This window comes from Aotus nancymaae, unplaced genomic scaffold, assembly GCF_030222135.1.
Source record: "Aotus nancymaae isolate 86718 unplaced genomic scaffold, 86718_ANA_hifiasm-v0.15.2.pri h1tg000004l, whole genome shotgun sequence".
Lineage (NCBI taxonomy): Eukaryota > Metazoa > Chordata > Mammalia > Primates > Aotidae > Aotus > Aotus nancymaae.
The window spans coordinates 60,004,955-60,149,133 of NW_026988415.1; the positions used below are offsets into that span (position 1 = coordinate 60,004,955).

General features: G+C 36.9%; 2 protein-coding genes across 4 annotated transcripts; one reads left to right on the forward strand and one right to left on the reverse strand.

Annotated features, from left to right (window-relative positions):
- The first annotated feature begins 14,830 nt into the window (after positions 1 to 14,830).
- APOOL (apolipoprotein O like) lies at positions 14,831 to 89,634 on the forward strand. Of its 3 annotated transcripts, none has more exons than XM_064362756.1 (10): positions 14,848 to 14,920; positions 47,586 to 47,836; positions 60,921 to 61,025; positions 65,961 to 66,080; positions 68,960 to 69,014; positions 70,452 to 70,550; positions 75,582 to 75,673; positions 82,077 to 82,190; positions 82,386 to 82,503; positions 89,122 to 89,634. In XM_064362756.1, the coding sequence occupies exons 2-10, from the start codon at positions 47,732 to 47,734 to the stop codon at positions 89,208 to 89,210; spliced, it is 897 nt and encodes a 298-aa protein (XP_064218826.1). In that variant the 5' UTR covers positions 14,848 to 14,920; positions 47,586 to 47,731; the 3' UTR covers positions 89,211 to 89,634. The 3 variants fall into 3 exon arrangements, with proteins under 3 accessions (XP_064218828.1, XP_064218826.1, XP_064218829.1); XM_064362759.1 differs by lacking the exons at positions 14,848 to 14,920; positions 47,586 to 47,836 and adding exons at positions 20,286 to 20,369; positions 20,889 to 20,970; XM_064362758.1 differs by lacking the exon at positions 47,586 to 47,836 and having other exon boundaries at positions 14,831 to 14,920.
- Positions 89,635 to 90,351: 717 nt separating this feature from the next.
- On the reverse strand, positions 90,352 to 109,718 carry LOC110567930 (spermidine/spermine N(1)-acetyltransferase-like protein 1). The gene is made up of 6 exons (XM_064384083.1): positions 108,411 to 109,718; positions 104,942 to 104,993; positions 97,423 to 97,503; positions 96,634 to 96,735; positions 95,722 to 95,762; positions 90,352 to 94,139 (listed from the first exon to the last, which is right to left on the reverse strand). Exons 1-6 carry the CDS (start codon positions 109,716 to 109,718, stop codon positions 93,969 to 93,971), a joined length of 1,755 nt encoding a protein of 584 aa, XP_064240153.1. The 3' UTR covers positions 90,352 to 93,968.
- Between the last annotated feature and the right edge of the window lie 34,461 nt (positions 109,719 to 144,179).

Below are 144,179 nucleotides of genomic sequence, written 5' to 3' on the forward strand. Positions count from 1 at the left end.
TTTGCATTTCTCTAACGGCCAGTAATGATGAGCTTTTGTTAAAAAAAAAAAAGCAACCCCATCAAAAAGTGGGTGAAGGATATGAACAGACACTTCTCAAAAGAAGACACTTATGCAGCCTAAATTCAAATTTATCTTTTGCTTAAAAACTTCATTTACAAATTTAGATTTCACTAAATGGTGTCATCTGCACTCAAGTATTATATCTTCTCTTTTTGTTTCTTTCAGATATGATTTGCTTAGTGTTAACAGTCATCTCTTGGTATTTGTGGGGAATTGGTTCCAGGACCCCTTCAGATAACAAAATCCACAGATGCTTAAGATTTTTATATAAAATAGTGTTGTATTTGTATATAACCTACACACATCCTCTCATATACTTTAAATCATCTCTAGATTACCTATAATATCTAATACAATGTATATGCTATGTAAATAGTTGTTACACTGTATTGTTTAGGGAATACTGACAAAAAATCTGTGCATGTTCAGTACAGACACAGTAACCCATTTTTTTCCAAATATTTTTGATCCACGGATAATTGCATCCATGGATGTGGAATCTGTGGATACAGGAAGCCAACTGTACAAACATCCCTAAGTCAGATATGTTGAATGTCAATCAAAATATAATAGACCTAATTATTTGAATGCTTGAAAGCTCAAGCCATACCCCACAAAATAGTCCAGTCATTTAAAAAGCATTTGATGGGCTACTTTAAATCTTGAGTGACTTATGGTTGAACCTAGTTGTGTGCAAACAAAACCTACTAAGCAATGTTAGAGTTTGTGAGAAACACAAACTTCTATCACAGCCCAGGATTCTGACACACATGGGTCTCCAGCTAGAACTTTGCTAAAGGCTTCACTTACCAATTCACCTATCTCTCAGTAATCTTACTGATGTGCCCTAGGTGTAGATGGAATGACTTTTCATTTTGGGGAACTTCAAGCATTTCAGAGGTCCTAACGTGGGTAACATAAATCCAGAAGAGCACTATTTACTCCTTTCCATTAGATAGATGTTGAGAAAATATTGATATGTTTAATGAGTTTATATGTTCATTAATACATATGTATATGCTAATATGTATTGCATATATTAGAGTTTATTCTAACTACATTACATTGATGAGACAAAGATAATGAATATGGCCAAACCAAAACAGTTATTGTTCTTTATTTCCTGGTCCCCATTTTAATTTCTCGTTACTTTTATAACTTAAAAAGCTGGGGCCAGGCATGGTGGCTCACACCTGTAATCCCAGCATTTTGGGAGGCTGAAGTGGGCGGATCACCTGAAGCCAGGAGTTTGAGACCAGCCTGGCCAACATGGCGATACCCTGTCTCTAGTAAAAATACAAAAATTAGCGGGCGTTGTGGCCTGTAATCCCAGCTACTTAGGAGGCTGAGGCAGGAGAATCACTTGATCCTGGCAGGCAGAGGTTGCAGTGAGCCAAGATTGTGCCACTGCACTCCAGCCTGTGTGACAGAGCAAGACTCTATCTCAAAAAAAAAAAAAAAGAAAAGAAAAGAAGTTGAACATTTTATATGGGATACAATATTCTAACCAATGGAATGAATGAACTTTAGTATGCTAATAACAGTGTTTCATTGAGAAGAGAATTACTGCAGAAAACTTGAGAAGAGAGAGCTATGGTATCCATTACTTTTATTCAATGTACAGTCAAGCACCAATCCTGTAACTTGTACTGAGCTAGGCACTAGGGAATATAATGGTGGAAAAAAAATCCTCATTCATACATACACGTTGGAAACATACAAGCTCACTGGGGATACACAGTAAATAATTAGGGTGGTCATAAAAGGCCACTTTGGCAACAACTGGTAATTATTTTCACTCCATTTTTATAGAAAAGAACTCTTAAAACCAGCAACAAAGTATTCACACAAACAAAAAGGTCTGCTTCAGTCCTTACTGCATTTTTATAACATAAAATAGCCTTGGACAAATATTAAGTGGTATCCTATAAGAATTCCAGAAGAGTATTCTCTCTCTAAAAATCAGCAAAGTCTTAGGCATGAAATCCTATAATAACCCAACACAACCATAGCAAAGAAATCAACTCAAAATTGTTGCTCCTGTTTATATTATTGATAAGTTTCCTCCAATGCAATGACTCAGATTTGATGCACATAGAAATCTCTTGGATAAATATTTACAAAGACCAATTTTGAAGCCAGACCTTAATACTAAATAAGACTCTCTGAAGATAGGACATAGGAACCTATGCTTTTATTTGGAAACAATTGCATACTTAGAATAAAACTATAAGTGTAGTAGAAAACACTTTTATTTCTGGACCATTTCAGACTAAGTTGCTCACCTAATACACCTCCTCCCTCAAATAATTTAGCGTGTATTTCCTACAAGCAAGGACACCACCTATGCAATCACAATACAATCATTAAAATGAGACAATTGACAGACCCTACTGGAATTTTACCAAGAGTCTCAATAATGTACATTACGGCAAAAGAATCCTGTTCAGTATCACATGTTGTATTTAGATGCCATGATTCTTTAGTCTCCAACCTGGAGGAGTCCCTCAGTCTCTCCTTGAGTTTCATGACCTTGAATTTTTTGAAGATTGCAAGCTAGTAAGTTTTTGTGTGTTTGTTTATTTCTTTGTTTAGAATGTTTATGAATTGGGTTTGTCTCATGCTTTGTCATCATTAGATTCAGGTTATGTATCTTCGACAGGAATATCACAGGATGTTGTGATCGTATTGTGTCCTATTGGATGGCACACAATTTCAATTTGTCTGATTTAGGTATTCTGTTCTTCATAAAACTTTTAACTTGTCATTCATTTATTTATATTTGAAAGGACACACTAGTTTCTGATTTACTCAGTGATTTAAAATCTATTATTATCATATTTTTATGCCCCATATATCCTCCATTTAGTCAGTAGGATCTCCTTAAAGAGCTGACTTCTTATTCTTTCAACATGTCACCATTGTTCTTTTATACTTCCTGGCTCTATGGCACAAGATGTCCCAGGCTCATCTAGAATTTTCCCTATATCAGCCCAGGAATCACCATTTCTCCAAAGAACCATCATTCCTTTTAGTGGAGATTGGTATTTAGAGGCTTAAATCTAGGTATTAAATGTTCAGTACTATATGGTTGTGGTGGCTTTTAGGGTTCATAGTTAAGGCATAAATAGACCAAAAGATAGATATATAGATATACACAGATGCAAACTCATTTACATCTATATTTATTTCTGTTAACATATATTGAAAACTGAGTTCATATCAATAACACCAATTCCAAACAAAAAGCACAGTGTGTACATTTTCATTTTCTCCTTTTCAACATTTGTAATGTCCTTCTCTAGCAGTGAGAAACCTGATTTTAATTATACTTAATATACTTATTTTGATTAAGAAACCAATCTCCCATTTATGCATCTACAACCCTCCACCTTGCAGATACTGCCTCATCTCTGTTCCCATTCTGAGGCCCCATTCTGAGTCAAACATATCCCCCAGCCCACATGGATGCCCTCCTCATGCTACTCAAGTTATGACTTCCTGAGCCAGGCCACCCCTCTGTATAGACGCCATCCTTTCCTTGCTAAGGCATGGACTCGATATCTTTAGAACTGAATTGCTTAGGAATAGAATAAAAGAAAAGAGGGGAGGGGAAGGGAAGGGAAGGGAAGGGAAGGGAAGGGAAGGAAAGGGAAGGGAGGGGAGGGGAGGGGGGAGGGGAGGGGGGAGGGGAGGGGGGAGGGGAGGGGGGAGGGGAGGGGAGGGGAGGGCAGAGAGTGGAGGATAGTGGGGGAGAGAGAAGGGGAGCGGGAGGGGGAGGTATGCTAGTCTGTGACCTCTGAGGAGTAAACACTAAGATGCAATTAAATGTAGAAGACTTTTATTAGGGGAAACACCAGTGACAGAAAATGGGAAGGGAGCTGGAAAAGACTGGAAAAGTCATCTGACCTAAAGTGAAGGAGTGAGGGAAGGAAACTTGGGTAGAACTGTTCTAGACTAACTTGCAATTTCAGGAAGTTTGAAGGCCTCTAAGGAACATTCTCAACACCTCCACATGAGAGAGAAAGGAATAAAAAAGTAGAGAAGTGTACCCAACAGAGGATCTAGAAGTCATTGTGCTGTTTGTTGAATATCATTTTTAAAAAAATTTATGGGAGAAGGACTTCCTGGAGGTGAAGCAAGATGGTAGAATAGAAGGCTTCACTGATCATCCATCTCCAAAAAGGACATCAATTTAACAACTATCTACATAGGGAGAAAAAATTCCTTCATAAGAACCAAAAATCAGGTGAGCCCTCATAGTACCTGGTTTTAACTCTGTATCATTGAAAGAGGCACTGAAGAGATAGAAAAATCATGCACTTGGAAATATCAAAATAGTGTATAGAGATTCACATTATGAACTTCTACCCAAGAAGGAACATGGGAGCTCAGGATAAAAGCAAAAGAAACTTTAGATCCTTTGAAAAATATGGCAGATAGCAGACTGCACTGTGAGCCCAGCAGAAGACTGTGAGTGAAGAAGCCTCAGTTCATGAGAAAGGTAGAGAAGATTTCTATGATACACATTCCCACTGGGGAGTCAGGCAGTCAAGGCTACCTGGGAGCTCCTTGGCCCTGCCAAACACCGGAGCTGATGTGGGAAGCAGGGGGAGGCCCAGAGAAAAAGTGTTATCAGGAATTTCCCCATGCATGTTCCCCGTCCCTGGCAACTGTAGAACAAGCAGCAGTCACTGTTTTAAAGTGACTGCTGTGCATGATGTCACTGGAGTGGCCAGAGACACAGTCTCCAGATTGTGATTGGTGATTTACTCTCAAGTGGAGTGGTGAGTGTGGCATGGGTTCCAGCTGCTGGCCTGGGAGCTGGGCAACCTCTCACTTTGCAGGACCAGACTGGGAAGGGTATTGCCTGGAAGCCATGATTTTTCACCTAGGCAGAGACTTCTTTAACCTGGGGTAGGTTTGCAATCTGAAGGCAGACTGCTTGTGACATTGCTGGCTGTTTTGGCTTGCTGTGGCCAGCTGTGGGCCACAGGAAGGAGTCCTACTGGGCAAAGATCATAGGAATGAGGTGGGTCCCACTGTACTCTGCTAGCTTGTGGAGCCTTAGCCACCCTTCTTTCCTCATGCTGACTCTTTGGTGTGGCAGTGGTTGCTCTACTTCTCCCTGGACCATTGCCCCAGTGACCTGAGAACTGTCTTCTGACCTTCATCAGGGTAAGCCATTGTTCTAGCTCTTAGGAATCCCAAGCATGGGCTTTCCTGGCTCAGCCCTGCTTGGCTTGCCCCCTACACCCGCCTCAGAAGCAGAGCATGGAACAAGGATCTCTGGAAGTTCCATAGTCAAATTCATTGCCTAAGACATCTGACATCTCCTGGTTAAAAATTTGAAGTATAAACTCCACTGACTGTGGCTGGCTCTCACATGAAAGTACCACCTACTGGCTGGGAGGGCAACTTGCACAGACCATTGCAACATCTGCTGATACAATTCCACAGTGCTTAGGAAGGGGATAAATTTGTTTAACTGCTGCTACCACAATTGTACACACTATCCCAGCTACTCAGGAGGTCCTGAGCCCATTCACTTGCCCAGTACATTACTACTAGAGCTGGCATTTGAGAAAGCCACCACATTGAGGCTATTTATGACCCAGGAAATCACACAGAGACTATGTCACTTAATGCACTTATAATCAAAGCCAAATTACCCTACAAACTATATACATCAGAAACATATCCTGAAGGAAAAAAGTCCTCCCCTAATAAAAGTAAACTCAAAAATAAGAAATTATTGTTACTTCAGATGCAAAGGAATCAGTGTAATAATACTAGAAATTAAAAAGAGGCCAAGATGCAATGTCACTCTTGAAGGAACACAGTAATTCTCTAGCAATGGATCCTAACCAAGAGAAATCTTCAAAATGGCTGATCAAGAATTAAAAATACAGATTGTAAAGACGGTCAATGAGATACAAGGGGAATCTGAAAATCAATACAAAAAAAATCAGAAAATCAACTCAAGATATGAATGAGAAATATACTAAAGAGATAAATTAAAAAAAAACCACAACAGAACTTCTAGAAACAAAAAAAAAATCATTGAAATAATTAACCATATAGTTGAAAGTTTCAACAATAGACTTGACAAAGCAGAAGAAATACTCTTGGAACTTGAAAACAGGTCTTACAAATCGAGTCAGACAGAATTTTTAAAAACAAACAAAGTCTTTGAGAAATATAGAATTATACAAAATAACAGAACCAATGAATTAAAGATATTCACATAGAAGAAGAAAGAGAAAAAGGTTTGGAAAACTAATTTGAGGAAATAAATGAGGAAAACGTTCTAGTCTAGCAAGAGATATAGACAGCCAGATAAAAGAAGTTCGAAAAAATACATTGCAAAAGAAGGACCTCACCATGATATATAGGCATCAGACTAAGAACCAAAATGAAGAAAAATAACCTAAAATCATCAAGAGAAAAGTGTCTAGTCATCTATAAATGATAGCCCACCAGACTAATAGCAGACTTCTTAGCAGAGACTTTCTGAGCCAGCATGGAGTGGGATTCTATTATCAAAAGTGGTTAAATTTTTTAACAATGCCAAACTCAAATTATGTATCCTCCTAGGACAGCTTCATAAATTGAAGAAAAATAAAGTCTTTTCCAGTCAAGCAAACACTGACAGAATTTGACATCTTTAGACTGGTCCTAAAAAAATAGGCAAAGGAGTTCTAAACGTGGAAACAAAAGATCCATACTCACCATCCTAAAAACCTATTAACTGAACGTATAAAACTCACAGATTTTGTAAAATAATCACACAAATAAGGATGACAAAGAATGAAAATGGCAACATGATGGAACTCTACCAAATCACAAAAAGAGAAAACAAGAAACAAAGAATCTACAAAGCAACTAGATAACAATACTACGACAGGAACAAAACCTCAGTTATCAATATTAACTTTTAACAGAAATGGTTTAAATGCTCCATTCAAATGATACAGATTTGCAGAATGGATAAAAACAGCTATGGATTAACTATATGCTGTTTACAAGAAACTAACTCTTAAAGACACACAGACTAAAGGTAAAGGGGTGGGAAAATGATATTTGGGAAAATGATATTCCATGGAAACAGAAACCATAAAGAAAACAGGAGGCCAGGTGCAGTGGCTCATGCCTGTAATTCTACTACTGTGGGAGGCTGAGGTGGGTGGATCAGTTACGGTCAGGAGTTTGAGCCCAGCTTGGCCAATATGGTGAAACCCCATCTCTACTAACAATACAAAAAAAAAAAAAAATCCAGGCATGGTTGCATGTGCCTAGAATCCCAGCTACACAGGAGGCTGAGGCAGGAGAATCACTTGAACCTGGGAGGCAAAGATCGAGGGGAGCCAAGATTGTGCCATTGCACTCCAGCTTGGATGACAGTGAGACTTCTTCTTCTCAAAAAACAAGAATAAGAACAACAACAACAACAAAACAACAGCAAAAAAACACAGAGTAGCTATATTCATATAAGATAAAACAGAATTTAAATCAACAGTAGAAAATGTCAAAGAAAAGTGATTATATAATGATAAATGGATTCATCTAATAAGAAAATATAAAAATCCTACAACTATCTGCACCTGATCCTGGAGCACCCAGATTTATAACACAAATATTACTAGACCTACCTAAAAAGACAGAAAGCAATATAGAATAACGGAGGACTTGAACATTCCACTGACAGTACTATACAGATTATTAAGGCAGAAAATCAGCAAGGAAGCATGGTACTTAAAATCGACTTTAGACCAAATTGACCTAACAGATATTTATAAAACATTCTACCCAACAACAACAGAATATATACATTCTTCTCATTAGCACATAGAATGTGCTCCAAGACAAACCATGTATTAGGCCACAAAAGAAGTCTCAATAGATTTTTAAAAATTGAAATCACATCAAGTATTAAAGCAGGGGCGGTGGGAAACAAACTCCTTGAACACTGAACTGAGGAAGGAAGTGGCTTTTTATTCAGCTGGGAGCTGCCAGGGCTAAAGCCTTATTCACCGAGCTCCCCGAGAAGCCGATTTTTTCCTCTTTTATAGGCTTACAATGCTACAGGGGAAACTGAGGCAAAACGATGTCATTTTCCATTGGCTGTACATTCAACCTTACAATCTTTTGGCTTTATTGATTTGCTAGTTCATACGCAGTGAGAGCAGGGGCAGGCAGGGGAAGGGGCTTACAGGGACAAACAAAGGCAGTAAATTATTAGTTGGCAGAGGTATTTCCAGGAGGGAGCCTGTGTCATGTAAACGTGGGGGATGTGACCCAGTGCCGGGCTCTGGCCGGTAGTGATAACATTCATTTGCAACTCTTTCAAGGCTTATAGATAACAGAGATGCTGGGAACCAAAAAAAGGAGTTATCTTCTCAGTCCTTGGGCCTCTTTGTGGCCTGGTCAGTGGCATCAGCAAGTCGCCTGACCACGGATTCAAGCTCTTTGAAATTTTATTTCTTTTTCCACCCTCCTTCCCATCTGGAGGGGAGGGGAGGGGAGAAAGGAGGTAGAGACCAGGAAGCAGAATGAGGCGAGGGGGTCTCCCCTCTCAGTATCTTCTTGGACAAAAGTAGAATAAAACTACAAATCAATTCCAGGAGGGACTCTTGAAAAAATACAAATACATGGAAATTAAACAACACACTACTGAATAGTATTTGGATCAATGATGAAATTAAGATAAAAACTTTAAACATTCTGGAAACAAATGAAAATGGAGATACAATATACCAAAACCTCTGGGATACAGTAAAAACACTGCTAAGAGGAAAGTTTGTAGTACTAAATGCCTACATCAAAAAACTCAGAACACAAATTAACAACCTAATGTCACACCTCAAGGAACTAGAAAAACAAGATCCAAACATAAAGCTAGCAAAAGAAAAGAAATAACAAAGATCTCAGCAGACCTAAATGAAATTGAGGCCAAAAAAAAAAAAAAAAAATACAAAGAATGAATTAAACAAAAAGTTGATTATTTCAAAAGATGAACAAAGTTGAGGCCAAGTGAAGTGGCTCACACTTGTAATCCCAGCACTTTTGGAGGCTGAGGTGGGCAGATACTAATGATAATAATCAGCCATAAAAAAAAAAATCACGTCTTTTGCAGTAACATGGATGGAACTGGAGGCCATTATCTTAAATGAAATAACTTAGAAAGTCAAATATCACATGATCTCACTTATAAGTGGGAGCTAAATAATGTGTACACAAGGACATAGAGTGGGATAATAAACATTGGAGACTCAGAAGTGTGGGAGGTGTGATGGTGTGAAGGATGACAGATTACTTAATGAATACAGTGTATACTATTATACCAAAAGCTCAGACTTCACCGCTACACAATATATCCACGTATATCCACACATGCACTTGTACCCCTAACTTTATACAAATAAAAAATAATAAAATAACATAACCATGATAGAGAAGAGGAAAATGAGCTGCCTAAGGTCAGATATATTTATCTAAAATGTAGGGGTTTTTTCAAAGAGTAAAATGAAACTTTCCCAGTGAGACCGGGTAGATGAGTTTATTGGCAAAACAGTGATTGAAGAGATGTACCACAAGGTCTAGGCTGGTTAGAAAAGAAAATGAGACCAGAAGGGACTAACAGATAGTGAAAAAGGAGATGTGGTGGTGGCTTTAAAATATGTATTAAAAGTCTTTGGTATTCCTCCATTTAAAGCTAGAGCTTTCTATGAGCTCTATGAGGTCACTTAGACAGCCCTATGGAGCAATTCACATGGCATATCTGAAAGCTCCTATCAACAACCACCAAAGTGAATGAGCCATTTTGGAAGTGGATCCTTAAGCCCCAATCAAGCCTTCTGATAGCAGCTCTGGCTGATACCTTGACTACAACCTCATGAGAGATGAGTAGAATCATCCAGCTAAATTACTTCATAACTCTTGGCCCACAGAAACTGTGAGACAATACATGTTTGTTTTTTATATTGCTAAATTTGGGATAAAGTGTTGTGTAGCCAAAGATAGCTAATACACACATTAAGGTCTAGAGAGCTCGAGGAATCCAATAAAATGTGTGGATCAAAGAGCTCAAGGGAAAATAATTGGAGTCAGAAAAAATAATCTTTGAATTTAAAATTTCAGAGGTAATGTAGTTTTCTTAGTGATAACAGAGTTAAAACTACGGCCATTGTTGTGGATGGTTGAGGTGAAGTGGAAATAAAAGTCACTGGAGAGGACGATTTCGTGTGTCCTCAAGAATACTGTTGTTGCCCAGGATCACCAAATACCATTAAATAAGAGCCCTTACATAATCCTAGGATGTCAGAGCTAGAAATAACATACCATTGTAAGTTATATAGTCCCTCTGAGTGGACTTGATTTGTTTCTCAAAATGTGGCCCAAGGAGTATCCATATTAGAAACACCTGGGGTACTCTTCAGACATGCCTATACATCAGAACAAATAAATACTAATATCCAAGGGCAGGATCCAGAAATTCTCATTTTATCAAATTTTCCAGGTGATTTCCGAGTACACTAACTTTTGGAACATCTGGTTTAGCTCAACTTCTTTAAGGTTCTGCCTTTAGAGGCCAAGATCTTATTTTGATGCTGATACTCTCCATTATACAAAGCTGCCTTTTGTGCCCAGTTAGTGGCAATTGATAAATTTACAATAATAAATCAAGGAATATTCAAGAATAAATAAAAGAAAATCCAAATTCTTTATATAGATCTGGTTCCTACCAGACTCTTCCATCACTTTCTGCCTTACTCATGGTGCTCCAGTAAGTTTATTCCCACCTCCCGGTCTTTGCATTCTGCTTGGAGTGCTCAGATATTAACAGGAGCAGGCCCACTTTTTATACAAGACTCAGCTGACACATCTGCTCCCTCAAGAGGTATTCCCAATCTAAAGTAACTTTCACCCCGAACCAGAGACTAAATACTATAGTCACTCTCTATAGCATTTATCGGCATTTAAAATAATCTTGTTAATTTATTTACTGTCTTAATCAAAATATACTTAAGCTCCCTGGGACCAGGGATTGTGTCTGTGTTGTTCACTGCCTCAAGCCCAACATATATATTTTTTTCTGACTTTTTAAATATTTCTGCCACTAATTGTGACATCACATAGACATATTCTGAGAATTATATTTCTTTTTATTCTCATAAACAACAGTTCCCTGTGTCCTATAGATCATTCTTATATAAAGTCAAAGCATTTAGTTGATAAAAAAAAATGTCAATCATAAGCTTCTATATTTGTGGATAAGGGCATGAAAGCATTAAATGCATTCCACTGATTTATTCTTGATTGTTCATATAGGAAAAGATGGGTGTAAAGGAATTATGATTTTTTTTCTATTTTTGGATTGAAAAAGTTAATCTTGCTTTTATTTATTTATTTACTTATTTTTTTAAAACTTGATTTTAGGTTCTGGGGTACATGTGAAGGTTTGTTATATAGGTAAAGTCGTGTTAAGGGGTGTGTCGTACAGATTATTTCATCACCAGGTACTAAACCTAGCACCCAATAGTTATTTTTTCTGATGCTCTCCCTCCTCCCACCCTCTACCCTCAAGTGGGGCCCAGTGTCTGTTGTTCCTCTCTTTGTGTTCAGGTGTTCTCATCATTTAGCTCCCACTTATAAGTGCGAACATGTGATATTTGGTTTTCTGTTCCTGCATTAGTTTGTTAAGAATAAAGGCCTCCAGCTTCATCCATCTTGCTTCAAAGGACATGATACCATTCTTTTTTTGGCTGTGTAGTATTTCACGGTGTACATATACCACATTTTCTTTACCCAGTCTAACTCATGATTGGGCATTTAGGTTGATTCTATGTCTTTGCTATTAGGAACAATGCTACAATAAACATACGCATGCATGTGTCTTCAAGATACAACAATTTATATTCTTTTGTGTATTTACTCAGTAATGGTATTGCTGGGTCAATTGGTAGTTCTGTTTCTAGCTTATTGAGGAATTGCCATACTGCTTTCCATAATGGTTGAACTAATTTACACTCCCACCAACAGTGTATTAGTGTTCCATTTTCTCTGCTAGCTCACCCAAATCTGTTATTTTTTGACTTTTAATAATAGCCATTCTTATTAGTTTGAGATGGCATCTCATCATGGTGTTGATTTATATTTCTCTAATGATCACCGATATTGAGCTTTTTTTAATATGCTTATTGGCTGCATGTATGTCTTCTTTTGAGGAGCATCTGTCATGTCCTTTGTCCACTTTTTAATGGGGTTGTTTTTCTTGTAAATTTGTTTAAGTAATTTGCAGAGGCTGGATATTATTTTCTCCAATTCTGTAGGCTGTCTGTTTACTCTGTTGATAGTTCCTTTTGCAGTACAGAAGCTCTTTAGTTTAATTAGATCACATTTATCAGTTTTTGCTTTTGTTACAATGCTTTTGGCATCTTTGTCATGAAATCTTTGCTAGTTCCTATGTCCAGAATGGCATTGCCTAGGTTATCTTCCAGGGTTTTTATAGTTTTGGGTTTTACATTTAAGTGTTTAATCCATCTTTAGTTAATTTTTATTGTGGTGTAAGGAAGGGGTTCAGTTTCAGTCTTCTGCCTATGGCTTGCCTGTTTCCCCAGCACCATTTATCGAATAGGGAGTCCATTAATGGGTACATATCCAAAGGAACATAAGGCATTCTACTATATAGACACATGCATGGGTCTGTTCACAGTACTATTCTCACCAGCAAAGACATTGACTCAACCTAAATGCCCATCAACAGTAGACTGGATAAAGAAAATGTAATACATATACACCATGGAATACTATGCAGTCATAAAAGAGAATGAAATCATGTCCTTGGCAGCACCATGGGTAGAGCTGGAGGTCATTACCCTTAGTGAACTAATATAGAAACAGAAAACCAAATACTGCAGGTTCTGACTTATAACTGGGAACTAAACGATGAGTATGCATAGACACAAAGATGGAAACAATAGACACTGGGGCCTACTTAGGGGTGGAGGGTGGAGGGAATGTGAGGTTTGAAAAACTATCAATTGTTATGCTTATTATCTGCAGGAGGAAATAATCTGTACGTCAACCCCACTTGACATGCAATTTTCCTATATAACAAACCTGCACACATACCTGAACTCAAAATAAAAGTTAAAGTTGGAAAAGAAGTAACAACAACAGCAAAACATGGGTGTTACTGAAATTCCTGAAATTTGGGGGAAATAAGATTGTTATAAATTTATTCTAAGCTTATTCACAATTTTAAGACTTTTTCTATTTGTCTGTTGATTACTGTGAAACAAACCTGACTGATATTAAAATAAATAAAAAGTGTGCATCAATCAGTTATGAACAAAGTTAGCTTGACAAATCTAGGTATACCATTTATTTAATATACAGAAATGTTGAATTTTGATGAAGTTATTGACAAATACACAGAAGTTAAGGCTCAAAAACAGAAACCTGTAATATTACTATTCATTCCTGTGGTAGACCACTGTGTAGATATAAGTTTTTTCCTTTGAAAAATGCATTAATGCAATTAAAACACCTTGATCCATTTTTTCCTTTTTGGTTCTGTACTATTTATTTTATATTTTATTTTTATATTGGCATATACATGTATGTATATGTTTATATTAAGTTCAATAAAAGAAAATTGTCACTCAATGTTCCTTTTGTAGCCAGTATTATTAGTTTCATTTCATCATTATTTCTTAAAATAATTTTGTCATCTACAGGATAGTTCTGTTAAAAAAAAGGATCTGTTTTGGGTGTCAAATGTGATAGGTATCAACAAATGCCTAGTATATAGTTTGCACTTAGTAAATATTTGTTGACTGACTGAATGAATACATGAATTAATATTGGGACTGTTAATGGGCATATTATGAGCATCTTCTTTCCTCAGAATCCTTCATGGAGGCCTGTGGAAGACCTTGCTGCTGTTGTGAATGTTGCAATATATCCTTAGTATATTCTCCTGATAGCACCAAAATCATCCTTTAAAAATGTAAATTAGATCACATCACACCTTTGCTCAAATCCCTCCAATGATTTCCCATCTTATTCAGAATAAAATTCAAATTTATTTTGGCAGCATGAAATCCCCTACACTGTGTTACTTCACTACTTCTGAAATTATTGCTCCAGCCTCACTGGATTTTTTTCATTGCTATTCCTTCTGCTTGGAACCCTCTCCTCTAAATTCCTGCAGGACTTTTCTCAAATGAGCTTATCAGAGAGTCTTTCTCTCATTGATATAAACCAGTAAACTCCCACCTCATTCCCATAGTGTTATATTTTCATTCATAGCATTTGTCTGTTTTACTCCTGTAATCATAAGCTCTATGAGGAAGCCACTATGTTTTGTCTGTACCTCGAACAACTGCCCAGCATAGAGTAAGCTCTCCGTGACATAGTTTTAGAATGAATTAACTTACCCATGTTTCGCAGAGGTAATAAGTTCTTTTTGTGACTACATAATTATTAAAGCAGCTAGACTTGGGTATTAAGTCCTTATCTAGACATATCACATATGCCTGAAACAAAATAATTAAAGTTCTGCCCCCAGGAAAATAACTCTCAACTGGACTATGGATAATATTCTGAAAGGCTTTATCCGTGACTGGGAGGGTCAACCACAAGGGTGAAGTTTCTCTGGAAGACAGCTGACTAAAACTGCAGCGGCTGCCAAGGCAGCCGGAGAAGGGCGGAGAAAAGGCGGTAACTGGCAGGCAAAGGGAGTAACGGGGCGGGGCTATCATAAGGAGAGCCTAGTTGAACTGATTTGTCCCTCTCCGCTCTCCGTCTGAAAACCTTGGCCGAAAGGGTCGTAGACATGGCGGCGATCAGGGTAAGCGGAAACGAATTTGTTTAATTTCTGTAGCTGCCGATAGCACCCCGGTAACAGTAAAAGGGATCCTACTAACTTCTGAAGGAGTCCCGGAGCAAGGGGTGGGGTGGAGGTGGGTTGTGAGATAATTGCAATCATTATCATTTGAAGCGTCAAGACACCTGCCTCTTCCCGGGAGGGTTTTATCAGCCTGGGACACTGCTCCCTCAATCCCCTGCAGTTGTTGATTTACACAGTGGCACAGTACAAAACTGGGAAACGGCTGGGTGAAAATGGCTGGCCAGGCGACGAGCCGCTGTTAGAAGTTTCGGTCTTGAGCTGCAACAATCAGAAAAAAATATATATCCTTGGGATTTGTCTCGGCGCACAGGGCAAGGCCTCATGACCTTATGGAAGGACTTTGTTGAAACATTATTTGGGGTGAGACAGACCAGGATAGAGACGTCCTATAGTCTCTTAGCAGTGCGCTGGTTTACACGTAGTGTTGTTACTCTCTGTGCTCGAATAACCTGTTTTCTTTCGAGTTTTACGCTGGGAAAAGGTGCCTTTACTTGGGAATCCGTGTATAGTGAGTGACTCAGCTGGCTGCTTGCTGCAGTTCCCTAAGTAGTTTTAAATAACGGTAGTTTACAGATATTTACGTAGAAAATTTTAAGTGTAAAATATTCTGTTAGGCTTACAGGAGATACGGTATGAACAATTAAGTTCAGCTGAAGTTTAATCGTCAGTGTCCGTCTTGATTCACCATTCTCACTTCATTTTTGCAGTTCTGGTTCTCGTACTTCATCTGAGTTCTTTCAACAACCTCCTACCTGAACTTGCTACCTCAAGCCTGGCTCTCATGTAATCCATTTTCCTCTGTGTTGCCACAGTACCAAAATGCAAATCTGATTTCGCCCCTCCCCTGTGTAAAAACCTTTATGGGCACGCCATCATCTCCCTTGTAGGGTCAGGTCATATTCTTACATCTAGAACACTTGATTTTGCCTTGACTTTCCAGCTTCATCTCTTGTCACTCAGGAATCCTCCTCCTGTCAATACTGAGCTACTTTCTTGACCTCTCGATGCTTTTTTACGTGCTTTTTTCTGGGCCTAAAGTGCCTTTTCCCATCTTTATCTAGTTCTATTTATAGTTCATTCATTCATTCAACAGGTATTTGGGTACAGCCTCCCCATGTGAAAAACACAAAAATGCCTTGTCTAAGAGTGTCTCTGGGCACAATCTTAACCAAGCATTTATTCACTGCAGATAATGGACTACTTACTTGTCCGTTCTAGCTACCTACACTATAAGTTCCTTGAAGACAGTAATTATATTAACCTTTGTATCCTTAGTACCTAGCACCTTAGTACCTAGCACAGGTCTGATGTATATTAGGTAGTCAACATGTTCTGCATTAATAAAGTGCCTGGCGATGAGGACAAAAGAAATTAAGTGCTGGAGATATAACACATATAACACAAATGACTGTGATTCAGAGTAAGGGAAGTTTCTTACCTCAAGACAAGTACAAAATGCTCTGAGGGTGAAAACGAGAGATAGCTTACACTTGGTTTGAAGAGTGTAAAGAAAGGCTTCATGGAGGAGGTGCAGAGAGAGAAGGAATGGTCAGAGGCAAAAAGGAAACCAGAGTAGTGTGTTGTCACTGAAACTTAAGAAGAGAGTTGAACAGTCCTTTGATTTCACCATTAATAAGTTACTGCAGCTATCATTTATTAAGTGCTTACTCCAGGCAAGGCACTACGCTAAAACACATTACATGTGTTAATTCACTTATTCTTAAGGCAACTTTATATGGTATGTACTATTACCATTTTACAGATGAAAATTCAGGTTTAGAGAAGTCAGACTATTCAAAACCATGCTAATAAGAGACGAAGTGAGCTAAAGAGATATAAATAGAGTGGTAGAGTGACAGCCGAGATTGTAAGGGGTTAAGAGAAGAATAAGGGATGGAGAACCGGCATTCATTTAGCACCTACTTTGGCCAGATGATTTACATATATTATTTTACTTTAATCCTTTTGATGACCCTAAGAAATGGATAATATATCCATTTTACAGATGAACAAACAAAGGCTTAGAAAAACTGCTTGCTCCAAATCATACAGCTGCTAAGTGGAAGAACTAGGTTCAAACAGGTATATTTGTCTGCAAAATCTTTCCACTCCTCCTTGCTTCCTCTGGAAGGGAGTTACACATTACTCTTTAGAGAAGTTTGGTGGTGAAAGGAAGGAAAGAAATCTTGGAATGAGGGTAGCAAATTCCAGAAAAGCTATCTTTTAATTAAAAAAAAGAAACAAACAAACAAAAAAAAAAACAGGAGACAGGAAACTTGAGCTACTTTGGAGACAAGGGAAAATGTACCAGGAGGTATATAGAGGGAAAGATAATAGTATATACAGCTATTATGTTATTGAATATTGACTATGTGCTAGGAATTTTGCTAAGCAGTTTATGTGGATTCTCTCATTTATGTTTCACATTGGCCCTATGAATAGGAACTGTTATTAATCACCTTTTTACAGGTAGGGAAATAGAAACTTTAAAAGGTCAAGTAACTCCAAGGTCACACAGGAGTAAAGTGGTAGAGCTGGATCTGAAATCACAGGGTTTGAGTCCTGAACCTGGACTCATAACCATATTTCGTAAGAAAGTGGTAAAATCAAGAGAACAAGTGGAGGAATTAACCTTGGCAAAGAGGAGATAGTTTGCTTCAAAGGCCAGAGTTGGTCAAGATAGAAGGTGATGATACAGAGAGATTTTGAAGAACAGAGGAGGTAGAGGAGCGAGCTCACACTGGATGTCGGTATCTTCTGGGTATAAGGTCATCTGCTGAGAGACGAAAATGTGGCTTTAGGAGATTAAGAATGGGATAGGCTTGGAAAAGGTGCTGTAGGAAATTCAGTAAAGTATCAGTAGACATTGAATAAAATATTAATAATTGCGGAGAAGTGAGGCCGTGGTTAATGTTGGCTCTAGTAGTGAATTTCTCCAGCAGTGCTCACAGCATAGGATGGGAAGAGGAGACAGTGGGAGTGCTCAAGTGCTGAGTGTTGTCAAGGTGAGAATGATAGAAGATCTAGGGAATTTATCCAAATAGTCATCCACTCTGGAAAAGGAGACAAACGAAGAAGAAGATTGAAGTGATGGACCAGGGTACTAGAAGATTTATGGCCATAGTGACAAAGAAGATCTAGTTCAAAAAGAGTGGGAGAGTTGAAAGAACATTCTATTTTAATCAGGGAAATTTCAAGCATTTAGGATCTTGGAGGTGAAACAGTTTCTGATCATTGCAAGGTAGGGTAACTGTATTAGAAATGGCTAAGATTTGTGAAGATTGTGGTGCTTGAGAAGCCAGAACTGTACTGATTTCTCCTGTCTTCTGGAATCGAGGAATTCTTGGGGGTCTGGCCTTTGTTTAAAAGTATTTGGAGGAATGTATAATAGTAGTGTCAAATAAAAGCCAAATTTCATTAATGGCAGAGGTTGAGAGTGAGTATGAGGACAATTTGGGTATTGGCAGATAATTTGTTTATAATAGAATAATGAAAATCAAAATTTGCCTATGATTTATTGAGGACTTATTGTGTATCAGGTACTGTGCTAAGCTGTTGATACACATTATTTCATTTAATTTTCACTAAAAGTCTTCTAAGGTAGGTAACTTTACCTGTAAGAACTGGAGTAGATCAGTAAGGAAATTGAAACTGTAATGATAGGAGGTTGTACTCAGACAAAAACTTGCAGAATTTATGATTTTAGCTATTAAAAAGTTATAGGTAATGATAAATTCAAGATGTGCCCAGGGAATAGGTAGTTATATGACCCTCTGGGATTATGGTTTTTTTTCTTTTTCCCCAACTTTATTGAGGTATAATTGACAAGTAAAATTGTTTTATTTTAAGATGTGCAATGTGATGATTTGATATACATATATGTTGTGGAATGATTACCAGAATCAAATTAGTTTATATGTATCACTTCACCATGCTGTATATTATATCCCTTGAACTTACCTATCTTATCATTGAAAGTTTGTGCCCTTTGGCCAACCTCCCAATCTCTCCCTTTTCCCTCACCTTGGCCCCTGTAACCACCATTCTACTCTCTAGTTCAGTGAGTTCAACTTCCTAAGATTCCAGTACAAATAAAGTCATGCAGCTTTCTCTGTCTGACTTACTTTACTTAGCATAATGCCCTTGAGGTTTATCCATGTTGTTGCAAATGACAGGTTTTCTTTCTTTTTTTATGGTTGAATAACCCATTGTGTGTGTGTGTGTGTGTGTGTGTTTTGTGTGTATGTGTGTACCACAATTTCTTCATTCATCTGTTGGCAGACACTTAGGTTGTTTTCATATTTTGGCTATTGTGAATAATCCTGAAATGAACATGGGAGTGCAGATATCTTTGCAATCGCTGATTTCATTTGCTTTGGTTATACAACTACTTTGGCTATTCAGAGTATTTTGTGATTCCATACAAATTTTGCAATGTTTGTTTTCCTATGTCTGTGAAATATGCCATTAGAATTGAATCTGTGGATTGCTTTGGGGGGTGTGGATATTTTAACATTAATTATTCCAATTCATGAACATAGGATATCTTGCATTCATTCATATCTTCAATTTTGTTCATCACTCTTTGACAGTTATCAGTATACAGTTCTTTCACCTCTTGGGTTAAGTTTATTTCTGTTTTATTCTTTCTGATGCTATTTTAAATGGGTTTTCTTTCCTTCTTTTTTGGGTAGATCATCTTCGATAGTGCATAGAAATGCAACTGCTTTTTGTATGTTGACTTTGTATGCTGCAGTTCCCTTTATTTATTAGTTCTAACAGGGTTTTGGTGGCATATTTAAAATCTTCTATGTATAATATCATGTAATGTGGGAAAAGAGACAATTTTATTTCTTTTTTTCCAATTTGAATGCCTTTCATTTCTTTCACTTGCCTAATTGCTTTGACTAGGACTTCCAGTGCTATGTTGAATAGAGGTGGCAAGAGTGAGCAACTTTATCTGGTTACTGATCTTAGATGAAAAGCTTTTAGCTTTTCACCTTGGTTATGATATTACTGTGGCCTTATCATATATGCCCTTTATTATGTTGAGGTACATACCTTGTATAATTAATTTGTTGAGAGTTTTTATCACAAAAGGGTGTTGAATTTTGCCAAATGCTTTTTGTGTATTCATTGAAATGATTGTGTTGTTTTTATCTTTCATTCGGTTAATTTGGTATATCATGTTTATTAATTTGCATATGTTGAACCATCCTTGCATCCCTGGGATAAACTCTACTGATCATGGTGAATGAATCTTTTATTTTTATTTATTCATTTAATTGTTTTTCCAACTTCTATTTTAGGTTCGGATACATGTGAAGGTTTGTTACACAAGTAAACTCATATCATGGGCATTTGTTGTGCAGATTATTTCATCACTCAGGTATTAAGCTCATTACACCCAATAGTTATCTTTTCTGCTCCTCTCCTTTCTCCTAGAAGAAAGAAGACCCCAGTATCTGTGGTTTCCTTTGTGTTTGTAAGTTGTCATCATTTAGCTCCCACTTCAAGAAGACCCCAGTGTCTGTGGTTTCCTTTGTGTTTGTAAGTTCTCATCATTTAGCTCCCACTTCAAGAAGACCCCAGTGTCTGTGGTTTCCTTTGTGTTTGTAAGTTCTCATCACTTAGCTCCCACTTATAAGTAAAAACATGTGGTATTTGGTTTTCTGTTCTTGCATTTATTTGCTAAGGATAACAGCCTACAGCTTCATCCATGTTTGTGCAAAAGACATGGTCTCATTCCTTTTTATGGCTGCATACTATTCCATGGTGTATATGTACCAATTTTTTTTATCCAATCTGTCATTGGTGGGCATTTAGGTTTATTCCATATCTTTGCTGTTGTGAATGGTACTGTCAAGCTACTCTTCTAAGTGGTTGTACCATTTTGTATTCCTAACAGCAGTGAATGAGACTTCCTGTTGCTCCACGTTCTCCTCAGCATTTACCATTATCAATGTTTTGGATTTTCACCCTGCTAGTAGGTATGTAGTGGTATCTCATTGTTGGCTTAATTTGTAATTCTCCAATGACATGATGTTAAGCATCTTTTCATATGATTATTTGCCATCTGTGTATCTTTAATGAAGTATCTGTTCAGATATTTTACATATTTAATCAAAATTTTAGTAGTTTTGCAGAAACGGGTGGTTTTAGGTTACATGGATGAGTTCTTTAGTGGTGATTCTGAGATTGGTGCACCTGTCACCTGAGCAGTGTACACTGTCTCCAGTGTGCAGTATTTTGTCCCTTACCCCCTCCCACTGTTCTCCTAAAGTTCCCAAAGTGTATTATATTATTCTTATGCCTTTGCATCCTCATAGCTTAGCCCCCACTTATTAGTAAGAACATATGATAATTGGTTTTTCAATACCTGAGTTACTTCATTTAGAATAATGTTCTCCAGCTTCATCTGGGTTGCTGCAAATGCCATTATTTTGTTCCTTTTTATGGCTGAGTAGTATTCCATGTTGTATATATACCACATTTTCTTGGTCCAGTTATTGGTTTATGGGCATTCAGGTTGGTTACATATTTTTACAATTGCAAATTGTGCTGCTGTAAACATGCATGTGCAAGTGACTTTTTTATATAATAACTTTTTTCCTTTGGGTAAATACCCAGTAGTGAGATTGCTGGATCGAATGGTAGTTCTACTTTTAATTCTTTAAGGAATCTCCATACTGTTTTCCATAGTGGTTGTACTAGCTTACATTCTTACCTGCAGTGTAAATGTGTTCCCTTTTTACCACATCCACACCAACAAGGATTATTATTTTTTATTTTTAATTATGGCCGTTCTTGCAGGAGTAAGATGGGATTGCACTGTGGTTTTAATTTCCATTTCCCTGATCATTAGTGATGTTAAGCATTTTTTCATGTTTGTTGGATATTTGCGTATTTGAGAAGCATCTATTCATGACCTTTGCCTACTTTTTCATGCAATTTTTTTTCTTGCTGATTTGTTTGAGTTCTTTTTAGATTCTGGATATTAGTCCTTTGTCAGATGCATAGTTTGTGAGTATTTTCTCCCACTCTGTCTGTTGTCTGTTTCCTCTGCTAATTATTTTGTTTGCTGTGTAGAAACTTTTTAGTATAATTAGTTCCTATGTATTTATTTTTGTTTTTGTTGCGTTTGCTTTTGGGTTCTTGGTCATGAACTACTCTTCGCCTAAGCCAATGTCTAGAAGAGTTTTTCTGATGTTATTTTCTAGAATTTTTATGGTTTCAGGTCTTAGATTTAAGTCCTTGATCCATCTTGAGTTCATTTTTGTATAAGGTGAGAGATGAGGATCCAGTTTCATTCTTCTACATGTGGCTTGCCAGTCATTCCAGCATAATTTGTTGAAAAGAAGGTGTGTGCTTTTCCAACTCTTGTGTTTTTGTTTGCTTTGTCTAAAATCAATTGGCTATAGGTATTTGGCTTTATTTCTTGGTTTTCTACTGTGTTCCATTGGTCTATGTGGCTACTTTTATACCAGTACAATGTTTTGGTAACTGTAGCTTTAGTATAGTTTGAAGTTGGGTAATATGATACCTTCAGAGTTGTTCTTTTTGATTAGTGCTACTTCAGCTATGTGGGCTCTTTTTTGGTTCCTTATGAATTTCAGGATTGTTTTCTTCTAGTTCTATGAAGCATGTTGATGGTATTTTGATGTGAATTGTATTGAATCCATAGATCGCTTTTGGCAGTATGGTCATTTTCACAATATTGATTGTACCCATCCGTGAGCATGGGATATGTGTCCATTTGTTTGTGTTGTCTATAATTTCTTTCAGCAGTGTTTTATAGTATTTCTACAGAAATCTTCCACCTCCTTGGTTAAGTATATTCCTGAGGTTTTGTTTGTTTGTTTGCTTATTTTTTGTTTTTGTTTTGCAGCTGTTGTAAAAGGGATTAAATTATTGATTTGATTCTCAGCTTGGTCATTGATAATATAGCGATCCTACTGATTTCTGTACATTGATTTTGTAACCTGAGACTTTACTGAATTATTTTATCAGGTCTAGGAGCTTTTTGGATGAGTTGTTAGGATTTTCTAGGTATAGTATCAGATATGATTGGTGAACAGATATCATTGGTGAATAGCAATGGTTTGACTTCCTCTTTTCCAGTTTGGGTTCCCTTTATTTCTTTCTTTGTCTGACTTCTTTGACTAGGACTTCCAGTATCCTATTGAGTAGAAGTGGTAAAAGTGACCATCCTTGTCTTGTTTCAGTTCTCATTGGGAATACTTTCAATTTGTCCCCATTTAGTATGATATTGGCTGTGGGTTTGTCATAAATGGCTTTTATTACCTTGAGGTCTGTCCCTTCTATGCCAATTTTACAGAAGGTTTTTGTTATGAAGGGATTCAGGATTTTTTCAAATGCTTTTGTTACTTCTATTGAGATGATCATATGATTTTTAGTTTTAATTCTGTTTATGTGATGTATCACATTTATTGACTTGTATATGTTAAACCATCCCTGTATCCCTGGTATGAAACCCACTTGCTCACGATGTATTATCTTTTCGATATACTGTTGGGATTCAGTTAGCTAGTATTTTGTTGAGGATTTTTGCAACTATGTTCATCAGGGATGTTGGTCTGCAGTTTTCTTTCTTTCTTTTTTTTTTTTTTTTTGTTATGGCCTTTCCTGGTTTTGGTATTTGGGTGATACTGGCTTCATAGAATGATCTAGTGAGGACTCCCTGTTTCTTTATTTTTTGGAGTACTTTCAGTAGGATTGATACCAGTTCTTTTTTGAATGTCTGTTAAAATTTAACTGTGAATTCATCTGGTCCTGGAATCTGTTTTTATTGACAATTTTTAAATTACTGTTTCAATCTCACTACTTGCTATTGGTCTGTTCAGTTTCTGTTTCTTTCTGATTTAATCTAGGAGGGTTGCATATTTCCAGGAATTTATCCATCTGTTCTAGATTTTCTAGTTTGTGTGAACAAAGGTGTTCATAGTAGCCTTCAATGATCTTTTGTATTTTTGTGGTATCAGTTGTAATATCTCCCTTTTCATTTCTACTTGAGTTGATTTAGATCTTCTCTCTTTTCTTGTTTAATCTTGCTAATGGTCTATCAGTTTTCTTTATCTTTTCAGAGAAGCAGATCTTTGTTTTCTTTATCTTTTCTATTTTTTTGTTTCAATTTTATTTAGTCCTGCTCTGATTTTGTTATTTCTTTTCTTCTAGCTTTAGATTTAGTTTGTCCTTGTTTCTCCAGTTCCTAGATGTGTGATATTTGATTGTCAGTATTTGGGCTTTTTCAGACTTCTTGATGTAGGCATTTAATGCCATGAATTTTCCTCTTAGCACTGCTTTTTGCTGTATTCCAGAGGTTTTGATAAGTTGTGTTGCTATTATAATTCAGGTCAAAGAAGTTTTCAATTTCCATCTTGATTTCATTGTTGGCCCAAAGATCATTCAATAGCAGATTATTTTATTTCCATGTATTTGTATAGTTTGAGGGTTCCCTTTAGAGTTGATTTCAGTTTTATTCCACATTGGTCTTAAAAGATGTTTCATATGACTTTGATTTTCTTAAATTTATTCAGAAGTGTTTTGTGGCCTGTCATGTGGTCTATCTTGGAGAATGTTCCATGTCCTGATGAAAAGAATGTATATTCTGCAGTTTTGGGGTAGTAAGTTATATAAATATCTAAGTCCATATATATCTAGGATATAGTTTAAGTCCGTTGTTTCTTTATTCTGTCTTGATGACCTGTCTAGTGTGGTCAGTGGAGTATTGAAGTCCCCCACTATTATTGTGTTGCTATCTCATTTCTTAGGTCTAGTAGCAATTGTTTTATGAATTTCAGAGCTCCAGTGTTAGGTACATGTGTGTTTAGGACTGTGATATCTTCCTGTTGGACTAGTCCTCTTATCACTATATAATACCCTGCTTTTTCTTTTTGAACTGTTGTTATTTTAAAGTGTATTTTGTCTGATATAAGAATAGCTACTCCTGCTCACTTTTGGTGTTCCTTTGCACGGACTATCTTTTTCCACCCCTTTACCTTAAGTATACGTGAGTGCTTATGTGTTAAGTAAGTCTCAGCAATTACTTGGTTGGTGGATTTTTATTCATTATGCCATTCTTTAGCCATTCTTTATCTACAATCGGCATTAGTATTGAGATGTGAGGTACTGTTCTGTTTATCATGCTAGTTGTTGCCTGAATACTTTTTTTTTTGTTCTATTATTGTTTTATAGGCCTTGTGAGAGTTATGCTTTTAGGTGGTTGTATTTTGGTGTATTTTGAGGTTTTCCTTCAAGATTTAGAATTAGCAGTTCTTGTAGTGTTGGCTTGGTAATTCTCTCAGCATTTTTTTTTTTTGTCTGAAAACAACTTTATCTCTCCTTTACTTATGAAGTTTAGGTTTGCTGGAAACAAAATTACTGGCTGACAATTATTTAAGGCAGTTGAAGGTAGGACCCCAATCCCTTCTGGCTGTAAGGTTTTGGCTAGGAAATTTTCTGTTAGTCTGATAGGTTTTTCTTTATAGTTTATCTGATGTTTTTGTCTCACGGCTCTTAAGATTTTTTCCTTTGCCTTGAGTTTAGATAACCTGATGACTGTGTGTCTAGGTGATGATCTCTTTGTGATGAATTTCTCAGAAGTTCTTTGAGCTTCTTATAGTTGGATATCTAGATCTCTAGAAAGATGAGAGAATTTCTTTTCAGTTATTCCTTCAAACAAGTTTTCCAAACTTTTAGATTTCTCTTCTTCCTCAGAAACATCAGTTATTCTTAGATTTGGCCATTTAACCTAATCCCCCATTTCTTGGAAGCTTTGTTCATTTTTTTAGATTATTTTTTCCTTGTCTTTTTCTGATGGGGTTAATTCGAAAGCCTTGTCTTCAAGCTCTGAAATTCTTTTTTTCTTCTACTGGTTCTAGTCTATTTTTGAAAATTTCTACTGTATTTTGTATTTCACTAAGTGTGTCTTTTATTTCTAGAAGTTGTGATTGATTTTTCTTTTTGATATCTATTTCTCTGGAAAATGTTTCATTGATGTACTGTAATTTTAAAAAAATTTCTTTAAGATCTTTTTCACATTTCTGGGTTATCTCCTTGAGTAGTTTAATAATCAACCTTCTAAATTGTTTATCTGGCAATTCAGAGATTTCTTCTTGGGTTGGATCCACTGCTGGGGAGCCGGTGTGATTATTTGGGGATGTTATAGAACCCTGTGTTGTCATTACCAGAATTGCTTTTCTGGTTTCTTCTCATTTAGGTAGACTATTTCTTAAAATTGTTCTTGAATCTTTTTTTCTATTGGACTTTAAAAAAAAATTTTAATTTCTTTTTTTCCCTCTGATGGATCAGAGTTTAATATTAATTTATGAGATGGAGTTTCGCTCTTGTTACCCAGACTGGAGTTCGCGATCTCTGCTCACTGCAAGAGTTTCGTTTTTGTTGCCCAGGCTGAATGGCGCGATCTCTGCTCACTGCAACTTCCGCCTCCCGGGTTCAAGTTATTCTCCTGCCTCAGCCTCCTGAGTAGTTGGGATTATAGAGATTGGATTTCACCATGTTGACCAGGCTGGTCTTAAACTCTTGACCTCAGGTGATCCGCCTGCCTTGGCTTCCCAAAGTGCTGGGATTACAGGCATGAGCCACCATGCCTGGCCCAGAGTTTAATATTGATTTTAGCCTAATTCGATTCTTTGTGCTTGTAGATGTGAAGACTCTGTATGAATCCTTACCAATGAAGAGAGCCTTTGTGTGCTGACTTTCCCTGATGCTATACTGTAGTTATATTTATAGTAGTTATAGTCGTGGTGTATGGGTGAGTTCTCTGTCTCCTATGGAGTTAGAATGGCAGGGATCTCTTGAAGGCTATCTCATTCTTTCAAGGTGTACAATTTATTTATTTACTTAATTTTTTCCATTGTTTTACTTACTGAATTGATGATTCAGTCTTCAGGCCAACAGGGGAGGTAGTCACCAGTTGTGGCTAAGATAGGGTTGGTGCAAAAGTAATTGTGTTTTTTGCCATTGAAAGTGATAGCAAAAACCACAATTAATTTTGTACCAACCTAATAAAGCCCAACCGTGAGCCAAGGTCCTGACCTTGATGAGGGTTGCTGGTTGAGCTCTCAGTGAGATCTGCTGAGGTTTTATGAGGGTGAAGAGTGGGAGCTACCTCAGCTCCCCTGCCAGGTCAGCAGGAAAGTTATTCACCTCATAGCCTCACTACTGTCTTTGTGTTTCAGCTACTTGGATCATACAGGCACATCATTTCATGTACAGGAATGTTGATGTTCCAAGTAGGGAGGAATTGTTGCTCTGCCTCTCATGCTGGCCTGAACCTGGAATGTGCTCCTCCTGTGGGGATACACTCACCCTGGATTGTTCCAGCAAGGCTGTCTGTACATTCCTCCAGGCTGCATTTCTGTGGGGGAAGCCCCTGCTCTGTCTTCAGCGGAGTGCTGAGGGGAACAAGGTCCCCATCTCCAAGACCTTTCATGATCACAGAGGTTCCCTGCCTGTTGGAGTATAGGTGCAGACTTTCCCTACTGTGCCCAGCACTGCAATTGTGTCTCTGCTGTGAGAAACTACCCACCAGCAGAAAGATCTAGAACTCAAGTCCTGCTGTTCAGATTCTTTTATCCCATGGGGTGATCCCCTGACATGGTGCTTTCCTCCTTCTTGGGAGCAGGGTTATTCTGTCAGGAGTTGCTGTAATGGCCTGAGATATTTGGCTTCCAGTCAGGAGGTAACACATTCAAGATAACACCAGCTGTGATGGTAGTAGTGGGATATAAGTAGTAGTGGGATATAAGCTTGTCCTAAGTTGGCCAGGGGAAGTATTCTGTTTTCTCAGGCAGGGCCATAAAGCTCACAAGAGTTATTGTCTTTTATGTTTGGTTACCAGGGCAGGTTGGAAAATACCACCAGGTGGGGGCAGGGTTAGATGGATTTGAACTTAGACTTTTCTTGCACGGCACAGGGCTTGAATAGGCCGCTGTGGGCATGGAGTGAGGGTTGGTTCTCAAGCCAATGGGGTTATGTTCCAGAGGGGATTATGGCTACCTCTGCTGTGCAGTATAGTTCTCCAGGGATTTAGGGTATATCCAGTAATGAAAGGACTCACCCAGCTCCCATGGATTTGGTGAGGCCGATCTCGATTCTGTAGTGCCCTGCTAACAGTTTAGGTCCAGGCAGTCTGCGTACAGAACTCAGACCTGCCCCAGGCCATAAGTTTCCTTGCTGAGAAAGCAAGCAAGGCTTTCAGGCCCTCTTCTCTCTGTATGCTCACAATGTCAGTAGCTCCTATGCTCGTACCTGCAGCAGTTCCCGTTCGCCCCCTAGATTCTGCTCAAGAATGTTTGTGCCCAGTCAGAATTATTACAGAATTCAGTTAGAAGCTTCTTTCACCCTGTGACCCCTTGCTAATTCTGCTGTCTGTCTTCCCTGAGGGCTCCTGTGAGATATAGTCAGGTAAGGCTTCCCTGGGTTTGAGCTGAGTGCCTACAAGATTCTTCCCCACTGCTGCTGCTATATTTCATGGGGCTCCTGAAATCTGTTCCAGCTCTAGGCAAGGTTAAATCCTTCTCTTGTGATCTGGATTTTTAGATTCCCCAGTGGGAATGTGTGTTTGGAGGCAGATTTTCACCCTCTCTCACTTTGGAAACTCACCTGTCTCATGGAATATGCAGCTGCTCTCCGCTACCATCAAAGATCTGTGAATTCTTTTGGTTTTCCTCGTATGTTCCTGCAGTGGTTCTTGGAATGAAAGTTCACAGTGTGAGTCTCCACATACTGTTCTGTCTGTCCAAGTGAGAGATGCATGTTAGCCCTGCTTCATATTTGCCATTTTCCTTCTATCCTTGAATGAGTCTTTTAATGTGCTGTTGAATTTAGTTTGCAAGTATTTTGTTGAGGACTTTAGCATCTATGTTGTATTAGACCATTTTTGCATTGCTATAAAGGAATACCTGAGGCTAGCTAATTTGTGAAGAAAAGAGGTTTTATTTTTGACTTATAGTACTGCAGGGTGTACAGGAAGCATGGTGCTGAGATATTTCTCGTGAGGGCCTCAGGAAGCTAACCATCATGCCAGAAGACAGTGAGGAGCCAGCATGTCATATGGTGAAAGTGGGAGCAAAAAAGCAAGTGGGGCGGTACCACAAAATTTTAAACAACCAGTTCTTGCAAGAACTCACTCACTATCATGAGGACAGCACCAAGTTATTTATGAGGGACTGCTCCCATGACCTGGTAACTTCCCACCAGGCCCCACCTTCAAACTTGAGATTACATTTCAACATGAGATTTGGAGGGGACCGTCATTCAAATGTAATCTGATTCAGTTGATAGTGTCTCAAATTCCTCATATTTTCTTCACTATTTTTTATTCTTTTTTTATCTTCTCACTGGATAATTTCATAAGCTATGCCTTCAAGTTTGCAGATTCTTCTATTTGATCATGTCTGCTGTTTGAAGCTCTCTTTTACATTTTTATTTTATTCATTATATTCTTCAGTTATAAAATTTTTGTTTGGTTCTTTGTGATAATTTCTGTCTCTTTGTTGAGCTTGTTTATTACTTTCCTGAGTTCATTGAGCTATCTGTGTTCTCTTGTATCTCACTGATCTTCCTTAAAATAATTATTTTTAATTCTTTTTCAGATAACATAGATCTCCATTTATTTGAGATCACTTACTTCATAGTTACTGTGTTTCTTTAGTGATATCATATTTCCTTGATGTTTTCATGTTTCTGACAGCCTTATATTTATATGTGTTTAGTCTGTGGTGGCTATAGTGACTAGGGCTGTTGTGGTCCTTGGTGGTGCTAGCTGCTGGGTTCCTCCTGCACTCCTTTTCTCTCATGGGGGAATATTCTAGCTAAGGTTATTCCTTTTGGCACTGGTTGTGGCATGGTGGCATTCACACAACCACAGCTGTGGTGAAACTGGGATTGGGGTGAGGTGCATGCTCAGTGACTGCTATGGTTTGAATGTGGATGTTCCCTTCAAATTTATATGTTGGAAACTAATACCCTATGTGATAGTATTAATAAATAGGGCTTATCTGAAAGATATTAAATAACGAGGGCTCTGCCCTCACAAATGGGATTAGTGCCCCCATAATAGAGATTGAAGGGAATGCACTTATTCCTTCTGCCATGTAAGGGTGTTGGGAGAAGTTACCATCTTTGAAGCACAGAGCAAGCCCTTATTACAGACTGTATCTTCTGTTGCCTTGGTACGTGACTTTCCAGCCTCCAGAACTGTAAGCAATACATTTCTATAATTTATAAATAATCCAGCTTAAGGGATTTAGTTATAGCAGCCCAAAGAGGCTATGACAGTGATGGTGGTGCCAGTGCCTAGGGAGTAGTGGCAGATCAAAGGATCTGTGGTTAGGTGTGCACAGAACTGCTGTAGCATCTGGGGACTGGGGCACAGACGTACTTGCTGGGGTAGTGGTGCCAGTGATTACAACATGGTCTTGTGTACATCATCTACAGAGTTCAGAGTGGGTCTCTAGGACATTCCACAATGACTTGACTTAATGGGAAAGGGATATAACAGTAACACAGATCCAACAATGACAGGACCAAGAAGAGGCCTGGGCTGTGGGTCTGTGGTGCAACTGTAGTATGGCCCCAAGGGTAGCTGGTTGTAGCCGCAACTCGGACCCCAGGGAGTGGGACACACAGCAGTGATAGCTGTGACTTAGGCCCCAGAGTATAGAGTCTAGAGCAATGGCAGCATAACTCAAGTGATGGTTATTCAAAGCCCTGGCTCAGGACCCAGGGGCCAGGGCACAGAGTAGTAGAAATGCATCCTCAGTAACAACATGTGAAAGCCCTGATTCAGGACCTGAGGGTGGGGTACTGAAGAGAGGCAGTGTCAGTGGAATCAGTGATGATATGACTGATCAAAACCCTGACTCAGAAGCAAGCATCAGCAAGATGGAAGAATAGGACTCTCCAGCACTCATTCCCTTACAGAAACATCAATTCAAATATCCCTCCATATATGAAATGACCTTTATAGAAGCTAAGTGAGAAATTACAGCTCCTGGCTGTAGCACAGAATTATGAAAAGATGCATTGATAAGAGTAGGTGGAACAGTCAGTTTTACATTGCCCATGTCACCCCTCCCCCAACACCAGGCATTGTAGCATGGAGATAAAGATGGCAGTGGACACCAGACTTTGCCTTGGACACCAGCAACAGGCTTGTATCAGTAAAACATAATGTGGGGTAGGCCCCCACATCCCCAGACTCCAGGTCAGCACCTATGGACTAAGCCTCCAAGCCCACCTGCTCCAGCACCAGGCTGCATCCCACAGTCCTACGCTCCAGACCTATACAGCATACTTGATCTCCAGGCTGCCTTACTGTCAGGACAACCTCAGGAGCCTCAGGTTCTAGACTGTTCTCAATGTTGAGCTGACCTCAGTGGTCCTAAGCTCTCAGCTACCCCCAGCACCAGATTGGCTCTTACAGCCTTAGTCATTAGACTGGCATGTGTGGATACAGGTTCCAGGTCTGCTCACTACCAGGCTAGCCCGTTCACCCCAGGTTCAAGTTAATACCTGCACATACCACCTGAAAGCCCACCCTGTTATCTGGCAGGATCCTCTAGCCCCAGGTTCTAGGCCTCCCTAGTGCTAGGCCACCACCAGCAGCTCCAGGCTCTAGACTATCCCCAGCCCCAGACAGGTCCTTGAAGCTTCATGCTCCAGAGCCACCCCAGGGCAAGGCCACCCATAGTGACACTAGGATCAGGATTGTCCCCAGCAGTTGGCCAGTTCTCATGGCCATAGGCTTGAGGACCACTCCTGTGCTATATTAGCACCCCTAGCCTCTGACACTAGGCAGGAACTCAGAGACATAGGCTCTAGGCCTGTACAGTGTTAAGACAGTTCCTATGCTCCCATGCTCCACCAGACCCAGGGTTTAGGACTGTCCCAGTAGACATGACTACTGGATTGGCCTCCATGGACCCAGGCTCTTGGACCACCCATGTATACCCAGGACCTAGGCTGGCCCCAGAATCTGGGCCAATCCTTGAAGACTTAGCCTCTAGACAAGCACGTATATACTCAGCCTCCAGCCAGTACCAGCAGACACAGACTCCAGGTCTCTCTCTACAGCCCCAGGATCCTGGCCATTTCCAGTGGCTCCAGGTACCAGGCCAGTGCCATAATCCTAGACTTCAGACCAGCTCCTACAATACCAAGCTCCATGCTGGCCCCAGGCTCTAGAGAACCCAGAGTTCAGGCCTGCTCCAGCAGACCCAGGGTCCTTTCTCACCCCAGTACTGAGACAGACCCTATAGACTGAGATGCTGAGACAACCCTGACCTAGGTTCCAGGCCCATCCCAGTGATCCCAGGTGCCAAGCCTCTCTCACCACTAGGCCAGTTCCTGTGGATTCAGGCTCCAGATCCCAAATATAAAACCTAATGTTACACGTCAAGAAGCTAGGAAAAAAAACCCTAAGCCCAAAGTTAGCAGAAAGAAGGAAATAATAAAGATCAGAGCATAAATAAATGATATAGAAATCAGAAAAAAACAATATAAAAGATCAGTGAAACTAAGAGTTGGTTTTTGTGAAAAGATAACATTGATAAACCTTTAGCTAGACTCAGTTCTAAAAAGGAGAGAAGACAAATCAGTAATGAAAGAGGAGACATTACAAATGATACCACAGAAATACTAAAAATCATGAGACTACTGTGAACAATTATATACCAACAAACTGGATAATCTAGAAAAAAATTGATAAATTCCTAGACACATACAACTTAACAAGACTTAATTACAAAGAAATAGAAAATCTGAATAGAGCACTAACGAATAAGGAGATTGAATCACTAGTAAAAAAGTCTCCTATCAAATAAAAGCCTTGGACATGATGGCTTCACTGCTGAATTCTACCAAACATTTAATGGAGGAGTAATACCAGTCCTTCTCAAACTCTTTTCAAAAACTGAACAAGCAAATACTTTCAAGTGCATTTTACAGTGCCAGCATTACCATGATACAAAAGTCAGACAAGGACACCACAAGGAAAGAAAATTACAGGTCAATATTCCTGATGAACTTAGATGCAAAAGTCTTCAACAAAATACTAGCAAATTGAACTCAATAGCACATTAAAATAATCATTTACCCTGATCAGTGGGATTTATCCAAGGGCTGGAAGGATGGTTCAAAATATGCAGATCAATAAATGTGACATAAGACATTAGCAAAAGGAAGGACAAAAGCCATATGATCATCTCAATAGATGCAGAAAAGGCATTTGACAAACTTCAACATCCTTTTATGATAAAAACTTAAAGAAATTAGTTATACAAAGAATGTACCTAAACATGGTAAAGGCCATATATGAGAATCTGACATTTAACATCATATTCAATGCTGAAAAGCTCAAAGCTTTTCTTCTAAGACCAAGCACAGGACAAGAATGCCCACTCTTAACATTTCTATTTAACATAGTACCAGAAGTCCTACCAAGAGCAATTAGGCAAGAGAGAAATAAAAGGTATCTCAATTGAGAAGGAAGAAGTTTAATTGTCCTTATGTTATAATCTGGATGTTTCTTCCCCCAAACCTCATATTAAATTTATTTCCCAATGTTGGAGGTGGGTCCTCATGGTAGATATTTGGGTCACGGGGTCAGATGCCCCATGAATGGTTTGGTGCAGTCCTTATAATGAGTGAGTTCTCACTCCATTAGTTCCTGTAAGAGCTAGTGGTTATAAAGAGCCTGGCACCTCCGTTCTCTCTTGCTTCCTCTCTTGCCATTTATCTAGCCTTCCAGTCAGCTGAATTGTGAGCCAAATAAACCTTTTTTCTTTATAAATTACCCAGTCTCAGATATTCCTTTATAAGAACACCGAAGGACTAAGACCCTGTTTGAAAACAACATGATCTTATGCACAGAAAACCCTAAAGACTACACAAAAATCTTTTAAAAGTAATAAATGAATTTAGTAAAGTTGCAGAATACAAAACCAGCATACAGAATCAGTGTTTCTATATACTAACAAACAGTGAACTATCCAGAAATAAATCAAGAAAATTATTTCATTTAAAATAGCTACTATAAAAAATACTTAGAAATAAATTTAGCCAAGTAAGTGAAAGATCGGTGCACTGAAAACTTTAGAACACTGATGAAATGGAAGACAGGAACAAATTGAAAGCTATCCCATGTTTATGAAATTGAGATAACTCATTATTAAAATATCCATACTACCCCAAACAATCTACATATTCAGTACAATCCCTATCAAAATTTCAATGACACTTTCCACAGAAATAAAAACAATCCTGAAATCCATATGCAACTAGAAGAGACTCCGAACAGCCAGAATAATATTGGCAAAAAGAAGAAAGAGTTATCACATTACTTGATTTGAAAATCTATTCCAACGCTAGGGTAATAAAAAAGCTTGGCACTGGCATAAATATATACACACAGATGAAGGGAACAGTGGAGTCCAGAAGTAAATCCACATATTTGTGGTCAATTGATTTTTGACCATAAATGTTGGCAAAGGTGAAAATAACATATATTGGGGAAAAGATACCCTCTTCAATAGATGGTACTGGGAAAACTGGATATACATAGGCAGAAAAATGAAACAAGCCTCCTATTTCTCACCATATATAAGAATCAACTTGAAATTGATTAAATACTTGAAATTTTAAGACTTGAAACTGTAAGACCTGGAACTATAAAATTACTGGAAGAAAACATAGGGGTAACACTTTAGGACATTGGTCTAGGCAAAGATTTTAATGGGTAAGACTTCAAAAGCACAGGTGACAAATACAGAAATAGACAAATAGGTCTATATCAAACTACACAACTTCTGTACAGAAATGATCAAGTGAAGAGACAATCTTTTGAATTGGAGAAAATATCTGTAAACTATTCACCTGACAAGGGACCAATATCCAGACTGTAGGAACTAAACAAAATACTGTTACTACTGCTAGTACTATTACTACTACTAATCTCATTAAAGAATGGACAAAGAAAAAGGGAGCAGAGCAAGAGGGCAGAATAGAAGGCTTTGCCAATTGTCCCCCTTGCAAAGACACCAATTTAACAGCTATCTACACCAAAAAAAAAATCTTCTTAACAATGAGAAATCAGCTGAGCACTAACAGTACCTGATTTTAAATTCATATCACCGAACAAGGCACTGAAGAGGTAGGACAAACAATCTTGAATTACTGACACCACCTGCCCCCATCCCTCTGCAGCAGTGGTGTGGTGTGGAGAGTGTTTCTGTGCTCTAAGGAGACAGAGATGGCAGCAATTGTGAGGCATTGAACTCACTGTTGCCCTACTATAACAGAAAGCAAAATGAGACAAAATTCAGCTGACACCCACCCATGGGGGGAGCATTTGAAACAGCGCAAGCCAGAGGGGAATAACTAATCCCAGCCATCCAAACTTGAGTTCCCATAAGGCATGCCACCACAAGCTAAAGTATTCTGGGGCCTTACATAAGCTCAAAAGGCAGTCTAGGCCATGAGGACTACTAGGCATGTCCTAGTTCTGAACTGGGCCCAGAGACAGTGGATTTCCTGACGGGTGGGGGGCATGTAATATACTGAGATACCAGCTAGGGTGGCAGAGGGAGTGCTGGCATCACCTTACCCCTAAGCACAAGCTGTGTAGCTTATGGCTCAAAAATAAAGACCCCTTCCTTCTACTTGAGGAGAGGAGAGGGAAGATTGGGGAGAATGTAGTCTTGCATCTTGAATACCATCTCAGCCACAGCCTAATAGAGTACTTGTCAAAGTCATGAGGTCTCCTTTCCATAAACTCCTGGGTGACATTTCTAGGCATACCCTGATCCCAAAAGGAACACACTACCTTGAAGGAAAGGACCCAGTCCTCACAGGATTCATTACCTACTACCTAAACAGCCCATGGGCCCTGAATAGCAATACCTAATACTACACTGATAACCTTGGGTGAGACACTGAAACTTGCTGACCTCAGGTGAGACTCAGCACATTCCCAGCTATGGTGGCTACACGGCAAGCTCCTGCCTGAGAAACGTGGATTGAAATTTAAATGGAACTTTGTTTTGTACCTTTTTGGCCAGAGGGGGATAGAGCACCAAGCAGGTACTTGGGGTGCCTAATTCCAGGACTTGGCTCTTGGATGTTATTTTTTTTATCTACTTTGGGCCAGAGGGGAGCCAGCTGTCGTGAAGGGTAAGTCCTAGGTCAGGCAGCATTCACCACAGGCTGCTAGAAGAGCCTTTGGGCCTTACGGGAATACTAGTGGTAGTCAGACAATACTTTCCATGGGCATCAGGTGGCAGTGGCCATGGGGAGAGACTTCTCTGATTTTGGAAAGGGGTGGGAAGGGTGGGAAGGACTGTGTCTTGCACTTTGAGTGCCAGCTCAGCTGCAGTGCAATAGAACAATGGGTGACTTTTAATGTTATTGATTCTAGTCCCTGGCTCTGGATGGCACCTCTGGACAAACCTGGGGCCTGAGGGAACTCACTACCCTGAAGGGAAGGACACAGGCGTGACTGGCTTTGCTACCTGCTGATTGTGGAGCCCTACGGCCTTGAGTGAACATAGGCCATAGTCAGGGATTGGTTGCAGCAGGCCTTCAGCAAGACCCAGTGCTGTGCTGGCTTCAGCTCTAACCTCACACAGTCATAGTGGTGGTGGCCACAGGGACACTTGTGTCACTCCGCCCCAAGCTCTATGTGGCTCAGAGCAGAGAGAGGGACTCCATTTGTTTTGGAAAAAGTCAGGGAAGAAAACAAGGGTCTCTGCCTGGTAATGCAGATAATTCTTCTGGATCTTTTCTAAGACCATCAAGGTGGTACCTCTATGAGGCTGCAAGAGTCATAGTGTTACTGGACTTAGGTGCCCCCAAAGCAGGTGCAGCATAGATCACAACACCCACGTCCTTTCAAGTATCTAGAAAACCTTCTCAAGAAGGATGAATGTTAACAAGCCCAGACAATGAAGACTACGATTAACAATGAAGAACATCTAGAAGCATCACCACCATCCAGTAAATAATTACCTCACCAAATGAACTAAATTACAAACCAGGGACCAATCCTGGAAAAATAGAGATATATGACCTTTCAGATAAACAATTGAAAATAACTGTTTTAAGGAAACTCGAAGACATTCAAGGTAACTCAGAGAAGAAATTCAGAATTGTCAGATAAATTTAACAAAGAGATTGAAATAATTTAAAAAATCAAGCAGAAATTCTGGAGCAGAAAATTGCAGCTGGCATGCTAAAGAATGGATCAGAGTCTTAGAATTTATCAAATAGAAGATAGAATCAGTGAGCTTGAAGACAGGGTATTTGTAAACAGAGGAGACAAAAGAAAAAAATGAAACATGCCTAAGGACCTAGAATATAGTATCAAAGGGCAAATCTAAGAGTTTTTGACATTAAAGAAGAGGTAGAGAAAGAGATAGGGTAGAAAGTTTATTTAAAGGAATAATAACAGTAAACTTCCAAACCTAGAGTAAGGAATCTGTATCCAAGTACAAGAAGGTTACAGAACTCCAAGCAGATTTAACCCAAAGAAGGCTTCCTCAAGTTATTTAATGATGAAACTACCAAAGTTCAAGAGTAAAAAAAGCATCCTAAAGGCAGGAAGAGAAAATAAGTCACATACAATGGAGCTTCATTTTGTCTGGCAACAGACGTTTTAGTGGAAATCTTACCAGTAGAGAGTGACATGACATCCTTGAAATGCTGAAGGAAAAAACAAAAACAAAACTTTCACCCTAGAATAGTATACCAAGCAAAAATACCCTTCAAGCATGGAGAAATACTTTCCCAGAGAAACAAAAGCTGAGGGATTTCATCAACAACAGACCTGTCCTACAAGAAATGCTAAACAAAGTGCCTCAGTCAGAAAGAAAATGATGCTAATGAGCAATAAGAAATCATCTGAAGGTACAAAACTTACTGGTAATAGTAAGTACACAGAAAACAGAGAATAACACTGTCACTGTGGTGTATAAACTACTCTTACTCTAAGTAGAAAGACTAAATGAACTAATCAAAAATAATAACTACAAGTTTTGAAGACCTAGATAATACAATAAGATAGAAATAGAAACAACAAAGTTAAGGTGTGGGATAATGAAGCTAAGGCATAGAATGTTTACTGATTTACTTTTTGCTTGTCTGTTCATTGATGCAAACTGCGTTAAGTTGTTATCTGCCTAAAATAATGGGTTATAAGATAGCGTTTGTAAGCCTCATGATAAACTTAGCCAAAAAAAAAAAACCCCACATACAATGAATACACAAAAATAAAATGTAAGAAGCTAAATGATCCCACTAGAGAAAATCACTTTTACTTAAAAGAAGACAGGAAGGAAAGAAGAGAAGACCATAAAGCTACCAGAAAACAAAATTGCAGGAGTAAGTCCTTATTTGTCAATAATAACATTGAATGTAAATGGACTATACTCTCCAATCAAAAGTGATACATTTGCTGATTGGATTAAAAACAAAAAACAAGACCTAGTGATCTGTTGCCTGCCGGAAACACACATCACCTATAAAGACATACATAGACTGAAAATAAAATAATGGAAAAAGTTATTCCATGCCAATGGAAACCAAAAGAGAGTAGGAGTAACTATACTTACACCACACAAAATAGCTTTTAAAACAAAAATATAAGAAGAAAGAATATCACTGCATCCATCTGGATTTTCTCTTAGACAATTTCTATTGCCCATTTTTTAAAATTTTGTATGAGTCAAAACTTCCTGTTTATTTGCATGTTTTATATTTTTGTGTTGTAAATGGGATATATTCTACGAACTCTGGTTTCTGACAACACCCTTCATCCCACCACAGGCTTCTTGTTGTTGTTTGTTCACTTATTTGTTTAGTGACTTTCTTGGACTTATTCTGTGATGTGTATTTGTAACATGATATGAAGTGTCAGATATCCCTGCCTAGATACTTTTTTTTTTCTGTTTTGATCTTTAGTCCTAGATTTCTAGGGATTGACCCTGTGTCAGCATGCTTAGTGATCAGTCAGTGGTTGGCCGGAGGTTGTCATTAAGCATTTTAAACCAGCAAGGTTTTTACCCTTTACTGTTGATTCTGTGTGTGGCTTGGAGACTGCTTTCACAGTTCAAGGAGCTTGAGGTTGCCTCACATTCAGCCACAGACTAGATAATTGTTATTTTTCTCTTCAGGCATTCCTCGGAGTATGCAGCCTTGGGCATGTGCCTAGTATTCTGGACCACTGGTGATGACTGGTTTTTGTGGAGTTCTCTTTGTCTTTTTTTTCTGATCTCCCCAATAATGGCTCTTGGCTTCTATTTGTATTATACCAAACTCTTAGTCTCCACTGATTGCTGTTAGTTCTGTTGTTTTTTTATAATAGTCTGGAGCATAAATTGCCCTGCACTTTGATCCAGATAAAGTCTAATTTCTTGGCAATGTTAGGGTGTTGCCAGTTTTCAGGCTTGATCCAATTCTCCCCTGGGAAGAACCCTTGCCAAATCTAACTGGGATACACTTTTGCACCATAAATGTGGGGGATATGCAATATTCCACTTGGATCTTTTGACTACTAGACCAGCTCTTCAGTTACGCAGAGCTATGAGGGAGTAGGAGATTGGACTTTTCAGCAGCAGCTGTCCTTTCTGAATCCTCTCTATGGGGCAGAAGCTTTGGTTGAGAAAGTGTATCTCCCAGTTTTCACCATCTGCCAAATCCATCTGGAGTATCTCTTTTAGCTAAGGGAACTGGGAAAGATGGGAGTTGCCACTCTGCTGGAGAGCTCTTTGTATAGCTCTTTCAGAACAGAGCTCTGAATGGGTATGGGTACAAGCCATTGTTGTAAACTGGACTGTGTTAGGCCATTTGTGCATTGATCTAAAGAAATATCTGAGACTGGGTAATTTATAAACAAAAGAGGTTTCATTGGCTCACGATTCTTTAGGCTTTACAGGATGCATAACGGCATCTGCTTCTGGGGAGGTCTCATGAAGCCTCCAATCATGGCAGACTACAAAAGCAGGAGCAGGCATCTCCCATGACAAGAGCAAGAGCAAGAGAGAGAGATAGAGAGTATGTGGGGAGGGGAGGTTCCACACAGTTTTAAATGACCAGGTCCTGCAACAGCTCACTCACTGTCATGAAGACAACACCACGTCATAAGGGATCTGCCCCCATAATGCAGACACCTCCCCCTAGGTCTCACATTCGGCATTGGGGATTACAATTCAATGTGAGATTTGGGCAGTGACAAATATCCAAATTATGTCATTCGACCTCTGCTCCCTCCTAAATTTTATATCCTTCCCACATTGTAAAATGCAATCATACCTTCCCGACAGTCCCCAAAACTCTTAATTCCTCCAGTGTTAACTCAAAATTGCAAAGTCCAAAGTCTCATCTGAGACAAAGCAAGTCCTTTCCATCTGTGAGCCTGTCAAATAAAAAAACAAGTTATTTATTTCTAATATACTATGTGGGCATAGGCATTAGGTAAACATTCTCATTCCAAAAGGGAGAAATCAGCTAAAAGAAATGGGCTAAAGGCCCCATGCACATTCAAAACCCAGCAGGGCAGTCATTAAATCTTAAAGCTCCAAAATAATCTCCTTTGACTCTATGTTCCATATCCAGGGCACACTGCTGCACAGGGTGGGCTACCAAGGCCTTGGGCAGCTCTGCCCCTGTGCCTTTGCAGGATTCATCCCCCAGGGCTACTCTTATGGATTGGATTTGAATGGCTGTAGCTTTTCTAGGTGCAGAGTGCAAGCTGCTGGTGGATCTACCATTCTGTGGTCCAGAGGTTGGTGTCCCCTTTCTCAAAGCTCCACTAGGCAGTGCTCTATTGGAGACTCCGTGTGGGAGTTCCAGGTTCCAGCCCTTAGCACTACCACAGTAGAGGTTCTCTGAGGGCTCCACCCCTGCAGCAGCCTTCTGCCTCAGTACCGAGGCTTTCTCATACATCGTCTGAAATCAGGGAAGGGGCTGCCTAGTGTTCATCACTCTTGCATTCTGCACATCTACAGGCTGAACACTACATGGAAGCCACCAAGGCTTATGTCTTGCATTCTCCAAAGTGGTAGCCGGAACTCTACCTGGACCCCTTTGGGCCATGGCTGGAGCTAGAGTGGCTGGGATATGGGAAACAGTTTTCTGAGGCTGTGCAGGGCTGTAGAGCCCTGGACCTGGCCTACAAAACCCTTCTATCCTCCTACATCCCTGGACCTGTGATGGGAGGGGCTGCTACAAAGGTGTCTAAGGCCATTTCCCCATTGTCTTGGATATTAGCACTTGGCTCCCTTTTAGTTATGCAGCTATCTCTAGCAGCTGGTTGCTCAGCAACCTGTTTGAGTTCCCCTCCTGAAAAAGCTTTTTCTTTGTCTGCCTCATGGCCAGGCTGCAAATATTTCAAACTTTTATGCTCTGCTTTCTGTTTATAATTTCTAACTAAGTCATTTCTTTGTTCTTGCATTTCAGTGTAGGCTGTTATAAGCAGCCACATCACTTCTTGAATGCTTTGCCACTTAGAATTATTTTTCTGTCAGATACCCTAGGTCATCACTCTCAAGTTCAAACCTCCACAGATGCCTAGGGCATGGACACATTATAGCCAAGTTCTTTGCTAGGGCATAGCAAGGTTGACTTTCACTCCAATTCCCAAAATATCTTCATTTCCATCTCAGGCCTCAGCAGCCTAGAGTTCATTTTCCGTATCACTGTCAGCATTTTGGTCAAAACCATTTAACCAGTCTCTAAGAAGTTCCAAACTTTACCTCATCTTCCTATCTTCTGAGCCCTCTACACTTTTCCAGCCTCTACCCATTATCTAGTTGCAGAGTCACTTTCAAATTTTCAGGTATCTTTATAACAAAGCCCCATTCCTGATAACAATTTTCTGTGTTAGGCCATTCTGGCATGGCTACAAGGAAATACCTGACACTGGGTAATTTACAAAGAAAAGAAATTTAATTGGCTCACAGTTTTGCAGGCTTTACAGGAAGCATGGTAGCATCTGTTTCTGTGAAGATTCTCAGGAAGCTTCCAATTATGGTGGAAAGTGAAGCTGGAGCAAGTGCCTCACATGGCAGAAGCAAGAGAAGTCGGGGGGGAGGGCAGAAGAGAGGAAGGGAGAAGGGAAGGGACCACAGACTTCTAAGCAGCAAGATTTCATGAACCCACTGTCTTGAAGGCAGCACCAAGCCATGAGGGATCTGCCACCATGACCCGAACACCTCTGACCACTAACTCCTACTTCCATTATTGGGGATTAATATTCAATATGTGATTTGCGCAGGGACAAATATCCAAACTACATCATGAACATTTTAGATAATATACTGAAGCAACTCTGGTTTCTGATAACACTTCACAACCCCACCTCAGGCTTGTTATTGGTGTTGCATGTTTGTTCACTTATTTGTTTAGTGGCTTTCCAGGGCTAACTCTGTGATGTCTGTTTCCCATATAGCATGAAGTCTCAGCTATCTGATATATATTCTTGATACTAATGCTCTGTTAGATGAATAGTTTGGGTCAGTATTTTTCACCCACTCTGCCAATACCTGCCTTAATTAGTATATTTAAACAATTTACATGTAATTCCATTATTGACATGTTAGGGTTTAAGTCGCCATAAATGCCATTGCCTCCACTCTTCTTAGCAAGTTGTATACATTTTGTTGAATAAATGCATCTCAATTTATTGGGAATGATTTGATCAATATTCAGAGACTTTGCTAATTTTTAGTAGTTTGATAGATGTCTCTCTGAGGGAGAAGTTTCATCAAGCTCTTCATACTGCCATTCAAGAACCAAGTGAATGTTTCCAGTTTGGGCTGTTGCAAATACAGCTGATACAAATAATTGTGTACAGGATTTTATGTGGATATAATTTTTTTTAATGGTATAAATGCCCAGAAGTTTGATTGCTGAGTCCTGTGGTTTAGTTGTATAGTTAGTCCTAATGTTTAGTTGTTTAAAAAAATGGTTCTTGGTGGATTGACACTTGTATAAATTTTTTATAGCTGCTGTAACAGATTACCACAGTCTGAGTGGCCAAAACAACACAAATTTGTTTCCTCACAGTTCTGGGGGTCATATGTCTAAAACTCAAGGTGTTGGCAGGCATGTGTTCCTTCTGGGAGTTTTAGGAGAGAATCCATTTCTTTGCCTTTTTTAGTTCCTAGAGACCACCAGCATTGCTTGTCTCATGACTTCTTCTATTTTGAAAGCCAGTAATAGCTATGCAAATCCTACACATTCTGCCTCACTAAGATACTCCTCTTCTGTAATCAAATCTGTTTTTTATTTTCATGATTTTTTAAGTTTTGTAGGTACATAGTACGTGCATATATTTATAGGATACATGAGATATTTTGATATAGGCATGAAATGTGAAAAACGTACGTTATGGATAGTAAGGTATCCATTCCGTCAAGCGTTTATTCTTTGAGTTACAAGCAGTTCAGTTGTTCTTCTAAGTTCTTATAAAATGAACAATTAAGTTATTATTGACTCTAGTCACACTGTTCTGCTATCAAATAGTAGGTCTGATGGATTCTATTTTTTTTTTTTGGTATCAACTATTCCCATGTCTTCCCTTACCCCATCACTATCCTTCCCCGCCTCTGATAATCATCCTTCTACTCCCTGTCTCCATGAATTCAATTGTTTTGATTTTTAGATCTCACAAACAAGTGAGAACATACGATATTTGTCTTTCTGTGCCTGGCTTATTTCATTTAACATAATGACTTCTGGTTTCATCCTTGTTAAAAATTATTGGATCTCATACTTTTATTGTGGCTGAATAGTACTTCATTGTATATATGTACTACATTTTCTTTATTCATTGATCTGTTGATGGACACTTAGGTTGTTTCCAAATCTTAACTATTGTGAACAGTGTTGCAACAAATATGGAATGCAGATATCTGTTGGCTATACTGATTTCCTTTCTTTTGGGTTTATATCCAGCAGTGGGATTGCTTGATCATATGGTAGCTGAATTTTTAGTTTGTTTAGGAACCTCCAAACTGTTCTCCATAGTAGTTTTACTAACTTACATTCCTAGCAACAATATACAAGGGTTCCCTTTTTTCCACATCCTTGACAGCATTTGTTACTGCCTGTCTTTTGGATATAAGCCACTTCAACTGGACTTACATGAGAATTGCCCTGCCCTATCATATAACAGCTGTATAACTTTGGGCAGATCACATAAACTATCTAAATCTGTTTTCTCATCTGAATAATTAAAATAAGAATTGTACTTGTTTCACAGGGTTTTATACTGAAAAATACTAAATAGGTAATAGGTGATGTGCACAACACTATACTTGGGCTATTTCAAATGTTCAATAATTGCTAGCTTCTGCTGTTAATCTGTTTTAGAAGAATCCTTTTAGTCCCTGTACCTAGTACAATATTTCTTCTGATCTTCAGATCTCAGTTTAATTCTCACTTCGTTCATGCCAGTGGACTAATAACCTGTTTCTCATCACAGTGAACATCAAAAGTCTCAAGCAATTATAATGGAAATTGGTTGTGTAGTATTATCAAATTTTTAATTAAAATTAATATATATAGCCTTATTTCTTCTGAGACTTATTTTGATTGTTTTCAGACAATGGATAGTTATTCATTATATTTTTCTTTTATTTAGAAGAAAAAAATTACAGGACTAGAATTATTTATTAAGCAGATAAATATAAAATCTAAGTGAAAAATTATCAGAAGATACAAGTAGCTAAGCTTCCCAAGAAGAAATAAGAACACAGAGCATACCATTAACCCTAGAGAATTATTAGTATCCTTAAAAAAAATCTATTCTGTTCTTTTGTCCAGGAATAGCACACGTATAAACATGTAATAGGTAGTTTTGATGGTTTCACAGGTAAATTATTTCACATTGTCAAGGAATATCTTACTGTGAGCTGCTTCAGAGCATAGAAAAATTTTTACTCTTTTTTATAGGAGATCCATAAAATATTAATAAACTTGACTAAAGTTGCACAAAATAAAATAGACCAATTTGAAATAAATAGATGCAACTTTATAACATTTTTTATGACAGAAATAATCTTTAAGCCCATAGAATGTACATTTTTAAATTGTTAATTTATTTGTGTATGAAATTCTGTCCTCTGTTAATCATTCAAGCAGTAAGCTAGAAATTTGAATGTAAAGATTATTGCAGAGATTGTTTACACTAAAAATGTCCTATGAAACAAAATAGTTTTCATGGCTTGAAAAAAAGTTTTTTTGTGTTTAAAAAAAATTTTTTTAAGAATAATTCAAATAAAAGAAGGTAAAATTTCAGTAGATTGGGAAGGAGAGTGCCATTTTCATTGGCCTTTTAGAAAAACCTAACTCATAAAGAGTGTAAATTAAAGCATAATAGAATCCCAAAACTTTGAGGATTGAGATGCTAAAGTCTTTATAGTTTGGTGGTGGTTTTACTCCTGTAGCATTTCCATAGGTTTTCTTTTTGATTTCAGCATTTCAGTCGTTTGAAGTAGACTGCTTGAAATGTTGATATGGAAGGTTCAAATTGTACAGGTACATTTTTGCAGTTTTTGGTTACTGTAGTTGGATTACTTGTTCTTAAGTACCACTACCATCTTTTCCAAGAGTTTTACAAGAAAATATAGGCAGAGGCTTAAAATTTCCTTCTTCAGCAAAGTATCTGCTTTCCATGTACCAGTATAATAAATGATATCATGGCTCATATACTCAGGTATTCTCTGTAGATTTAATGATAGTTTATTCTCTTAGAGATGATTCACCCACTCACTATTTTCCGAAGAATATAAGTACTCTGATATATACAGATCCACTGTTAGGGACTGGTGATTACCCTAAAACAGGGCTCGCTTGTGTAAGACTTTTATGTTTTCTTTTTCCTATTTCAAAAAATATACCATTATAGTATCTCTGTTAAAGCAGAAGATGGGTTTATTGGCACTTGTTATTATCAGAAACTTTAATACCCTTGAGAAATAGTCTAGGAGACACAGGGATATGGTTCAGAAGTCAGCAAAGGGCAATTAAGGTATGTTTTCTTGGGAAAGAGTGGCTGGACTTGTTCTATATGACCCAAAGGAGTAGAACTAGGACCAGTGAATATATGGATATGTGTTTCAGTTAAGTCTATTGTACTTTATCATAGAGCAGTAAAAAAAATAAGAAAGGAATAAAATTTAAACAAAAAAATACAAAATATTAAGGAAACACAACGCTGGTTCTTTGATAAAATAAACAAAATTGATAGATCATTTTGACAGAATTAGGAAAACAACCCTAGAATTCATATGGAACCAAAAAAGAGCTCGAATAGCCAAAGTAATCTGAAGCAAAAAAGGAAAAAAGAAACAAACAGAAAAAACAAATTTGAAGCGATTACATCATCAGACTTCAAATTATATTAACAAGGCTTTAGTTACAAACCAGCATGGTACTGGTATAAAAGTAGGCACATAGACCAATGGAAAAAGATAGAAAACTCAGAAATAAAGCCAAATACATAACAGCCAACTGATCTTCAACAAAGCATACAAAAGCATAAATTGGGGAAAAGACACCTTATTCTATAAATGCTGCTGATAAAACTGGCAAGCCACATGTAGAAGAATGAAAATGGATCTCTGTCTCTATATACAAACATCAACTCAAGATTGATCAAAGCCTTAAATATCTGGCTTGAAACTATAAAAATTCTTGAAGACGACATTGTTAAAACTCTTGTAGACATCAGACTAAGACCCCAAAAGCAAATGCAGCAAAAACAAAAAGAAGAATAAATAAACAGTACCTGGCGGGGCATGTTGGCTCATGCCTGTAATCCCAGCACTTTGGGTGGCTGAGGCAGGTGGATCACGTGAGATCAGGAGTTTGAGACCAGCCTGGCCAACATGACAAAATCCCATCTCTACTAAACATTCAAAAATTAGCCAGATGGGCTGGTGGGTGCTTATAATCCCAACTACTCAGGAGGCTGAGGCAAGAGAATTGCTTGAACCTGGAGGTGGAGGTTACAGTGAGCCGAGATCGCACCATTGCACTCCAGCCTGGGTGACAGAGTGAGACTCCATCTCAAAAAAAAAAAAAGATTAAAATAAATTAACGAGACCTAATTAAACTGAAAAGCTTCTGCACAGCAAAAGAAATAATCAACAGACAACCCACAGAATGGAAGAAAATGTTTGCCAAATGTGCATTTGACAAAGGGCTAGTATCCAGAATGTATAAGAAACTTAAATCACCAAGAAACCCAGATAATCCCATCAAAAAGTGGGCAAAGTACATAAATAGACATTTCTCAAAAGATGTGCAAACAGCCATCAAACATATTAAAAAATTCTCAACATCACCAATCATCAGGAAGATGCAAATTAAAACCACAGTGAGATACCACCTTACTTTTGTAAGAATGACCATAATTAAGCTAAAAAGCAATAACTCTTCATGTGGATGTGGTGAAAATGGAACACTTTTACATTGCTGTAGTGTAAATTAGTAGAGCCACTATGGAAAATAGTATGGGGATTCCTTAAAGAACTAAAAATGTGTCTGTCTTTCTATCCAGCAATCCCACTACTGGGTGCCTACCCAAAGGAGAAGTCATGATATGAAAAAGACACATGCACGTGCATGTTTATAGCAGCACAATTCACAACTGCAAAAATATGGAACCAACCTAAATGCCCATCAACCACCAAGTAGATCAAGAAAATGTGGCATATATACACCATGGAATACTATTCAGCCATGAAAAGGAATGAAATAATGTCTTTTGTGGCATGTTGGATGGAACTGGCAGTCATTATTCTAAGTGAAGTAAGACGGGAGTGGAAAACCAAAAACCGTATGTTCTCTCTTATAGTGGGAGCTAAGCTATGAGTACACAAAGGCATACAGAGTGGTATAGTGGACTTTAGAGAGTCAGAATGGGGATGCTGGGAGGTGGGTCAGGGATTTTAAAAAAAAACAGCTGTACATTAGGCATAATGTACATTGCTCAGGTGACAGATGCACTAAAATCTCTACGACATAATTCATCCATGTGAAAAAAAAGCCACTTGTACCCCAAAAGCTATTGAATTAAAAATAAGTAGATAAATGAATAAATAAATACAATAAAATGTTATATTTTATATATATGCCTTGGAGTACTACTCACCTATAAATAACAGTGAAATAATGTGTTTTGTAGCAACTTGGATGGGACTGGCAGCCATTCTTCTAAATGAAGTAACTCAGGAATGGAAAACCAAATACCCTCTGTTCTCACTTACACGTGGGAGCTAAGCTATAGGTATGCAAAGACATACAGAGTGGTGTAATGGAATTTGCAGACTCCGAAAAGGCAGAGTGGAGGAAGGACTAGAGATTTAAAAAAAAAAAAAAAAAGTACATATTGGGTAAACTGTATACTATTCAAGTTATGGGTGCACTAAGATCTCATAGTTTAGGTCTATACAATTCACCCATGTACTCAAAAACCATGTGTAATCCAAAAGCTATTGAAATAGTGGACATATAAAAATTTAAAATAATAAAATAACTTTTCAAAATTCACCAGAATTGTATTTGATCCTTAGAGCACTTCTGAGGGAATTTTGTATCTGCATATGAGGATAAAATGTACTTGTGATAAATTTCATTTGTGTTGGAGCCAGATTGATTGGGTCCTCAAATGCCTCAGAGTGTGTGGGCATGCAAGCATATGCAAAAATTTCAGAGTAAGTACATTTTGCGGTAGATAGTTAATAACTTTCATTAGATTTTCAAAAAGTTAAGACTGCTGAATCAGTCTTAGAATCTCAGTTTCACTTTAGGACCTTTAGTTGTTTGCCTCCACAAATGCTTGGTATATAAGGCATCTCATAAATGTTATTACATAAAAGAACTTAGTAGATTCTCTGTGTGTACTGCTCTATTAAAACCTGTGTATTATTTTATTATTTAGTTTTAAGGTCCAAGTCTTTTGGATACAAGAGGTGTAAGACTACTCATAGGAGTCTATATTTAATAGAAAAATAGGCTGCATATATTTCAAAAAGATACATACTAATGTAATGTTATATTTGTTAAATAACCAGATTAGTGCTTCACAAAAATATGAACTATATGAATTCAGAGAGATGTCTTTGAGTGAACTAGTGAGAATTTAGCTAGGCCTTCAGTGAAGGGCAGGGTTTTGGTAAGTGTATTCATTCAATAATTATTTTTTGAGTACCTACTGTGTGCCAAGTACTGTTAGATACAAGAGAGGAAGGGGCATTCTACCACAACACTTGGAGTGTATGAAGGCACTGAAGGAGGAATGTGCTTGACATGTTTGAGGACTAGGAGGATTAATTTGGCTAGGCCAGAGGAAGGCAATAAAGGTTGTTTACTGAGCTGAGAGAAGAAGGAGTATTTTAGAAAGATCAATTCAGCATTTCTGTATAGTTTATTTAATCCTGTTTTGAAATTTTGTAACATCTGAATTCTAAACTGACAACAGCTTTAAAATCATCTTTTATTATCAAGTAAATAGAATGCTCTCAATATTCCTGTCCCAAATTTCCAAATTTCCACCATGGAGATACAGCCTAATTTTTTCCCCAGATAGAGCATATGTGTATATATGTGTTTGTAAAAGAAGGCTGTTAGGTGTTTTTCAAAATCTGATTACTGACTTTGACAATATTCAGTATTTGTCAAAGTACTGATTAAAATATTCTAAAAATACTGATAAAATACTTTAGCCTGGTTAACATAAACTGGATAAAGTGGAATTTTGCTGATCTGTTGTGCCATTTCTGGAGGATTTTAAAGATGTTTAATTGTGTAAATATACTCCCTATATGTTTTTATTTTTAATTTTCTAGTTAGATTTTTATTAATCTAAGATAAATTTTTGACACTTTCAACTATTACTCAGTAATAATTGCACCACAATTATTGAATGATTTATATGTTCAGAAATTTCAGAATAATTTCTTCCATACATGATAATTAAAATAACTGAGTGCTTGAAATGCTTTACCATTAATGTTCTATAATTTCGTAATGCAACTACACTGAGTTAGGCAGTTATTTGTTCTAGGTAACTTAAGATTGGTTTTTTAAGTGCTACAGCTTTAATTTTGATGAACATTATATCTCAAATGTACCGTGTAACTCCCATCTACGTTAAACCAGAGAGTTGAATCCTTTCTTCATAACTCAGTATCTTTACTTTTTAACTTTGCCAATTGTAATATGTTGTATTTGTTATCTAAGTGAAGATATAAATATAGATAGTGGACCTGAATGAGTATCGAACCCGGAAATACTCTCAGAAAGTGCTATCTTAAAAAAGTGACTCATGTCATTTGCTTTTTCTTCCATAATTGTGAACTGAAATATATACAACTTCGTGGCTTTGTAGGCAGGGTGACATGCTCAGTAAATCAAAGGCAGCCTTTTTCCAAGTGTTTTTCTGTTCTCCAAAGGCCACTGCTGATATTTGTGTACGTTACTTGTGTCCAAATATTTTCTGGTGCATAGTAGGCGTTTAGCAAATGTTAATTACTCCTTTTCCATTGCTAATGTATTAGACCACAGGTGTTATTTTTGTCAGCACATTTGTCTTCAGAATATTTCACTTTTACCACTGTGGTACAGGTCACTTCTTTCTCTTAGTGTTCCTTAATATTTAGTTTTCGGGGCCGGGCGCGGTGGCTCACGCCTGTAATCCCAGCACTTTGGGAGGCCGAGGCGGGTGAATCACGAGGTCAAGAGATCGAGACCATCCTGGTCAACATGGTGAAACCCCGTCTCTACTAAAAATACAAAAAAATTAGCTGGGCATGGTGGCGCGTGCCTGTAATCCCAGCTACTCAAGAGGCTGAGGCAGGAGAATTGCCTGAACCCAGGAGGCGGAGGTTGCGGTGAGCCGAGATCGCGCCATTGCACTCCAGCCTGGGTAACAAGAGCGAAATTGTCTCAAAAAAAAAAAAAAAAAACAAAAACTTAATTTTCAAGAAAACACCAGATGTTATGCATCATTTTAAATGGCACTTTAATGTGGGCTACAGAGGAAAATGGAAGAACCTACGTTCTCGATAAGCAAGTGAATTAACCGATCCTTTTGTCTGCCTGCTCCTAGACTTTGTTATATGGAGAATACGTTTTTTTCATAGTTGAAGCCAGTTTAAGTTGGAGATTCCAGAATTTTAGCCAAAAGCATCCTAAATAAGACCCACTACATTAGATTATTGTGAAGATTAAAAAGTCTGTATATATATAAAGCATCTGGCACATTGTATGCACTCCTCAAACACACAGTCGTCAGAGATCTCTTTTGTTTTCAGGGACATTATAATGAGGTGTGGCACAGGTACCATAATGCTACCAGGTTGTAGAGCTGTTCCATGATGCATTTGTAGTTTTGTTACTGGTTCTTTTCCTTTGCCAGCCATACTGTGCCTCTGCTACTATCTTTTATTCTCTTTTTATTATTTCTTAACTCTGTTCCTTGTTATTTCTCCCATTTTGTGACTTTTGGTATGTATAATCTTAACTTTTATAATCACAACTAGCCAACTGGAGTAACCTTACCTCTGATACTCAGCTCTTGGTTTTTCTTCCGTTTTGTTGGTTGCTGGATGCTCCAGGACAGCTTTTTGACCGCAAGAGATTTTGAAAATGTCTTGTTTCTTTTCCCCCTTTGCTGGTTAATGAACTCTTCTAGAAGCTAAAAAGTTGTAGATAGCTGAGTCACGCAATGTATATTTTCTAAATTTAAAAAAATTCTATTAGTCAAGATTGGTGTTATTGGGGAAAAGTATATTTTCTTGCAGAATGACTTTTTTTCTCCTCTTTTATTTTAGAATCAGGTTGTATTTGATCATGTGTCCCCATAATGTTGTTAGACTAGCAGTAATAAAATAGATTATTGAAATTTTTTATAAATATTATTTTAGAAAAATGCTAGGTGATAGAGTATAATTATCATAGAAATCAGCCTTATGTTTTTAGTAAAAGTAACAGACTTCATAATTAAACTCTAGTTGGCACCTTTTTATTAATAATGTCAACTTTTATTCTAGGTTCAGGGGTATACGTGCAGGTTTGTTACAAGAGAATATTGAGTGATGCTGACGTTTGGAGTTTGATTGAGCCCTTCCCAACTATTGGGTGATGAGTGTATTATCCAATAGTTTTTCAATCCTTATCTCCCTCCCTGCCCCATCTACTAGTCCTCAGTGTCTATTGTTCCCATCTATATGTCCATGTGTAACAAATGTTTAGTTTCCACTTAAAAGTGAGAACATGCATTTGATTTTCTGTTCCTGCATTAATGCAGTTAGGACAATGGCTTGCAGCTGCATCCATGTTGCTGTAAAGGACATGATTTCTTCTTTTGTATGGATGCATAGTATTCCATGGTGTATATGTATCGCATTTTCTATGTTCAGTACACCACTGATGGGCACCTAAGTTGATTCCATGTATTTGGTATTGTGAATAGTGTTGTGATGAACACATGAATGCATGTATATATGGTAAAATAATTTATATTCCTTTGGATATATACCCAGTAGTGGGATTGCTGAGTCAAATGGTAGTTCTGTTTTCAGTTCTTTGAGAACAGAGGTGACCTGCTTCTTCTCTCTAGCTGCCTTTAATATTTTTTCATGTTGACCCTGAAGAATATGATGAGTATGTTTCTTGGGGATGGTTATCTTATATACTGTCTCATGTGGCTTCTATTCATTTCTTGAATTTGAATGTTGGCATATCTAGTGAGGTTGGGGACATTTTCATGGACAATATTCTCAAATATGTTTTCCAAGTTGCTATCTCTTTCTCTCTGTGTTTTAGAGATGTCAGTGAGTCATTGGTTTGGTCTGTTTACATAATTCCGTATTTTCATAGGTTTTGTTCCTTTTTTAATTCTCTTATCTTTGTTTTTGTCTAACCGAGTTGATTGGAAGAACTGATCTTCAAGCTCTGAGATTCTTCCCTCAGCTTGGTCTTTTCTGCTGTTAGTACTTCTGATTATGTTGTGAAATTTTTGCAGTGCATTTTTCAGCTCTTTCAGTTGGTTTTGGTTCTTAAAATGGCTATTTTATCTTTTAACTCTTGTATTGTTTTATTTAATTCTTAGATTCTTTGGATTTGGTTCAACTTTCTTCTGAATTTTGATGTTCTTCATTCCTATCTATATTCTAAACCCTTTGTCATTTCCACCACTTTAGTCTGGTTAAGTACCATTGCTGTGGAGGTGGTGCAGTTGATTAGAGGGAAGAAGATACTCCTTCTTTTCCAGTTGCCTGAGTTCTTGCACTCATTCTTTTTCATGTGTGGGCTGATGTTACTTTAATGTTTGATGTTGCTGTCCTTTGGATTTTATTGTTGTTGTTGTTGATGGTTGTTGTTTTGTTTTGCTACAGTAATGGTAAAAGTGTTGTGTCTCTTGATTATTTCTGGGAGCTCCATTTCAGAGAAATGCAGAGGTGCTGCCAGCCCAAGTGCTTAGGTTGGGGTAGGGTGGCTATACTGAGGATCCTGGTTGGGAAACTCTGTCCAGTGAGAAATAGCACTGGCAGAGACCTACATAGAAAATAATCTGGCCACTTTTCTGTAAGGCTGCTGTAGTGTGCTGGAGGCCAGCAATATTTTGGGCTCTTCCCTCCCTTCTCAGCCTGAGTGTAGTAGAGGTCCGGGCTGAGCCACTGGCAAAAATGTCAGGCCTGTCAGTTACCTCTGGGAGCTTTATCCCAGAAGAAATACAGAGCTGCTATTAGCTTGAATGCTTAGGTGGGATTGGTGTGGTTGTGTTAGGATCCCAGACCAGTGGGCTTTTCCTAGCCACGTGTAGCAGAGGCAAAGCCTGCAGTCCATCCATTCCTCAGTACCATGCATGTGGCCTCTATCCTGGGGGCATGTGAGAGAGTCTTGCCTCACTTACTGGTGGAGCTATGGTAGCTGGTACAAGAGTATTCAGGAGTCCAAGGCCCTTGGGGCTCCTTATGTGCCTGAGTGGCAACTCTACCCAGAAGACTCTAGGCAGCCCATGTCAGTCTGGAGGCCCTGGGAGTAGAGGGTCTGTAGAGATCTCTTGTGCCCAGGATTGCAAAGGTTCATGGCACAAGTGTGAGTACCTGGGGGCTTTTGCTGACTTACCATTTCCCCGTGGTGGGGAGCTCCCCTTGTCTTCCTGCCAGTCCTGGGTGGGCAGCTGTCCTGCCTTGCACATCTTTGCTCTTTGTGGGTCATGGTGCTCCCATGATGAATTCCATTGTGTCCTGGATGATTCAGTGGAAGAGCTTGTGTTTACTGGTTACTGTATATCTTCCCTTTGAGAGCAGCATGCACTGGTTGCTTCTAATCAGCCATCTTCACACCTCCCAAAACAAAAATTCTTAATAGCAAGAGCTAACCAAACACAAAATCAGTAGAAGAAAAGAAATGATAAAGATCAGAACAGAAATAAATGAAATTGAAATGAAGAAAACAGTACATAAGATCAATGAAACAAAAAGTTGGTTGTTTTAAAAGATGAAATTTACAAACCTTTAGGGAGACTAACAAAAGAGAGAGAACATCCAAATAAATAAAATCAGAGATGAAAATGGAGACATTCAACCAATACTGCAGAAATTCAAAGGATCATTAGTGGCTACTGTGATCAACTATATGCCAATAAAAAAAATGGATAAATTCCTAGACACACACAACCTACCAGAATTGAACTATGAAGAAATCCAAAATCTGAACAGACAAATAACAATGAGATGGAAGATGTAGTAAATATCTCCCAGGAGATAAAAGCCTGGGACTTGATAGCTTCACTGCTGGATTTTACCAAATATTTAAAGAAGAAATACCAGTTCTACTGAAACTATTCTGAAAAATATAGGAGAGGGGAATATTTCCAAACTCATTCTACAAGGCTAATATTACCCTCATATTAAAATCAGAGACACATCAAAAAAGAAAACTACAGAGCAATATCCCTGATAAATATTGATGCAAAAATTCTCAACAAGATACCAGCAAACCAAGTTCCAAAACACATTAAAGAGATCATTTATCATGACCACGTAGGATTTATCCCAGAGATGCAAGGATGGTTCAGCATATATAAATCAGTCAGTGTGATACATCATATCAACAGAGTGAAGGATCAAAATCATATGATCATTTCAACTGATGCTGAAAAAACATTTGATAAAATTTAACATCAGGTCATGATTAAAACCTTCAAAAAACTTGGTATCGCAGGAAGCTAATCCTGTATTTTCCCCTGGAGAAATGGTTCAGTATTCTGTAAATCAGTATTTACGGCTACTTTATAGAATATAACTGCTGCAAATAACAAGAATCAGCTATATTTTTATTGCAGGAACAGTTAGAGAGGGTGAGTCTTATGGGTAAGTTCCCTCATGCTCATCTTTTAGCCTTGCTGTTTGTAAATTTCCATGTGAGAGAATTCTGTTTTAGGACCTGTTATCTTTTGTAGAGAGCCAGTTTTTAATCTCTCATTGATTTTAAATAAGTCATAATTTTGACTTGACAGGTTATTTCAAAGTTACAAATAGTTTTAAATCAAGGTCTTAACCTCTTGTGAAAACTCGATTATCTCTGCTCAATTTTAATGATGTTTGATAATGACAGTCTCGTGAGGCTGTAAGATTTTTATAACACCCCAAATTCTGATACTTTTAAAATATCTTATTTGGTTTTCTCAGTTGTAGGCTGGCAAATTTTTTTCTGTAAAGGACCATATGATAAATGTTTTAGGCTTTGCAGGTTGCATAAGATCTCTTGTCACATATTCTTCTTTGTTTTTACAAATCTTTAAATGTGTCTTTTAAAAACATTTTTAGCTTAGAGTCTAGGCCAGAGTTAGCTCAGAGTTGTAGTTTGCCAATCTTTGTTCAAAATTTTTCAATGTGCTGTACCATCAGCTTTCCCTCTTTAAGATGACATATCTGGTCATCTTAAACTGGTGAAGTGACATCTTAATCTGGTGAAGTGACATATACTTCACCAGTATAACCTAGACTTGAAGATGCCCTAGTGTGCCAGTCTTCTTGATTTCTTTTGACAAAAATTGCAACCTTTTTTTGTTTGGATTTAATAAATATGTTGGATAGATTTTATTGTTATCTCTCTTCTCACTAGAGCCTGATTAGCATCAAATACATGTGAAAAGAAAATGAGGAATAAGCACAGCCATTTAATTTCTTTATTCAGCAAACAGAAAGAATGGGAAACTAAACTTAATTGCCTATGTACTGAGTGTAAGTCATTTTAATATAACTCCTTATTTAATCCATGTGATAATCATAAGCAGGATGGCATACCTATTTTTTCAGATATTTAACCTAATAATAATTAGCTAACCTAATTAAGACATCACTGTCCACTAGAAATTTCTGCAATGATAGATTTTTTTTTTTAATCTGTGCTCTACATTATGGCTGTTGAGTACTTGAAATGGGACTAATGTGACTGAAGTTTTTATTTATTAATGATCTTAATTTCAATTTAAATAACCACATGCGGCTTGTAGTTGCCATACTGGGCAGCATAACTTGAAGAGCTTAAGTAACTTGTTCATGTTTAGACAATAAGTTCTTTTGTTTAGACAGAGTTTCACTCTTGTTGCCCAGGCTGGAATGCAATGGCGTGATCTCAGCTCACTGCAACCTCTGCCTCCTGGGTTCAAGCGATTCGCCTGCCTCAGCCTCACAAGTAGCTGGGATTACAGGCATGCGCCGCCACTCTCAGCTAATTTTGTATTTTTAGTAGAGACAGGGTTTCACCATGTTGGTCAGGCTGGTCTTGAACTCCTGACATCGGGTGATCCACCCGCTTTGGCTTCCCAAAGTGCTGGGAATACAGGCGTGAGCCACTGCATCCGGCCCTAAGCTCATATTTTTTTTCAATTGTACCATACTACCTCCTCAATAAAAGTCAAGGAATCTATGAAAACAGTAGGAAGGAATGGGAGGACCTTTATTACCTTACAGAGTAAAAAATGTAGAGAAAGTATTTAGGCAATTTTCAAGGTATATTAACTTTTAGGCTATGAACTCAAGTAGTAAATCCAAAATCTGGAATACTAGATCATAATTATCAAGCAATACCAATGGTATTCTTTTATAGTCTACATATTATTATTGCATTATATGAAGTAATGTGAGTATACTCTGTAATCATTAGTGTGTTGAAAAAATTCAGATATTAACATATTTTGAAAGTATTTGTCTTATATCCAGGGAGTAGTACCTTAGGAAGAAGTAAAGTCTAGTCAGGTATTTCAGAAAAAGCTTTTACATGTTATAAAATTGTACATCCTTCCTGTAATAACTTTAGCGCTTTTATTAACAAAATTCCTCTGGTTCATGGGGAGCATACTTGTTTGATATTTAAACAAATCTTTAAATATCAGTTATGCTTTAAGTAATTTTGCTTATAGTTTTAATATACATTTAATTTATACCTGACATAGGTATAGTGTGGAAATCTTGTTATTTCATTAATGAATACCAACTGTATATAAGAAATAAAAAAAGTGATGTCTTTAAGGGAAACATGCCTAGGTAAATCATTCTATGATGCTGTTGCCTGTACTAGGAGACATGGGAGAGGAGAATAAACAAAATTTATCTTCTTATTGTTGACTCTAATTTTTTACATCCTGTATTTTTACAGCCCCAATCTAAATCAGAGTCCTGCCCAGTTTAAACAGGAAATTTCTTAACTGATTGATGCCTGTGTAGCTTCCCTTGCTCTTCTCAGAAAATATGAAAAGTTGTATCAGAAATGAAGTATAAGTACTATCACTATCACTGGAGAACATTTAGAATTTTTTAGCCTGTGATTCTTCCAGGTGTTGCACAATTTTATTTGTATGTAAAACAGGGAGACCTCTTCCCTCATAATGTCGTTTGTCAAATTCAAGAAACTTCTTTCCCATTTAAGAATCAGAATGTTAAAATATTTGTACCTTGGAAAGCTTTACACTGGTCTTGTTGAATGGATAATCTTTGGGAATTATTTTGATATCTGAATAACACTAGAGCACTTTATTCTTAGAGCCAGTAATTTTCCTGCATTCTTTTTTTTCTTTTAAATGGCATTTTAGGTTTCGGGGTACATGTGAAGAACATGCAAGATTGTTGCATAGGTACACACGTGGCAGTGTGATTTGCTGCCTTCCTCTCCTTCACCTATATGTGGTGTTTCTCCCCATGCTATCTCTCCCCAACTCCCCACCTCCCGCTGTCCCTCCCCTATTTCCCCCAACAGACCTCAGTGTATAGTGCTCCCCTCCCTGTATCCATGTGTTCTCATTGATCAATACCCGCCTATGAATGAGAAAATGTGGTGTTTGATTTTGTGTTCTTGTCAGTTTGCTGAGAATGATGGTTTCCAGGTTCATCCATGTCCCTACAAAGGACGCGAACTCCTCGTTTTTGATGGCTGCATAATATTCCATGGAGTATATGTGCCACATTTTCCCTGTCCAGTCTATCATCGATGGGCATTTGGGTTGGTTCCATGTCTTTGCTATTGTAAACTGTGCTGCAATGAACATTCGTGTGCATGTGTCCTTATAGTAGAACGATTTATAATCCTTTGGATATATACCCAGTAATGGGATTGCTGGGTCAAATGGAATTTCCATTTCTAGGTCCTTGAGGAATCGCCACACTGTCTTCCACAATGGTTGAACTAATTTACACTCCCACCAACAGTGTAAAAGTGTTCCTATTTCTCCACATCCTCTCCAGCATCTGTTGTCTCCGGATTTTTTAATGATCGCCATCCTAACTGGCATGAGATGGTATCTCAATGTGGTTTTGATTTGCATTTCTCTAATGACCAGTGATGATGAGCATTTTTTCATATGTTTGTTGGCCTCATGTATGTCTTCTTTTGTAAAGTATCTGTTCATATCCTTCACTCACTTTTGAATGGGCTTGTTTGTTTTTTTCTTGTAAATCTGTTTTAGTTCGTTGTAAATTCTGGATATCAGCCCTTTGTCAGATGGGTAAGCTGCAAAAAATTTTTTCCCATTCTGTTGGTTGCCGATTCACTCTAATGACTGTTTCTTTTGCTGTGCAGAAGCTCTGGAGTTTAATTAGGTCCCATTTGTCTATTTTGGCTTTTGTTGCCAATGCTTTTTGTGTTTTGATCATGAAGTCCTTACCTACGCCTATGTCCTGAATGGTTTTGCCTAGATTTTCTTCTGTGGTTTTTATGGTGTTGGGTCTTATTTTAAGTCTTTAATCCATCTGGAGTTAATTTTAGTATAAGGTGTCAGGAAGGGGTCCAGTTTCTGCTTTCTGCACATGGCTAGCCAGTTTTCCCAACACCACTTATTAAACAGGGAATCCTTTCCCCGTTGCTCGTTTTTATCAGGTTTGTCAAAGATCGGATGGTTGTAGATATGTTGTGTTGCCTCTGAGTCCTCTGTTCTGTTCCCTTGGTCTATATCTCTGTTTTGGTACCAGTACCATGCTATTTTGATTACTGTAGCCTTGTAGTATAGTTCGATGTCCGGTAGTGTGATGCCCCCCACTTTGTTCTTTTTGCTTAGAATTGACTTGGCTATGCGGGCTCTCTTTTGGTTCCATATGAAGTTTAAGGTGGTTTTTTCCAGTTCTGTGAAGAAGGTCATTGGTAGCTTGATGGGGATAGTGTTGAATCTGTAAATTACTTTTGGCAGTATGGCCATTTTCACGATATTGATTCTTCCTAACCATGAACATGGAATTTTTCTCCATCTGTTTGTGTCCTCTCTTATTTCGTTGAGCAGTGGTTTGTAGTTCTCCTTGAAGAGGTCCTTTACGTTCCTTGTTAGTTGCATTCCTAGGTATTTTATTCTCTTTGTAGCAATTGTGAATGGCAGTTTGTTCTTGATTCGGCTCTCTTTAAGTCTGTTATTGGCATATAGGAATGCTTGTGATTTTTGCACATTGATTTTGTATCCTGAGACTTTACTGTTGCTTATCAGTTTCAGGAGATTTGGGGCTGAGACGATGGGGTCTTCTAGATATACAATCATGTCGTCTGCAAATAGAGACAATTTGACTTCCTCCTTTCCTATTTGAATACCCTTTATTTCTTTTTCTTGCCTGATTGCTCTGGCTAGAACTTCCTGCATTCTTAATTCAAATCAAGTCATAGCTAAAGCAAAGATCCCTTTTTGCTTTAGATTAAGCATGAAACAGGTAAAGTGGAATGCATTGGGAAAATCAGGAGCAAAGCATTTATAATAGAAGGAATTCATTTTTGTGGATAATGTTTATATAAATTATATTTCAAGATGCAGCCTGCAATACCCATTACTCCAGACCACTCTTATCCTTTACTTTCTTCAGGGCCTTGATCAACTTATAATGTACCACATAGTTTATTTATTGTCATTTATCAACTTATAATGTACCACATAGTTTATTTATTGTGTTTATTGCCTCTCTCCTCTTTACTAGAATGTCATTTGTATGAGAGCAGGAATCTTTGTTTTGTTCACTGATATATTCTAAGCACTGAAACCAGTCTGGCACATAGCAGGTGTTCAATTAAAGTTTTTGGACTGAATGAATAGCAAGACCAATCCCACTCCATCCTTCAAATTTTAGTAATTGTTAACACTGCTATATTATTACATAATAATAATCCAGATAAATATATTGCTATATTCCTTATGAAGTAGGTAATTAACAGACAGGTAAAAATAGTACTCTGCCATCCAGTATGAGAAGATAATATGTCTTAAAAATGTATGAAGTAATTTGGAGTGTTTGAGTATTTAATATATTAAAGTGAAACCAATAGATTTCCTGAGATTCCTCCAGAATTTGTTAGGAAATAGAAGATGGAAAGCTTTTCAACTAAAACGGTGTTTCTGATATATCTTTCTCAGATGGGAAAACTGACAACCATGCCTGCAGGTGTGATTTATGCATCTGTAAGTGTACATGCAACCAAAGAAGAGGAATCCAAAAAGCAGCTAGTGAAACCAGAGCAGGTAATTTGCCTACAAAGGTTTATGAACTTTGTATAATATCAAGATGACACAAAAGCTGTATTTTAAAATTATCTTTAATCATCAAAAATTTCTTAGAAGTTTTTATTAGGTATATTTTATAAGTTGAGAGAAATTGTTATGAAGTATCTTAAAAGGCGGTATTTAACTCAAACATTTAAAATTCCAACTGGTGATTTTTCTTAATGAATAATCAATAAGTACTAGAGGGTGTTAGACCTTGTAGGCTGTCTGATTTTTCTTTCTTGAAAAACTTATAAAGGTACATTCAGTATTAGGAAACTTCAGTTTAAGAAATTCATTAAGATCTCAGTTTTGGAAGTGACCTTAGATATTTTGTAGATGAACCTTCTGTATGGCATTGTAATTCCCTCTATAGTAGGCACATGTAGTGGCCGTATATCCTCTATGTGAATAAAACTCTAGGTAAAGGAGCCTAAAGAGCCCATTCCATTTTCTGAATTCTCTCATTTAACTAAAGGTCCTTCCTTATGTCAGACAGAAACTTGTCTCATAATAACTTCCACCTGTTGGTGTTGTATGTCTTGCATTGGTGCCATACAGAAAACTCGTTCTCTCTTTCAAAAAACAAGCCTTTAAATATCAGTTATACTTTAAGTAATTTGCTTCCAGGATAAACATTTTAAAGCATTTAGTTGCTTCAACTATTTCTCATACATCACAGCTTTGTGTTCCTGACTGTCATCAACAGCCTCTGCCAAGCATGTTCAGGATAGTTAGTGTTTTCTTCTGGTGTAAGTACTTTGTTTTTCTTTTTTTCTTTTTTATTTTATTTATTTTTTTATTGCATTTTAGGTTTTAGGGTACATGTGAAGAACATGCAAGATTGTTGCATAGGTGCATACATGGCAGTGTGATTTGCTGCCTTCCTCCCCTTCACCTATATGTGGCATTTCTCCCCATGTTATCTCTCCCTAACTCCCCACCCCCACTGTCCCTCCCCTATTTCCCCCCTACAGACCCCAGTGTGTAGTGATCCCCTCCCTGTGTCCATGTGTTCTCATTGTTCAACACCCGCCTATGAGTGAGAACATGCGGTGTTTGATTTTTTGTTCTTGTGTCAGTTTGCTGAGAATGATGGTTTCCAGGTTCATCCATGTCCCTACAAAGGACAGGAACTCATCGTTTTTGATGGCTGCATTTTTCTTTTTAAAAAACATGTTGTGTTTTTGGTGCCATGACTTGGATGTATGAACCAAGATGTGTTTTGACTGCTACACGATAGATTCAGACTCTGATTTCTTCTCTTCTAGATGTTATATTTCTATTAATGCTGTCTAAGATCACATTAGTTTTTATATTTGAGTGCTCAAAATCAACCATGCTCATAAGCAGCTTTTGACCATGACATAGTAAGCGTGTGGTTCTCTAAAATTCATTAAGCCTTTTTACATGGGCTACTGGTAAGCTATGTCTCATCCCAGTCTGTACAGGCATTTGAAATTTTTGGATTCTGTTGAAGGTATATTTATACCTGTTTAAATTTTATCTTGTTGATCTGGCTTATCATGCTAGCCTGTTTAGCTGTAATTGTGGTTACTAATTCTATTCAACATTGTGCTTTTTATCTCTTCCCACTTTGAGTCACCCCTAAGATTTATTTACACACTTAATAATATGTTTTTGAATCAGGCCTGAATTTGAACCCTGATTCCACAACTGACTAGTTAGATGACACTGGACAGAATTCTTAATGGTGTCATAAGTATTCTGTTGTGTGAATGTACCACCATCAAATAAATGTAAAATTTTCATAAATTTTTGGAAATGTAGACTATTTCCAGTTATTGCTATTCTAATCAGTACTTGTCGAATCACTTCGTATTGAATCTATATATACGTTTATAACCATTTCCTTAGAATGAATTTCTAGAAGCAGAAGTGTAGGTCAAAAGGCACAAAAAATTGATAATATTGCTAAACTCAACATGAACAAAGGTAATATTCATAAATTCAACCAAAAATATTTTCCAAGCTCCTCTTGTATATATATGAGGCACTGTTTTAATCACTAGGTAAGTTTATTTTCATTAACGGTCTAGGGTAGAGTCATTTCTCTCCACACCAACTGATTCTAAGTATTTTTTTTTTATTTTTTCCTTTTATTAATCTTAAGAGAATGTTGGTTTTAAGCCTTCCTTGACACTCTCATATCTGGACAGCTCAAATCTGGGTAGGAGGATAAGTCCCTAATAGCTGAATTTAATTTTTGAAATTTTAAAATAAAGTAGTGCTGTTTATTATGGAATACACAGTATTCCTTGGTATTTATTGTAGTCCCCAAGTACATTTTATATATAATTTAATTGAATTACTTATTAAACAAAGTTAGTTGCCAACTGTGTGCTGGGGACTATACAGAAAGTCAGAATCTAATCCTTGAGGAATGTAGAATTTCTGAAGGGATGAAAATGTGATTTAGGTGCAACATTCCTAGATACTTTTGTTGTGTAAAGTGAGCTATACTTCTTGTTTGCATCTATAATAAAGCCTCTACTAAACCAGAATACTTTATGAATGAAGTGTTCTGGTTATGTGGTTATTTGAATCTTTTGTTAAATTTGTAACTTAACAGAAAATCCTGTTTTAATTCAACTCTTCTCACTGAACATCTTTTTAAATATTCTCAGTGTATTCCTGCCTTATATGCCATCTAGTGAACATAATTAAATCTCCTTGTAATAGAAAGCTCTGTAGGACCATGGGACAATCATTTTTTTAACCATGAAATCTGCAGTTTTCAGATCAGTAAAATGACTGGCAATTGGACTACATGTATATAGCCATCCCTAGACATCCCTGAACATTCCTTTTTCTTTTCTTTCTTTTTTTTTTCGAGACAGGCTGGAGTGCAGTGGCACGATCTCGGCTCACTGCAACCTCAGCCTCCCGGGGTTAAGCGGATCTCTGCCTCAGCCTCCCGAGTAGCTGAGATTACAGGTGCGCGCCACCATGCCTGGCTAATTTTTGTATTTTTAGTAGAGACAGAGTTTCACCCATCTTGGCCAGGCTGGTCTTGAACTCCTGACCTCGTGATCTACCCACCTCGGGCCTCCCAGAGTGCTGGCATTACAGGCTTGAACCACGGGCGGATTGCTTGAACTCAGGAATTGGAGACCAGTCTAGGCAACAGGGTAAAACTTCATCTCTACAAAAGATACAAAAATTAGCCAAGTGCTGTGGAGGTGTGCCTGTAGTCCCAGCTACTCAGGATGCTGAGATGGGAGGATTGCTTGAGCCTAGGAGGGTGAGACTGCAGTGAGCTGTGTTCATGCCACTGTGTTCTAGCCTGGATGACAAAGCAAGACTGAAAAATAAATAAATAAATAAATAACGTAATTGGCAGGTTTTGATGGGGACAGAGGAGAGAGAACAAAAACAATGAGTGTAATAAAGTTTGGAATTGGGATGTGTAAAGAATAGAGAGGATAGAAACATGATGGATAAACATATAAGTAAATAATGTTGCCCACTCTGACACCAGTATATCTACATATATCTCCCCTTTCTATGGGAGAGAGGAAACTTCCCTACTTGCACTGTATCTGCTTTTCATATATAAAATGCATCTTTAATATAAAATCTGCATCTCTCATCTTCCTGATTACACATAGTTGCCAATATGGTGAGTTTAAGTCTAAGCATTAGTACAGAAAGAGAAACACTAACTCTTTAATCCTGGTATGGGTAGTAAAGAGTCATTTAATGGCAAAACAATACATTTCTGACTTAATGCTGGAAAAACTTTACCAAACTGACATTGTCCTATGTTTTATATAGAGAGATTTTTTTAATTAGAAAAAAAACTGGCATAAAATTGTATACATTTACCTTATACAGCATGATGCTTTGAAGTATATATACATTATGGAATGACTAAATCTCTCTAATTTACATATGTATTACCTTAAATAGTTAATCATTTATGTGATGAGGACATATTACACCCACTCTTAGAGTTTTCCAAGAATACAATACAGTATTAAGTATAGTTTCATGTTTGTTGTTGGTAAAGGACCAAATCCAAAGTTATTAATCATCTAGTTCCTTTGCTGTTGATTTGTAAACTTCATTCTTCCCAGTTATATCTTCATCAAACACCAAATTTTATAGGAGGATTTATACCCTAAATATAAAAGCAAAAAAAAAGGGTTTTTTTTTTTTTAAAGGAAATAAGTCCTTACCTGCTTAAAGTTTTCATTGTTCTTTTTTTATATTTTTTATTAAATATTAATTAGAATCAAAAGGCTGTTCAAACTATGAAAGGTATGAATAATAATAATATGAACCTACCACCCAATTTAAAGGAAAACAAAATCCCCTGTGTTCCCATTTCATTCCATTCAGAGGTTACCATTACCCTGAGTTTTTACTATTATTCCCTTTTTAAATTTTACCTTATATGTCTGTTTTGCTAAGCAGTATGTTTTTTGGGGTTTTTTATAGTAACATTATATTCCTGAAATTCATCTAAATTTTTCCATGTTGCTATAATTTTTATATTTACCCCCTGATTCCTAATATTTCTTTGTACGAATATACCCCAATTTATCCATTTTACTGTGGATGGGCATTGAGTTGGTTGTAATTAAATTGTTGCTGTGAATGTTATACATAACTCTGGGTGTGCAAAATAGTACTTTCTCTAAATATACATAGGAGTGGGACCACTGGGTTATACTATATTTGGCATCTTTTACTTTCTGGGTTTTAAATCATCTTTATAAACAGTTTACTACATCATTCCTATATTAAAGATGGTTTTTAAAAAGTATTTTATCAGCATTTCTAGTTGTTTTTAGGAAGGAGGCTGATGAGGATTCCTGTTCTGCCATACTGCCGATATGGACAGTCCAGCTAGTTTATATTTTTGACATGAACATTTTTTGCCTTTAGCTCCCCATATATACTGCACCACCGCTCCAGTCTAAATATGTTGAAGAGCAGCCTGGTCATTTACAAATGGGATTTGCTTCCATCCGCACTGCAACTGGTCGTTATATTGGCTGGTGCAAGGTAAGTCATTTCTGATAGTGGTTTAATATCAGAGATTTCTGATTAATTGCTATTGATGTGTAGCAAACTAATCCAAAAACTTAGTGGCCTAAAACCACAACCATTATAGTACAGCTTACGATTTTGTAAGTCATGAATTGGTCAGAGTTCAGACAGATGATTCATCTGTTGGATGTTATATTGACAGAGGTGGCCCAGTGGTGTTCATCTGGCAAATGAGCTGATCTAGACAGTCCAAGACAGCTTCATTTACATCTCTGGCACCTTGTTAAGGATGGCTGGAAGGCTGGATTCAGCTGGGATTATTGACTAGAATGCCTACACATGGCCTCTCAAGCATGGTGATCGCAAATAGGTCGTATATAACTTAACACTGGTAATTCAGGGCTCCTAAAGACAGTGTTACAAGTGTCCCTAGACAGAATTTGCCAGGCTTTTTACCTATCCTCAGATATCCCAGAAAGCCACTTCTACAGCATTCTATTGCTAAGTCACTAAGGCCAGCTCAGTTTTAAAGGGAAGGGAATTAGATGCCAACTCTCAATAGAAGTAGCAGCAAATAATTTGTCGCTATATTGAACCTACTATACCACTACTGCATAGATTAAAGTAGTTCATCAAGCATTTATGTCACCTAGCATGCACAGCATCACTCACTTTTTATGCGAAGTTCTTAGATTACTTCTGAATATTTTCTTTTTTGGCTAAGCAAAATGTTGTTTACTTGTTGGAGTTGACTCATAAGACCATTCTAACTACTGTAAACTATTGAGCAAAGTAGAATAAACCTTACTTTAATGCTTAGCCTTCAATTAGCAATATCCATCAGCAGAGTAGTAAGCTGATAAAACACTAATGTTTCATTAGCATCACATAAACATAATTGTGTTAGCATCAATATCTCCAGTGTCAGTATCTTAATGTTGGTACAAGTGTTTTCATCATTCTTACCTAGTAACCATGTGACTTTTCCCCAAATATAGCCTGATTGTGAACCATTGTTCTTTTTTAGTTTCTATCAATTTTCTGTAAAAAGAAATCTAATGAGCTTATGAAAAATAATGTATGCTTGGGTGAAATACCAAATCAATGAACTCTGGTGATTTAGATGATATTTTGAATATCTGATAAATACATGATGTTATTTTTGAAAACTAGTGGTTCTCATATAATTCTAGTGGTACTAGTTGTACTACACACTATTAATAGTTTGATCTAAGAGGGAAATACTTTAACCAATTATGGTCTGAGTCATGCCCCTATGACTATATTCCAATAGCTAAATGATTCAGACTTAAGCCTCCTGAGACCTAATTTTCCATAATGTTCTCAAATTTTTCTTGAGTGAGATAAAATGTTCCTGAGAGGTCTTTAAAAATTGCTATTGTAACCATCATCCAATTTAAGACTCAAAAGAATGTTTTATTCCATTAATATGCTGAAACAAATAGGTTGAAGAAAGGCAATTTCGAGTGCATTTCGTCCTAAATGTAAACAACTTTTCTTTTCTAATTTTCCCCTAAAAATATAATCTATTCTTTAAAAAATATGTCTGACTCAAATTTGTTCCACATTAAGCCTAGAATCATGTAGAGCAAATTCAATTCCTACTCCTAGCCTAGTGTTTTGAAATTTAGGTAACACTGACCCCATGTGGTAAAAATGAATTCCTTAGCAGAGATAAGGAAAATTTTTTTTAAAAGATGACTAATTTTCTTCCTTAATGGTTAAATGATTCCCAATCTACTGGTCAATAGATATTTTAATTTTGAAGGTGAAATATTCTCAAGACAGTCTCTACAGAAAAGTACTTCAACAGCAGTTAGCATTTATGCTGATTTGTACAATTTTAAACCAAGATGAACCTCTCCTCTGCATCTCTCTGATAACTATTAAAATATCTAAGACAAAATTATAAAACCAAGCTATCTCTATAACAAAAACTTATTTCTTTCCTGTCCAATATAATAATCTCTATTTTCTCTGCTTTCAAAATCTCTTTTGTTCTTGTTTTTATCCCATGATTTCATAGCAGCTAGTTCAGAGAAGGAGACCATATATTTGGATTGTGTTTTTTGGGTTCTTCAACAGAATACTACATGACCACAAGGAAATCATTTTGTGACTTCCTTTTTTTTCTTATGTAAGTGATATAATACCTAGCACTCAATAACTATGTTTAACACTCTTTTGCACTAAAAGAAATCGGTTGGAAACAGGTAAAATTAAAGATTTGCTTTAAAGCTTTAATTCCTCCAATAGATAAACATAGTTTTGATTTCTAGAGAATTTATGTTCCTGTTTAAAAACAGGGTAAACACTGGTCTGTGCAGGATGATTTCTGTCCTGAGGTAATTTAGGTTTTTTTTCTCATTCTAATGTACACTAAGAAAAGGGAGGAAGATGAAGCCCTTTGCTTTAGGCATTTTGCCCTTTTTTTCCCTCCACAAATCATCATTTGTTCCTATTGCATCTTTATTAATCAGATGTTGCTTCTAAACTGAAATATACCTCCCTTCTTACTTTATTTAAATTCCATTCATTTTTCTAGGTCATTATAAAATAAGATGACAAATCTTTATTTTTTTCAGTATCTTTTCTGCTCTGATTATTTCATAGAGATTACATTACCCATTTATATGAGAAAAATGGTATAAATGTTATCCATGTTAAATAGAAGGAAAAGCAGAAAATGAAAACAAACTAAGTAAATGAGTATTCTCATAGTAAATACATAAAAAAGCTGGATTTAGATTTGGACATAATGGTAAGTCAGCCTTTTAATATAATCTCAGAGATGCAGGCAATTTTATCTCATTATCAACAGCTTCAAAAATGCAGATGTCTTCCTCTCCCCCCCCCTTTTTTTTTTTGCTTAGGGTATTTATGTCTTTGTGAAAAATGGGATAATGGATACAGTACAATTTGGAAAAGGTAGGTGAGTGAATAATTAGAAATGTTTTATTGTGTTTTTAAATTGCATTGTTTAAATGCGAAAAAAATAAACTCGGTATGTTATCCATTGTCATGCTTTTATCAACTTAGAAGGTACTCTGTATACAAATTTGTTGATAATAATAGCAAAGCAATAATATGCATTATTCAGCAGTTATTATTGGCTAAGGTGTTGTACTAAGCATTTTACATAATTTTTGTCACAATTCTGTTAGTATTGGTATTATAATTATTCCCATTTTACAGATGAGGGCAACTGAGGTTTAGAAAGGTTAAATAGGTTATTGAGGTCACATAACTAGAAGTGGTAGCGCCAGTATACAAACTGAGGTCTGTTTTAACTACAAATTCTATATTATATATCATAAAGCATAAATTAAAAAACATGTCTCCATTGTTGCTAATTAGTTTAAGTGCTGTTTGCTGTTAAAATACATTGTATTTTGCTGTCAATTGTTAGGAAATGTTTTAGCAATCACTAACCCTGGAATAGTTAAGCTAATGGCCAAAAACCGATTGCATTTGACTCTTTAGCTTGTTAATGGTGTTTAGCAACAGATCCAGCTTTCTTATATTCTTGGCTTATGCCAGTTGTCATAATAAATATGTATAGGAGATAGAAAGATGAGCTAAAATTTTAAATGTTTCCATCAAGTTGATGATCTGTATTTGAATGATCATTATTTAATGTATTAGGAATTAATTCAAAATTATATTCCTCATCAATCTTGAGGAATAGGATTAAATATGTGATCGCCATTAAATAATTAACTATGATAGAAAATTGTACGTTTGGAACCAGAAACAATTTAAATATATAGAAAGCCAAGAAATCTGGACTTTTACCCACTCTTCATCTACTTTGCTCACTGATGATTGACTTTAACCAACAGCAGTGGCTGTCCTGAGGTTATTAGGGAGTAGTGGCAGTCCTGAGGTTATTAGGGAGTAGTGGCGAGCAAGGTCTGGTAGCTGTGTGTATCCTTAAATTATTATGCAAAGCTCCTTAATAAAGTATCTATTTCAGTTCTTACAGGAAGCCACCAGTGTTTGAACAGATAAAGGCAAAAGCATGTTCGTTATAGAGATATAATATATACACAGTCGGGAATTTACCTTATGGTAACCCATATTATGATGTGCCCTCTAGCATTACATTTCTTTATAGTAATAATTACCAGTGTCATTAAGAAAATAAATATTAAATCAACTATGGAAGGAAAATTTTATTTCGTAACAAGTAAATCTAGTTTTTTAGGTTGCTACTCATATCGTCATTATGTATAGCTCTTTTGAAGAGTGTTTAAACCATCCATTATTATCTTAGCAAGTCTCTTTAACCTTCCTACATTATAACTGTATAGAATGTTCAGCAGAATTCAGTTATTTATGTTAAATTTTAACTGATTTCTTGAGATGCTTATGTCTATCTGAAGAATCCTCCTCAAGATTTTCTTCCGAAAATGGGAGTTATTACAGTTTCAGGATTGGTGGGCTTGGTTTCAGCAAGAAAAGGTAAGGTTTTTAAAAGTATATTCTCTCTTAGTGCCATGATATTAGTTTCTGAATTTTATGGTCAAGAGAAAATCTCATATGCTTTATTGAATATTATCTGGATAGACTACTGTAAAAATTTTTAGATTCTGTATTCACAGCACGGTTACTTTTATAAGGACTTTGTGTTTTCAAAACTATAGCTATTCCAAAGGCTGTTCAGCATTATTAGCCATTAGGGAAATGCAGATGAAAATTAGAATGAGATACCATGTCAGTCCTAACAACATTGGTCAGGATGAGACCAAGCGAAAGTCAAATTTTGTCTCATATATAAGTATCTCTGTCTCATCTCTTTAAAGTACCCACAGAATATGGATGGTCATGACTGGGAAAAGTAGTTTGAGTGATTAGTATATATGTTTGCATTAAGGTAAAACTCTCAAATTTTTTTGGTAGTTAGTGACTTTTAAGGTCTTTTAAGAAAAAGTTACCTAGAAAACAAAATGACAAATTATAATTTTAATAGGAACAGCTATATATTTTTTAAAAATTTATTTTAACATTATCATACAGTAGATTCATACAATTCTATCAGTTTTACTATATACATAGCGTCATGTAACCATCACCACAAACCAGGATACAGAACAGTTACATCATTCCCAAAAGTGCCTCATGCAGTCTGTCTGTAGTCGCACCTTCTTTCTGCTTCTACACCCCAGAAACGCTGATCTGTTCTTTGTCACTGTAGTTCTGTCTTTTTGAGAATGCCATCTAAATGGAATACATAGACTAGCTTCTTTCACTCAGATTATCAAGATTGTTGCATGTGTCAATAGATTGTTCCTTTTTGTTACTAAGTAGTATTCCCTCATATGGATGTGCCACATTTTACGTTATCACTTACCTGTTGGACATTTGGGTTGTTTCCAGCTTTGGGTGGCTCAGAATAGAGCTACTATGAACATTTGTATACAGGTTTTTCATTTCTCTAAGCCCTTATTAAGACAGTATATTTCTCTAGTCACTAGCCATTTTGATCACCTTCCATCCAACCTTTGTCCACACTCCAGTTGCCAGACATTGTCCCCAAACGGAATTACTTATATTGGAAGACACAGCTCTGAGCTAGTCAGGAATATGATCCTTTTTTCGTTCCATATGAATTTTAAAATAGTTTTTTCTGATTCTATGAAGAATGTCAATGGTAACTGAATGGGAATACCATTCAATCTGTAAATGACTTTGGGCAGTATGGCCATTTTCACGATATTGTTTCTTCCCATCCATGAGCATGGAAAGCTTTGCCACTTGTTTGTGTCCTCTGTGATTTCCTTGAGCAATGGTTTGTAGTTCTCCCTAAAGAGGTCCTTCACTTCCCTTGTTAGCTGTATTCCTAGGTATTTTATTCTTTTGTGGCAATTGTAAATGGGAGTTCATTCATGATTTGACCCTCTGCTTGCCTGTTGTTGGTATATAGGAATGCCAGCACATTTTGCACATTGATTTTTATATCTTGAAACTTAGCTGAAGTTGCTTATCAGCTTAAGATGCTTTTGGTCTGAGTTGAGAGGGTTTTCTAGATATAGGGATCATTTCATCTGCAAACAAAGGCAATTTGACTTCCTCTCTTCCTATTTCAATACCCGTTATTTTTTTTTTCTCTTGCCTGATTGCCCTGGCCAGAACTTCCCGTACGATGTTGAATAAGAGTGGTGAGAGATGTCATCCTTGTCTTGTGCCAGTTTTCAAGGGGAATGCTTCCAGCCTTTGCCCATTCAGTATGATATTGGCTTTGGCTTTGTCATAAATGGCTCTTATTATTTTGAAGCATGTTCCTTCATACCTAGTTTATTGAAAGTTTTTAACATGAAGGGATATTGAATTTTATCAAAAGCCTTTTCTGCATCTATTCAGTTAATTGTGTGGTTTTTGTCTTTAGTTCTTTTTACATGATGAATTACATTTATTGGTTTGCATATGTTGAACAAGCCTTGCATCCTAGGGATGAAGCCAGCTTGATCATGCTGGATAAGCTTTTTGATATGCTTCTAGATTCAGTTTGCAAGTATTTTATTGAGGATTTTTGCATTGATGTTTATCAGGAATATTGGCCTGAAGTTTGCTTTTTTTGTTGTATCTCTGCCAGGTTTTGGTATCAGAATGATGCTGGCCTCATAGAATGAGTTAGGGAGGAGTCCCTTCTTTTCAGTTGTTTGGAATACTTTCAGAAGAAATGGTACCAACTCTTCTTTGTACCTCTGGTAGAATTCAGCTGTAAAGCCATCTGGTCCTGGGCTTTGCTTGGATGGTGGGCTATTTATTACTACCTAAATTTCAGAACTTTTTACTGGCCTATTCAGGGATTCACCTTCTTCCTGGTTCAGTCTTGGGAGGGTGTATGTGTCCAGAAATTTATCCATTTCTTCTAGATATTATAGTATATTTGCACAGGGGTGTTTATAGTATTCTCTGATGGTGTTTTGCATTTCTGTGGGATCAATGGTGGTATCCTACCTGTCATTTCAGATTGTGTTTATTTGAATCTTCTCTTTTTTCTCTAGCTAGCAGTATATTTTATTGATTTTTTAAAAAGCTCCTGGATTTGTTGGTTTTTTTTTTTAAGGGATTTTTGTGTCTCTGTCTCCTTCAGCCCTGAAGCTTGGTTATTTCTTGTCTTCTGCTAGCTCTGTGGTTTGTTTGCTCTTGATTCTCTAGTTCTTTTAGTTGTGGTGTTAGGATGTCAATTTGAGATCTTGCTAGATGTGGGCATTTAGTGCTATAAATTTCTCTCAACACTGCTTTAGCTGTGTCTCAGAGATTCTGGTACATTGTGTCTTTGTTCTCCTTAATTTCAAAAAACATCTTGATTTCTGCCTTAATTTCTTTATTTACCCAGAAGTCATTCAAGAACAGCTTGTTCAATTTCCATGTAGTTATATGGTTTTGAGTGAGTTTCTCAGTCTTGAGTTCTAATTTGATTGTGCTGTGGTCTAAGAGACTGTTATGATTTCAGTTGTTTGCCATTTGCTGAGGAATGTTTTACTTCCAATTATGTGATCAGTTTTAGAGTAAGTGCCACATGGCACTGAGAAGAATGTATATTCTGTTTTTTGGGGAGGGGAGGAGTTCTGTAGATATCTATCAGGTCCACTTGATCCAGAGCTGAGTTCAAATCCTGAATATCTTTGTTTATTTTCTGTCTCGATGATCTGTCTGATATTGACAGTGGGATATTAAAGTCTCCTGCTATTATTATATGGGGGTCTATGTCTCTTTGTCTTTAAGTACTTGTCCTTAAGTACTTGCTTTTTGAATCTGGGTGCTTCTGTATTGGGTGCATATAGATTTAGGATAGTTAGTTCTTGTTGAGTTGAACCCTTTACCATTATGTAATGTCCTTTGTGTTTTTTGACATCTGTTGGTTTAAAGTCTATTTTGTTAAACACTAGGATTACAACCCCTGTTTTTTCTGCTTTCCACTTGCTTGGTAAATTTTCCTCCATCCCTTTATTTTGAGCCTATGTGTGTCTTTGCACTTGAGACCTATCTCTTAAATACAGCACACTGGTGGCTCTTGTCTTTTTGTCCAGCTAGCAATTCTGTGACTTTTAATTGGGCATTTAGCCTGTTTTTATTTAAGGTTAATTTTGTTATGTGTGAATTTGATCCTGTCATAATGATGCTGGCTAGTTAATTTTGCAGACTTGTTAATGTAGTTGCTTCATAGTGTCATTGGTCTGTGTACTTTAGTGTGTATTTGTAGTGGCTGGTAATGATTTCTCTTTTCCATGTTTAGTGCTCCCTTCAGGAGCTCTTGCAACAGAGGCATGGTGGTGATGAAATCCCTCGTCATTTACTTGTCAGGTTGCATTTTATTTAAAAATAGAGGTGAATAGCAGATATCAGAGTAATTTGTTCTTGCAGCCTTCCTTAATAATAGTTAAACCAGGCAGAACTCTTGTTTTTACCTTCCCTAAACTGCAAATTTGCCTGCAAACATTCATTTTCGTTTTTGTAATATACCAGATAGGCTGTTCCCTTGTTAGATTAGGGATTGTATAAGCTGTTTCAGATAATAAAAGTACTTACCCCAATTAAAAAACCCATCTTCCAATTGCCCACATCACAATTACAGTCTAAGATACTCAAACAAGCACTTAGCATACATATTATTTTGAACCAGCAGTCTAGTTATATGTATGGAACTAAGCTATGGCTTAGAAAGTAGTGGATTTCAAACTATTCTGTAGAACCCTCAGTTTCATGGATGTGTTTAGTGGTGGTATCGGAATAAAGGAAAAACCACACATCCAGGGTTTGATACAGAGCTTCCCACTCCCAAGTTACTCAGAGCAGTGTCAAGTTTATAGGTTTTATATATTGAAGTTCCCAGGGAGATTCTATTTGAAAGATATTTTGAAAGGATTTTGGTATCAAAAATGATATGAAAATAACTCAAATGATATATAGTTAAGGCACTTTTGGATGTGCATTACTTATGTCAAGTTACTTGCAATTATTCTTCAGTATTCTAAATCAGTGACATGAAGGAGTTATGTACCTGTTAAAGTCCTTAGGTGATTATTTAGTTGAGTCATTCACCTTCCTAAATACTCAATCAAGAAAGGACATTAAGAGAGAGTCCATTTCACTTTAACATGGTGTCACAAACACAGTAGTTAATTATCTATATTATCATGCTTTATTAGATACTTGGAAAATTGTGGTTATAACTTTGGGTTTCATAGGACATGAAAAATACCTAGCTTTCAAGCAGAAGAAAATCATCAATTCCTTTTGTGTAGAAAATTGTCAGTATTTAGATTGAGAATAATTTTGTTAAATTGGACATGACAGCTAAGGAGTAATTGAGTTGAGATCCTTAAGGGCATTTTTAGCTTCCATCTTGATTGGTGTAATTACCTAAGAAGTAATTTAACAGAGGGTGATGGCTTACCAGGGGAGCAAAGAAAGCATTACAGTATAAGAACATCAAGTCTTTGGTGGCATCTATTTGGAGTTTAATAATTTATTTGCATTTTATAGGTTCTAAGTTTAAGAAAATTACTTATCCTCTGGGACTGGCCACTTTAGGAGCAACTGTTTGCTACCCAGTTCAGTCAGTAATAATTGCTAAGGTAAGTTCTTTTTAAATAATAACAACATTTCAGTATTTGTTTAAACTCTCAGTGTGACAACATTTAAATGTTACACAGCACCTGCAGCATTTAATTTTAAGAGACATAGTTGATAACAACTCTTATGTTGGCCAGATCACATTAGCATCTCAGCATGGTAAATGCCATTCTTAATAGGATGAATTTGTTTAAATATAGTTCAACAATGTAAAGGCAGATTTGAGGATTATGATCAGAGACACTGAATTAGAATTTATGAGGAGAAATATTGCTCCATTGTTGAGGTATATAAACTTGAATTTTTATTTAAAGGAAGATTAAAATACTAGCAGCTGTTTGGTTCAGCAAATTAACCTGACGTAAGAAACAACCAGTTGATAGATTGGCTTTTGTGGTTTCTGAAGGTAAAACACACACATACACACACACACACACACACACACACACACAAACTCAATATATCAAAACCACTTAGAATAAAGAAACATCTATAGTTGTTTTGTCATTTTCTTGTGAGCTTAAGTACAAATCCAAATTCCCTTAATGATTTGAACAGTTTTTGTCAGTATTTTATTTTTAACACATGTTCAGATTGAGAAGGAAACTTTGAGTTATGCATTTTTTTCCCTCATTTCCTTCTCTTAATTACCAACAGTTAACATTTCCCCCACACACTTGAAACAATGTGTAGTGTTACCAGAAGGACTTTCTGTACTTGTATTCTCATTAGTTCATCGCATTAATTATTGATGTAGAGAAAGTTGCCTATCAATATTTTGAGAATGTCAAGGATATGGTGTACTATGTAGTTTGTAATGTGGTCAAACTATAAAAGCTCATAACCAAGGAAAAGAGCATTATTCATTGTCTAGTTATATCCAAAATAATTGATAACATTGTAAACTTATTTTTAAAATTATTTCCTAATAATTTACATAGGAATTAACCACTTAAATTAATAAGATGCTAGTATTGAAAGAAAATGTTAAGCTCATTTAATTCAACCTTGGTCTTTTCTCGTTTATCTATGGGGAAACTGTGACCCAGAGAAGTTTCACAGTGACTGACTTCCCCAGCATCATACTGAGCTTCAGATTTTTTGCTTCCATGTTCATTACTCTTCCCGGTAGATGATGCTTCCACTGATTCTTCTTTTTTCTAAGAGTAATGACATCATGGTTGTTTTTACAAATTTTACCTGTTTATCTTTAGATAATTTAAATATTTCAGAAAAGTTTAGGAAAAAAACAACCTGCCACCCAAAATGCATCTATCCATATAAATATCCACATCAACATTTGGATGGAATGTTCTTCTAGACATCTTACCATGCATACACAGAGATAGAAAAACAGATGTTTGAATAGGCAGGTAAGAATGTGATCATAGTATATGTCTTATTTTTATTGTTTAAAATAAAGTATGAATTTTACAAAAGGCAAAACAAAATAATTGCTGAACTTCAAATAAAATTTTTCTAGTATAAGAGATTAATTTTCATATCCTTCACCCACTTTTGAATGGGCTTGTGAAAATGCAATAAAAAAATTAAAAAAGAGATTAATTTTTAAACGTTCTTTTAGAGTAATTAATAATTGTTACTTAAATTCCTAGAGTTGAAATCCTTGCTTTTCTTTTGACTATATCACATGTAATATCTGACAAATTCAAATATATAATTTTTTTTTTTCAGATGGAGTCTTGCTCTGTTGCCTAGGCTAGAGTGCAGTGGCACGATCTTGGATCACTGCAACCTCCGCCTCCCGGGTTCAAGTGATTCTCCTGCCTCAGCCTCCCAAGTAGCTGGGACTACAGGTGTGCACCACCATGCCTGGCTCATTTTTGTATTTTTAATAGAGACGTGGTTTTACCATATTGGTCCGGCTGGTCTTGAACTGCTGACCTCATGATCTGCCCGCCTCAGCCTCCCAAAGTGCTGGGATAACTGGCGTGAGCCACCGTGCCCGGCCTGAGAATCTATGTACACCCTCCTAGCCAAAACTTTATGAAAAGTCATGTGTGTACAAGAAAAACCTTCTTATTTGTCATAATCAGGACCAGTAGTTAACAATTTAAAATGTTGAAACAGTGAGTTGTAAAAAAATATAAATATGTATACCCTCAATTTTACTTCAAATTAAAACATAAATGTCCTTCTTCAGCCTGGCCAATATTGTGAAACCCCATCTCTAGTGAAAATACAAAAATTAGCCAGGCCTGGTGGCGGGTGCCTGTAATTCCAGCTACTCATGGAGGCGGAGGTTGCAGTGAGCTGAGATCTCACCACTGCACTCCAGCCTGGGCAACAGAGTGAGACCCCATCTCAAAAAAAAAAAAAAAGTCTTTCTTTTTTCTCTATTTTGAAGTAGGGCTTTTCTTTGAGTATTGGTTTCCTGGTTAAAGATCCATAACATCATTCTAACCATAAGCCATATCTGTAATATGTCTTCTACAATTTCCAGATTAGGTTCCTTTAAAATAGAGTAAACCGTTAAAAACATTAAAAAAAATAATGAGTGCACAATCCTTTTAGATGGATTTAGTTTATATTTCTCCCATCTGTTATAATTGTCTTACTCATGTCTAATTTTCATAGCAGTTATTTTTTTAGCCATTCATATTTCAGTCTTTATGAAGCATTTAACTTAATTTTCCTAGAAACAATAATTCTTTTTACACTCATATTTTATCATATTATGTTACATGTATACTGTTTAATTACAAGTAAAACTGATGTAGCAACTTGAGGAAGAAAGCAACTTATTTTTGACAAGCATACTAATCAAATTGTGAAAGATAATACCTTGGCGTATTGGAGAGCACCTGATAGGAATGAATATTCAGCATTCTACAAACATCATTTATAATAAATTTTTAAAAAGTTTTATTAGTCAAGTCTCTTAAAAGGATGTCAGGTGAGAGCTTTTATACTGTGTCTCTATTTTCCTGAAGGAAAGGGCCTATAGCTTTCAGGAGCTTCTCCAAGGCATCTATGATATTAAAAAGTTTAAGAAATGTTTGTCCAAAAGGTCTTTGAAAAATGCAAGTCTCACTCCAGTTATTCATCATTTTGAAAATATACTTCAAGATAGAATTACTATTTGCTTTTTATAATTTTCCTCACAATATTTTTGTTAACTTATGTAAAGAGTAACAAGTAGTCAAAAAAAAAGTAGTCTGTCTTTGAAAACTATAAAATATCTAGGAATAAACTAACCAAATAATGTTTTAAGGCCTATTTAAAAGAAAAAAAAAACTATCAAACTACGGAAGGGCATTTTTAAATTTTCACACTATTTAATTGATGAATAAAGATCGAATATATTCAAGGTGTACAACATGATGACTTAATGTACATATACATTATATAATGATTATTACAATCAAGTTAACACATCCATCGCCACCCTTGCAGCACATAATGTACCCAGAACTTGTTCATCTTATGACTGAAAGTTTGTACCCTTTGACCAACATCTCCTCATTTACCTCACCCCTATCCCCTGGCAACCTCCATTCTGCTTTCTGCTTCTATTTGGGTATATATCCCAAAAAAATGCAATCAGTATCTTGAAGAGATATATGTACTTCCATGTTCATTGCAGCATTATTTGCAATAGTCAAGATTAGAAACAACCTAAGTGTCTCTCAGTTGATAAATGGATAAAGAAAATGTGGTACGCATATGTAACAGAGTGGTATTTAGCCATTAGAAAAGGAAATTCTGCCATTTGCAACAGAATGGATGAACCCAGAGGACATTATACTCAGTAAAATAAAATAGACACAGAGAGACAAATACTGTTTGATCTCACTTAATATGTGAAGGATATTTAACAAAAAATCTTGAATGTCTTTGGTGATATATCCTGTTTCGAGATGAAAAGACTAAATGTTCAAATATGGCAAGTGTTTCAAAATCTAGAAATTTAATTCAGTTCTTACAAAAGTCCTGTATTTGAATGGAGTATGACATTCATGCATATAGTATTTATTGTCTGTCTACTGTGTATTGGTTACTATAGCATAGGCAGTAAAATAGATCAAGAGGATAAAAAAGAATATCCAAAGAATTATATTGAGTATATTTTTGTACACAACTGGGTAGATGATTGATATGTGGTACAGGTGGCATTTCAGATCAGTGTGTAATGGAAAGGATGGATTTTTTTTTCAATAAATGTGTTGGAATAATTGGCTGTTTGGAAAAATACTCAGACCTTTACCAACTATCATGGGAAAACTAATTCTAGGTGGAATAAAGATCTAACCATAAACTAGAATACTATAAAAAGTATGAGAAGAAAAAGAGGAATACCTGTTTAATTTTGAGATAAGAAAGGCTTTCTTAAGCAAAATGTAATATACAAGCCATCAAAGAAAAAGGTGACATATTTTACTACATCAAAATTAATACATTTCTGTAGATTACAAAATACCATACACGAAGTTAATGGATACGTGAAAAACTGGGAAAACTATTTGTAACATATATGACAAAGTACGAATATCCTTCGTGTATTAAGAACTCCTATAAATCAATAAGCAAAAGATGAATGTGCCTTCTGGGAAAATGAAAAAAATACACGAACAAGCAATCTACATAATAAGAAATATAAATGGCCTAATATATATAAGATACTTGATTTTATCAACAATCAAATAAATGCAGATTTGGCAAACCATTTAGATATTGGTTTTTAGCCTTTCAATTTGACAAAGATTTAGAAGACTTATAATATCACTGCTGGTAAACAGGGTAGGAAAACAGACTTATACTCTTGGTGGGAATGTAAATTGCCGCAGTATATTGCTGACATTCTGGAGAGCAACATGGTAATACTGTCAAAAATTAAAATGTGTATACTCTTCAGTGCAGAAATTTCAACTCTAGGAATATATCCTGAGGAAATACCGTAAGGGCTGTGGTCCCAATTGTACGTATAAGGATGCTAATTTCATCGTTGCTTATATTTGCCATCCCCCTACCCCCAAAAAGGAAAACAGCCCATAGGCTCACCGACAGGGGATTTGTTAAATCATTGTGCCTCAATAGCGAATTTATTTAACAAATTGTGGCACATCCATTATAGAATACTAAACCAAGCAGCAATTTTAAAAAGTAGATCTATGAGTATATAAAGTAATGTAGAACCATGCCTGTGAAATATTGTCAAGCTTTTAAAAAATCATCTCTCAGAATAATATGTTTACTGTGATCTCATTTGTATTTATAAAGGAAAACAAACTAAGTACATATGTAATTTATTTTGAAAATTTAATTGAAATCATAATTGAGATTGTATTATATATTCTGTAACTTTTTCAAATTAGTGGTTCATCATGAATTTCCATTCATGCCAGTACATATAGATCTACCTCATCTTTTTTGAAAGATCTATAAATGTTAACATTACATTTGTTTTAAAATGTGTTTGTGTATATTTAATGTATATATGAGTAAAAATTCAGGAAGAATATATGTATAACTGTTAACAAAGGTTATATTTGGAGAGGAAGAGGAATTTCTTTATACTACTATATTACTTAACTTTTCAAGTGTAGGTACATACTTAGTAAAAACAATAAAAATATTTCTATTTGAGGATGGAAACCTAATTTTTGAAACAAATATGTTTGTAGAAATTGTAATCCTGGAAAGCCCCTCAAAACATCTTTAAAACTTGAAAAATCAATGGGTGTTGAAATTACTTTAACCATAATGAACAAAAGGATTGGGGAATAATAGGAAAAAAGAAGAAATCAGAAGTAGATTTTCAAAGAGAAAGAGAGATGAATGAAAATAACGGTAACTTTAGGAATTCAGTGAGCATCCCAGGCTCTGCTTGAGTATATTTATCGATCATTGTTTATTTTACCTTTCTACCAAAAATAATAATATTCTTTGGAAGAATTAGCTGATGCTTTTTATTTCTTTATGAATGGAGAAAGCACCATAAAATTTTAAACAAAAGCATTAACTTTGTAGCATGTTAAAAATCTACTTTTCTCAGTCAGCAGTTTATTCCCAAAACTCCTGTTAATAGACACAGTTTTCACTTATATCACCATGTTATATACCTTAAATAGATACAGTTTTTTATATGTCAACCTAATCTCAATAAAGCTGAAAAAAATTTTAAAAATAATGTAGACATAGTTTTAGATTTATATGTTACAATGTGAATGCAGATTATACATTTCTTATAGCCCTTTGCATGACATAACAGTTTTTTCACGTAAGATTTTAGAAATGGTGCTTTGTGTTATATGATTTAGAGATTAATATCTTTATTGATTCTGACCTGAGTGTTCATATAAAATACCTGACAAATCTAAAATGTATTTTTTATTTTAACTTTTAAAAATATATGTTATTTGACTTCCTTTTTGTTTTAATTAGGTAACAGGGAAAAAGATATATGCTACAAGCCAGCAAATTTTTGAAACAGTTAAATCACTGTGGACAAAAAGCAACAAAAAAGAGTCACTTCCTCAACCTAAGGAAAAAACTAAGGTAAACTTTAAATGGAACAAGACGGTCCACATTGAGTTTTGTTTGGGTGGGTGTTGGCTTGTAATGAGGGTACTGGACAGGGGTCGAGGATAAAATAAGAAAGTAGATGAAGGAATTTGGTATAATTTTTTAAAGATATTTTATTCTCTTAGTAAAATGATTTACTTATCAAGGAAAAATCTTTTTGGTAAACAGCTAGGATCCTCTGCCGAAATAGAAGCATCTTCAAAAACAACTCACGTCTTGAAACACTCAGTGCCTTTGCCAACAGAACTCAGCTCTGAAGCAAAGACCAAATCAGTATCCACCTCAGGTTTGTTGGGAATAATTCAGTTTTGTTTTCATTCTTTTCTTAAATAATTTGATAGCATTATCATTAGTGGTTTGAACTTACAGATGCGTTTTCTCCATAAATATTTTGTGTTTCTCGTATCTGTGGTTTGCATTTCTTTTTAGGTTATGAGGTACTTAGGTGCCTGGGATTGTTTTAAATTACCACATAGTTCATAATATAGATCTTTGTATGTGAGGATATAGAGTAGCACTGACAGGTTGATTGGGTGAAACATTTCATATAATGTTATAAATATGAGCTATTTTATCAGGTGGGGGTAAATGGGCCTTTCTAGATTCTATAATTTTAAAGGTATGAGTCACACCTACATAAAGAAATGTAAGCTTCCATTTTTTGTGCTATTTACCTGTCAGTCTCCTTGTCAATCTTAAGACTTGTAATGCTGCTAATATTCCATACTGGCAATAAATACTTTGTGGAACCAAACAGTGACAATTATGCTTTCCAAAAAAAATACTACCATGATTTTACTGTTATCAAAAAGAAGGTGACAGAGTGTTTGATACCATTTTCACAATGTATTCATATTGATTTGCATAGTTTTATCTATATGTACAATGTGAATGGTGAAACCCATTAAGTTGTCTTATTGCAAAGGAAAGGTGACTAACTCAGAGGTTGGGGAATAATAATAATATCCACCTTTCATCAAGCACATACTGTAATGCAGAGAGCTAGAAATGTGTTATTCAGCCCTTACCCACAAAGTAAAACAAAAATCTCTGCTGGATCGGTAATTATTACCATTTTATGATGAAGAGACTGAGACTCTGGGAGCTAAAATAAGTTGCCCCAAATCATAGAGCTTGTGAGTGGCAGAGTTGTGTTTATGGCCTAGATCTTCTTGACATCAAAGTCCAAGCTCTTTCCATTGTGTATAGATTATCTAATTTAAAACTGGAATTTAGTCTCTAATTTCAGTCTCCTCCTCTCTCACTTAATCTTTATATAAACTTTCATTGAATAACAAACCTGATTTGAGTTTTACTATTTTCCTCTGTCCTCTCTCCTTTCTAATCAAGACAAGTTATACAGTTTTAGAGTCTCTGAATAATCTACAGGTGACCATATTCTCACAAGAATATAATGTATGGTCATTTTTCCAAATGCTTGTTAATTACAGAGTATCTTTGTGAAGATGAAGCGTACTACAGCTTAACAATGGGACCAAAACCTTCCCAAGCTAATGTCTTTTCTTCACACATCTGGATTATGGAACCCTTTATTGCCTGTCTTGGGTGATGTGGTATATGAAAAGCACTCTAAGGAGATAATGCAGAGGGAGAAAGAGATGCCAGTGCTACTCATTCTTATCATATATGTCTTGGTCAGTTTGAGCTACTGTAAAAAATACCATAGACTGGGTGGCTTGTAAACAACAGAGAGGTGATTAGAATTAGTTGACGTGATGAGGGTGGAGCCTTCATGAATGGGATTAGTAGTGTTCTTATGAATCTTGAGAGAGCTTACTTTCCTCTACTCTCTGCCATGTGAGAATACATTGAGAACTAGGCTGTCTACAAGCCAGAAGAGGGCCTTCACCAGAACCTGACCATGTTGGCACCCTGATCTCAGAATTTCAGTCTTTAGAACCATGAGAAATAAATTTCTGTTGGATCCAACATTTACTAGTTCTGTTACCTGGGGCAAGTTGTCAAACACCTCGAGCCTCAGTCTCCTCATCCAACAAAAAGGGAACAATAATAGTTCTTGCATGGTTGTAAAGATTAAATGAGATATTGCATATAAAGCACTAACTACAATGCCAGAGATATACTAAGGGGTATCAGTGGATATTAAAACATATCATTATTATCATTTGTCTAGAGTAATTAGCCATTTTGCTAAGAAACAGATTTTCACTGAGCACACTTTAGGAGTAAGTCACTTACCTAGTGGCTACCACTTTTCACCATATAGAATAGATCGGGTGTACTGTCCAACTGTATGTTGTGGCTCTGAATATGAGTTGTTTTCTACCATCTCATGTACATTAATGGAGAAAATTATTATTATGGGAATTACAAATTTAGAAATTTGGTGTCATAGATCTCTTCAAGAATCTGATGAAAGCAGAATGAAATCTCTTATAGTCTTACAAGATTAATGTCCCTCTAAAGCAGAGATTGGTAAACTATGGTTGGTATGCCACCTCTGACTCACTGTTTTCATATATTCTTCAAACTAACAGTGATGGTTGAAAAAAATCAAAGATAATATTTTATAACAAATAAAAATTACCATGAAATTCAGATCTCAATGTCTATAAATAACATTTTATTAGAACATACCCACATACATTCATCTATATATTGTCTATGGCTGCTTTTACACTACAGTGGCAGAGTCGAGCAGTTGTGACAGAGACCATATGGTTCACAAAGTCAAAAATATTTGCTACTGACCTTTTGCAGAATAGTTTACCAATTCTCCTTCGAGAAAGAAGGGATGTGCCATGTACACATGACTCATGTCCCCCTTATGGTAGTTGACAGATTTTTTGTGTATTCGGAGACTAAATAGCCAAACTCAAAACCTGTTAATGGCAAAACGTAATTTCTTACAATTTTTTTGTGCTGAGGAGACAGAAACTAGTCAGACTGTCAGTCAGAAGCTTGGGAATGCCATACCTGAACTGGGAAGAACCAGAGGTTAACTGACTCTTACTAAAACTACAACACAGCCCAGACCCAGCTCAATGCCTGACTAGATTGAGATGATAAGTGTTTCACCCTTTCTAAAGAGCTTCCACCTTTCTGGAGCTTCTACCTTTCTTTCATACACAATGTCCACAAACAAACAAAATAGTAGTTATGCAAAAAGGCAGGAAGATGTGATTGATAGTCAGAAGAAAAAATAAATAAATACAACAATAACAGCAGACCCACAGATGACTTAATATTGATGTTAACTGAAAAGGACTTTACAATAATTATAATTAATATGTTAAATAGGAAAAAATGACAGACAAAATAGATGAAAAGATGGAGAATGTCACAGGAACTTAGAATCTGTTAAAAAAAAAAAAATCTAGTGGCTATTCTAGAAGTGAAAAATACAGTACCCGATATTAAGAACTCATTGGGTGGGTTTAACAGCAGACTATATACCAGAAAGCACAGAATTAATGAATTGAAAGACAAGTCAATAAAAACTAGCCAAACTGAAGCACAGAGAGAAAAAAGGAATGGAAAAGGTTGACAAAGTACTTTATAGTGACTAGTGTCTTTAAGTGTTTGAGTTGCTGAGAAGCTGAATGCTGAATGTCATCCTGATTTTATACACGAGAAACCAAAATAGAATTTGTAACAATCCTTACTTCACTCAGCAATTTATTAGTTTTCTGTCTCATTTTTTGTACCTAACTTGCTTAAAATATCAATGAGATAACATGTGAACTAAATTATTAGTTATGCGATGCTATCAGATATCACATAAGGGCTATTTGAGACTATAATTCATTGCTGTCTCATAACTTTAAACATATTTCTTTCCTATTTGTTATAACACCAGCTTTTTGAAACGTCTGCTAAAAAGCTTTAAGCAGAAAACATTCTTATTAGGAAGCAAACATATAAAAGTGCAAAGGAATGCATCATGATGATTAGGGCACTCAGATTCAAGAAGAGTTTTATGACAGTTCATTCTTTGAGAGGGTAAGAGAGCCCTTAATCCACTCAAGAGATTGAAGAAATTTCTAAGAAAGATATAATTCTTAATTGCTTATTAAGGGCATGAGATGAAGCTTTTTAAAAAGATAGAAATCAAATGACAGGCTAAGTGGTTCTAAACCAGAGGGATCCATATCACAATTACTTGAGGGTTTTTTTTTTTTCTCCAAAATTCATAGGTTCAGACTCTACTCAAGAATTATAAATCTGAATCTCCAGAGGTGAGGCCTCCAAGCAGGTAGATTTTAGGAAGAGCTCCACAGGGGATTCTAATACATATCACTCTAGCTAATAATCTCTGTTTTAAGTTGTTAATAAATTAAAATCTTGAAGCCTTTTAAGAAATTTTGAGGGGTGCTCTAAAGGCAAAAGGACCTTTCTAATTCAGGAAATTGGGATAAGCTGAACCTTTCACCAAATTTAGAATAAGAGTATAGATTAAGGAAGTATTTAGAAGTGCTAGAGAACTTAGTTGATGGACATTGTTAAGCAAATTGGACACATTGAGATTTACATAAAATAATTATTTTTGTCACATGCCTACTATCTGTTTTCTGCTTGATAAAACTTGTTGCACACTTTTCACTTGCACTGAGCAATGGTTCCCACCAGATGGCAGTAGAGATCAGCAGAACTACCAGCGTGTTCCTAACCTTTTTATGTGCTGCAACCTCTTCCCAGAATGTTTTCAAATGCAGAAAATAAACACATAGTAATGTATGAATTTCCTTTAGTATATTAAACAACAATATCTAACAATAGATCTGATAACTTTTAATTTTTAATTAGTGGCGAGTGTGAATATTTTGAGATAATCTGCAACTATAATGTAATAAGATATCTGTGATTTCTGTTGGTGACAAAGAAATCTAAGGTACTGCTGATACTATTGTGTTTTGTTGCCTGTATTCATTATTGAAGAAAATGTCCATTTAAGTCAAAGGTAAGTGAAAATAATGACAAATTTTCCTCATCCAAGTTAATAGATCACATGAGGTCTACAACATACCCCCAAAGGGACATGAAGTTAAGAATTTATTCTGTGGAGAGCTTCATTACCTGTACCATCATAAATACTAATTGCTTTGAATCTGGTTGTTCTGTTAATATATTTGGTGATGAAGTTACACATAGGTATGTCACGCTATAAAATATGTTTCAGAAAAGATAGGTATAAGATATATCATTGTATTCTAATTTCTCTCCTTTGTTTTCATTATAAAACTGGAAATTAACTTCCTTTATGCAGAAAAAGTATGGTTCCAAATGTAATAAAATTAATTTTAAGATGAATCAGATTTTGAACATATTTAAAATAAAAACAAATTTCTGAAGAAATGTTTTTAGTATTATGTCACAAAATAAATATAAAATAGTTGTCTCTTGCCTACTTACCATGCACAAGGTGTTATATGCAGCACTTTGTGTGCATTATCATGTTTAATACTGAAAATAATTGTATGAGATTTTTACTGCTATAAACATAATTTTAAAGAAGAGCCTGGGTTGTTGTGTTGGGGTCAGACAAATGTGGATTCATTCCTGGCTCCACCACTTATCAGCTGAATGACTTTGGTCAAGTTACTTAACCTCTTCAAATTAAAATGGTCTTATCTGTAAAATAAGGACAATGTAAAAATAGTATCTACTTCATGGTGAGATTATAGGATAACACATGAAAATAACTTAGCTACTAGCCTGGGACACAGGAAGCTTGTCAAGATCACCAGTGATCCACACATTGCTAAATCCAGGAGTCGATCTCCATCTTATGCAGTCCATCAGTAACCTTTGGCACAGATTTAATTCCTTCCTCCTTCAAACAGTCTCTTCACTTGACCTGTGGGATATCTCTTGCTCTTGGTTCTCTTACCTCATTCACTGGCTTTCCTCCTTAGTCTTCTTTCCTACATTCTCCTAACCTTCTTAATGTCTCCTAATCTTAACCCAGAAGACTCATTTGCACTCAGATGTTTAATAGGCAATTCACATTTAACACATCCAAAACTTAACGATTCATTTGTTTTTCCCTAAACCTGCTTCTCCCACATTTTCCCCTATCTCAGTAAATATGACCTCCATTCTTCCAGTTTCTCAAGTTGAAGAGTCTCTCTCACAAGACATAGTCAACTCATTTAGGAAATCCTTCCCATTCTACCTTCAACATTATCCAGAACCTGGTACCTTTTCACCACTTCCATTGCTACTTTCCTAATTAAAGCCCTCAGCATCTCTTCGGGAGTACTGTTATTGCTTTCTAACTGGTCTCCCTGTTTCTATCCCTTGTTTTCTTACAGGTTTTTTTTTTCCACAGCCAAGAGTGGTCTTTTCAAAAACATAGCATCATTCACTCCTCTACTCAAAATTGTCCAGTAGCATCTCATCTTACTTAAAGCCAAAATCCTTACCATAGCCCAATGTGACCTAGCTTTCCATTGTCTGTTTGATCACATCTCCTGTCACTCTCTCTGCCTCGCCGCCACCCCTACATACACCAAATCTTGTCTACTGTGTTCCAACCATTTTGGTTCCTCAGACATGGCTCAGGTCCATTACACTTGCCGTCTGCTCATCCTGGAAGGCGTTAACTGCTGGTATCTATAGGGTGCACACCCTCACCTTCAGTTCTTGGCTCATATATATCACCTTTCCAGAGGGCTTTCCCTGGCTGCCCTATTTAAAATTACAAATCACCTAAGCACTCCATGTAGCCCTCCTTCTTTCATTTTTTTCACATAGCACTTAGCCACCATCTGACATATATTTAATTAGTTTGTCTCACCTAACTGAAATGTTAGGTCTGTGTCGCCAGATATTTTTATCTGGTTTGTTCACTGTTGCCTTCCCAGTATTAAAAATAAATTTGTTACGTGACTAATTTTTTTTCATTTTAATACTTTATCAGGTGCTACACAGTTTATGCCTGACCCCAAGCTCATGGATCACGGGCAGTCCCACCCAGAAGATATAGATATGTACAGCACTAGAAGCTGAAGTAGACTGCATAGAGAGACTACATAGAAAACTACAAGATGTGTGAAGTTGCAAATAATGATGAAAAAAATCATGTAATGGGTAACTGATACATGAATGCAATGCAAACAATGTTAAATGATTGACGAGGAGACATAGATCTAAGTTGTAGCTTGCATTTGATGACCTTTAAGGGCATTTATTAAAAAACAACAACAACAAATGAAGACATGAACTCCAGTGAGACTAAAATCTGAAAATACATCTATGTATGTATAAAGACATACATATTTATATGTATAAACATATATTTCTGCTCTAGCTTTCCTGAATTAATGTCAGTTAAATTAGAATGGTGTGTGGAAAGATGTGTTTCCCTCTGTTTTTTTTTTTTTTCCCATTTCCTAGAGCTGGAATAAAATATCCATGTTTTATGGGACATGAACTTGGCTTTGTCTCTTGGTTTTGTTAATGTTAATTCCTCTTAAATGTCTAAAAACATCTCTAACTATTTGAGAGGGCCGCATGCTACACAGGCTTTCTAATACTGCTTAGCAATCCTTCCTAAATGGTTCCTAAACGGTTCACTATTGTGTTCCCTGGAAGAGGTATTACAAACCTTTTATTCTCCTCAAGCCTCTTATAACTGCCAAATTGACTGTGCCTCCTGTTTCACAGATAAAAAAGTAAATTATTAGACATGGCCATTCCCAACTTTTTCCCATCTACCGTCAAGACTTACCTCTTTTCAGCCATGCATTCCCCTTTCTAAGACTAATGCTTCGGTTTGCGTTCTTGAGCTCATTCCTTCCCATCGAAGACCATAATCCACCCTGTTTAATCTCCAGTCTTTGGTTTCTCTTTTTTTTTTTTTTTTTTTTTTTAATTGCATTTTAGGTTTTGGGGTACATGTGAAAAACATGCATGGTTGTTGCTTAGGTGCATACGTGGCAGTGTGATTTGCTGCCTTCCTCCCCTTCACCCATATCTGGCATTTCTCCCCATACTATCCCTCCCCAATTCCCCACCCCCCCGCTGTCCCCCCCACTCCCCCACAACAGACCCCCATGTATAGTGCTCCCCTCCCTGTGTCCATGTGTTCTCCTTGTTCAACACCCGCCTATGAGTGAGAACATGTGGTGTTTGATTTTGTGTTCTTGTGTCAGTTTGCTGAGAATGATGGTTTCCAGGTTCATCCATGTCCCTACAAAGGACGCGAACTCCTCGTTTTTAATGGCTGCATAATATTCTCTTTTTACTAATTTGTTTTCCTCTACTTCTAAATAGCTTTAGGACTTCTCTATCTTAAATCAACAATAACAAAACAAGACAAAAACCTTTCCTTAACTTGGCCTCTTCCCTTGAACTGTTTTTTCTCTCTCCTTCCTACGTGCTATACTTCTTTAAAAAGTAATTATTACTTTTTGACAAAAGTAAATATTCTTCCTTTTTTCCCCACTTTCAAGTCCTCTCTTAGTAAGTTGTGGCATTCTGGCCTCTATACCTACTTAATTTTTTTTTTTTTTTTTGAGATGGGGTGTTGCTCTGTTGCCCAGGCTGGAGTGCAGTGACACAAACACAGCTCACTGCAGCCTTCATCTCCCAGGCTCAAGCAATCCTCCCATCTCAGCCTCCTGAGTAGCTGGGACTATAGGCACCCAACACCATGCCTAATTTTTTTGTATTTTGGTAGAGACAGCGTTTCGCCACGTTGTCCAGGCTGCTCTAGAACCTCTGAGCTGAAGGAATCCCAACTCAGCCTCCCACAGTGCTGGGATTACAGGTGTGAGCCACTGCACCCAGCCCCTACTTGAATCTTTATGTCATTATTAATTCTTCACCACCACTCTCTCCTTGAAACTCACTTATTCCTTTGCTTTCTATTTTTCCTGCTTTTCTTATTCTTCATTTTTCTTCTCTTGCTCTGAATCCCTTAAATGCTGAGGCTGCTCAAGTTTCCTCACTAGTCCTATTTTCTCATTCTATATGTGCTCTCATTTTTATTTAACATACTTCACTGGTTTCAGTCCCCATTTATTTTATTATTATTCGTATTTTCAGCCCCCATATCCCTCTAGTGCTGTAGACTTTTATTTCTACTTACTATATTTACCTAACATCCATAGATAGGCCAATGTCAGTATGCCTAAAACAAAATTGTCTCTACCTCCCGCTCCTTGAAATCTATTCTACCTTCTCTAATCCTATCATTACTCTCCCTCAAGTCATAATCATCACTTTTCTGGGTTTCTATAATAGCCTTTGGGCTAATTTGCTTACCGTCAATCTTGCTCTCTCTCACTTCAGAATATGTCCTGCTTGCAGGTAACAGTAAACTAGTTAAACAAATATTTAATATTAGCTTAAGCAAAAGAAAAAAAAAAAAAAGAGCCTGTTTATAGCCTGGAATTTGGCAGTATAGGGTTAGGACATTGGCTCATTGGTGCTATCAAGGACCTAGACTTTTTCACTTTCCACTCCGTTCTCTACAGTATGCTGGTTTGTCACCTCATGGTCACAAGATGTCTGCTGTACCTTCAGGGAGCAGATACACATTCAAAGTAGGAAATAGCAGATAAAAATATGCACAAGATGCTTCTGACTCCCTTTTATCAGCAAAGTAAATGCTTCCTTAGAATCTCCTCAGAAGACTTCTGTGTATGTGTTAACCAGTACTTGTCATATAGCCACACACTTAGCTCAAGGAAGATAGGGAATAGGGAAATCATGTTGCTTGTCCCCTGTGGTGAGGAAGGCAAAGGTTAAGGGATTGGGAACAGGTGTTGAGTTTAAGCCCACATGCTGTCTGCTACCCTATACTTCTAACCCATTTGTCTGTTATGACATAGTTGTCTTTCTGACACCTATAATGGATAGTTGTCTTTCTGAAATCTTTAGTGGCTCATCATTGCCTGCAGAATCAAATCAGAACTCCCTAGTTTGATATACAAGGCCCTTCATATCCAATTCCAGCTTACCTTTAATCTATTTTCCCTCTCCGTACCCATCCTACTGCTACTGTGTATTATATTGTCTTTAAGACCTATCATTTGTTTCTTGAACATGCTTTGTTCTTTATTGCCTCTTTCTCTGCCTGTGCTAGTGTGTCCTCTCAAAATGTTCTTCCATCTTATCCCGCTCTACATTCTAACTTCCTACCCATCCTACAAGTCCAATTCCAGTGTCACGTCCCCTTTCTCAATCCTCCGGGGTAGAACTTAGATTCTCTTTTCTAGAGACAGAGTCTCGCTATGTTGCCTAGACAGATATCAAACTCCTGGCCTTGAGCAATCCTCCCACCTCAGCCAAACAGACATGAGGGACTGTGCTCAGTCTTTTCTTAAATTAAAGGTATATGATATGGCCAGGTGTGGTGGCTCACACCTATAATCCCAGCACTTTGGGAGGCTAAGGTGGGTGGATCACCTGAGGCCAGCAATTCAAGACCAGCCTGACCAATAAAGTGAAACCATGTCTCTACTAAAAACAAACAAAAAATACAAAATTAGGCAGGTGTGGTGGCGCATGCTTGTAATCCCAGATACCTGGGAGGCTGAGGCAGGAGAATCACTTGAACTCCTGAGGTGGAAGTTGCAGTGAGCTGAGATTGTGCCATTGCACTCCAGCCTGGGCAACAAGAGCGAAACTCTGTCTCAATCAATCAGTCAATCAATCAATGTACATAGTATGTCTTAGTTTTGATTTAATATGAGTATGTTTGAGATCTGATCCAAGGTTTTAAAAAATTGATTTCAAATACTGGAGATAAATTCTTAGGAGCTTACTTATGAAAAATTAGCAAGTGATAGTTGATATTTATAGATATGATACTTACACAATTTATGTAATTAATATTTTCTCACAGACAAGATTCCTTGTGTGTATGGCTGAATAACTTTTGTATAGTTTCTATGCCCATGAAATGCCTGGCAGATAGTAGGAATTCGCATGTTCTAACATGCTGGTTGCAGCACAGGACACAAAAGTTAGAATTATTTCAAAGGACTTATACTCTACTAGGAAAGAGAGAAACATAGAAATATGGTGTTGTATGTGTTATGTTCCCTAAGATAAGTACAACCAAAGCGCTATGGATCTTCGGAGATAAAATGTAGTTCTGGGATGATGTCAAGAAGGCAGTGGTACTTAAGCTGCTCGAGGTAGGGAAGCAACTTAATTGCTAGCTTTTCATAAGTAAGCTCTTCAGAATTTATCTCTAGTATTTGAAATGAATTTTTTAAGCCTCAGATCAATATATTCAAACACCCATATTTCATCAAATCTAAGGCATATCCTATACCTTTAATTTTTAAAAAATGCTGAGCACCGTTGCTTATGTCTGGGAGGCTGAAGTGGGAGGATTGCTTGAGGCCAAAAGTTTGAGACCAGCCTGAGCAACATAGCAAGATGCTGCCACTAAAGAAAAATGCTGCCAGGTGATAATTACATTTATCCCAACATCAGATATGTCAAATTGTGAAAAAGAAGCATCTTAAATTTGATGAAATATGGTGGGTAAAAAATAGCACAATGCTAAGTATAAGTGATTTTTGAATTATCTGCTCTTTTGGATTAGCACTACTACTAGCTATCAGAATCTTGATTTAGATAATGGAAAGTTGACTAGCTCTACAAAATCTGTTTCAAAATAAACGATCTGCACGAAAAAGAGTGTGATGATCACTTGCTGCATTGTACAACAGAGTCAAACTGCTGTTAGACTCAGGTGACATTCAAATGTTGGAAGCTATGTTGGGATGAGTTGTTACAAGGCCTCTTTCATTCTTCCTCTATGATTTTCAGGAGTTCTTCTCTGTTGAACTTGAAGAGACGCCAGCCCTCCTCAGAGGAAAGGTCTAAAGCCCCTCGACTAGTATAGTAGGCGATAGAAGACTGGTTCCAAATGACGACACGAAGGTGCATACAGCTACATTGGGTTCGGATGGCAATCTGTTTAAAAACACACAAGCAAATATTACTCTCATTTGAATGTATAGTCTTTGTCAAAAGAAACTATCATGAGAGTGAACAGGCAATCTACAGAATGGGAGAAAATGTTTGTAATCTACCCATCTGACAAAGGGCTAATATCCACAATCTACAAAGAACTTAAACAAATTTACAGGAAAAAAAACCATCAAAAAGTGGGTGAAGGATATGAACTGACAATTCTCAAAAGGAGACATTTATGCAGCCAAGAAGCATATGAAAAAAAGCCCATCCTCAGTAGTCATCAGATAAATGCAAATCAAAACCACACTGAGATACCATCTCACGCCAGTTAGAATGGCGATCATTAAAAAGTCAGGAGACAACAGATACTGGAAAGGATGTGGAGAAATAGGAACACTTTTACACTGTTGATGGGAGTGTAAATTAGTTCAACCATTGTGGAAGACAGTGTGGTGATTCCTCAAGGATCTAGAACTAGAAATACCATTTGACCCAGCAATCCCATTACTGGGTATATACTCAAAAGGATTAGAAATAATTTTATTATAAAGACACATGCACACGTATGTTTATGGCAGCACTGTTCACAATAGCAAAGAATTGGAACAAACCCAAATGCCCATCAATGATACTATGATAAAGAAAATGTGGCACATATACACCATGGAGTACTATGCAGCCATAAAAAAGGATGAGTTCGTGTCCTTTGCAGGGACATGGATGAAGCTAGAAACCATCATTCTCAGCAAACTAACACAAGAACAGAAAACCAAACACCTCATGTTCTCACTCATAAGTGGAAGTTGAGCAGAGAGAACACACAGACACAGGGAGGGAAACATCACACACCGGGGCCTTTTAGGGGTGTGTGGGGCTATGGGAGGGTTAGCATTAGGAGAAATACCTAATGTAGATGATGGGGTGAAGGATGCAGCAAACCATGGCACGTGTATACCTGTGTAAACTGCATGCTCTGCACATATACCCCAGAACGTACTATTTTAAAAAGTATAATCTTCGTTAACACATATATTTTATTGAGGGTCTACTCTATGCAAGACACTATGTGTGAATAATACTTCCAAATATAGCAGTTAACTGAAATTTTCTGTAGATATAAAAAAAAGTCTCACTGTTATGAGCTTTAAAACCCCTCTTATTAAAAGCTCAAAACTGATTTGCAACCCTTTGTTGTATAGAAAAGGTTTACCTACACAAAGAACACATGTTCTCACATGTTCCAAAATACAAGAAGATCTTGCTTTTATAGTCTTGTAATATGCATACTGTGGGCCTGTTTTATGAATAAAAATGCCTTCTAATAACCCTCCTGCTTACTTTCACTTGATAGCAAAAAGGGTGTATGGTGTGGTTGTAGATTATATGTAAAATCAATTTTAATTGAATATAACTCATATACTCTATATGAATCATCTGATTTGAAAATCCAGTTTAATTTGGGTGGAAACTTGAAGTATAGGGGTTATGTTCAAATGGTGTGATTAATGATTTATGCCCTGTGAATATTTATTGAAGAAAAGGTTAATATATAGAATATCAATACTAATTTAATACATACCTGACTTAGAATCTTCAGCATTTCAGCTCCGATACGTAGACCTTTTAAATAGACAATGCAAAATGAAAACTGAAAATTTCACTTAACCAGTTATTTGCTTTAGTTAAAAAAAATAATATCTAAAACTACATCTGGTTTTCGTATATTATTAATAGCTTGTGGAAACACAACTCATGAATGCTTTCATATCTCTTTTTCCTAATTGGAATGAGGTACTAAAGGTCATAGAAGAGTTTGGGTTTATTTTAAAGATCAGTGAAGAAGTGAGTCTTTGCCACTATTGTCTTATAACAGTATATTTCTTATCTATTTTTACTGAAAACCACCTAAAATTTAAAAGCATTTTTTTAAAGATAAAAGTATACCTCTGTGGCCAGGCACGATGGCTAACACCTGTAATCCCAGCACTTTGGGAGGCCAAGGCAGGAGGATCACTTGAGCCCAGGAGTTTGAGACCACCCTGGGCAAAACAGACCCTGTTTCTACAAAAAAAGAATGATCTGGGTGCTGTGGCACATGCCTGTAGCCCCAGCTACTTGGGAGGTTGAGGTGAGAGGATTGCTTGAGTCCAGGAGGTTGAGGTTGCAATGAGACATGATCACACCACTGCACTCTAGCCTGGGTGACAGCAATACCTTGTCTCAAAAACGAAATAAAATATATATATATATATATAGCCATGTGATAGCTTGGCTTATTCAGACCTTAAGAGGAGCTAATAAAATGTTTTTCTAATCTGTGACTGAGTCTTCACTGCATGAAAGAATAACTAGAATAGTGATCAAACTCATTAACTTAATTTAATTATAGCAATACGTTACATTAACTAAAACATCATATGTAAAGTCCTATCATTAAAATATGTCATTTTAATTTTTAAAGTATAGGTAATATCATAAGTTGTAGTTTTACCTTGGTAAGCTTTTGTGACATAAAAGTCCTCTAGATAAAGTACCTTACCAATCCGTGAGTCATATGTAAAGTAGTACATGGCAAATCCAACAGTCAGTTTGTCTAGGAAGATACAAGAAAGGGTGTAGAAAGGTTGTGTTGAATGTTCGCCAGGTCTTTACCCCAAAATTGAATGTCTTTTGGTGTTTTTTTCAACTATCAAAATAATAAATGCTCACTGGAAAAAACTACAGAAACGTATAATGTAGTGGGCATAAGTCCATTAAAATACAACCTTTAGATTATAAGCCTTCTTTTTACAGTGTGGCATATGATCTTTCAAAGAATTTTAGCCAGGTGCAGTGGTTCATGGCTGTAATCCCTGTGTTTTGGGAGGCCAAGGCAGGAGGGTCGCCTGAGCTCAGGAGTTTGAGATCAGCCTGAGCAATGTAGTAACACCCTGTCTCTACAAAAAAGAATTTTAAATTAGTTGGCCATAGTGGCACATGTCTGTAGTCCCAGCTATTTGGCAGGCTAAGACACTTGTGCAAAGAAGTTGAAGTTGGAGGCTGCAGTGAGCCATGACCATGCCACTGCACTCCAGCCTGGGTGACAGAACAAGACTGTCCCTTAAAAAAATAATAATGCTTAGACAAACATAAGTACATACCATGCATTTTCTTTAAAAAACTGGATTTATATATTCTTCTCTTCTGCTTAATAGTAATTATGTGCTACATAACAGTACTGTGTTTTCAGCATGAAAAAGGTATACTCCAGATTAAACTGGAGAAGAAAGATTTACTCTACCTGATGGATTTTGTTGACTGTTTGCTTCTGCAATCAGGCAGTAGAAAAGGGGAGTGTCCCCAAAGCCATCTCTGAGTAAATCTGAAATAACAATTCATATATAGTATGTCAGAAAGTTTATAGCAGAAAGAGGGAGATGGTAGATAGGAAGCAATAGGAATTTCTCTCTCCACCTGGATAGCAATTGTATTGGTGGAAACTGAAGTGAATATTTTGGAACTCTGGAGTTTATCTGAATGCTTGCAACTTACAGGAGATAGCCTGGCTGGTCAACTGCAGTTAATTTGGGTCAAATTCAGCCATCAATGAGGTGGCAGCTACCCAGCACTCAGCACCCTCTGCTCCAGTCCCACGGCAGGCAGCCATGGGAACAGCAACCTCTATTTCTGTAGCAGTTTGCTGGAGCAAGGGTGACCAATAAACATTTTGTCCTCAAAATACTGAAGTTCTGTTTTGGCTGTGGATTGTTACTCTTATCACTAAGGTGAGGACTTGGAGGTTAACCGCCATTGTTTCAACTCCCAGGAGCTGAAGTAGCTTCCAGGAGATTTAATGGAGCTGCCCCGTTTTGTGAGACATTTGGGAATTGAAAACACATATACAAGGGAATTTAGAAAGTCGCTATGTGTAACTAGAGAAAAATTGACAGGACCTAAGAACACATTAAGCTTTCAACTTAGGCTGATCCCTAACACAGAGACATCCTATAATGCTTTAAAAGAAACTCCATCAAATCCTTGGGGAAAAAGAGAGTCTGATTTCCAAAGTTGCCATAGTATAAGTTTCAAATGTCTCGCTTTTAACAAAAATCACGAGAAACAATGGTCATTCAAAGGAATAAAATACATTAACAAAAAACATACCGGAAGAAAGCCAGAGGTTTGACTTAATAAACAGCTTAAAACATCTGTCTTAAAGATGCCCAAAGAGATAAGACATGCCCAAATACAGAAAAATATATAAACAAAATGATAATATAAATATAAATTATAAAAAAAAATCCCTCCCTCTAACATTCTGAAGCTTGAAAGTAGAATAACTGAAATAAAAAATGCACTGTACTGGAGGGATTCAAAGGCATATTTGTATAAGTCAAAGAAAGAATCCATGAACTTGAAACTAGGCCAGGTGAAATTATTGAGTCTGAAAAACAAAAGGGATGAGGAAAAGTGAACAAAACCAAAAGTGTTTGTGAAACATTATCACCATCAAGTGGAGCAGGATATATCTTGTGGGACTTAACAGGAGGCGGAAGACAGAAAAAAAGAAAAGGAAAGAAAAAAAAAGGGAGGGAGGGAGGAAGGAAGGAAAGGAGGAAAGAAGGAAGGAAGGAGAGAAAAAGGGAAGGAGGGAAAGAAAATTTGAAAAAATAACAGCTGAAAACTTGTGGGACTTACAGGAAGGGGAAGACAGAAAGAAGAAAGAAAGAAAGAAGAGAAAAAGCAAGAAAGGAAGGAAGGGAGGGAAGAAAATTTGAAAAAATAGCTGGAAACTTTCAAACTCTAAGTAGGATACACCCAAAGAAATCCATACCTAGACACATTATAAGCAAAGTCTCAACAGCTAAAGAGAGGATCTTACACAGCAATAGAGAAGCAATTTGTCATATATGAGGGATCCTCAGTTAGATTACCATCTGATTACCCATCAGAAACCTTGGAAGCCAAAAAGCAGTGGACTGGCATTTAAAGTCCAGGGGGCTGGGGGAGTGGGGACTGTTAGAACTAAGAATTTTATATCCACCAAAACTGTCCTTCAAAATGAGGGAGAAATTAAGACATTCCCAGACCGCCCCCCACCAAAAAACTGAAGAAGTTTATTACCATTAGGCCTACCCAGCAAGAAATACCAAAAGGGGTTGACATGAAAGTAAGGTAGACGGTAACTCAAAGTTGTATGAATAAAGATGTCTGGTAAAGAGATATATGAGCAATAATAAGAAGTAGTATTGTAATTGTGTTTATACAGTTGACCCTTGAACAATATGGGTTGGAACTGTGCAAGTACACTTATACATGGATTTTTTCAAACACAGATCAAAAACAGAATATTCATTGGAGGAGAAACCCAAATATGCAGAGAACTGACCTTTCATATATGTGAGTTCAGTAAGACTCACTGCAGCACTTGACTATGCATGGACATTATGAAATGATAAAGGGGTTAATTCACCAAGAACATATAGCGTTTATAAATATACATGCATTGAACATCACAGTTCCAAAATATATGAAGCAAACACCGACAGAACTGGAGAAGAAGTACACAGCGAGACAATAACAGGAGATTCAATACCCCACTTTCAGTAATACATAGGACAATCAGACAGAAAAGTAGATGACTTGAACACTATAGACCAATTGCACCTAACAGACATATACAGAAAACTCTATCCAACTACAACAGAATACACATTTTTTCTTAAGTACACATGGAACTTTCTTTAGGATAGATACATTAGGCTACATGCCAAGTCTTAATAAAATTTAAAACGTCAAAACCACAGTACAATGATACTAGAAATCAAGAGCAGGAAAAAACTTGAGAAATTTACAAATATGTGAAAAGTAAACAGCACACTGTAAACAACCAATGGGTCAAAGAGGAAAGTATAAGGGAAATAGGAAAACACTTAAATGAATGAAATGAAAACACAAGAAACAAAAGCTTATGAAATGCAGTCGAAGTAGTGTTCAGAGAAAAAAAATTATAGCTGTAAATGCCATGTTTTAAAAAAGAATGATCTAAAACAATAATCTAACCTTATGCCTTAAGGAAGTAGAAAAGAAGAGCAAACTAAGTCCAAAGCTTGCAGAAGGTAATAATAAAATAAATAAAAATTGGACAGAGATAAAATAGAAGATAGAAAAATATGGAGAAATCAGTGAAGGTTGACTATTTGAAAAGATCAAAATTGACAGCTAGACTGACAAAGAGGATGCAAATAATTAAAATCAGAAATGAAAAGAAGGACATTACTGCCAACATTACAACATTGAAAGGGAATATAAGAAAATATTATGATTTATATAACAACAAACTGGATAACCTAGAAGAAATGGACACATTCCTTCAAACATACAAATTACCTAAACCTACTTAAGAAGAAACAGAAAATCTCAACAGCCCTGCAAGAGTTTGAATCAGGAATCAGGGATCTCCCAACAAGAAAAGTAAGGAACCAAATGGCCTCATCAGTGGTGAATTCCACCAAGCATTTACAGAAGAATTAATATTAGTCTTTCTCAAACTCTTCCGCAAAAAATGGAGAGACGGGAATACTTTGTAATTAATTCTGTGAGGCCAGCATTACTCTGATTCCAAAGGCATTAGAACATAGTTACAGGCCAATATTCCTTAATAATGTAGTTAAAAAATTCTCCACAAAAGAGCAAACTGACCCAACAACATATAAAGGGATTATTCACCATAATAAAGTGTGATTTATCCTAGCAGTGTAAGGGTGCACCAACGTAAGAATATCAATGTAATATATTAATGAAACAAACGGGGAAAAACCCACATAATCATTTCAATGAATGCCAAAAAGGCATTTGACCAAAGCACAGCACTTTCATAATAAAAGATTTCATAAAAGTAGGAATAGAGCAACATTCCTCAACATGATACAGTGTGCTTATGAAAACCGCATTATACCAATGGTGAATGCCTGAAAGCATTCCCCCTAAGATTAGGAACAAGACAAAGATTCCCACTTTCACTACTGGTATTCAACATTGTACTGGAAGTTATGGCCAGAGCCATTAGACAAGAAAAAATAAATAAAAACCATCCATAGACCAGGTGCAGTGGCTCACACCTCTAATTCCAACACTTTGGGAGGCCAAGGTGGGTGGATCACCTGAGGTCAGGAGTTCATGACCAGCCTGGCCAACATGGCGAAACCCCATCTCTACTAAAAATACAAAAATTAGTTAGGTGTGGTGGTGTGCACCTGTAATTCCAGCCACTCGGGAGGCTAAGGCAGGAGAATCGCTTGGACCTGGGAGGTGGAGGTTGCAGTGAGCCGACATTGCACCACTGCACTCCAGCCTGGTCGACAGAGTGAGACTCCGTCTCAAAAAAAAAAAAAAAAAAAAAAAAAAAAAAAATTAGTAGAAAGGAAAAATTAAAACTATCTTTATTTGCAGATCACATGATTCTATATAGAGAAAATTCCAAAGAATCCAAGAGAAAGCTCCTAGAGCTGATAAACAAATTCAGCAAAGTTGCAGTGTACAAGATCAACAAATAAAAGTAAGTTGTGTTTCTGTATACAGGCACAAACAAAACAAAACAAACAAAAACAAAAAATCAGTTAGGAGAGCAGTACCATTTACAATAACCCCTAAAAAAATTGAATACCTAGGAATAAATTTAATTAAGGAGGTTAAAAACTTGTGTTCTGAAAACTATAAAACACTGCTGAAAGAAACTGGAAAAGACCCAAAGAAATTTTTTTTTAAATCCCCTGTATATGCATAGGAAGGCAACATTGCTAGGATGCCAATACCATTAAAAATGATCTATGTATTTAATGCAGTCCCTATTAAAATTCCAACAGCCTTTTTCACAGAAATAGAAAAGCTGATTCTCAAATTCATATGGAATTCCAAGGGGACCCAAATAGCCAAAACAATCTTGAAAGCAAAGAATAATATTGGTGGACTCACACTTCCCGATTTTGTAACTTATTACAAAGCTGCAGCAATTGATACTGTATGGTAGTGACAAAAGGACAGACATATAGACCAATGGAATGGAGACCTCAGAAACAACCCCTCACATATCTGATCCATCGATTTTTGACAAGGGTGCTATGACCATTCACGTGGAAAAGGACCATCTTTCAACAAACGGTGCTAGACAAATGGAATATCCACTTGCGAAATAATGAAGTTGGACTCTTTACTTCACACCATGTGCAAAATTTAACTCAAAATAGATCAAATACCTCAATGTAAGTGCTAAATCTATAAAACTCTTAGAAGAAACATGGGAAATCTTCAAGACATTGGATTTAGCAATGATTTCTTGGATATAACACCAAAAGCACAAGTGACAAAAGAATAAACAAATTGGACTTTATCAAATTAAAATATTTTGTATGTGAATGGACAATATCAAGAGAGTAAAAAGGCAACCCATGGAATGGGAGAAAGCATTGGAAATAATATCTGATAAGGGATTAATATCCAGAATATATAAAGGACTCCTACAACTCAACAACAACAAAATAAATCAACTGAATTAAAAAATGAGCAATTATCGTAAATAGACACTTCTCAAGGAAGATATACAAAGGGTCAATAAGCACATGAAAAGGTGTTCAACATCACTAATCATTAGTGCAATGCACATCAAAACACGAGATACCACTTCACACCCACTAGTTTGGGTATTTAAAAAAAACAAAAATAAGTGTTGGTGAGGATGTGGAGATTAGAACCCTTGTGCACTGCTAATGAGAATGTAAAATGATGCAGCTGTTGTGGAAAACAGTAATTAGGCTCCTCAAAAAAAAACCCAAAATTATTATATGATCCAGCAATTCCACTTCTAGGTATGTGCCTAAAAGAATGAAAGCAGCAACTCAGACAGACACTTGTACACCAGTATATCACAGCAGCATTATTCACAATGGCCAAAATCTGGAAACAGCCCAAATGTATATTGATGGATGAATGGATAAACAAAATGTTTTATATATATATATATATATATATATATATATATATATATATATATCACATTGTATATATACATACAATGGAATGTTATTCAGTTTTGAAAAGGAAAGAAATTCAGATACAGGCTTCAACTTGGATAAACCTTGAGATATTACGCTAAGTGAAATAAGGCAGACATACAAAGACAAATATTGTATGTTTCCAGTCATATGAGGTACCTAGAATAGGCAAATTTATAGAGATAGAAAGTAGAATAGTAGTTATGAGAGCCTGTGGGGAGGGAGGTCGGCAATGAGGAGTTATTGTTGAATGGTTACAGAGTTTCAGTTGAGGTGATGTAAAGATCTGGAGATAGATACTGGTACTGGATGTATTGAATGTCACTGAATTGTACAGTTACAAATGGTTAAAATGATGCGTATATTTAATCACATTTTTAAAAAGTTTACAACAATAGGTAAGAGTAAACAAAAATCAAGTATCTCACCTGCCTCTATACAAGTACACAGGGACATTTTAAGATAAAAACAGGACTGAGGACATTATGAAATTGCTGCAATTTAAATATATACTGAAATTCTAAGGTAGAATGCTGGAGTATAGAAAGCATTTTGTTGTTTGCTATGACTGTTATATATTACCCTGAGCAGCACTTTTCTAACTACAATGAAATAGTGTAGGTGCATTATCTCAACATAGTACAGATTGAGTATTCCTTATCCAAAATTCTTGGGACCAGAAGTGTTTTGAATGTCTGATTTTTTTTTATTTTAAATACATGTCATATACTTACCGGTTGAGCATCCCTAATCTGAAATCTGAAATGCTCCAATGAACATTTCCTTTGAGTGTCACTCCAGTGCTCAAAAATTTTCTGACTGGAGCATTTCAGATTTCAGATTCTCAGGTTAGACGTGCTCAAATTTTTATGCTGTTTCAGTTAAAGTACTGCTTTCATAGAGTGTACATTACTTTCAACTTTGTATTTCTTACTATTTATTTTAAGCCAACAAAATTACTATTTAGTTGACATTCTGGTCATGTTAATTATCAAGAATAAGGACATAAGTATCATCACATAAGATAACTTATCTATGATCTATGCAGCTCAGAGTTCTATTTCTGACCAAGGCTCTAGGACTGGTTTGTTAAGGAATGGTGCAAAAGACTCCACAAAGCATCCCATAACTTCTTTCTGAATCTGTCACCCACTATTATAGTGAAAGCATTTATCTCCTTGGTAGAATGTTCTCAGTTTATTACATGCATTCTGAAGTGTTCAGCTTCAAGGAGTTATCCTTCATAAATTCGTCTAGATTTTGATAACTGTCTTCACCTCGTCTTTGCCATTTGTAATTTTATATATGTTAATAATCTTTTCTCTTCGTCTTCATATTTACTGCCTAAAATGTTCTAATTCATCACAAATCACTAGCCTATCCCATTAATCTTGATGACTATCAAAATGTAGTAAATACTTTGAAAATATTTTAAATCATTTTGCTTTTGTCAATTTCATTGTATCAAACCACTACCAACATACTGGGTGTTAAATTATACTTTTTTGACCAATAACACTCCTCATTTTACATTCTGAAACAGCTGAACTCTATTGCTGCTGTAAAGGTAGAAGATCTGTTAAATATCAATTTCGTACTATAAATGGGGAAAATATAAAACAGTGGAGCACTGACAAAGCTCTCAAATTTATGTCCTGTACGCGTTAGTAATGGTGTCATCTTTATGTACCAGGAACAATTGCTTTCACCTATCTAAGCAGTACTGTGTGTTTCTTTTTCTTGCTCTGAAAATACAACAAAACATCTTACCATCTGCTGTTAACTTCGTCGCACCTAGCACGTTTTCACAGGCAGCCAATTCCTGTTAAAGCAGATAAAACCTTCAGTTTATGATTTAGCAATAAATTATTAAAACTATAATCATCATAATAATTGTATTAAACATTTATTGACATGTGATGTCCTGGGCAGTGTTAAAAGTTAGTCAGACTTAATCCCAGACATCTAGAAACAAAATCTAAAACAGTAATGCAACAAAAGGAAGTATATACATTATTAGAGAGAGAGAGAGATTAACTATGTTGATACCTCACACATATGAATGTCAATTATCAAGGTTAGTAACCTTGAATGCAGCCAGAAACTGGGAAATAAAGCAAAAAAGGTTACTGAGCATTCAAGGCAGATGTTACAAAGTTAATGTATTATGAAGCTCATAGACTTTTCAGAAAAGTCTCTCAGATGTTGGCCTGTGAGATGTTTTTGCCAGTTTAACTTTAGGCTTTTTTATTGTGGCTTTTTACTATATCAATTTTTTTTTACATATTCAGATTATTTTCTTCATGGTTTATATCTCATGCTTGGAAAGGTTACAGAAAGATTCACTCTTGTTTTCTTTTTAAGTTTGTAATATTAATAATTGATTTGTTCAAATTTTTTTGGTGTAAGAAGTTAGGTAGAATTTCACCTTTATCTTTTCCTCCCAATTGCCCAACAGCACTTACTCAATAACCCATCTTGGCTGACTTGAAATGTCCCTTTTATCACACTACATCCTTATATACAGTCATCCCTTGTGATCTATAGGAGATTAGTTTCAGGACCTGCTCCTTCAATGCCGGGATACCAAAATCTGAGGGTGTTCAAGTCCCTGATATAGCATACTATTTGCATATACCCTATGTACATTCTCTCCTATACTTTAATTCATCTCTGTATTACTTATAATATCTAATACAATGTAAGTATTATGTAAATAGTTATACTGTATTGTGTAGGAAATAATGACAAGAAAAACTCTGTACATGTTCAGTATAGTTGCAATTTTCAATCCATGGTTGTTTGAATCTACAGATGCAGAAACCATGGATACAGAAGGCTGACTATATACTTAAGAGTCTGAACTCTCCATTCTGTCCCATTGATCTATCTTTGCACTAGTTGCCATAGTATTTTAATGACTTACAGTTTTATAATATCTGGTATAGATCATCTCCCCTTGTTACTCTTCTTTTCTGAATTTTTAACAATTTTTCTATGTGAAAATTTGAAGATTTTGACTGGAATTGCATTAAACTTTTTAATGGAAATAAGCTTTTAAAATATAGGAGGACAGCAAGAGCCAGATTACATAGAGCATTAGTAAGAAGATTCAATTTTATCCTCAAGACAACCAGAAGCTCAATGGAGTTTTAAGCATTTCGGCTGCTGTGAAGAGAATGGATTGGGCAGGGAGGACAATATTAATTCGATACCTCCCCTAAGACACTGTAAGCAACCTGAGGGCAGAGACTGTAATCCAAGAATCCTTATATCTTTTATACTACTTGGTATATAATCTTCCTCTAATATGCATTCAATGTTTGTACAATGAACAGAAATCAAATATTAATACTACCCAGCACCATCTGTGGATTGCCATGGTCCAAAACCACACTTTAAGGACTACCACAATAAAAAGCTTTAGAAATTCTGGGAAACAAGAAGTTATGGCTGCCTTGCAATGAAATGACTAGGTTCCCAAATAATGCTGCGATGTGGTGATTAAGAATAGTATAAAAGGAGTGCATATAGAGAATACTTTGAACAGGACAGTCAATAAAACCTGCAACACATGCAGCTCAGCAATTACTGTGATTGCAAACTCTAATAAATTCCTCTGCAAAGAGGGAATGTTTTGCAAATTTAGCAATGAACAGGAGGTAGAACGAATGGACATAAATTTTTAAGAAGCACATAAAGGTCAAAGCCAATTAATCATTACATACATGTATGTGAGACAGAGTAAGTAATTTAGCTTTTCTTTTATTTTTCCACAATGAATACTTATTAAAATTACTCCCAATAAACTTCTGATGTAATATCAGATACATGTGGCAAATTAAAAGGTAAATGTGGCCAGAAACCCTACAGATAGTTTCACTGAAATGGGGTAGTCTAGTGATATATTATTACCTTGGTGATGATGATGGACATCGCTTGGAAAGCTAGGACAAGTACATTTGTCCAGGTAAATAGATTAATTTTTCATTCAACAATAAATTTATTAATTGCCAACCAGGTGTCGAATGCTAGAACTACAAAAATCTCTTTAAAAGATGTTTTCTACCACCTGGAAGAATGTGAATCTGTAATAATATGTTGGGCATAGTATTTTGATGGATGATCTAATAATTCAGACTAATGTCAGTCAGAGAAATGATGTGAGAATTTGTGGAAACGGAATAGAATGTAAGCCATAAAAGGATAGATAACCCAATTCTTACAGATCTGTAACCAGGCCTAGAATTGCTTCAACAGGTCGATTTCACTAGAAAACTACAGGCATTTTATTTTGGCCATTAAAACACACTCTCCAAAGGGAACAGAAACTTGGCCCGACTTAGACAAGATTTATATATATTAGTGAGGAGATTAAAACATTTTCGTTATAAAACTCTTATGAGATTTGGATATCTATAATCTGTGCCTTTCTCCAGCCACATATTTACTCCATAAACAATCTGGTCTACTGCTTTATATGCTGTATATGGAATTGTGTAGGTTGTCCATCACATAAATGATTGCTTTCAGCACCACAGAACTTCAGCACGGTAACTGTGACTACTAGATAGCTTGTCCCTTTAATTAACTGGAATGATTTCCAAGGAAGCCATTAAAATAAACATTTACATGAGAAATATGTGACCAAATCCTTTGGCTTCTGGGGGCTTTCTGTGGATGGGCTTTAGTGATCAATGAACTGTCTGAAAAAGTACAGAAAATTTGTTGCATGCGAATATTGTTTTTGGGGCAGTTGATCATCAGTTTCTACAAATAGGTGTGGTCTTAGAAGCAATGAGACTCCCTACCCCAAAATCTTAGCCACTAATATCTGAAATTCTATCATTGGAGGTTCATTTGTTTAAGGTAAGCATTTCTTTTCTCTAAGATGCTCTTTTAAAGTTAAAATTTCCCCAGGAAAGAGAACACATTCAGTCCCTAAAATTTCTAGGAATTGGTTCTCCCATAACTTTTTGAGCCCCTTACTATATGCCAAGCAATTTATGCATAATCATTTTATGTTATTGGTTCATAACAACAATGTTTTGAAATATATATTGCTATAATCTTGGTTTTAGATCCAGAAAATGAAGAGTAAAGAAGTTAGGTAACTACCAGAGGTTATGTACACAGGTCATAACTAGCAGAGGCAGAATTTGAACCCCAACTATGCCTCCCTTACTCTTTTAGCCCTACACTAATGCCATGAGGCTCCACACAATAAAAACAGGCTTACTTCAATCAGACGTAAAATTTCTGAGCAGTCTTCGGCCTTTGCAGTTCTTATCTGTAAATAATCCATGCTTGTTTGCCTCATGCCCAGTTGGCTCACACTTGCTTGGCTCCTGCCTGGTTGACTCAGGCCTGGTTGGCTTGCAACTAATTGGTTCACTTCTTGTTGGCTCGGGCCTGGGTGACTCGGGCCCTGTTCACATATTCCTGGGCTTGGATGGCTCAAGCCTGTTTGGCTCTTACTCGATTGGCTAGTGCCTGGTTGCTTCATGCCTAGTTGCCACATGCCTGGTTTATTGGTGTTTGGTAGGCTTGGGACTGGTTGGCTGGTGCCTACTTGTCTCATGCTTCGTTGGCTCCTACCTGACTGGCTCGTGTCTAATTGCCCCATCACTGGAGGGCCTGGTTGAGATGGACCTGGTTGGCTTATGCCTGCTTCACTCAGTATCAGTTGGTTCAGGTCTTGTTGCCACATGCCTGGTTGGTTCCTACCTGATTGCCGTGTGCCTGGTTGTTTCATGCCAAGTTGGTTTATGTCTTGTAGGTTTGTACTTGATTGTCTCATGCCAGCTTGGCTCATTCTTGGTTGTTTCATGTCCACTTGTTTCGTGTCATATATGCTTGCACTCCATTGGCTTATGTCCGACTGGCTCTTACTATGTAAGCTTGAGCTTGACTGGCTTATGCCTATTTGGTTAGAATCTGATAAACTTAATTGGCTCGAGCCTGGTTCACTCACACCTGTTTGGTTACTACTTGATTCGTTAGTGTCTGGTTGCCTGGGGACTTGCTCGCTCATGCCTGGTTGACTGATATGTAGGTGGCTCCGGACTGGTTGGCTCAAGTCTGTTTGCCTTGTGTCTGGTTGGCTCATTTCTATTTGGCTTGTGCCTGATTGGCTGGTGCCTACCTGTCTCATGCTTGGTTGGCTCCCACCTGACGGGCTATCTAGTTGCCACGTCACTTTTCCACGCAAACCTGATTTGGTCTTGTTTTTTTGCTTCAAGCTTGATTTTCTGGGGCCTGATTGGCTTTGGCCTGGTTGCGATGGGCGTGGTTGGCTTAGGCCTGCTTCATTCCGGACTAGTTGCCTTAAGTCTTGTTGCAGCATGCCTGGTTGGCTTCTAGCTAATTGCCGTCTTCCTCGTTGTTTCATGCCACGTTGGTTTATGTCTGGTAGGTTTTTACCTGATTGCCTCACGCCAGCTTGCCCCATGCTTGGTTGTTTATGTCCACTTGGCTTGCACTCTAGAAGAAAGTGATCCTGGAGGAGTGTAACCACCAGCCCACCCTTGCGTGGTACCTGCGTCATAGTGCCGAAGTCACAATGCCAGTTATCAACGTGCCTACGTGCTCCCCCGTGTGGTGAGGGAGGGGCGAAGCAGGGCTCGCTTGACCACTTTATTTCATCCTCTCTTAAGAGTTTAAAATGGTGAAGAGGCTAGAAGGAGTCTCAGAACATATGCTCGGCACTCCCGAGTACCTGCTGTTTTACCCAATCCAAAGAAACTTGCCCTAACTCCCCTCCCTTTCCCTACACCCCATATTTCAAATAATTCAATTCCTATTTCCGTCCTGATTTTTCATTTACACTGGTAACTAATTGTCCTGATGAGGTACTTAAGTCTCGAATCCAGATAATACTTCTTTAAAAATAATCATAGCTGGGCTGGGCGCGGTGGCTCACGTCTATAATCCCAGCACTTTGGGAGGCCGAGGCGGGTGGATCACCTAAGCTCAGGAGTTCAAGACCTGCCTGGCTAACATAGTGAGACCACGTCTCTACTAAGAACACAAAAATTTAACTGGGCGTGGTGGCAGACGCCTGTAATCCCAGCTACTCAGGAGGCTGAGGCAGGAGAATCACTTGAACCCGGGAGGTGGAGGTTGCAGTGACCTGAGATTGCACCATTGCACTCTAGCCTTGGCAACAAGAGCAAAACAACTTCTCAAAAAAAATTTACATATATATTATGTATATAATATATATGTAAATATTTTATATATAAATATATATTGTGATATAATGTACATTATAATATATATTTAATATATATTATATTACAATATATTAAATATATATTGTAATATAATATATATTAAAATATCTATTAAACATATAGCTACAGCTACCATTTACTGAGTTCTTTTATGGCCTAGGCTCAGTGGAATGTATGTTACATTTTCTTGTTCAATCCATATCAACCCTATGAACCCCAATTCTGAGGAAATTGACTCAAAAGATTTGGTTATCTCCCCAAGGCTTCATAAAAGTTGGTTGAGAGCTTGCATTCAGACCCAGATCTATGTGACTCACTTTCCAGGCTTTTTATTATTACTCTGTCCTGCCTCCTAACCACATTCGACTCATTCTCCATTCTCATATCTGTGAGGTCAGGCATTTTGTCCTTTTACCTCTCCCCTCTGCAGAATTCATTCTCCCATCATTTTAACTGCTGGCTTACTTCCTCAACAATGTATATTATATAACTGGTTCTAATATTGTTTTAGATGGAATGTCTTTTATCTTTTAAATATAGCAGAGAACTTTAGTTGAGGCTGTTCTAAGTCTCACACTGTGTTAAGGGCTTTACATATGCATTATCTCACTTAATCATGAGAATAACCCTGTGATGTATGTATTGTTGGTCCCCATTTTACCAATAAACTGGAAGTTAGATTAACTAAGTTCCCCAAGTATAGTAAACGGGGAATGGGGGTGGGGGTCCAAGGCTCATCCCATAGACAGAAGCATTCAATTTAAAGAGCCCAATCACTATTAGGCCTATGCTGGCTATAAATTGTACCTAGAGAGCCTATCTTCTTACATGACAAGCAAATCAAGTCACATCACAGAACTATGTCAAGACTAATACAAATTAGATGTAGGTATGTTGCTGCTTTTCATCTACCTTATAATAGAAATGAGAGCTAGTATTTAGTGAATTATTTCTGTGGTGTCTGGCATGGTTCTAAGGAACACTCATATTAACCCAATCCTCATAACAATCCAGTGAGGTAGGATATAGTCTTATCCTCATTTTTCAAGTAAAGAAACAGATTAAGAGAGGTTAAGCAACTTGACATAAGTCACACAGCTAAAAGTCCAAACAAAACAAGGAAAACCCAGTTATTTTGTTTTCTTCTGAAATGCAGAAGAGATGAAATAATTTTTTTGTTTACTTTACAAAATCAAACAGTTTGCATAATTTATTGTGAGAATGGATGCAGTTTGTTTTTTGCTTTCTTAGAGGAAGAGGCAAGTAATAGATTTCTGGTTGATGCCTTTAAGTAAAATTAGAAAAATGCAGTTTCATAACCTAGAATTGGTTAACAAGTTTCTTTTGCATTTTGATTTTGGCTCATGAATCTTTACATGAGTTTAAGACTATTTAGATATTCGTTTTTTGTTATTTTTAAATAATATTGGGTTTGAACACAATGCAAATGTGTTTTTAAGGGAACATACACAAAATATATTTTTGCTTAAAGCTACTTATTAGCACAATTTGTCCCATCTTGGAAACTCAGAATAAGACTGCCTCCATCAACCATTTAAAAATCCACTTTAACTGGTTCACCATCAGGGAAAGCATACCTTTTAGACTATTTTAAAAAAAGCTTCAGTAGTCATTCTTTGCCACAGGCGGCAGTGTTATCCAGCTTAGGAACCAAAAATGTAAGTAATATTGTAAGCTTGTTTATATTTCATAAAAGTATGCATGTTATTTGAATTTGAAGTTTTATTTTATTCCAGATTTTATCAGAAAATTTCTAAAAGCTAATTTTAGCTTTAATATACTACTTTATTAAATATCTAGTTTAGGTAGTGAGTTTTGTAAGCCGAGACTTCCCAAATTCTATTTCTAAAACTTCAAAATGTACATGCATTGTCTGCTCTACCAAAATGTCTTGAATTAATATAACATATGAAGCAACCCCTCAGAGATCTAAAACTATGAACGTATTTACACATTTAAAGTCTAATGACTATAATATATACAATCCCCTTTTCCTGTAGGTGCTAAATAAAACCTAGTATTCTGAATTCTGACACTTTTAGTAGCAGAATGTATTGAATCATGAGATAACAAAGTATGTTACCTGCAGCAAATTTGTATGGGTGTGTAGCAACCTCAATTCTTGCTTCCCCAGAAGAAAGAATTAGACTGAGGGGCATAAGGTAGAAGAAGAAACCAAGGCAAGTTTTACGGCAGGAGTGAAAGTTTATTAAAAGCTTGAGAGGCCGGGTGTGGTGTCTCAGGCCTGTAACCCCAGTACTTTGGGAGGCCAAAGTGTGTGGATCACTTGAGGTCAGGAGTTTGAGACCAGCCTGGCCAACATGGTGAAACTCTGTCTGTATTAAAAATACAAAACATTAGCCAGGCGTTGTGGTGGGTGCCTGTAATCCTAGCTACTTGTGAGGCTGAGGCAAGAGAATTGCTTAAACCTGGGAGGCAGAGGTTGCAGTGATCTATCACGATCACGCCACTGCACTCTAGCCTGGGTAACAGAGTGAGACTATCTTAAAAAAGAAAAAAAAAGCTTTAGAACAGGAAGTAAAGTACACTTGGAAGAGGGCCAAGCAGGCGACTTGACAGATAAAATGCAGGGTTTGATCATTCTGTAACTGCTTCCTTTTTCCTTCTGACAGAGTGGGGGTGGTGGTGGTGGTGGTGGTTCTGTGGGTCTTGGACTCTTGCTAGCGGTCAGGGCAAGAAGGCTCAATGGGTTAGTTAAAGTGGTATCTAGCCAGGTCCAAGGAAGACAGGGGCAGAATTATGCCTCTGTTGTGTCCCGCTGATGAGTAGTCTAGGGTTTCTCTGTAGAAGGGTGACTCTTGAATATTGAGAGGACGGTATCCCTCACTGTGGATCATTTGGAGCTTGATGGCCTGAAGACAAGAGGAGACAAATTAGGTTATTATTTAGAAGACTGGCAAAACAAAATAATAGGCTGAAGATAGGTCAAAAAAATCCTGAGGCTACCGACATGCTGTAGTCATGAGTTAGATGCATGAGGTTGCTAGCTGATTTCAATATGTTCCCAGAATTAGACTATTGGTCCACATTTTTGCGTTATCCATCCCCTTTGTTTCTTTTGAGCTGCAGACAGAGATCACTAGTTGGTTCACAGGAATAAGCAGGATTCGTCTAAATTGCAGCCAAAAACTCAAAAACAACTAATGAGTCTAGAATCTTTTAACAGGAGTGCAATATTTATTTAAATATATTTTTCTATCTCCAGTCCTCATTTGTATTAAAAACAAATCATGATAAGACGGATTTGTTTGGAAAATAAGCTTTAGTCTTATTATACTTGGCTTGATTATTTGCATAAAGCACAGCAAGAATAATTGTTTGCCATATAAGCTCCTTTTAAAATTGGCTTTGATGGAACTTTGTTCCATAAGCAATCTCAGATAAGACTTTTTAAAAGCCTAATTAAACCCAGCCATAGGTGGGTGCCATCAAATACCTGTATGAGTTGGGTAAATTACTCTCCTCTTGAGGTCCCAAGATAACTTGGGGTCCCTGGGCCTATCAGAAAGTGACATTCTTTACTGACCACAGGTTAGTAACAATGAACAAGGACTGTGTATACAAGATATGGGGCCAGTTTTCCCAAGGGATTTTTATTGGCTGTATAAGTAAAATTTGATTCCTTAAAAGAAAGCATGCCATGTCAGTTGAAGATTTGGTAAAATAATTAGTGGCTCCAATTGTGTCCTATTACAAAAGAAAACAGATTCTTATTGGACTTATAAAAATAACTATATTGTTATAAGTTAAGAATATTCACAAATGGTTTCCAAGTTCTTGAGAAATCAGGTAGAGAGGTATTAATATGCTCCAAATTTTATTTATAAGATATAATGTACGCAATTGTTAAAAGGTCAAAATAGCTCAAAAGAAATGTTTTCTTGACTCTCAAGGAATCAATAACATTTTAAGCAAAAAGTCATTAAAGGATTATTTCAGTCTTCTATTAATTCAGTGCATGCAGTCCTGTTCTGCTTGATATTCACGAACATTTTAGATCTCCATGAGAGTTTTGAAAGTGTTTTCCTCTTTTCTAATGTCACAATCTCCAAAGTTATCAGAAATCTGAATTTGAGAGCACCTGTTAAAGTTCTATAGCTTATTATAAAACCACATTTTAAAGAGAATTAAAACAAGACAACAATCGTCTGTGGATAACAAAAAGTCTTAGGGCAGCAAGAGTCAAAGACAAAATTGAAAAGAAATGGGTTACCTCTGTGGCACACAATAACATAACATATACTAAGTTGTATCAGAATTACAGGAGTTTTTCATAACTTTGAAACACATACCAGTAACACATTTATACAAATACAGTCTAAAGAAAGCCATATTTTACCTTTACATTAGTGTACTAATTAGTGTACTATTGATGTCAAACCAGTTCTTAATAAAATCTTATAGATAAATCTATATTATCTTAATCAGTTTGAACATAAGGTAAGATTCTTATAAAACTTTTATAACCCTTTACAATTTTCTGTTAAAGAGCAGAACAGTGCTTTAAGAAATTCATGTTGTGCTTTTGTTCCAATGTTCAATTTACAGATGAACTGAATAATACCTCTTTAATTTTAGCTAATATGTTTGCATGCAGAATTTCTTTTACAAGATTAGTCTTTCACAAACCATCCACAATTTTGTCAAATCTTCAGCTTTATCCTATCTAGAGTAAAACAGTCCTTTAACTCTTTAGGCAAAAAGAAATCCACATTTCCCATGCCTTCTTATGATCTTTTACCAAAAGCATATTCTACATTCCTTACACACTTTGCATGTAAAACTGTTTTTCCAGTAGTTGCAAATGCATATTACACTGTTAACTCTTAGAAAATTTTACTTATGGTGAAAAATCTGGTAAGTAAGCAATTCTAATTATGTCCTAGGTGTGGAGCCTAGGACACCAGGCAGAAGTGCAGATAAGGTTTGATTCCTTCCGGCATAGCTAGGGAGCATGGCTAACTTTATATGTCCCCAGGCCTTAACTAGAATTTAATGGCTTTAAAGCAGGAAAGTTGTACAGTTATTAAGAACCGTAGTAGATGGCTGACTAGAAGCTGTGACGTTTGGAGGCTCCCATCGAAAAAAAAACAATAAGCATGTGAATCCTTCACCGACAATCAAGGTATCCAGGTTCTCTCATCAAAATTGACTAGAAGCCTGGTGTGACCCATAGAGAGAAGGAAGAGCAGTGTGGTGTGGTGGCCCACCTAAGAGTCACACGAGGAGGGGGAGCCCCCTCCCTCCAGCCAAGGGAGGTAGTGAGTGAGGGTGCTACCCGGCCAGGGAAGCTGTGCTTTTTCCATGAAACTGTGCAACCTATGGATCAGAAGATCCCACTTGCAAACCCACACCACAGAGGCCTAGCATTCCAATCCCAGAACCTGCAGATTCTTACAGCCTCTCAGCAGGAATCTGCTTAAGCCTACTGAACCCCCCGGCTTGGGGTGGCCAGCACTGGCTGTGGCTGCATGCTGTCTAAGCTGTGCAAACTCCTTGGGGGTGGGACAGCGGCCAGCACTGGGACTCGGAACTGCCTAATATGCTAAGGTCCCTGGATAGGGGAAGGGCGCCCCCCATTTCTATAGCTCCAGGCTGTGCTTTTCCCCCGCTGGAGCCAGAGAGGCCAGATGCCTTGGTCCCAAGGCTTGTCCACAGAGCCCAACACACCGGCAGTGGCATTCTGTAGCCAGCATGCCTCTTCAGGCCTAAACCCAACCTGTCCTTCTTGAGTGGGCAGGGCTTCCCTGCAGGATCCTCAATAACTCCAGCCAGAGGCTCAGGGGCAGAATTCAGATCACTCTGGGCCTAACCCACTAGGGGGAAGGGTGGCCGCCATCTCTGCGGACAAGCAGACTTAGCCTCTCCTCCTGGTGGGTCTGAGGAATCCAGGCAACCTAGATGAGTGGGTTTCCTCCCAGCAAAATGCACCCTCTCCATCAAGGGACAAGGTGCTTTGTAAAATGAGTCCTGTTCCCCATGACACCCAACTGAGTGAGACCCTCCAACAGGGGTTGTCAGACCCTCTATACAGGAGCAATCCTACTAGCATCAGGTTGGTGCCCCTTGAGGTCAGTGGTCCCAGAAGAAGGAGCAGGCACTCATCTCTGCTGCTTTCCAGCCTCCTTGAATGACATCTCCAGGCAAAGGAACAAATCAGATGAATAGGGCCTGAAGTGAACCCACAGCAAACCGCAACAGCCCTATGGAAGAGGGACCAGACTATTGAAATAAAAACAAACAGAAAGTGACAACAAGAGCATCAACAATAACAACAGCAAAAAGGCTCCCAGAAAAACCCCATCCAAGGATCAGCAGCCTCCAAGACCAAAACTAGACAAACTCATGAATATGAGAATCAATAAAAAATGATGAAAACCCAAAAGGCCAGAGTGCCTCTTCTCCTCCAAATGATCTCAATGTCTCTCTATCAAGGGGCAGAACTGGATGGAGGATCAGATGGATGAATTGACAGAAGTACGCTTCAGAAGATGAATGATAAACTACGATGAGCTAAAAGCATGTTCTAACCCAATGCAAAGAAGCTAAGAACCTTGATAAAACATTAGAGGAATTGCTAACTAGAGTAACCAGTTTAGAGAGGAAAATAAACAACCTGATCTAACTGAAAAACACAGCATAAGAACTTTGTGAAATTCAACAGCCAAATCGACCAAGCAGAAGAAAGGATATCAGAGCTGGTTTTTTGAAAAAATTAACAAAACAGATACATCACTAGCTAGAGTAGTAAAGAAGAAGAGAGAGGAATCAAATAGACACAATAAAAAATGATAAAGGGGATATCACCACTGAGCCCACAGAAGTACAAACTACCATCAGAGAATACTATAAACATCTCTATGCAAATAAACTACAAATTTAGAAGAAACGAATAAATTCCTGGATGCATACACCATCCCAAGACTAAACCAGAAAGTCGAATCCCTGAATAGACCAATAACAAACTCTGAAATTAAGGCAGTAATTAATACCCTACCAGCCAAAAAGAAGCCCAGGACCAGACTGCTTTACAGCTGAATTCTACCAGAAATACAAAGAGGACCTGGTAGCTTTCCTTCTGGAACTATTCCAAACTGAAAAAAGGAGACTCCTCCTAACTCATTCTATGAAGCCAGCATCATGATGATGCCAAAACCTGGCAGAGACACAACATAAAAAGAAAATTTCAGGCCAATAACTCTGATGAACATCAATGTAAAAATCCTCAATAAAATACTGGCAAACTGAATCCAGAAGGACATAAAAAAACTTATCCACCATGATAAAGTTGGCTTCATCCCTGGGATGCAAGACTGGTTCAACATATGCAAATCAGTAAACATAGTCCATCTCATAAACAGAAAAAAGAAAAAAACCACATGATTATCTCAATAGATGCAGAAAAGGCCTTTGATAAAATTCAACATCCCTTCGTGTTAAAAACTCTCAATAAACTAGGTATTGTGGAACATATCTCAAAATAATAAGAGCTATTTATGAGAAACCCACAGACAATATCATTAAATGGGCAAAAGCTAGAAGCATTCCCTTTGAATATCAGCAGAAGACAAGGATGCCCTCTCTCGCCACTTCTATTAAGCATAGTATTGGAAGTTCTGGCCAGGGCAATCAGGCAAAAGAAAGAAAGAAAGAGTATTCCAATAGGAAGAAACGAAGTCAAGCTGTCTCTGTTTGCAGGTGACATGATTTTATATTTAGAAAACCTCATCATCTCAGCCCCAAAACTTCTTGAATTTATAAGCAACTTCAGCAAAGTCTCAGGATACAAAATCAATGTGAAAAATCGCAAGCATTCCTTTGCAGCAACAATAGGCAAGCAGAGAGTCAAATCATGAATGAAATCCCATTCACAACTGCTACAAAGAGAATAAAATACCTAGGAATACAGCTACCAAGGGATGTGAAAGACCGCTTCAAGTTGAACTACAAACCACTGCTCAAGGGAATCATAGAGGACACAAACAAATGGAAAAACATTCCATCCTCATGGATAGGAAGAATCACTATAATTAAAATGGCCATACTCCCCAAAGTAATTTATAGATTCAATGCTATTCCCATCAAACTATCATTGACATTCTTTATAGAATTAGAAAAAAACTATTTTAAATTTCATATGGAATCAAAGAAGACCCCATATGGCCAATACAATCCTAAGCAAAAAGAACAAAGCTGGAGACATTACACTGCCTGACTTCAAACTATACTAAAAGGCTACAGTAACCAAAAGTGCATGATACTGCTACTAAAACAGACATATAGACCAAAGGAGCAGAACAGAGACCTCAGAAATATTACCACACATCTGCAACCATCTGATCTTTGACAAACCTGACAAAAACAAACAATGGGGAAAGGATCTGCTATGTAGTAAATGGTGCTGGGAAAACTAGCTAGCCATATGTAGAAAAGTGAAACTGGACTCCTTCCTGATACATTATACAAAAATTAACTCAAGATGGATTAAAGACTTAAATGTAAAACCCCAGACTATAGAAACCCTAGAAGAAAACCTAGGCAATACCAACCAGGGCATAGGTACAGGCAAAGACTTCATGACAAAAACGCCAAAAGCAATTGCAACAAAAGCCAAAATTGACAAATGGGATCTAATTAAATGAAAGAGCTTCTTCACAGCAAAAGAAACTAATATCAGTGTGAATAGGCAACCTACAGAATGGGAAAATATTTTTGCAATCTACCCATCTGACAAACATCTAATATCTAGAATTTACAAGTAACTTAAACCTATTTACAATTAAAAAAAACAATGCCATCAAAAAGTGAGCAAAGCATATGAACGGACACTTTTCAAAAGAAGGCATTTCTGCAGCCAACAAACATATGAAAAAGAGGTCAACATCACTGATCATCAGAGAAATGCAAATCAAAACACAATGAAATACCATCTTGTGCCAGTCAAAATGGTGATTATTAAAAAGTGAAGAAACAATAGATACTGGCAAGGCTGTGGAGAAATAAGAAGGCTTTTATACTCTTGGTAAGAATGTAAATTAGATCAAACATTGTGGAAAACAGTGTGGTGACTCCTCAAGCATCTAGAACCAGAAATACCCTTTTACCCAGCAATCCCATTACTGGGTATATACCGAAATTAATATAAATTATTCTACTATAAGGACTCATGCACACATATGTTTATTTCAGCACTATTTATAATAGCAAAGACATGGAGCCAACCCAATTGCCCATCAATGATACATTGGATAAAGAAAGTGGTACATATACACCTTGGAATTCCACGCAGCCATAAAAAGAAGTGAAATCATGCCCTTTGCAGGGACATGGATGTGGCTGGAAGCTATAATACTCAGCAAACTAACACAAGAACAGGACACCAAACCCTGCATGTACTCAACTCATACATGGGAGTTGAACATTGAGAACGCATGGACACAGATAGAGGAGCAACACACACCAGGCCCTTCTGGTGGCTGGGGGATGAGAGAAAGGAACTTGGAGGACAGGTCAATAGGTGCAGCACACCACCATGGCATATGTATACCTATATAGAAACTTGCACCTGCATTTATTTTTGAATAAATAAAGAAAAAATATTAAAAGGAATCATAGTAATGGTTTATGACCTTAAAGCATTTAGTAGACCTAATGCCCTTTAAAATTGTATATTATTTCTTTTTGTTTGCTTTTTTTTTTTATTAATTTCTTCTCCATATTCCTTCTTTTTTTTTATTATACTTTAAGTTCTGGAATACATGTGCTGATCATGCAGGATTGTTACATAGGTATACACATGTCTTGGTGGTTTGCTGCATCCATCCCCTGATCATCTACATTAGGTATTTCTCCTAGTGTGATCCCTCCCCAATCCCTTCACCCCCTGCTATACCTCCCCTAGCTCCCTCACTCCCCAACAGGCCCCAGTGTGTGATGTTCCTCTCCCTGTGCCCATGTGTTCTCATTGTTCAACACCCACTTATGAGTGAGAAAATGAGGTGTTTGGTTTTCTGTTCTTGTGTCAGTTTGCTGAGAATGATGGCTTCCAGCTTCATCCATGTCCTTACAAAGGACATTAACTCATTCTTTTTTATGGCTGCATAGGATTCCATGGTGTATATGTGCCACATTTTCTTTATCCAGTCTATCATTGATGGGCATTTGGGTTGGTTCCAAGTCTTTGCTATTGTAAACAGTGCTGCAATGAACATATGTGTGCCTGTGTCTTTATAATAGAATGATTTCTAATCCTTTGGGTATATACCCAGTAATGGGATTGCTGGGTCAGATGGTATTTCTAGTTCTAGATCTTAAACAATCAGTCAGTTGACTTTGGTACAAGAATTTACCATTTTAGTTTCTTTTTTATACAAAATATCTTTTCTTTATAAGTTTCCTTACCAAAAATTTATCTTTACCTTTATAACCTTTGAATTAGACAAGTCATTTTTCCTCTGTTAGAAAATTAAGCAAACATTTGTTCTACATGTTGTTGTGTGAGTGCTGTGAAGAGAGATCAGATAAAGATGTTTTCTACATACTGTACAAGCTATCCCCACTCAAGAGATTGCTCAGTTAGATTTTTGCTAAGGCTTGTGTGAATAAGTGTGGGCGGCCTAAATGCATGAGGTAGGACTATACAGGTTCAAGTTGTTGGTTAAGAATTTAGGTGGCTTTCCTGGGAGAGACAGCTAGAGGGAAAGAGGAATTCAAAGGTTGGGTAAATACTAATTAGGTACCCATCTTGGAAAGTTTATTTTTGCCAAAAGGGGTGTGATTCTTTTCTTTTAGAGGAAGGAGGTGTCATTTGTCCCCATTACCTGACAGGATTTGGAGAGTTGCTCAGAGAAGACTAGCACAAAATAGGCAGCTCTTAAATCCAAAAGGAAAATTTCTAATTTACTTTCTGTGTCCAGAGTTTCCTTTGGCTTTGTGCTTTGGATAATGATGTATGGTTTGTAAGCTAGCCATAACAAAGAGCCCCTTCAGCTCAAGGCCATCAGGGATTGGTATTCTGTTCCATGGGCCCATCAGCCCTCAGGGCAGTCCTATTTCCAGTGATGGAGCTTGTGACAGAGAGGACTAGCCATGTAGCGCTTTTTCCCATTTATCCCAATGGGGCAATTTGCCTTCCAGTGGCCTGGCTTCTTGCACCAATGGTGGTTACCTAAAGGGGTATTCTGAGGGCAACCTGAAGAGGGCTGGAGAGCTCATAAAGCAGCCAATAGTTAAGCCTGCCTCTGGTCCACGCATTTTTCCTTTTTGTTAGGCCTGTCCTCCTTATTCTGCTCTTGGTTATAAAAGACTGAAGAGGCTAGTCTGAGGACCTCCTGCAGTGGGGCACTGGATTCCAAAGCTGACTTTTATGGTTTCTTCCAAGTTCATTTTCATTTTTTAAGCCAAACAGTACTACAAAGGAAAACTGGGTTTTTGTTTACTTGTTTAAGGTTTGGGGGAATCAAACTTTTCCCAGTTTTGGGAGATGCATCCAAGGAGGATGTCCTGTGGTATGGAGAGGTGTTTACCCATCTACAAAGAGAGAATAGAAGGAGAAAATAAAGGAAAAAGGAAAAAGAATGTGTACCTTCTTACTTTTCTATTATCCTAAATAGGGTATCCTCTATTCGTCTTTAGGGTTCTGGAATGAACCAGTCTCATCATGTATCCTTAATTTTGGTCCTATTTTTTCACAATTACCCAGTTGAGAACAGAGGGGATATTAGAGTGGACAGTGAGCACCTCTTCACCCTTGGGGCTCTGGAATAACCAGTCTTATCGTGTGCCCCTAACCTTTCATCTCTATTCTGATGGTAACCTGTTAGCCTGGGACCAATCTTCATCTCTGTTCTAAGGGTCTCTTGTGCCTGTGGCACTGGGTCAGCCTATATATATCCTTGTCTCCATAACCTTATAGTGAGTCTTGCTCAGAGCATTCTAGCAAGAAAATAATTACCTCTTGTCTCAGATTCCCATTTCCTATGATCTTTAAGGAGATGAAAAGCCTGTTTTTTAAGTAACTGCCACAAAGGGGCTGGACTTCCCTCCCTTTGAATATAACCTTGAAAGTCTTGATGCATGTTGAGAAGGGACTGGAAGTGGTTAGAGAAATGGAGGCTACAGGAGGAAGTGGGAGGCAGAGAGCGGAATTTTCATGGAAAGCCTTCATATGCTTGAAAAACAGCAGCCCTTGGATTGCAAACGGTAAAGTTTATTTGCCCTCTTGACATAATTGAGGGAACTCTTCAAGACTTGGGGATTGAGGTAAGAACTTGTAAATGGCCAAGGAAGGATTTCTCCTCCTCCCAAAGCGGGGGCTAACTCCTAAAAAGCAAGTAGGTGAGTGCCTCAAAGGGCAACAGAGTGAGGCCCTAAGCAGGCAGACAAACTGTTTCAAAAGCCACTGAAAAACTTAGCCCTGGGGCATAACAGGAATGAAAAGTGTATGGTAAGTCAGAAGGAGCTAGGAGAGCTGGGGTTCCAATTAGTGTCTGTTCTGGCAATGTACCAGGACAGAAGGGTTGGAGGTCATTTGAGCTGATAGGTTAAAAACAAGTGTAAATCTCAGGGGATTTCCACAGAGGAGCCCATGTCTTTGCTGCCAAGAGAACGTGGCAAGAGCTACGGGTGCACAAACAACAGGGAGTGTGTGTTTAAGAAGTCGCATGGTATGTGAAGTGTAACTAGAGAAAAGGTAGACTTGCCCTCAAGGTGGACAGTCTGGCAGGTGCACAAGGCCATTTCAAAAAACACACAGAGAGAACAGGAAAATAGGCATTGTGAGTTCTTTGGAAAGAGCTGATTTTAGTTAAATAAGGTGAAGAAACCCCAGACATTGCACCGTTTTAGGCTTTAGCTCTACCACTCTCCTGTGCAGGAAAGCCATTAATATTTCAGTTCTAATCAGTGTGGACCCCAGGGTCCTTCCCACCACCCCTGAAAGCTGCCCATCAGGGTGAGCTAAAAGAGTAGCCAGGGGAGAAGAGAACCATTTGTAGCTGAGAGGAATCATTCTGGGGGTTGGTTAGTAAGCAGGAGAGTGAAAAGGGAAAAGAAAACTACATATGGGGCTTGAATGCTTCTACCCAAAGAATGAAAAGTGTAGAGGTTAAATGTCTCTGGCCAAATAACGTGAAGTGTAGAGGTGTCTTACCACTGGGAAATGTATCCAAGTCACATGGCACCAAGTATGTTAGCAGCAGATTATATCCCAGTCACATGGCGCCAAAGTGTGTTACTGGTGGTGAATCCATATGGGTCTGCAGAACAAAGAATTTGATTGAGAGGCATAAGGCAGAAGGAGAGACTGAGGCAAGTTTTAGAGGAGGAGTGATAGTTTATTAAAAAGCTTTAGAGCAGGAACAAAAGGAATTAAAGTACACTTGGAAGAGGGTCAGGCGGGCAACTTGAGGGATCAAGTACACGATTTGACCTTTGATTTGGGGTTTTATATGTTGGCATACTTCTGGGGTTCTTGTGTCCTTTCTCCCCTGACTTATCTCTGAGGCCACGTGCAGTGGCCTGCTAGCACTTGGGAGGGGCCGCATGTGCAATGGAATCCTATGCATGCTCACTCGAGGCATTTCTTCCCTTACCAGCCAAATGTTACTTGAAGGTCGTATACCAGTTAGACTCCACCATTTTGCCTCATAATGTGCATTCTTGAGCCCACTCACCCAACTTCTGACAGTCAGGAGAGACAGTATTTCAGAGAAACAATTAAAAACCAAGTGACCATCACCTGATGGTCGCCTGACATTCCTGGTGGCTTGGGGGTCTCTACTGCCCTGCTCATGTCTGCCTACCTACCTACTCCAATAGTAGGTAGTCTCTAAAACAATAGTTGGTCATAGCCAGCACCAAGGAAAGACAGTCTCCCAACAGATAGAAAAACCTGAAACTGGTGATCAGCAGCTTCCCAATAAGATCTCAGGAGTTGGGCATATGGTATATGATCTTCCAGGAACATTTGGTTGGTAAGGAAAGAATGCCTCAAGTGAGCATGGGTATAACTCTAGTAAACACACTGCACATGCTCCCTTCCCAACCGCTAGCAGGCCACTGTACATGCGGATAGCCCAGCCGAAGGGAAGAATCGGGGGAGAAGGGACACAAGATCCCAGAAGTATGCCAACATATAAAACCCTAAGTCAAAGGTCAACCCATGTGCTTGATCTTTCAAGTTGCCTATTTGGCCCTCTTTCAGGTATACTTTACTTTCTTTCATTCTCGCTGTAAAGCTTTATAATAAACTTTCACTCCTGTTGTAAAACTTGCCTCAGTTTCTCCTTCTGCCTATTTCCCTCAGTTGAATTATTTCTTCTGAGGAGGCAAGAATTGAGGTTGCTGCAGACGCATATGGATTTGCCAATGGTAACGACTCCAGCTTGGTTTCATCTAAATAGATGCTTACGATTAAGAAAGGCATTTGTATAATTTTCATCTACAGCAAGCAGAGTTTAAATCTCTGAGAATCTCCTTATACTTCAGAGCCAGTATTGTTTTTCCTCTCCCTTTTAAGTTCATATCCTTTTTGGGTACCTCTGTAAGATTCAAACAGGAAGGAAGGGAGAGAAAAGGAAAGGTTAGAGGAAGGAGACCTTAAATCAAGGAGCCAGACCTGAACAGAGCTGACAAATGGGATAGGTTCTGAAATAAAAACTTGAAATGCTTTGGAGACATTCATCCATAAGCAACACTTACTTTTTAAAGTAATATTTACCATATTGTATTTTATTAAAAAATGCATGTTCATTGTGAAAAATATCTATGACAGGTAGACAGAAAATTACCTCTAGAGTTTGTTGTAATTGGAAAAAAGCGTACTCAAGAATTTGAATTTTCTTTTTTTCCAGATATCATCAGCAAATTTCCAATTAGGGGAAAATCTATCTCTTTGGGTTTTGTTTTGTTTTGTTTTGTTTTGTTTTGTTTTTTTCTGAATTTTTGCTTAGCTAAGGGTGGAGATCAGAGACAAAAGATTTTTTGCTTATAAAAGTTATCCAACAGTAACCTTTTGTGAAAGGCAAGATGGATCCAGGGGCTATTCTGGGATAGGGGCTGAGAATGAAATTGTTTTGCAAACAAAAAGAAGAACTTAGCTTCCTCCCAACCCGCTCCCCGCCCCACCCCGGAGTGCAGTCAAGAGAAAGAGGTTGAGGATTCCAGGAACCAACAGAAGAAGGGTTAGATATAAGGTCAGCGCTCTTGGCATGAGGAGCAGAACCTGGCAAAATGATAATAGGTTGAGGCCTAGGGCACAAAACAGCCAGGAATAGGTTATCTTTAAGATGTCAATATTCAGTTTTAAATGGTTTCCTATTTGGTGCTATATGGAAATATGTCTACCTTTTCCCCAATACTTTAGTTAAAGCTGCTTATCACACACCTGCCTTGTATTTGCCAGTAGTGCATTTGGGGACATGAAAATGAAGGGATGAGGATCACATGTGAGTAGAAGTGCTGAAAGAGGACAAAAGTGACAGGAGTTGAATCCAGGGACTGTATCCTGGACTGACTCATGAACAAGCTTGTAAGAAGAAGGCAACCCTGGAGAAGGAAGACTGAGTAAAGAGAATAAATCCTGTTGTTACCTGGGATGGAAACTCAAGACATTTTATTATTACAGGAATAAGTGACTCCAGAAGATTGAAAGACATTTAGGTCACTTACAAAACACGTAAAATAGAAATGAAAAATGGCTTAGGATCCTACCTAGAGAGAACAACTATTTACATTTCAGTGACCATCCTTCTACTCTTTTCTTTTTAAATACATAGAATGAATTTTTAAATTAAATTTAAACCATAGTAGCTATCCTTTTTTCACGGAAAAATATATTGTATTCTTGAAAATCACTGGAAGTAGATTTTAAGTGGTCTTATCACAAAAAATGAAAAGTATCTGAGGTAATACATATGTTAATTAGCTTAATCTAGCCATTCCACAATGAATACATACTTCAAACAGCATGTTGTACATGATACATATATGCAAATTTTGTCAACTACAGTTAATAAATTTTTATAAGCAAACAAATATACACATATACTCAGTCTTCTACAGATCCACAGCATTACATATAACATTTCAAAAAATTATTATCATTCGACAAATGCTTATTAAACATTAACTACGTGCCAAGCTGTTTGAGGCAATGTTGAACATTAATCAAGTGCCAGGTACTATGGCAAATGCTTTATATACATAATCCCGTTTATTCCTCACAATTAAGTGGCATAAGGATCCCAATTTCACAGGTAAGTAAACTGAAGCTTACAGAAGCTATAGTCCCAGGATTCAGCTCCTGTCACTGTTGTCCTCTTTCTTCACCTTTGCTCACATGTGGTCCTAATCCCTTTACTTTCATGCCCCCAAATACACTGCTGCAAACACAAGGCTGCTATGTCGTAAGCAAGTTTAACTAACATATTGGGGAAAAAGTAGACATCGTGTACCCACGATCACAAATTTTCAAAATGATTGAGCCAGATTCCAGATTGAGGACTATTTTGACTCCAGAGCCCACTTCTCTGAATCAGATGCTGTCACTTCACTGCTTAAGTATATGTTTTCATTTATTTATCCAGTCTCCTATTTGATGTGTATTTTAATTGTTTCCCATTTGGTAGCATTAAACAATGTTCCAGGAAACATATCTGTATGATACATTTTAAAATATATATCGCTTTAAATACTTCTTGGAGAGCCTAGAGACTTTTTACACACACACAAACATACGCACACACTTCATATCCCCTTCCCTGCTTTATTTTTTCTTTTAGCATGCATTACTATGTAAAATATAAAATATTTTATTTTTTCTTAATTTGGTTATTGCTTGTAACCCCAACTAGAATATAAGTTCCATGAGGGTAGGAATTTTTGTCTGTCATGTTCGTTGTTGTAGTCCTGGTGCCTTGAATAGTCCCTGGCGTATTTTTGTTTTTTATTGTACTTTAGATTCTGGGGTACGTGTGCAGATCATGCAGGATTGTTGCATAGGTACATACATGGCAAGGTGGTTTGCTGTAAAAATATCAGTTGACAATACCTAGAAAAAAGCCCTGTTTAAGATGCTTAAATACCTTGCATTTGATATATAAGTCAGGGAATGCCAGGTTAGAGCATACTTTTTATGTTAAAAAAAATCTGCTGCCGGGCACGGTGGCTCACACCTGTAATAAAATTATTATGTGAGTTTTATTTATTAAAAATAAAACTATTTATTATTATGTGCTGTGTCTTTTTATGCCAAACTAATTTTGTAGTTGAGAGAAATAAACTAAATTAATTTTCAAAACAAAAATACTGTTTTAACATGCAATATTTTAGTCATCCTGTGGTGTTGTTAGTGTTGTCTTATTTATATTATTTACATTACAACTACATATAATATTTAGAGTTCTACAGTTGTTTTTCTCCTATTTTTAAGAATTCCAGTAAATGTTTATACTTTTGTCAGATATGTTTCACAAAAATAAATACATGTATTTAAATATTTTTATTAGTGATCTTTCTTCAGAAGCCCTATCTAGACATTTCAGAGAAGCACTGTATTCAAGAATCTTTTGCCAAGTTTCCTGTTTCCTTAGCTTTCAGTCAATAAACTTCTTGGATATTAAGCTAGACACATATAGAGAACTGTTAATAACTATGACATTGCTTTCATTTGCCCATCAAAATATATAAGAAGACCTGTCATTGTTGGGAATATGAGATATATAGTATTGTTTGAAGGTTAGTTGATATTTTGTTTAGCGACATAGACACTATATCTCTTTAGCAAGTAGAAATCTAGGCTTTAGGAAGTAAGCATCTTACTCCTTCACAACTCAACCCCTAACCAAATTATCTCATAGATAATTGATGATTGCCATTCTGAATAAACTAGCAGTAACCCAATCTAACTCTAAAAAGGACAATCATAATCAGTGTATTTATATATTTGTTTATTCATTTTGAATTTAAATATTACATTTATTATTTTGGTTGTAAGACTTGGTACATCTCTGTTTAGATGTTAAGTGTTGTGATATGTTTACTATTAGGACTACTTTGTAAGATGTCAGTTTTTATAATTGCTAATCACCTATCTTTGAGAGCTCAGGAGGTGGAGAGGATACAGAATGTCTGGAAGTTACAATATTATGCCTGAAAGTTTCAACATTACCTATGGGAACCCCAAAACCACTGCTCCGGGAACACTACCATTGCCTCTAGGAGCTTTAAGATTACACGTGAGTACTGGGAATCATTGCCTCTGGGAACCCCAGCATTATTCATGGGAACCTCAGCATTAAACTTAGGAACTCCAGCATTGCCTCTGTGAACTTCAGGATTATCTATGGGAATTCCAACATTAACCATGGGGATACTGACATTATTCCTGGGAATTCTAACATTCTTCCTGGGAAATCCAGTACTATCTTCAGGAATTCTAATTTTATGGCAAATTTCAGAATAATCCTAAAAGCTTGAATTGATAGGAAGATGTTCTGCAGGACCTGAAAAAATGGCCTTTTGCCAAGCTTCTTTAATGCTCTCTCTTTCATTTGCGTTTTCTAAAACACATAATCAGAAGTTGTTTTTAAATGATGGAAGATTGACTTCTGTTTTGAGAAGAAACTATGAGTAAGAATGACAGATAAGTATATCCAAATGTGATATCAATCCAATCATTTAACAATTCAAAATCAAATGGCACTATCACCATGATAAGTGATCTCCTACTTAGCAAAATAGTTTAATATCTGTTTTGGATGTAAAAGGTGGACAGAAAAAAATCTGAAGTTGTGGCTAAATGGTTTCACACAATGACCAAGAATTTGGGGATAGTGGAAAGTAGAAAAATGAAGGAACAACAGAGAGAGGATGAGAAATATTGTGGTGAGAGAGGAGCTGCAGAGGAGTGAGAAATGAAGGGTGAAGAGTTCAGTGGAAATATGAAATCTGAGAGAGGGGTAACCATGAAAATGGAAGCCTGTAGGAATTTGCAGAAATATTGAGGAGGGTATTGGATGCGATTTTGGGGTTGAACCAGTTTTATGAACATTTCAAAGGATGAAGTGATCTAAGCTGATTTAGATACTTAAATTTCAATCTCTGATAAAGAATTTATCAGAGCCCTGAATGTGTGTAGAAAAGGAAACAAATTACAGAATGGCCAAATTATGTTGCATACAAAATTTGGGTTAGATTCCAGATTCTTCTCTGGAACTACCTTCTGTGGTTTGGTGGGGCTATTTCTAAGAAAGTTTTCTAACTGATGACATAATTTTCATGAAGTTATGGGGGTCAGCTTCTTACATGAGTTAGAATTTAAAATTCCTGATACTATTTGGTATTCATAGTATTATTTTTATATATGTTTAAATAGCTCTAATGATAAAAACAAAAATGTTACTTTATAGTTAAGAGCAGATTTCAGTCTAGGATTTTAATGTACATTATAAATACATCATAAGTACTTCTGTTAATATTACTTCAGGTATAGACTATAATATTAATCATTTATTTGTCAGTTAATACTTTTTAGCCACTACGGACCTCACATAGAGGAGGAAATGGAGTGGAGTGTTTGTGTTTTAACCAATGGAGTTGTTACTAGGTGGATGGGTGTATTAGGGGGTAAATGTTTCCATTCTATCAGTTAAAATATGTAACAGAATGAGGACTAGTCATTTTCTCAAGATTGCCCACCTAACTGAAAGTTATTTTTAAAAGAGAAAATTTATTCCAAATTTCCAAAGTCATAACTAGTTTGTATATTTTAAGTGTTTATTTTCTCATAATTATTAACTGGCATCTGATTGAATTTATCCAACTTAAAGTCATACCATAATCATCAAATATAAAGCTTACAATTGTAGGGTACTCGCCAATTCTCTTGGAAAAAGTCATTATCTTATGGGATATAAAGAAACAGATTTACAGGTGGTGAGTTTGAAAATAAATTCACTGATGGAAGTCTGCATGTCTGGAAAATTATACATAATTTACAAAAGTAGTTAAAGCAATTTAAAAAATCTTACCTTCTGTGAACAAATTATGATGACTTGAGAAGAATAAGCATGTCTCTTCTGGATGTTAACTCTGGTGCATTTAACTCTTGTGCGTTTAACTTTGATGCATTTAGTTTTCAGCTCCTGACATCACTGTATCCTGGCAGTCTGTGACCGTGCCACCAATAGAACTTAAGATACTGGGAGCAGAAATGGAAAAGGACCTTCCAAAGCATGGAGGTCATGAACCTTGAGTGTGGTAGTTGCTTGATTCTCCTCTTCTGGTGGTAACTGGAGGTAGCCATGCTCTCTCTCCTCTTCTGTCAGAATAGTTTGGAGAATGTGAATCCCTTCACCATTCAGCAGTGCTTCTAGGAGCTCTGCTCAGGAACACCGGAAGATGGGTCTTTCTCTAAGAGTATACATGCTTCTTGATACTTCCGGGTCTTAACTTCCTGGGGACTCTGCATTTTCTGGAGATTCCTGAATTTTTGGAGTTTGTGGGTGACTGTATTCTGAGGATGCTGAACAATTATTTATTAAAGCCTCCAGGTGCATAAGCCCAGTGAAATTTCAAAATTGGAATTTCTGTGTTATCTAGCTCCTCCTTACCAGTTACGGTAACAACAATATTGTGGTGTTTTTTTCCCCTACAATATTGGACTGTCTCTGGACTGTCAATTTCTGTAACATGTATGTGTTGAGATTCTGGGATCCTTGGAGATTTAACTATCATTTTCTCTAGGTGAGCAAGAGCTCCTGAAAGAAGCAATAAATATGGAAAGGAAAAACTGGTACCAGCTACTGCAAAAACACACCAAAATATAAAGACCAAGGAAACTACAAAGAAACTGCATAAACTAGTGTGCAAGATAATCAAATAGCATCATGATGACAGGATACAAATCACACATAACAATAGTATCATTAAATGTGAATGGGTTAAATGCTCCATTTAAAAGATGCAGACTAGCAAATTGGATAAGGAGTCAAGAACCATTGGTATGCTGCATTGAGGAGACCCATCTTACATGCAAAGATACACACAGCTCAAAATAAAGGGATGGAGGAAAATGTACCAGGCAAATAGAAAGCTAACAAAAGCAGGGGTTGCAATCCTAGTGTCTGACAAAGCAGACTAAACCGGCAAAGATCAAAAAAAGACATAGAAGGCCATTACAAAATTGTAAAGGGAACAATTCAACGAGAAGAGCTAACTATTCTGAATATATATGCACCCAATTCTGGAGCACCCAGATTCATAAAACAAGTTCTTAGAGACCTACAAAGACACTTCGACTCTCACACACTACTAGTGGGATACGTTAACACCCCACTGTCAGTATTAGACATCAACGAGACAGAAAATTAACAAGGATATTCAAGACTTGAACTAAGCTCTGGATCAAGTGGGCCTAGTAGATGTCTAAATAACTCTCTACCCCAAATCAACAGAATATACATTCTTCTCAGTGCCACATGGCACTTATTCTAAAATTGACCACATAAATGGAAGTAAAACACTCCTCAGTAAATGCAAGAGAACTGAAATCATAACAAACAGTCTCTCAGAATACTGTGTAATCGAATTAGAACTCAGAATTAAGAAACTAACTTAAAATCACACAATTTTATGAAAAATTGAGCAACCTGCTCCTGAATGGGTAAATAATGAAATTAAGGCAGATAGAAAAATGTTATTTAAAAACAGTAAGAACCAAGAGACAACATACCAGAATCTCTGGGACACAGCTAAAGCAGGATTAAGAGGGAAATTTATAGCACAAAATGTCCACATCAGATAGCTAGAATGATCTCAAATTAACACCCTAACATCACAATTAAAAGAGCTAGAGAGATGAGAGAAAACTAATCCAAAAGCTAGCAGAAGACAAGAAATAACTAAGATCAGAGCAGAACTGAAGAGACAGAGACACAAAAAACTCTCCAAAAAAATCAACAAATCCAAGAGCTGTTTTCTTGTAAAAATTAACAAAATAGACCACTAGCTAGACTAATAAAGAAGAAGGGAAAGAAGAATCAAATAGACACAATAAAAGTGATAAAGGGAATATCACCACTGACCCCACAGAAATACAAACTACCATCAGAGAATACCATAAACACCTCTATTCAAATAAACTAGAAAATCTAGAAGACATGGATAAATTCCTGAATGCGTACACCCTACCAAGGCTACACCAGGAAGAAGTTGAATCCCTGTATAGATCGATAAGAAGCTCTGAAATTGATGTAGTAATTAATAACCTACCAACCAAAAAAAAAAAAAAAAAGCCCAGGAACAGATTTAGAGCTGAATTCTACTAGAAATACAAACAAGAGCTGGTACCATTCCTTCTGAAACTATTCCAAACAATTGAAAAGGAGGGACTCATCTCTAACTCATTTTATGAAGTCAGCAACATCTTGACACCAAAACCTGGCAGAGATACAACAAAAAAAGAAAACTTCAGGCCAATATCCCTGATGAACATTGATGCAAAAATCCTCAGTTAAAATACTGGCAAATGAATTTAGCAACACAACAAAAAACTTATCCACCATGATTAAGTCAGCTTCATCCCTGGTATGCAAAGCTGTTTCAACATATGCAAATCAGTAAATGTAATCCATCACATAAACAGAAGCAAAGACAAAAACCACATGATTGTCTCAATGGATGCCGAGAAGGCCTTTGACAAAATTCAACATCTCTTCATGTCAAAAACGCTCAATAAACTAGGTATTGATGGAATATCTCAAAATAATAAGAGCTATTTATGACAAACCCACAGCCAATATCATATTGAATGGGCAAAAGCTGGAAGCATTACCTTTGAAAACCGACACAAGACAAGGATGCCCTCTCTCTCCACTCCTATTCAACATAGTATTGGAAGTTCTGGCCAGGGCAATCAGGCAAGAGAAAGAAATAAAGGTATTACGATAGGAAGAGTGGAAGTTAAGTTGTCTGTTTGCAGATAACGTTATCTTATATTTAGAAAACCCTATCATCTCAGCCCCAAAACTCCTTAAACTGATAAAGCAACTTCAGTAAAGTCTCAAGATACAAGACCAATGTGCAAAATCACAAGCATTCCTTTACAGCAGCAACAGGCAAACAGAGAGTAAAATCATGAATGTACTCTCATTCACAACTGCTACAAACAGAATAAAACACCTAGGAATACAGCTAACAAGGCATGTCAGGGGCCTGTTCAAGGAAAACTGCAATCCACTGCTCAAGGAAATCAGGGGACACAAACAAATGGAAAAAAAAAATTCCATTCTCATGGATTGGAAGAGTCAATATTGTGAAAATGGCTATACTGCTTACAGTAATTTATATATTCAATGCTATTCCATCAAACTATCATTGACATTCTTCACAGAATTAGAAAAAACTATTTTAAATTTCATATGGAATAAAAGAAGACCCCATATAGCCAAGGCAATCCTAAGCAGAAAGAACAAAATTGGAGGCATCACACGACCTGATTTCAAACTATACTACAAGGCTGCAGTAACCAAAAGTGCATGATACATGTACCAAAACAGACATGTAGACAAATGGAGCAGAATAGAGACCTCAGAAATAACCCTATACATCTACAACCATTTGATCTTCAACAAACCTGACAAAAACAAGCAATGGGAAAAGGATCTCCTGTTTAGTAAATGGTCTTGGGAAAACTGGCTAGCCATGTGCAGAAAACTGAAACTGGACCCCTTCCATATACCTTACACAAAAATTAACTCAAAATGGATTAAAGACTTAAATGTAAAATCCCAAACCATAAAAAGCCTAGAAGAAAATCTTGGCAATACCATTCAGAAAATAGGCATGGGCAAAGACTGCGTGATAAAAACGCCGTAAGCAATTGCAACAAAAACCAGAATTGACAAATGGGATCTAATTAAACTAAAGAGCCTCTGCACATGTAAAAAAACCTATCATCAGAGTGAACAGGCAATCTACAGAATGGGAGAAGATTTTTCCAAACTACCCACCTGACAAACGTCTGATATCCAGAATTTACAAGAAATTTAAACACATTTACAAGAAAAAAGACAACCCCATTAAAAAGTGAGCAAAGTATATGAGCAGACACTTCGCAACAGAAGACATTTATGTGGCCAACAAGCATATATAAAAAAAAAGCTCAACATCACTAATCATCAGAGAAATGCAAATCAAAATCACAATGAGATATCATTTCACGCCAGTCACAATGGTGATTATTAAAAAGTCAGGAAACAATAGATGTTGGCAAGGCTGTGGAGAAATAGGAATGCTTTCACACTGTTGGTGGGAATGCACATTTGTTCAACCATTGTGGAAGAGAATATGGCAATTACTCAAGGATATAGAACCAGAAATACCATTTGACCCAGCAATCCCATTACTGGCTATATACCCAAAGGAATATAAATCATTCTACTATAAAGACACATGCACATGGATGTTTGTTGCACCACTATTTACAATAGTAAAGACCTGGAACCAACCCAAATGCCCATCAGTGATATACTGGATAAAGAAAGTGGTACATACACACCATGGAATACTATGCAGCCATAAAAAGGAATAAGATCTTTTTTTTTTTTTTGGAGACAGAGTCTCACTTTGTTGCCGGGCTGGAGTTCAGTGGCACAAGCTCGGCTTACTACAATCTTTGTCTCTCGGGTTCAAGTGATTCTCCTGCCTTGGCCTTCTGAGTAGCTGGGACTACAGGCACATGCCACCACGCCCAGCTAATTATTTTGTATTTTTAGTAGAGATGGGTTTCACCATGTTGATAAGGATGGTCTTTTTCTCTTGACCTCGTGATCCATCCTCCTTGGCCTCCCAAACTCTTGGGATTACAGGTGTGAGCCACCATGCCCAGCTGAGATCATGTTGTTACATAGGTATACAGGTGCAGCAAACCACCATGGCATATGTATACCTATGTAACAAACCTGCACATTCTGCACATGTATCCCATTTTTTTAGAAGAAATAAAGAAAAAAAAGAAAATTATTTCTTCCATAAAAGCAATGAGAAAACTAGCAGTAAGTGTCAGAATCAACTTTTTTAGAACTCTAAAAATTAACCACATGCTTGCAGCAATTTGTGGCCACTTACTCAAGTAAATCAACTGAATATTGGAAAGAACAGTGAGCTTTGTTGCATTTTAATTTGGCCTATTCCCATTATCCCACTGTGAACTTTCACGGTAGCCTTGAAAACCAACATCCTGCAATCATGGTGACAACAAGGAGCTTGACAGACATCAGAGGAGGCCGAACAGGGTTGGAGATTGTTCAAAGACTCATTCCCACAGAATTGTCTTTAATTGACTTATCTGGCAAACACTAATCTACCTTTGTCTCAATGAATTTGCCTGTTCTGGGCATTTCATATAAATACAATTGTATGATACATTACCTGGTGTCTTTCACTTGGCATAATGTTTTAAAGTTCATCCATGTTGGGGCCGGGCGCGGTGGCTCACGCCTATAATCCAGCACTTTGGGAGGCCGAGGCGGGTGGATCACGAGGTCAAGAGATCGAGACCATCCTGGTCAACATGGTGAAACCCCGTCTCTACTAAAAATACAAAAAAAAAAATTAGCTGGGCATGGTGGTGCGTGCCTGTAATCCCAGCTACTCAGGAGGCTGAGGCAGGAGAATTGCCTGAACCCAGGAGGCGGAGGTTGCAGTGAGCTGAGATCGCGCCATTGCACTCCAGCCAGCCTGGGTAACAAGAGTGAAGCTCCGTCTCAAAAAAAAAAAAAAAAAAAAAAGTTCATCCATGTTATAGCATGTATTGCAACTTCATTCCTCATTATGGCCAAATAATATTCCAATGTACGGATATGTCACATTTTGTTATCCATTCATTGGTGGAGGATATTTAGATTGCTTCCACTTTTTTGCTCTTAGCAATAGTGCCACTATGAACATACATGTCTAAGTCTTTGTATGGACATATGCTTTCTTTTTTTAACATTTTTATTTTACATGTTCAGGTTCCTTATAGAGGTAAACTGTGTGTCATGGGGTTTGGTGTACAAATTATTTCCTTACCCATGCAATAAGCATAGTACTCAATAGGTGGTTTTTAATCCTCTCCCTCCTCCCATTCTTCACTTTCAAGTAGGTCCTAGTGTCTTTTGTTCGCCTCCTTTTGTCCATGTGTATCCAATGCTTAGCTCCCATGTATAAGTGAGAATATGTGGTATATGATTTTCTGTCAAAAACAGGTTTCTGTCAAGAACCAAGGTGTAGTTTGCTTAAGATAATGCCCCTTAGCTCCATCCATGTTCCTGCAAAGTACATGGTTTGTTATTTTTTATGGCTGTGTAGTATTTCATGGCATGTAAGTACCAAATTTTCTTTATACAATCTATTGTTGATGAGTATTTAGGTTGATTCATGTGAACATATGTTTACATTTCTCTTGGGAATGTGCCTCAGAATGGAATTACTGGATCATATTGTAACTCTATAATTAACCATTTCAGGAATTGCCAGGCAATTTCCCAAAGCAGTTGAACAACTTAACATTCCTGAGAAGTCTTTAAACATTGTATTTAACTTAGTTTTTTAAAAATGTAGTTTAATATAACAATTTTTATAAGACCACTTATGAACATTTTATGGGAACATTCTGTGGCAAAGTCTATTCTAATCAAATAGACAAGGACCTCCTCCTCACATTGTCATTGCAAAAATAAAAAATAAAAATAGGGGACTACTGAATAGCATACTTTGTCTCCTAAAAATGTATAACAGTAAAAGGCAAAAAAGTTGGAAGTTGGTTTTGTGAGGATCTAAACTCATCTTCCACTTGATAACACAGCAAGTAATGGGTAAATATTAGACTGAAGTTTTCAAAGCAATGCTGTTACTTTAGTCACACTTTCTTTGGTTCTGGTTATATGAGGATGATACCATGAAAACTAGAGAAAAAATTTTAAAAAATTGTAGTCTTTAGGAATAAATGCTAGCAATCCTTAGCTAGCAACTATAATTTTATTACAGTTTTTTAAAAAATTCCATATTTTATGCCCTTTAAAAATATAGAGGGAACTTAAAAAACCTACCTGAAGCTGTAAATAAGTTCCTGAGATGATTTTACAGATTAAAGTATATTACTAATAATTTCACTTCTTGAAATTCCATTTTCAGTCCAATTTATGTTGATATCACCCTTTCAATGTTCAAAGAAGAAAAATCTGCATGTGTTAATGTCTACCTATCACACCAGTCTTGATCCCTTCTTCAGCAGAGCAGCAAAATGAAGGGAAGTAAATTACTATCCTCTTCCTTCTGTTACTTTTCTCTATGGATTCTACTCTTCTGTTACTTTTCTTTATGGACTCTACTATTCTGAAAATGCTATCCATATTTTACACTAAGAATTTGCATACAGAAACTGCATTGTAACACAAATACACTTTTAAACAATGGAAAATTTGAGTTTTCCTTTATACATTTGGCTGCTGCTGACCAATGTTGAAATTATGACAGTCTTTATAGTAGTCATTTCATGGCAGCTGTTATGCCAAATCCCAGGAAACTGTCTCTTCGGGGTCAAAACACAGTTTACATAAATCATTGCATCTATACATCTGTATTCTGTAAGAAAAGATAGGGATCTGTGTTTGAAGAGTCTATCCAAGGTTAACTTGTAGGTTAAAAAACTTCATGACAGCCTGAAATGAATTCTAAACCTTGAACAAAGGGAAAATGAGAGAAACAAGGGGAAACCTTTTTTTAGCCCTTTCTTCCCTTCCAACACATAACAGCCTACCCAGTGATGACAGTAGCTGCTATTTTCCACTAGTCTGGAAAGTTTGGTTATGTGGCTAGTGCTGCTGCATCTAGGATTTCACTCAAAAAAATATATAGATATTGCTGCCAAAGAAATTTAATCAGTTAACAAGTTTAAGATAATTGAAATTGAGCTCAACTAAGGAAATAATGACTAGTGTAGTATGTAAAGACTACGTTTTCCCACTCTTCATATTGCGTATGTGTATGCCTCCATGGGTTCATGGAATATTTCAGTAAACAATTAGCTATCAGGAATAGCTCCTTTTTTTTTTTTTCTTTTTGACAGAATTTTGCTCTGTCGCCCAGGCTGGAGTGCAGTGGCACAATCTCAGCTCACTGCAATCTCTGCCTTCCAGGTTCAAGCAATTTTCCTGCCTCAGCCTCCCAAGTGGCTGGGATTACAGGTGTGTACCACTACGCCAGGCTAATTTTGTATGTTTAGTAGAGATAGATGGGGTTTCACCAGGCTGGTCTCAAACTCCTGACCTCGTGATCCGCCTGCCTCAGCCTCCCAAAGTGCTGGGATTACAAATGTGAGCCACCATGCCCAGCCTATTTCATGTGGTTCTTTTACCAGCATTGAGAATTTTCTTCCAGACATGACCTAAACAGTGCTCTACTGAATACTGGATGGGAACTTACACAGATCGACAGAGCTCACTCTTTGCCTAGTCTTCCACTCTCTGGGATTTTTCTCTATAAACTTTAGTCCCCTTGGTCTCTGAAGATCCTTACCTTTGTTTCCTCAACTCAGGGAGTCTGCCATGCTCCACCAGGGTTCTCCTTCCCTGTTCTGTGTGCCGAAAAATAAAAGTAGGTGGAATGATTCAACTCCTTTATTTCCAGATTCTCTGGGACTACTGTCCTTCTTGATTGATCTTCAATGTCTTGAAAATCATTTTTAAATATATTTTGTTCAGATTAAAATATTTTAAGATGATGAATCATATTTATTATTCTATATTAATTGGAAGTGAAATTTATATCTATTCACTTTTTATGTAGAAATCAAGCAAAAATATCTTTGAAATTGTTCATATTGCCTTAGTTACGGATATACTGCTTGTGGAGATAAGATGGAAAATGAGATCAAAATAAGCTAAACTTGAAAAGTTTCTATATAAATAGAGTAACTGAAATTTTAAACTCAGGAGAAAGTTGTTATTGAGGTTCATAAGGATTACAGTTGAGTGATGCCTACTTAAGAAATATAAATACATATGAATAAACTTTTAAAGGATAGGCACATTTAAATAAATTGGACACATATTGATAGAGACCAACATAAATATTTTTGGTTCTAAGACAGACATACTTTGCATATCAGAAATTTTATTTAATTCTAAAACATGAATTTTGGTGACTGTGCATTCATGTTTGTCTGTAGATAAATATCCATAGTGTTTATTTTGTGATTTTGTACCTTGAGATACTCTATGTCATTAACTTCGCCACTCTGTTTATATTCTAGTCAGTAGGTAAAGCAAGTACTTTCATTTTTAAACTATTTTGCTCTACCATATCTGGCTTTTTATTTGATTGTCCAGAATATTTATAATCCTGTGTTAATAATCAAAAATCAAAGAAGATTCTATTATCATCCACTCTCTTTCTTACAAACCTTTAAGAAGAATTTTCTGAGGGTTTTTTGGTCTATCTCACTGGCCAAACAAGCTTTGCTCACAGGTGAAAGTAGTTTGTACCTGGATTTCTCTATCTTTCTCTTTTCTATTTTACTGAGAAGAAAATGATGATGACTTTTCAAACAGAAACAAAGGGCATGCATACTTTCTGTAATGATTGAACTAGGCTGCTGAGTCTTTATAAGTAATGCTATACAGAAGATCAAGTACTTCTGATTTGATAATTTGACATGATTCTGTTGTTCTCCTTTCATGCAACATTTACTTAGATTTGTAAAATAACAGTTTCTTCAGACATCCTAACCATTAACATGTGACATGTCAATCCATGTTGTTTATATGTATGAATCTCTTTTCTATAAAATGAATGGAATTAAAAAACAACAAGCCTATATAACCCTGTCAACTCTATGCAGAACGTTGCTTCTTTAGTTTTAAGACTAAATGGTTTTGTATAAATATGTTGATAAGAGTAATAATTTTAAATTACATAAGGTTTAAAGTAAAAAGCAATATTTTGCCATAATATTATGTATCATTTTATTAAGAAATATTTATGTACATGGAGTGGCGAATCCGGGTTATACAAAGTCTTAACTATTCTAATATGTATCTCCAGGTCTGGGGCACAAAATTGAATTCAATCAGTGTATCAGATTTCATATTTATTAAAATGAAGAGAAGCAAAGTCTTTGAAAATTTTTATCTAAATATATGTTAAATTTTCTTTAAGAGAAAATTATATTGTATGTGATTTAAAATTAAAGTAAAATCAAATTTATGAGCATTTTCCTATTAAATATTATTGCATAACAACTTAGATCACAGAAACTGCATTAATTTAGATGACATTTTAGTCATAATTTTTTAAACTTACTATAGTTTTATCAATTATTACTGTTTTCAAATTATTCAATATCCTTCACTCACTTTCAAAACAAAAAACAGCATGTAACATCATGTAACAGAAACCAATCTATTCTCAATGATTTTATTTTTATATCCAGTTGTAGATTTATAATCAATTATGATATTTCTATGTAGACAAAGGTTTATTTTAGTTAAAAACAATTCTATATTCCTCTTCTTTTATTTTTCAGATAAACAGAGTGGTAAACTATAGCTACCTGTTTCTAACTAGATGACACCTGATAAATTTTTAAATTACATATAATTACTGGAAAGGGGCAAGAAATGTTTTAGGTCTTCATTTATATTTTAATACAATAACTTAAACATTTCAAGTTCAACCAACAAAAGTTTATCAGAAAAATTCTAACATTTCTCTGATTAAAAACTAAAGTTGATGGAGAGAACAAAGCAGACATTAAGAATCTTTGAATCTATCATAGTTTTACTACTGCTTTGCTGACTATGGAATGCATTCCCTTAGGATTTGCTGACAATTAGAAAGTTAAGGAGAACGAGGCATCTCTAGGAAGAGTCTGGGCTAAATCACTTTTGCTTTAAAACATTCATACTGTTTGGATGTTATTTAGTGCAAACAGTCAAATGTCTCAGGCTTAGTGTGTTATTTACTTTGTGTATAATGACATATTTCAACCTTGCCTGCATATCTCCTATCCTCAGTTATTTATTCTGTTTTACAACCTAATTCCCCATATATGTCTTTGATCTCATCCTCTCTTGCCTGATTTGCTTCCTCAGCTATTTCTTTTATTGATGTATCTTTCATCTTGTCCTCTTTGATTCCCTCCTTTTAGCACATAAATACATTTCATATATTTTTCTTTATTTAAAACAATGCTCTACCTTTAATATTGATTTTCTCCCAGATGCCCACAATCTTCCTACTTCACTTCTTGACAGAATAGAAAACATTTATTGTTCCCATGTCAGCGTAGTCCTAGTGTCTTTCCAGGGGGCTTTTAGCTACACTTATCACTATGCCCTTTTCTGGGAATATTTTGACATCCTCTCTGATATTGTCAGAATTTTTTCTTCTTATGATGAGTTATTACTTAAGTGTTGTCAAGATAGAGATTATTTTTTTCTCAAGACAGAAAGAATGTTGTTGTGCTTGGGTATCAGTGGCATAAATTATAGCTACTAGCAATGTGACAGGATTAAATTCGGCATAATTAAAATTGAGAGTGGGCTCTATAAACTCACTCTCAATTTACTTACTCTCAAGAACAACCCTTCCTTCTGGCATGTTTACTACAAATGTAAACAATATTCCCTTTGAAATTATAGGTAATTTATTTTTCTTCTCATTTAGCTTAAACCTGAACATTAAGAGCCTGCTGTAGTCAAAGGTTCATTGATGACATTAGTCAATACATTTTAGAATCTGTAGGATGTAGTTTAAAATATCAACAACGTATTGTTTTCTCTAATTGGAATTAATGCCTTATCGGGCATATTTTACTCACATGGGATATTTCTGTTATAAAAGGAGAACTCCATCTATCAACTTCCATAGGGATTATGCTTAACATACAAGCAGATCAAACATGATCTATTTGAAAGAATGATAAGCTTTAAACTAACTTGTGACACTGTGCTTAGTCAGCTTTTGGACAGTAGAATAATCAAGATAAGCGAGAAACAATTTGCAAGCTTTATTGCACATTCTTTTAAAATTCAAGTAAATGTACATAAAACTAATCAAACAAAATATGTTCATTCATTATGCTAAACAATGTCAGCCTCTAAAGAGCAGTTCACCATTCACTTCAATCAAAGCAGTTAGTTTCAGTCATTTCTTAATGCCAACAACATAGAACACTGGTATATAGAATATCATCTTGTTCATTCTGTAGTCTTAAATATCAGTGAAAACATAGTGGTTATTGATGAACACTGAGTAGATACATTGTGTCAGGTTTCTGAAGTTATCCTGGTTTTTAGTTTTACATTGAAACTAATAAATAAAACTAATGAATAAGACGTATATCACACAGACTTTGAAAGTGTTTGGTCCTTAGGAAAAGGCACATCTTAGAAAAGAAAATTTTAAGTTATGGGAAATGGGCACTTATTTATTTTTCTTCTCATTTAGATTAAACATGAACATAAGAACCTGTTACAGTCAAAGTCTCATTGATGACATTAGTCAACACATATTCTTACCTCTACATATATTCTTACCTCTGAAGCAAACACCTTATATACAGCTAAATTCTATGTGTAACAACCACCCTGATTTAGAAAGTTCAACATCTTTTATTCCTTAAGAACAAAGTACTACGTGTTGGCTGTGCTTATAGATCTCTGCTATAGCATCCTAGGAACATATTAAATAATGATGCTGTAATGTCAGTGCAATTCTGCTCACCTTTATGGACATTCTTTCAGTTTACTTCGCAAGATCCACTCAGTCATTAAATGTTGGAGTTCTGCAGGGTCTTCTTATCACTTTTAAACTCTTTTCTTAGGCCAGTGGTTCTCAGAGACCTGGATTCACCAGCGTTATCGTTGCCCACGTGCTTGTTAGATAGGTGAATTCTCAGCCCGCACACTACACACTAGACTTATTGAATCAGAAACTTCAGGAATGGTTCCCAGCAGTCTGTGTTTTACTAATTCCTCCAGTTTAGTTTGATGTATGTTCATGTTTGAGAACCACTGTCCTAGCTGTTCTCACTGATGCCTATGTCTTTACTTAAATACCGTATCAATGCAGATTACACACAAATTATCTCCAGTTTAGTCCTTTTCTCTGAACTCCAGGCTAAGAAGAAACTAAGTGAAACTCCATAGGATGTCTCACAGGTATCTCTAATTCTACATGTCCACAGACCAAAAGAGACCAAACTCATAGTCTTGTCTTTAGAATGAAATCCATCTTGTTATATAAGCCAGAAGCCTAGAAGTCGCCCTTGACACATTAGCTCCCTTAATTCCTATAGCCAAGTGTGTTGCTTTTACCTCCTAAAGGTATCTTGTATATATACACTTGTTTTGTTTCATTCCCACTATTCTAGCCTCTAACAGGCTCTTATGTTTATGTTTAATCTAAATGAGAAGAAAAATAAATAGGTGCCCATTTCCCGTAACTTAAAATTTTCTTTTCTAAAATGTGTCTTATCCTAAGGAACAAACACTTTCAATTAAGGCTGTGTGATATCCATTAAAAACAGCATAAAACACAAAAAGATTTATATATAACACAATAATATTATATAAATACTTCTGTAGTTTACATTCATATAAAAGGTTAACTTATGTGCAAATGTACAATCAAACAATAATGTCCTTAATAATCTTGCTTCTAGTGTAATGGGTTACTACATAAAT

Coding starts and splice junctions, on each gene's coding strand:
- APOOL (XM_064362756.1), top strand. CDS start 47,732: ATGTGGCATATATACACCATGGAATACTATTCAGCCATGAAAAGGAAT. Junction 47,837..60,920: donor CAGTCATTATTCTAAGTGAA/GTAAGACGGGAG, acceptor TATCTTTCTCAG/ATGGGAAAACTGACAACCAT. Junction 82,504..89,121: donor CAAATCAGTATCCACCTCAG/GTTTGTTGGGAA, acceptor ATACTTTATCAG/GTGCTACACAGTTTATGCCT.
- LOC110567930 (XM_064384083.1), bottom strand. CDS start 109,718: ATGACGCAGGTACCACGCAAGGGTGGGCTGGTGGTTACACTCCTCCAG. Junction 104,994..108,410: donor AAATTTTACGTCTGATTGAA/GTAAGCCTGTTT, acceptor CTGCTTTAACAG/GAATTGGCTGCCTGTGAAAA. Junction 94,140..95,721: donor TGCTGAAGATTCTAAGTCAG/GTATGTATTAAA, acceptor GTTTTTAAACAG/ATTGCCATCCGAACCCAATG.